Consider the following 144,179-nt stretch of genomic DNA (forward strand, 5'->3'; position numbering starts at 1 on the left):
ATTACTCAAAACGAGCGTTTCCTTTACTGAGTCAAAGCAGCTAAAAGGAAGAAATCCTGTCCTTCACGTTATTTTTCCATCCAAGTGGTGGCTATAAAAAGGGGACATCTCTCCTGATTTACTCTGCAGCTTGAGGTAAAAAAGTGAAAATGCCTACAATTAAAAGCAAGCCAAGGCAGACTCCTGTGGCATTTGCAGTCAGGGGCTGTGGCTGTGCCAGCTGGGTGCAGGTGCCGTGTGCGGTCACCCTGCAGCCCCCGTGGTGCCCTGCTGGGTGTCCCGGGCTGGCAGCACCAGGTGGTGCAGAGCAGCCAGGCTGACACAGAGAGCTGAGCCTGCTGCTGTGCCAGCACTTCTGGAATCTCAGGAGCTTCACTGCAATAGGACAAGCCACACTATCATGCTCTATCATCTGCAAACGTGCATAATTTTAAGTGAGAAGTTCCCCTGCCTTTGAAATTATGGATATGGGTGTTTGAGGATGGTGGCTCTAGAAGTGTTCAGTCTGTATTGAATCAGCCTGTATTTGAACCTGTAATTTCAAAGGGACTCCAATATTATGTCCACATAAATAGGAGAATGGGTTTGAATTTTGAACCCAATTACAAACCCCATGTTTAGCATGCAAAATCAGTGTCCCAAGAGTTGTCATAGTTTGAGAACTTGGGAGTCCCAAAATAGGTTTTAAAAGAAATTGGAGCTAGATTTCAGGCAAATCCAGACTGAGATTTAAATAAACACAGCTGGTTTTCCAGTAAGTGATTGGGACTTTTATTTCAACCAAGCTGAGGCCAATATTTGAGACAAACACAGATGAGAATATTGTTTGGAAACATGCAAACAAGCGCACACTTAATAAACTCTACCCCCCCACCCCTCATTAAAAAAAAATAAAGCAAACCAAAACTCATTGTCACTTGAAAATTGAGGAAAACTGCAGCTTTCAGCTGCAGTCTAAGGCCACATGAAATAAAAATTCAAGGCAAAATTCAGTTAAAAAATCGTATGTAAATTGAGAATAAATAAGAGGAGTGCTGTAAACAGAGTCTACCTATATCTTAACATGATAAATATTTGGGTGCATGTCTGCATCAAGGACAAGTGAGAATTGCTTCAGGTAAGTGAAATCTGGTACTAGCAAAAAAAAAAAAAAAGTGATTAAGAGATACCAATACTAATGGCTTCCAATAAATGGGTTAGTTACAGTAATTTGAAAGATAGGTTATCTGGATTTTCAGTATTTGCTCCCTTGCTGATGAAGATTTGCACAATGCAGTCTAAGTCCTAAACTTCATGCAAGCCAGAAGAATTTTCTCCAACAACCACCCCTTTCCCAGATATTTAGCTTCTTGTGTCACCTTGGTGTTAAAGAAAATAATAGGGAAAGAAACAAATAAAAGCAGGAAGAAGTGACTGGGTTGATGACCAGGTCTTAATGCACCAAAAGTTCTCTGTGGAAATACAAAGGCTGTGTGTGCAAAAAAATGTAATAACATCCAAGTCAGCCTATTTATAGTCTTTCCATCACAGGTTGGTTGCAAAAATTTAACATAAATTAGTGTTTACAAGTTTAATTATAACTTTCAGAAGAACAAGAAATTATAGCAGTATTCCTGTGTGTACTGCTCATCTTGTGTACCTAAAGAAAATTTAATTATGAAAAATGACTGAAGCATTATGTCTGCTGAAGAATTCCTCCCCTCTGTATTCAGAATGGTGTGGTACCCTCTTTGCTTTCTTCTTGGTTTGAAATTCAGCAATGAGATTCAGTCTCAACACGGGGAATGGAGAAGGAGATGGATGATCTCTATTGTTGTAGCAGGTATTTCAAAGCAAGTCAGCAAACTGTAGCTTCTTCTTTCTAAATTTTTGGTTCCTTGTTTAGCATTTATACTGTCCCTGGGAAGTTGAGGATAAATACCAGTATAAGTGACACATCTTGTGAGTTTTGCAGAGGAACCTCCCTGTCCCTCTGTAGGAGTGGTGAAGAGACCTTCAGAGCATGAAGATTGTGAAAGGCCCCTTCTTATACCTGGGTATGTTAAGAGGCTGAATACAACACCTTAAAACCTGTTTTCTAAAGCTCCTGCCTGTGTTTTGAAAGCTTTGGACAAATAGTGAAGCCTTCAGCATTGTGTGGCAAGGGGATTACTGTACTTCACAGCTCACAGCACAGGATGGCCTCATAGCAGCCAGAGGTGAGGAGAAATGCTGGGTTTGAATCCATGCTGCAGCCCCTGGACACTGCAGGGCTCGCTCTGTGCTGAGGTCTGGTGCCACTGTACACTTTCATCTGCATTTCTCAGATGTGCCAAGGCAAAGAGGGGCTGGAGACTTTTAAGAATGCATTGCAAATGCTTTTGTGAGTGCTGCAGAAATGTCAGAGGGTTACAGGCACTGCTGAAGTTCCTGGAGGTGATGCTGACATGAGGATGCTAAGACACAGCTGCCAACTGGAGAAGTGGTCTGGGAGAAGGGGACTCTCTCTTCTTCAAGTCTTGCTAGTTTTGCTTTCTATTTGTCAGCTTCTGTCTCCATTTTTTCCTCAAATCCCTTTCCCAAGTGGTGTGGCAACATCACTGGCTGTACCCATGGAAACTGCTCTTTCCCTGGAAGGGGATATGGAGTACTTGTCTTCTGAGTCGCCTTTCATGGGCTAAGACCAAACCCTCTGGCTCTAGTTCACATCTTTATAGGCTGGTAATTTGCTAAAGTGGGGAAATTCAAAAGTGCAACCCAAATCTGTAACCAGGGGCTCTCTTAGGGAGTCACTGAATTTTGGAAAGGATGGAGGCTCACCCCACAGGTCTGATCTTGCCCAGCCTCCTGTGGACTGTGGTACTTCTCAACACAGTCATCCCAAGAAAACTGTTCCCAAACACTGACAGAAGGAGAAACAGCATTCATCACCAAATACTCATAGGCTGGAATCTTATGCTGTCTAAGATCCCTGTATTTTCAAAGAAAGCTTAAATAGACATACAATTACTTTAAAAAAAAAAGAGGACACATCACCTTGAATTTCATCCTGCTCATAGCAGATAGAATCATAATGTCTCAGGTAATTAGCTTTGCCCAAGATGATGATCGCTCATTTTAGGAGTATATAAAATCTATGAGCTGTGATGTGAGGCAACCTGCAACTCTCCAAGCATCCTTCTAGAATTCCCTCTGTACTCCTATATCTCTCTCTAAATCATACCTCCTCTCCTAGGGAAAGGCTCCCCAGAGCTTATCAGATTCAATTATTACTGTTTCATATCAATGTTCTCATGTGAAATCAGAATACAAATAAGCCAAGACTACCTCCATACCCCAAACAATTACAAATGCTGATGATTCACCAGTTATTCATGCCAAACCAATATTTTTCAGTATTTTATAGTTCATGAGTGAAACATTTCAGCATGTACAGACTGAAATCACTGGCATGCCAGGAGGCATTCCATGGAGAAGGTCACCCTGCATGGGGACACATGGCCTACCCAGCAGCTGCCATACAGTCACATTTGTCTTATGGACACTTTTTATTTTTTCCATAGGTTTGGAGGTGAAGGGTTAATAAAAGTTATATTTACTTTCAAGAAAGTTTAGCATTAGATGATAAAGCTAATCCAATTTTTTGCTTTGCTGCCACTGACATACACATGCACTTTGCCCTCCTACTTCCCCAGACTTTTCATCTGATGTAATTTTTAAATACACACACAATGAAAAATTATGTGGTGGTGTTAAAACTTTTTTTTTTTTTCTGGTGAGTAGAAAGAATTTAATTCACTATGCATGGATAACCCATTTGTTTATACTCAGGTTAAGAACAAAGCCAGCTAATAAGCTTTGCTGTCACCTTAAATAAATGGTTTCACAAGATAATAACTCCATGCAGCTACGCCCAAGGGTCATCAGCATGTTTAAAGACTCTTTATGTTTCAGAAAAAGAAGTCACACTGTAAAAGCCAGCAACACTGTGGGAGAGCTATTAAAAACTGGTATTTTGTTTGGATATCAAGGTTAAGAGTTACTGGGAACAGAGGCTTTAAGCAGATCCCCCACCCCAAAAAGGGGTGTTCACCAGCAAGCCTTTCCTCAGCTAGGGGAAGGCAAGGCTGGAAATTGAGCCTTATCACAAACATATGTCCCAGCTCATCCCCCATGTGAAACACCTTGAGCTTGATTGCAGATAATAGCCACAGCCTGTTCAAGCTGACTTGAAATCCTGCTGAAAGGGCAGCTCTGGCTCCCTCGTCTTGTTTCTCTGTGCCTGTTTGTTGCTTAGCGTTTGTACCAGCACTGCTAGATCCAGAAGTTATTCTGAAATGAAAAAGGGTAAGTCTTTTTGTTAGATCTCCATATGCTGAGGCTACAGGATCACTAGTCCCAACTCAAGGGAGCAATTGGAAACCTGCAGTCAGGGGAACAGGAGTGGGAGATGACTTCCTATCTCTTTAGCAACTCTTTCAGTTAGATCAGTGTAAGCCAATTTGTGAAACCTCAAGTGATCACCTGCTTCATGGAGAAACTTTCTGTGCATGTGAGAATCTAGAAAGTGTATAAATATCTAAATTAACAACACCTTTCTTTGAATTTTGGATGTTAATGAGATAATTTTTTGTTTTATGATGATGTTTCTCTGGCCTTAAGAGTGTTTTTGTGTGCTTAGCAAAGCACAAATCTCCAGGGTCTAGTGAGATTGGGGCATGAAACTCTTTTAACACTAAATGTGGCAATCCAGGGGTATTGCAGACTTCCTCTGCCCAGCAACACAGCCAAGTTCTCTGGGGAGTCAGTAACACAGGGTATTTGTTTGAGAAAGATAGATACCTCCTACTAGTGAGTGTTTTCACAGGATGGTGAGGAAGTCACATGAGTCACAAGGATCTCTCTCTGAAGGTCTGACATCCATGCCTGAGGAGTGAGGGAAGAAAAGGAATCAAAACTACTGATGGCTTGGGGGTATGTTGGTGTTTTTTATTTGTATCACCAAGATAAAGAGCAGTAAGGGGTGGAATATAATTTTTAAAAGAGAAACTGCAAAGATGAATTTTGGGAATAACTTCTTGATTGTGAAACTTGTCCTTCTGAAGGGCAGGATGAGTAACTGCAGGTGCTTGGTCTGCAGAGCTGCTCCATGCTCACTATGCTGCAGTACACAATCAGAATTAAAAACTATTATAACTGCTATGCCTGAAATTGCAGTGTGATGCATCAAGTCCTTTTGAACTCTGGATGCTGCATTTGCCTGTTAATATCTGAGAACAATTACCTCATCTCTCCTAAGAGAAGAGGTTGAGGCCCCATCACTGAGCGCCAGTAGGGCCTGGTTTTCAGAGGCAGTGAGCAATCACCTATCCATGAAAAACCAAGATGGAAAATAAATTGAAGATAGCAAACTGGTGCCAGCAGGATAGGATAGCTGTGACCTGTTATGTATTTTTTCAGTTTTAAACTTTTGGGATTGGACTATTTGTGCTCATGTGATATGCTAGTAAATATAATGTTTTTTAAAAAATACCCTGTAATCAACCCACACAGCTCAGTTCCTCTGCCAGTTCCCACACCTTCTTTCCTCAGCCCATTGAAAATGCTCAGTTGATAAAAAAACCCTAAGAAGCCACAAGTGAAGTGGATCATCACACCCCTGCAAAGGCTTGGTTGCAGAAAATTAGTTTATTTTGGCTAGATTATTCCCAGGCTTACAAATCTGCCCAAAGGAGTGAAGTAGAAAAATGCATCTCCTACCTAATGCTGAGCAGCAACCAGACATTTGGTTTTGGATGTGGTGTCCAGGCCAGACATCTGTTCTGGACACAAAAGCATGGACACAGAGGTGATGTGGAGACTGCAATGCTTCTCTGCCTCAGGTGGAGGACACAGGGAGATGGGAACTGCCCTGTGAGGAGTAGATGCTGCTGCTTCCTTCCAGGAAAAGTTAGGAAAGAAAATATGACTCCAAGAAAGTTTATGGGTTTATTTGGAGCAAGACAGCTACAAGTGTCCTTTTATATCCTGCTTGAGGTACTAAGAGGTCTATGGCCCAAATGTTTGGGTAGCAGAAGGTGGATCCCTTTACAGCTGGGGAGGCCAAGATACTGCAGTAACAGTGGCCATCCTCCTTTTCCTGCGATGTCCCAGTGAAAAGGCAGGTAGATGTCTTTCTTAATGCTATCCCTTTCCACTGCAATGGAAAGGGATAGCATTGAGAGGGTAAAGCTTGAACTCTCAATGCCTATCTTGAGATGTTCTGGATTATGCTGGTTTTTATCTACCAAATGCAATAAAGCATAAATCCTAGCTATGACCTGGATTGTTACCTGAATGTGGAAATGTACCCATGACCCCTGTGTCACCTGTGTTCATACATGAGTGGGTTCCCAGAGAAATTCTCCTATATATTGGAGTCCAAACTTGCCAATCACTTCAGGATGTGAAGTGATTTCTCATTTTCTCACTGGCAAAGGCTGATTTTGTTTTTCCTCTGGCTATTGTTTTCAGAAAATGGAGTTGGAGGCTTCATTCTTCTCTCCTTTAGTGTAATTGTAAATGTGTTTCTTCTAAATTCTGCTTTTGATAAACAGGTCATGTGCTCATACCTCTGTGACGTGCTATGTGCTTACTTATTAAAGGACTTTGTTGTGTGCACAGGAATATAAAAAGAACTGTTTTGGTTTCAGTCACTTGGAGGGATCTTGTAGTGGATGGTGCCAACCATTCCAGACAGAGGCTCTGCAGTTCATCACTGTGCCATGTTGTATCAAGACACAAATCTTTCTCAGTGCTTCAGGTGATTGCAGCTGAAGCACAAAGCTAGCTTATGACAAATGTCTGTGTGGGAGATGCAGCTGCAACACCTATTCTTGCTGAATTATTTCTGGAGTGTGATATGTTTGAAAATACTATTTCTGCAATGCCTTTTGTTTTATTATACAGCTTTATTTGCTGCTCTAATGTGGGGAAAGCAATAGTTTGCCACAGGGAGCCAGTATAACCCACAGATGAGACAGCTCAGGTAATGGTCTCTGGAGTTTTTTTCTCATAAATTTTTAACTCTGCTTTGGGCCTGTCAGTTTTATTTCACCATGTAGAAACTATAACCTAGGTACTGAGCATGGTATGAAAGTGGAAAATTTCTGCTAGTAAGGTTTTTCTTGATGCATGTCTCAGGGAAAAAAAAAAAAAAAAAGAAATACTAGGTTCTTAAATTAATCAGTGTTTTTTGTGTTGGGTTGGTTTTATGCCTATTTTTTATCCAGAAGGCATGTTGCAAATAAGTAAAAGCAACCATGACTTATGACTTCTAAAATTTTAACATACTATTTTTAAAAAAAGTCTTGAAGTTTTTAAAAAATATACTACAAAATAAAAACCCCCGATTTTTTAGTTTGGAATAGATTTTTAATTTTTTTTTTCATTTTCTTTGTACCCATCTGACTAGTGAGAGACTTTTGAAACTTTCCCCCTGGAAATTTGGTTGGACTCCTGATCAGCATGCCCACAAAAATTAAGAACAGAAAAAAGAAATGACACCTCAGAATGGAATGCTTAAAGAATATGAACTGAATGTTTCACATCAGCAGGTCTTTCCAAAATATGTTCAAATGGTTTAGGAAGGTGTTAGAGGCGATCTTTGAGTTAACAGGGTGTTCCAAGAAGAAAATCAGAGCGATGGTAAACAGAAACTGTAAAAGGGCATGGTGAGGAGAAGAGGACCAAGTCAAATGTAGGTCAGAAAGTGTAACTGCACCTTCTCCAAAATTTCTACCTGTACTCTGTATGCAAAACACGTGTAAAGCCACAATGCATTTCCAAGCACAATCCCAACCACTTTTATGCTGTGTTAGTGTGATAGGCTGATTTCTTTATAAACAGGAAAGAGAACATGTTGGGTTTACTGTGCTAGGCTTTTGACTGCTTCAGAGATACTTCATAAACAAAGTATAAAAACAGGATCCCAATGAAATTACTCTAAACTGTGCTCAAACTAGTTGCAAAATTGTACTCAAGGAGTGGCTATTAGTGATTCACTGTCAAACTGAGTTGAATTAAATGTGACTCCACTGTGATCTTTCATGGGCCAAGTACTATTCAGTATTTTCATTAATGACTTTGCTTATGAAAAAACAGAGTCAGTTTGCTGAGTTTGTAGGTCACGCCAGCCAGCCTGTGAAGGAAAGGGTGAAAATTCAGGACAAGGATGATACACTAGAGAAGTGATAAGTAAGTAAAAGGCCATTCCAGACAAACAAAAGCAAGAGCAATGGCTCAATATGTTGCACAAATGTTCAAGTTGCACAAATATGAGGTGGTAAATGACTTATTGGATGGTTGCTTTGTAAAAAGAAGGAATGCAGTGTTGCAGTGGATCACGGTTATAAACAAGTTGGCAGTGCCATGCTGCTGTGAAAAAAAATAGATGAGAACATATAAATAGGTGTGACAGCTGTGAGATAACAACATTGCCCTTCCAGCCTACTCAGCAGAAGTGGGACTAGCATTAGATACAGCAGTATATTCAGCTTTGGACACCATACTTCTGTTAAAGTTAAAAAAAAAATAAAACCCCAAAAAAACCCTGTTGCCTGGTAGTGCAGCAAGAAGGACTGGAGAGCTAATAAAGATGTTTTATAAAGAAAGTTTGGAAAACCAGGGTTATTTTACAGAAGGATGGTAGCAGTCTTCAAACATGTAAAAAGTTGTGAGAGAAAAAAAGATGAATCTTCCCCCATTACTAGTGAGACAAAAAGAGAAATAACAAGCAAAAATTATACTGAATGAAATTTGGGTTACATGTACACAAGAGATTTGTGATGCTGTGGATAGGAATCCCAGCAGCAGACATTTGTAAGAACAAGTTAGACCAACATCTTAGGGAATTACATAAGTGCAGATGATCTTTCTTTTGGGTGAGGGATGAGCTGGTATCATCTTAGATCTTTTCCAGCTCGGCTTTTTATGACTCTGCAATATGTCTTCATGAATCATGTAAGCACCGATGAAACATAAATGTCTCCATGAAAAAAATATTTTTTCAAAATCTTTTGACCAAGAAACATGCATTGACAGCTCATAAAATTGGCTTTTGTTAGGATTTCACTTTTGTATTTGGTCCATTTTCCTATATTTTGCAAGAAATTATGAACATTTCTTGGACAGAAGAGTAGCACGTGGACAAACCTTTAATTAAAATATGTGCAGTATTCAAACTGACTGCAGAGGACAAGTGGGAGAACAGCTCACAATGACCTACTCTGAGTCATGTTTGAGCCTCACCTTTCTAACCTGCTAGGTAATTGTTTATTGTGTACTGCTTCCCTGCAGGTGAGTGATAATGAAAGTTCAAATGTTAAAAGAAATTGAGAGGATGCTGTTCTCATTACGTTGTGGAGAGCATTAACCTAGATTGGTCTATGCTGCTACACTGGCAGCATCGTGTGCTGCAGATAACTGCCCTCCTATCTACAAAAAGGTGCAACAAATAATGTCCTGTATGCATATCACACAATTTCATCACCCAGCCTGGCGCTGGATCCTAAAATACCTTTCAATCCTGTCTTCAAAATATTTTTGTCAGAAACAGAAGTACAGTAATCCTCATACCATTTCTAGACACAAAAGAATGGCAGTCTCTAGTTGGTGTTTTTGAGATGTTTATGTACATGCCTGTGTGGACTTGAGCTGAATCAACTTCCTCAATGACATATGAATAGATCCTGAATCCAAATGCATCTGCCAGATACAAGCAGCTGCCCTGTGCTGGGGTTGTTCTTTCCTTTCATTTAGCTGTCAGGAAGTGCTCTCGTTTCTAGTGGAATGCTTTTGCTGAACGTGTTAGAAAATAAGGTTAAATGGGTTTTGTTTTTTTGTTAGAAAAAAATTCTTAACTTTAAAAAATGAAATGTAACATAGACATTTCTGGTTTAACAGAAAAGATCAACCATCCATTTAATCAGCCTGCCTAGTTGGCTTTTGTTTCATGAAAACTGAAACTTTTAGCCAATCCCATTTTTCTTGTTGACCAGTGGTAGACACCCAGTGAAAGGTGAATATGTGGAATTGGTTTCAAAAGAAACAGAACAAGTTAAAGGAGTTTGTGCTTTTTTTTTTTTTTTTTTTCCTTTCATGTGTAGATCATCTCTTTTGCAATAGTTTTGTTCTCTGGTTTCACACTCCAGTTTTAGTCTTCAGCTGAGTTCTCAGCTAGAGAGAAAAGCTGAGAAATCTTACCATTGAACTTCCATATCACTCTCAACAAAGCACCAAGGAAAGGAGATCTGGCCATCCAAAATGCAGCTGATAGAAACAAAATGCATTAGTGTCGCTCTTCTAAGCTGAGTGATACTTGCTGTGTAAGAAGGTAGTAACAAAAGCCTGTCTGCAGCCTACCAAGATCAGTTATCTGAGGATCCTCTGTAGTGAATGAACAATTTTTGTTTGCATGTGGGTTTGGGACTCGCAGGATTTGCAATGCTTGTGTTGGGAGAGTCAGCAGACAAACCCTGCAGGTCAGCAGCACGCTCTGCACAACACTGCAGGAAGAGTAAAAATCCTATGCAAAGAAAGAGCAAGCCTATGCTGGCTGTGGTGTCAGATCAGATTAGTTTGTAGCAACAACAGATAAGTGCTAATGACTAATTTACTTAGCACTACTAAGTTAATTCTGTTACCTAGAACAAGGCTCTCTCTACCTTGGCATTTAGAGAATTCCAGTGCAAAATCAAAAGAGAGACGATGACCCAAGAGTTAACAAGAGGGAAACATCTTCCTGTGCTTGCCAGACCACAGCAAAATGGATTTGGCACTTGGTTCTGTCGTCCTTGGGTACATGCAATGATGTTGGGCTTGGATATATCAGGAATCAAGGACTCAGTCTCATGCTGCTATCTTCTGAGGATAACTTGCTCTCTTCCTGATGCCTAATAGGAACTGGGATATGCCTAATCAGACCAAACAAGATATAGAGATTAAACTGCACCATTGGTATGCACTGGTGAGATGCCTGCAGAAGATCTCTCACATGTAACAGCTTCATTTCCATGCTTAAATTATTTACTTCTTTATTAAGTCCACTTGAATCAGCATTTCATCCCAGGAAATTAAATGTATGTGAAAGAAGAGTTGGCATCTTGACCACAAGCTATGCTATAGGTGTGGATTTAAATACACAGGCCTGCAGAGTTAGATATTACTAATGAGGGAAATAGAGCAGAAAAATAATTTGCATGTGCTCACTCTTGGGGGGAAAAAAGTTACAGAAATTCCTAAAGTTCAATGAAAAGAATAAAAAAGCTGAAAGAAAGCAGAACTATCACAAAAATATAAAATCTCAATCTCAAAGAACTGCTGTTTCTCTTTGTGGGTAGACTGTTGATTTCAGCAATGTAGGAAAGGTGACAGAATGATCTGCTTATAGTTATGATACAGCTTAGACTCTCTGAATGTTTTCATCATTCTGAGAAAAAAAATCTATAGCTTGTGAATAATTCTGTCCTCTCCTGCTCAAGACTAGAAGCAGCCATGATATTTTGGCAGGAGATGTTTTATCTCCAGAAACTGCTAAAGTAAAATTTTGCTTATGATTCTCTGTAGATTTTATTGATACTTTTAAAATCAGCTCCTGCCTCACTCCTCCTCAACTGCAGGATACAGGAGAAGGGCTGGAGCAGTGGTGCTAGAGATGGCAGCCCTGATAGGCACTGACTTGGTGCTCCAGGGATGATGGTCCTGCATGGGTGCCATCCAGCAAGAAGTTTTAATGATCCTTAACATGAGCTGTGAATAGGAGCTGACTGCTGCAGATGAAAGATTCCCTATCCCAATTACTCACTGCTCAGTTATCCAACACCCCTCAAGGTTTTAAGTTCTAATGAAAGCACACTTTGATCTTGATTCTCTCGAAAGAGGGCAATTTGTTAACCATGAATCAATAGGATTGCCTCTTGCCATACCAAATAGTTCAGCCATGTTTTGAGAGCTTTATAAAATCACTGTAGCAGAGAAACTGGGAACTTCTCTCACTGAGAGTTTTCTCTGTTCTTTACAGAATCTAGGATGTGATGTAACTTTGTGGATTTTAGTTGAATTTGTCAGTGAAATGAAGATGTCAGGAAAAATAAAATTTAAGAGGCATAGCAAGTTGGTTATGGGAGAAATCCTCACAAACAGCTATTTGCATTCATATGAAGCACATTAGATTAATATTTATTTAATTGTTAGCTGATAACAGATTTACTTTGTTGTTGTAAAGTGAAGATGCAGAGGCACGTGGAGAATCAGTCATCGCAACTGATGGAGAAACACTGAACCCTTCCCAGAAGCTGACAAGAGGTGCACAGAGATGCCAGGCAATGCACTTGGATACTTGAATTTAAAAAAAATCCCTAAATGGGCTTGTTGGTAACTGAGCACCTCACAACCATCATCACAGCACCCATCATGTAACTGAGCCTGGCCTAGAGAAGAGCAGCATATTTTTCTGAGGGCAGATCTGCATACTGGCACAGGGGAGAACTGGGGCTGTCCCAGGCCACACAGGCAGCGCCAGGATGAGGACATTCCTGTGGCTTGTTTCTGATAATCCCATACATTTCTGTTCATCATATAGAAGAATATAGTCTAAACAAAAACCTGGCAGATGGGTGAAATTTTTGAGGTAGTTGAAGCAGTGGAAGAATTTTATAAATAAACATAGGTGATCAAGTATTTGAGAGGTTTTCCCAAGAAAATACCAGCAAACAACTGCTTTTTTTCAAGGCTTGGAGGAAAGACTTGGGAAAGCAAGTGCAGGTCACTAGGGAGCTGCCCAGGAATAACACTAGGATCTCTATGGCCTTTCCAATGCTTCTGAACAATATCCCAGCAGTGAGTCAGTGCCTGGTGGAGGCTGGTCTCATGGCAGAGTCCCTGTAGGTCACACAAGCTTCTCCCGGTCCCCCAGTGCTTGCTCAGCAATGCTGTGAATCAGGTGGCCAAAAGGAGCTGCAGTTTTCTCCTGTGGTGGCTTTGTTTCCCTTGGTTTACAGGCTGTAGTCATGCCCGTTCCCAGAGGTGACAGGGCACGGCTTTGGGCAGAAGGCAGAGCTGATGGCTTTCTTTCTCAGTCCCTTGTGTTCTGACCCTGCATTTCCTTCCATGTGGGCTGCAAAATGCTTGGTTTCTCTATTGGTGGCTGGTGGCATAACACAATGGTTACCTTGAAATGTGGGTGTGAAGCCAAGTGCCTGGGAGGTAAAGCTTTGTGCCCAGGTAAGTGTCCCCTCCTGTTTCTACATAAAAAAGGTAATTTTATTAATATCTAACATTTTCTTGTCTACTTTACACATAGTGATGCTAGAGCAAACTTGGTGAAGTTGCAAAAGGAGCAAGTTTATCTGATTATATTTGTTTTCCTTCACTGTTCTTTCAAAAATAATTAGACGTGATTAGTAATATTTGCTGTAGCCTGGCAATACATATAGCGGCAACAGATGAGATTCAATCTCGGGTGAAACCGTCATCCCCAGCTAATGTGTGTGGGAGAGGCATGCAGACAAGATTTTCAGCCCATTTGTTCAGTTATGTAATGGCCTTTTAAACATTTTCCATTTATGGTCCCTATTGAGTTTACTCTAAGTTACGATGGCTTCATGTCAATCCAAGCCATAACATACACCAGACAGCCCAGCCATTAATCAGAGCAGCCTATGGTCTCTGTAAATTTCCTCTTTAATGAAAAATGTTCATTCCCTGCCCTTTAAAATGAGACTTAAGAAAATAATTAATTTTGGTTGCTACATAGAACAAATCTGTTTCAGGGAGACTAAATCTTCACTCATAACAAGTGGTTCAGCATATATTAATGGTTCCGAAAATCTTTCTTTTAAAAAACTTTGAACATGCCTTTTGTGTTATCTGGCTTCAATCATGATTGAAAGAGCAAACATGGTGGGGAAAATCAGTCATGCAGTATAACTTTCAAACTCTCCAAAGTCAGGAGCACTGGTAGGCTCTTTTTGCAGTATTTCCATACATCTCATTAAATGAGGTTTGGATTGGTGTCTAAATTAGGATATTTATGGGGCTAAGAAAAACCCTGGCTCTACTGTAAACTAGTCACAACATGAGTTTCAGCAGTGTTTGCTTCTTTAATTATCTTCACTTTAGAGCTTCACTCTTAACATTTTCAACCACCATGTACCTAACACTGAGGACATTTATTTCTTTTTATTAAACGTGTCAATGGTGAGTTATTTGAGCTTCAGTGTTGGGAGTCAATGCTTTTCCTTCCATCCCACCTCCCACCATAGGAGCACTCACCATAGGCATGTGCCAGAACGCAAACCATGAAGATGGGGCTCTAAGGAGTGTAACCCAAACCCTGTGGTACCCACTGGAGGGATGCTGTACCCCAGCATGGACTGTGCTGGGTTATGCAGTGCAGTCAAGCCTTCTGCAAGGTTCATCTCATACATCTTCCCCAAAAATGAGCAGAAAAAGTGAGGAGGGTGATAATGCTGGTAAGAGCTGTGTTTTCAAGAAAATTGTTGTGATGTCCAGGGGCTTCCCCTGTGCCAGAGCCAACAAGTTCAGCTCAGGTGTGACTCAGGACAGGGTGCAGTGTTGAGGTGCCCTGGGTCATCCTGAGCAGCCAGGCTGGATACAGGCTTTTGTGGAAGCAGGGTGGCCACAAAATTAGCACAGCTGCTCTGCTGAACTGCCCGTGCACAACACACAGTGCAGCAGAAATCCATCCCCCGTGGTTTTCACCTGCTGCCCAGGGCTGTTGGAGCTCCTCAATTAGCAGGGCTAGCCTCTTACATCATTAGGTGGATTTCTGCTTTAAGGGTGATGTTGCTTCTGGTGTTTGGACTGGCTTGCACAATTTTGCATGGTACTGCTTGTCACCCGGACAGACAACTGAAACATCTGATCAGATCTTCTGCCCCTATACTGGGCAATGAAAGGCACATGGACAATTATGCTCCTATCTTGTCAAGGTAGACAAACTGTGTGATAAGAGAATGTACCAGGTGGACATGCAGCTGCACCCAAGGTGGCTTCCATTTGGTGTGCTCAGGTACTGGTGGCACTTGAATTGTGTGTATGTGGCCAACAGCCAAACCTTCCTGGGAAATGGGATAAGCCTCTGGGCAATTAGCCCATGCAGCATTCCATGCAACCACTGCTAGGTCTCCAAGCTCTGGGTGAAAGCAGCTGGGGTCTGCCCTCACTGTGCTGCCTCCTCTGTGCTCTCAGGATGCACCCCCAGTGTCCTGGGGGCTCCAGGTGCTGACAGCCAGTGCAGGGAGGAGAGGCATGGCTGTGCTGGAACACTGCTGTGACACCCTGATTCAACACCCATGGCCAGGGCTCAGCCTCTCCTGCTCTCCACCTTTTCACTCTGGTGCACCCCACATTCTTTTTTAGCCTATTTCTTCCTTGCTATGGAGGACCCATGAAGTCACAGTCGGCCATAGGATGGATGTTAAGGCCCTGCCAGCAAACTGACTGGCAGTGTGGCTGCCTCCCTTTTAGCTGCAGGCAGAGATGGGGATAGAGGCCAGTCCCTTGCTGAAGGTCTCTGGACAGGTGCTCCCAGGAAAGCAAAATGCTGCCTGGTCTGTCTGTCTGGGGGAGGGCAAGTCCCTTCCAGAGCCTTTCTGAGGGATGAGAGCTCTGGTGGAAAAACACAGATCTTCAAATTCCCAGCTCCCACTATTTCAGTGTAAGAGGCTGGTCCCACTCTCTGTTGGGTTAAGAGTGTGCTGCAGAGGGAGACTGGAACTGCTGTGCCTGTTTCTGTGTTAATAAAGACAGACTGTACACTATACTTCTTCTCTGTATTGACTTTATCAGATTGAAATCTGATGGGTCTGGTGTATTTGTGAGAGCCTTGTGTGCATTGTTCTGCTGTTTGGTTTTGATAAAACGTGGTATTGTACTTGATGTTCTTTAGCTACGTCAAACCTTGCTTCATGGCTAATGCATGGCATTAGTCCATACCACAAGTTGTGCAATGCTTTACAGCAAAAATATTGATGCTTCTTGGGGATTAAGAGTGTTATTTCAGTGTAAGTTCAATTGAAGAAGGAAAGGCAGAATTGAGGGAAGAATAATTTCACTGCAAAATTAATTTTGGCAAGTTGGTTAAAGAAAAATCCCCTTTTTTCTTTACCCATTCAAGCATTCTGTATTCATCTATTTCTAAAAGCAAACTCTTTTTTTCCCCCTTTTTGGTTTTAATTTCAAGCTGAAACAAAAAAATAATGATAAAAAGCAAAAAGTTAAAATTTTGTCTGGAGCCCTTCGGAAAGCACATCTAACCCAGGCTGGGGGAGAGAGAGAATTCTGAAAGATTTTACTGTATCTGGTCTCTTTCCCATTCAATATTTCCTGTAAAGTCTCAAGAACTGGGAGAGTTCAAGCCAGGAATGTTTCTTGTATCTGACCAAGTTCCTATAATTCTGCTGAAGAGAATGAGGTGTCAGCAGAGGTGGATTTGGTCAATTCTGAACAGACCTGGCACTTGGACATAATTCTGGGAAGGTCTGATGGGAACTGCATAGGTTTGGCCTCAGTGGTTATATCTGAGCTGCTAAATTGAACAGTGAAGAAACACCCCTGGCCTGATTGTTTATGCCATTACACTTTCACAACATCCCTGGCACACTTTTCCAGCAGTTCCCAGCATGTTTTAGGATGGGCTGCTCCCCACTAGAAGTCTGCAAGGAGAGAGGGAGTCCAGTGGTCCTGGGGACTGCAGGGTTTATTTTGCCTGCAGGGACATAGTGGCAGGATCTGAGAACTGAATGGGCTTTGCAGTCTTATGGAAGCAGGGGTGACAAAACCACCTGGCCCTTTGGCACCCCAGGCCTGTTTAGCTGAGCCCTTGCTGAGCTTGCAGCACTGTGGTTTTTGTCTTTATGGTGAGAATTTGAGATTCTTTTCCCCTGCCAAGAGGATAGCTCCTTGTCCTAGCATTGCTGAATTTATTCTGCTCCTTTTTCCCAGCTAAGGAGGCTCCTGTAGTCTGGAGGGCAAGGACCAGTGTGGATTAAATGGTCCTGCTTTACAGGAGAAATGCCACCTCCATTTCTACAGGTAGCAACAAGATAATTGTCTCACATCCACCCTTTGGACTCTGATTCATGAGCTCTATGCATTCATGCTGGGCTGATAAAAGAGATTAACAGCATGATGGGCTGCCACACCTGTCTGTCTGTTATTGCTCTGCAACAGGGGCAGTGAAAAGGCAGAGTGTCAGCTTCGTATGCTCTCCAGGTCATATGCTGATAGAGACTAACAAGCTGCTTTTTTGCTTTTCTTTTATGTTAGTCTGACTTAAAACAGTGTGTGGCAGCAGTGTGTGACACATGACCCCTCAGATAAATAAATAAATAGATTTTGAAATTTTATTTCCAGCATAAATTCTTTGAGACTTGTTCTGCCTATTTTTTTCTTCTCAAAGCCCAGTCTCTACTAAGACTGGCAGATTGTTATTAGCTCTGCTACTATTAACCACAGGAATAATAACAGCAGTGAATGCCTACATGAACCAGATAATGAGTTTATTAGATGCCACAAACAATTTTTATCATGCAATGAAATCATTCATGTCATATGGCTTAAATGCCTTGACTCCAGCTAAAAGTCAGACCACTGGCTTTCTTCCAGAGTATTTGTGACTATCTACACAGTAATTTTGGGGTGAGTGCTGCATGTTCAGAGCCAGGCTGTTTGAATCCAGAAGTACAGAGAAGGATGTTCCACACTTATGCAATGACTTATTCCAGTAAGATCACTCCATCTTGCTCTGAACCCAGCACTCATCCATATTACAGGGATCTCTCCCACTGAAGTTTGCATGTGGTCTTTTTGCATATTAAATTCCCGAGTCCTCAGGTCATCATTTGCATGGTGTATCTTCCTCTCCTGGGCTGCCGATGTTGCAGTGTAACAACACTGGGGCTAATTGTTCCAGTACTACCAAGATCTCTTGGAACAAAGCAGGTCTGGAGGATGATGCAGAGCAGGTGCTCAGAAAACAGGATGTTCTCTTGTCCAGTGACAGGCACCACGTGAAACCACAGATGCTGTCCTTGGTATTGGCTACATTTGTCTCTAGATGTTCAAAAATTTCACAAAAAGAGAGGCAGCCTAGACAACCTCCACAAGTATCTTCCACATCTAATCCTATCAGCATAACATTAATTTATGTTTTGCATAACTACACGTGTTTTTCTGGATGTAGATCTGCCTTTATTTTATTTACACTGTGTTACAGCTGTTACTACATTCAAGGATATAGATTCAAAATTGTATTTAATCTCTGTGGATAAGTGGTCTTGAAGAGATGAAGGGAGGAAATCTGCAAAGTCCAGTAAAAATATTTTCAAGTCATACATAATTTTTTTTTTTCATAGCATGTTGTAATTTACCCTAATGATCCATAAAGAGGGATATTGCTGTAGCAGAGCTGCATAAGGGTTTTAAAGTTTTCACAGAAAGGTTAGACATTAAATTCCACAAAATTTCCATGAGGAAAATGAGAATATATGCCATTATGATGACTATTTATCCTCAGGCTGTAGTAAGAGAAACAAAACTTTAGCCAGTGAAGGGAGAGAAAGCTGAACATCACATTGGAGGTTCCTTGCAATATCTGTCCTTTTCTTTTAGCTGCAAGTGTTAATTGGAGGCAAAGAAAAGTGAGTTAGGGGCAGTGGAGTCCGATATAGCAATAATCTTGTAAAGGGCCAATCCATTTTTAAAAGTAATTTCCATATTCATTTGCCATAAAGTATTTTTTTAATATAACCTTTGTTTTGTTCCTGGAAACTTACAAGTTTCCAGGTTGTGGTTGTAATCAAAATACAATGAACCAACCTAGGAATAGTAGAAAGATTGCTATAAATTATTAATGAAATACTGACACAAAAAAATTGGCTGGAAAACTACTGTAGAAATCAATGTGATGGGGGTTTAGAGGTATGGTTGGAGCTTTTTTTGGTGGCTTAGTGGTCTCAAACCAAGATACTTTTCTTTGTGTTTTTTTGGTGCTTGTATAAAGTATCTTATTTTTCTTCTTCAATAGAAGTAACATAGGATGAAGGAAAACCTAATTAAAACGCAGTAATTCCAAAAGTGAACATGGAGAAGCTGTGCCATTGTTTTACCCTTAAAGAAAAACTGTTTTCAGCTAGCCTGTGAAATTTACTGTTTGATTCAGCTGGACATTCCAGGAAAATCCCTTCCACTTAATACTCAAATAGTTCCACTGCAAACGCACTGGCAACTGTAGCAATATCCAGTTACAGCCCTCAATAGTCAAGCACCATTGTTTTATGGCAAATACCTTTGTTAGCAATTTCCTAGTGTTTGCTTTATGTTTAATTTTAAACCAGGCTCATAATAAAACATGCTTATAAATGGATGAGTCCTTATAATATATATTTATATACTGTACCTCATCAGTTAAAAAAAAGTCCCAGCAAACCAAGAGAAATAGTCATGCTTAACAGAAGAAAGTGCAGGGGAAATTAAAAAAAACCCAAAAAACAAAAAGCCCAAATGGCGTGCAAATGAGCAGTTATCTCTTATCCTGCTGTGATGCCCAGATGAATAAACAAGAATTAGTGTAAGCTTTTTTTTTTTTTGTTAACAGATCGTTCCATAGAATTATATATGTTTGGTTCATTATGAGCTTGTGAGCTTTAATTAGGGATTTTCTAGGTGCTGTGCAATGAGCTGGTAATTCATAGTGTGGTAGTGGTTCTCACATTAACCCCCTCACATACATGTGCTTCCAGTGCTCTCAGTATTAGCAGCAAACTAATGAAGTAAATGAGCTGCAATTACTGCATGTGAAGAGTTAATGAAGAGTTTTTAATACACTTTATGATCATAATTTAGTGTGCTGCACAATTACAAACCTGGGAAGAGTAGAGCTTTCAGCCTGATCCGAGGATAATATGGTGGATCATTTCTCTTTTATAAAGGCCTGCTGATTTAGCATTCCTCAGTTGATAGAGTTGATCTCCATAAAAATAGATGGTAAGAACTAGGTAGAAATAATAACTAATTGCATAAGGCTTTTGGGAAATGCATTTGCATTGCATATATTCATGCCTACCTGCTAACTGCCATCTAAGAAATAGATGTATGTCTACATATGTGCCTTGTGTGAGTGGATGAATGGGTGATTCATGTTTTTCAGAAACTTTATAGACAGAAATTCAAATATTTATACTAGTTTTAGGAACACCACAAAGTTAGATTTCTTAATAGCTTGTTTTCTTTCTAGAGATAATGAATCACATTTTATGTTTCTTAACTACCTAGGAGTTGTTCATGAATAATCAGTCATGCAAAGCTGTCACACTTGGTTAAATAGCTCAGTCCTGTTTTTACTGCTTCAGTCCTTTATATCTTTAATTACCTTTATTTAGCTGATATGAATCACCCCAGAACACATACTCTCCTAGGCAGCCATATTTCTGCATGAATTCTGCAAAGCACTGATTGCACTTCTGGCTGAAGTGCAAACTCCAACAATGTATCTCTTTTTCTTTGGCATGGTTAAGGGAATATTTTCTGTGGTTCTTAATCCTTTTATCTAAGAGAGCTTGTTCTACCCCCCTCCACCTTCCTCCTTTCACCCCCTGCCCCCCCCCGCACCTTAGACATATTTCACTGCATTGGTATTCTTGCTCAGTTGCCTTCTCATACAGATACACACATTTTTTTCAATGCAAAGTCCCTTGTGAGAGCACTTTTTCCAGCACCTTCAGTCCTGGAATAAAATTCTTTGGATATTCAGCCCAAAATGTGCTTGTGATTCCTCTGTTTGCAATCGACTCTGCACTCCTCTGTGCCCAGAGCACATTGACTCTAAAACCACCCCACACAGCTGGTCTCTAGCTGGCAGCATGAAACCCTGTGTTTAAGGCAGCAACTCACTCAGAAGGGGCTTGATAATTTCAAACATAAACATTACTGACATAATAAATGCCTGAAAAAGCCGCTTGGCTGCCTAACCTACTCCATTGCTCGGGTGTTTGTAATGAAAAAGTGATGATGGGTTAAAGTCATAGTTACTAGAAAAGCCAGTTGGTGACTGCCAGAAACACTCTCAGGCTAATGTGAGTGTCACTTTCCATTTATTTTTTCATAATCCTGCTGTTACAGTGGACAGACAGATTTGTTATAATGGCTAGTGTCTGGAGATTAAGCGTGATTAATTCTCCAAAATGAAAGGACTTCATCTTCATGCAAAAAGTTAATTAGGCTCTAAAAACTGTCTTGCAAATCTCCAAAGGAAAGACTGACAAAAAACCCCAAGGAAGATAAACTAGCTGGATTATTTCAGGATGATAATTTAGTTAGATCTATTACTTCAAATTCTCTCCTCTTTTTTGAATATGTTTTAATTTCTTTTCAAGGACTGCAGCTTATTATGTGTACACGAATATAAACAAATGACTCTTCCCTGTTCATTGCAAGGGGTTGGACTAAATGACATTTAAAGGACCAAAATCATTCAATGATTCTACTACTGAGAAGATGGGTTAAAGTGTCCAGTATTTCTGATTTTTTAACAGGATTGTGACCAAGGACATGGTATTTCACATTTCTGTGTTTTGGACTAAGTAATATGAGTGTTCACACAAGCTTTCTCTTTCTCTTCTTCCCAGTCCCCTTGAGCTTTTATCTTGTTTTCAAAATTTTCCCTTGAAACTTCCAGCTCATGAGTAATAGGGAAACATGTATAAAAACAACACTTACTGTGAAAATACCTGCTCAGAGATAGCTGCATAATGTCAAACACATCAACAAGTCATTAGCACCCTAACCTTCTGATGCATGGTCTGACATCAGCCATGCCTGCAATCAGGCTGGCAGAGGCTGCTGTTCTGGCTGGTCCTGCTTTTTCAAATTCCTCTTTGCATATTCACTGCCAACTGCACAAAACTGATACGCCTTTTTGATGAAACAAAGGAAATATTATTGGACAAACTGCTGATAACAATACGCTGTTATTTGCATATCTACATGCTGGCTTGTGAGTAAGCACTCTAGGTCTGGGAATGGGTGGGTTTCTGTTAGAATGACTGAGTCTGTGCCTCTGCCTGAGTGAATAATACTCACCAGGTGTCCTCCCATTGTCTGTACACAGGAAGGTAGGAGCCACTCTTTTCAGTCCACCTCTCAGTACATGCAGAAAAAACAGTAATTGTTTGCTCTAGTGTGATTTTGTTTTCTTGATGTTCCATGAATACATTGATAACTTTCCTTCCAGAGAGTTACGTGAAGTGTTCACAGAGGTGTTTAACCATATTTGATGTTTCTGATACCCACAACTGTGACCCCACTTGAGTGCAGTTTATTGATCTTTCTAACACAAATGTGTTATCTTTTCCAAGCCTTGGACAATGAAGCTGATGAGATAATTTGTGTCTCAGTCTGAATATTTTACCTCTTTAATTGGGATGTGATTCCAATGTTTTCCCATTCTTCTTTTCATCCCTACCTACCTGCTTACCTTCCTTGACTTTTACAGTTCTGCTCCTCCACAATTTCAGCGATAGACATCAATGTCCCCTCCAGTTCCTCTTGTACTTCTAACACTTGATCTGTTTTGGTAAACAGGATGACAAAGGTGCTCTCTTGCACATTGTGCCAGGTACACCGTGGCTCAGAGTGCAGGGCAGGGGTTTTATCCACCTACTCCTTATTTATTCCCTCCAAACTGAAGTATGCACTTGGGAGCTAGCATGGATAGAACAGCTCCATGTACCCACCCTTTGAAGGGAAAATCCCAGGTGAAAATCAAAATGAAACAAACTCTTTATGACCTATGGATCTGTTTCTTGCAGAACAGGTGTTTCCAACTCTGGAAATTCAGGTGCTTTTTGCCCTGCTCCAGGCTCTGGAGGTGGTCCAGAGCTGCTCTTGGAAGACCCTGGTGAGACAGGTGTATTTTGCATGCCATAACCCAATGTGTCACTAGTCCAGTCTCTCTGAACTCCATAATTTCCTGAAAAAAGGGATCTTCCTTCCAAGTCCTTTGATGGATGAAGAGCTTTCTCAAGATACTGCAGCTTTCCACCCACAGAAGGGATTAATTTGGAAAATGCCAGCAGTGAGGCTTCACACTGGCAAAATCTCTTTTGCTCTGCATTTAGCTGAGCAGCAGGTGGTCCCTGTGCCATCCCTGTGCACAGACAGGGGAACACGAGTCCTGTGGCACTGGGACATGGGGGTGATTAGCAGGGGGTAGCCTGTGCCTGGGTTTCACCCTGGTGTGAGTTTGGATGTGTAATAAGAAAAGGATAAATGAAGAATGGGGCCAATGGACCTTCTCCCCTACGTCTTTAGTTCATGCAGCACCCAGATCTTTCAACTCTCATGTTCACTGTAAGAGCCCTTGTGGAAAAATGGGATCTGGGTTGTGTTAGGAGTGCTGCACAGTAGACCCATCCATGGTGAATCTGTGGGAGGTGATTCCTGCCCTGGGTCTTACGGAGCTACTCATCTTCTCATGTTCTATTCAGCACTTTGTCTTTCCAAACAGTCAGGGCAGTTTGGAAAAGTTGGAATGGGAGTGCTTTAACAAATACTCCCACAAAGAAGTGAAGGATGTTGAAGGTCTGTTTAGTAGTGCCATTTTAAAGAATTCTCCTCTCTGTTGTAAGCCCAAGTAGGCCATTTTCACTGTGCCCCTGCAGGACCTCCTCTGCTAGGGCTGTGGGAACAGCTGGAATCTGAGTTTTCAGAGCTCTGCAGACGGCACTCCTACAGAGAGCAGGGCAGCTTCTCTGGGTAGGGTAGGGTATGACAGACCTGACCTGGTCTGCAGGCAGGATTGGGTAGGTGATGATGCCCTCTAGTGACTTCCTAAAGAGAAAATGGAATGGAGCAAACAATGAGGCAATGTTTTTGAGCTGGTAGAAGACCTATGCTTATAAAGAATTCAGGGCCCCGTTTTTATATTTCTGTCTGACTGAATGCAATTATTGTATTTATTGCCAGCAGCATGTGAGGTCGTCCCAACACACCGAGGCCTTTGTGAAATATTGGGCTTGGTATAGTTTAACTTGAGCCTTTTTGTGAAGGAATTCTGCTCTACTCTAGTAGAGTTTGCATAAAATAAAATAAAAAAACACAGCTATACTATTCCTCTTTAAATAAGGAGAGAACTTTTTATAATACAAGGACTATGTTTTCATACAAACCTTATTACTCATACTATGTCTGTTTTCTTGCCATGGGAAATTCAGGTTAAAAAAATATAAAAATTGGATTTATGCTCTGCACTCATTTAGTGGTCCTTACTTAACTTTTTGGGATATCTCCACAATTTCATTTTCTTTTTTCCAGCTGAGTAAAATGGAATTTGGATCAGATGTTTTATAAGAACAATGTTAGTTATGTGGGCAGTGCTGTCTGGATGCAGATGAGTCAGTTGTAAGGAGTGTAAGGACAGTGCATATAAAAGTTGACAACCAGCCCGTTTGCATTCAGAGTGCTCTGATGCACTCCCCCCCTTTGATATGCCCTCAGTGCTCCATGAGCTGGTCCTTTCTGCAGAGATGCTCTTGTCTGCTCCCATGCTCTCGTGTCTCTGCAGCTTTTCTTGTTTCCCTTGTAACAGAACATCACAAAAGATCCTCCTCTGTGAGATCTATCACATATACACATACTGCTTTGATTCCTGAGTTACAATCAGAGTTTTGCTACATCATTTCTCTTGGAAAGAGACCTCTTTTGTGTGTGTATTCGTGCATCTTCTCTTATTACTGAAAATATGTCAGTGCTAAATAAACTCCAGCTCTTCTCACATCCAAACACTCCAGCAGTTTGCCTTGTTGTTTCACCATGGTTGTTCATGGCTTTGTTTAGCCTCAGTCTGAGGTGAAGGAGTAGGATAATGAGGAGGGGAAAATAGATCCTCTTTGTGCTTGGCAAAGGGGCCACCATCCTGCCCCTTCAGTGCCTCTTATTTGTTCCCAGAATGCCTGAATATGGCCAAACATATAGCAAGAAAATATTGTACCTTGTACCAAGTCTGCATCCTTTTGTTTGCTTTTCCCCTTGTACCTTCAAATACTCATCCTGCAGGATCTCCAGGATGAGGTGAGGGCTGTCCTCCTGCTCTGTGGATTCTACCCAGCCCAGCATGGTCCTCAGCCCTCACTGTCACCCCTAGACCAACACTCTACCAGGGGGTGGTGCATGAGTTTGCAAGGGCTGCATGAGAAGCCTGCAGGCAAAATGAGGACCGGGTAGTATTGGTGAGGTGAAAAGGGATGGAAAAAAGGGAGGGGACCCTTAGAACAGAGGTGATAAATTGAAAAAATGTAGGGAATACAGAATGATGTATTTGACTTCCAATTCAACCAGGTTTTTTGTGTCCCAGTGCTCCCAAAGCCTGGGAAGCAGAGGTGCCATGTTTGTTAGAGCAACAAGGGTGATAGAGGAGGAGAGAAGTACACAAAGAAAAGTGTGTTGGAAATGGGGCAGATAAAACCTAGGTACATGTCACAACATGCCCCAGCCTTTTATCTTTGCTGTCACTTGCCAAGTGACCATCTGAAATAATCAGAGGGTATTAATTAGATTAGCAACAAGAATTCAGTAGGTGGAAAAGTGGGACAGTCTGCTTCCATTACACATGTCAGCACGTATGACTTCTGTGCTAATTCAAGGTGTCTGTTTGGACAGTTCTTTCAAGCTTGCAGAAAAGTGCTCTGGATGGAAAGGGATGTACTTAATCTTAATTTCACTACTTACAGATCTCAATTAGAAGAGGGTAAAAAGTGTATTGGACTGTATACTAATAGGGCCTGTGTGAAAAGGGCATTATATCTACAGAACCTCCCATCTGAGAGGATAAAGTGAGACGTGAAATAGAGGGAGGGGCCTCTATTTGCTTGGTTTTAGGAGTCCTCAAATAAGACTGTCAATTATCAAGGTTAATCTTATTCTTTGATCACACTCTTTTTTTCATGCAGTAGCTGTCCTTTTACAATATACACAAATGCTTTAAAAAATGAAAGCCCTACCTTCTCATTACTCTTATAATTCAAATTGTTTTCTTAGTAACTTTCTGTGCACAGGTTGTTTTTATATTTAGATAATGTTTTTGAAAACTTGAGTGAGTTCACGCAGTACTGGAGAAGAAGAAAGCAAGCCTGTGCAGGTGAATTTGAAAGAGCAGGTCTCTTTAGGACATGTGATGTGCAAGCTTAGAACTGTATGGCATGGTCTTTACTGGCTGTTCTGGCTGCACTTGTGGGCATCCCTTCAGCTGTCACTCTGCCTGATTCCCTCCTTTGGAAGGGTGCTCTAAGGATGTGCCTGGCCATCATCAGAGGACAGTTTCGATTTATTTGCTGTTTTTCCACATTAACAGTTAGTACAGATGGTGCAGGATGTTACACCTCTGTGCTTACATGGGGTGAGGAAGAAGATAGCTTTTCTCCTTGTCAGGCAGGGTGAAGGCAATGCAAAAAGACCTTCCTAGATACACATTAAATATTGGAGCAGGGATTGATAACAGGACTGGAGACTGTCTCACTGCTATGTCCCTTTAGTTTACCAGGAGGAAAAAAATCAGAGAATTAATTAGTAAATTATTTCTATCAGGAATTGTTGGGGGAGGTTTTACTCATTTACTTTATCCCAGTTTTAGGGCTTATCACCAATCTGGAAAATTTATTTCTGAGTGTTTACAGACCCTTTGTGCTGATGTATTGGGGTTTCTGTTGTTTTTTTAAGTATCAAGTAGTAATCTTGAAACTGTGGTTTTTAAAGTACCTCTGTGCATGTACTCAAACCACAGGGCTTCCAAATTTATGCTTTTTCTTCATGCTGTGTCTGAAAAAGCAGAATAGATAAAAGAAACTTAGCACATTTTCAAGGGAATCAACACTTTGGAATGGACAGCTCTTACATTTGAGCAAGTTGTTCTTTCCTGTTGTTGGTCTATCACAGGCAGACTGACAGGAATAGGTCTCTGCAGGCAGAACTGAGAGCTGGATGACTGGGAAGGGTACACAGGAGGGCAAAGAACCTGTGTTGTAATTGCATAACTGACAGTTGAAAAAAGACTGCTTTCAATTATGAACTAAAAAGTGCACAAGAAACACTGAGATAGAGATTCTTTTAATCCTACACTTTCAGTCACATGATGGGACAGGACCACACTTCGAGGCAATCTGATTTTATTCCTATAGATTTAGGATTCTTCCACAATTCCCTAATTGCTGTGGAATGTTGGTAATAACAAGCAGGGCATTATCACTACATCTGGATTGTACAGCACTAGAATAGTTTGCATTTCTTTAGTCTCATTTACCATGGGGAATTTAGATGTAACCTGACTGGTGAACCTACATGATTAATATTCCTCTTTTTAGGCATGCAGACATTGAGATGAACTGTGCTGGTATTTTTTCCTCCACACTGTACAGACTAGAAAAGCCTGAGATTGGAACACATCCTTAAAGGGTTAATTGCCTTAACCCCTAAAGTATATCTACAGCTTGCACAAAAATCTTCATTCTCAGCTTCAGGGTCTTGGGCATACTCCAAAGAAATTCACAGAAGGAGCTTCTTTAATGGATCTTAACTTCTGTGTTCTGTGTTCTTTAACACAGAATAGGGTTTCTCAGGCTTTCAATATACATTGCACTTCTAAAAGCCACATTAAAAATGTATTAATACTGAGTACATGAATAACCTCCTAATCCTGAGACCTGCTTTGTGAATGGTTATTTGAGTGGTCAGATCATAGTTCTAACACTCCTATTAGGGTCTATTTCTATAGCACACAAAATTCATACACTTATTACCTGCTGGTTTTGACTGCACTGTAAGACAGCAAAATATTTGAACCAAGGCTTACTTGAACTAAATAAAAATTTTAATGCTTTTAAAATCTACACAGATTATTTCTAAATACCAGTTCATTTTGAGCAAAATGTAGTTAATCTTTTCAGTAGAAAGTGGACCTTTACTTTCTCAGAATTGACATCTGAGACTACCTGGCATTTCCGCTTCTCTGGCAGATGAGGTTTGCAATTTAAGTGAAAGTGTGTCTTGCTGACTACTTTAAAATGCTTCATTATTAATATCTTTCTTTTTTTTTCCTCTCAGAGGAACACATTTAATACAACAGAGTGGTTTGGATGGTGATTACCAGACAGTGGCACACAAAGAACCGAACGTATTAAAGACGAGAGGATCACGTGTGTGTGCTGGGCTTGGCTGGGATAGAGTTAATTTTCTTCAGAGTGGCCAACATCGGGCCATGTTTGGCTTTGTGCTGGAAGCACTGCTGATAGCACAGGGGCTGGAGCAGCTGTGTGGGGTTTAGTGGCTGCCTGGGGTTGAATCACAACACAGTGGGTTGAACTCTCTCTGTGAAGTGCTCTTACAGCGCTAAAGTGAAAGTCACGAGAAGCAAAATGAGAGTCTCTCCCTTCCATACAAATGGGGAAACAGCTGGATACCCCGTGTTGGTAGATGGAGGAAAAAATACGTAATTTTTGGGTTTTCTGTTTCCCAGCAGCACAGTTGGCAGTATGCCCAATAGCTCACTATACATCATGACCCCAAATGTGTAAAATCTGAGTCACAAAGAAGTAGTTTTTTGTCTGATTGGTGAGACCTGGTGAGAGCTCAGGACCCTGGAGGTATGGATATTTTGTATTTCCTTCTGCCCTCATTGTTATTCTGAAGATGTGTACTGGAATGTCCAGCCCATTGCCCACAATCTCTCAGCCATCTGGTGACCCCTACTAGCCTTGGCCAGACTGGAATGACTGTTCAGCCATTTAACTGTGGGAGATAACATTAGTCCAAGTTCTTGGCCATAACCCCTCAGTTTCCAGGCTAGTGCATGTAGGCAAGATGAACCTATCACAGCTGTGGTTTAATGGGTAGAAACAATTAAGTAATTATAAATCAATGAGCTCTGTAACTCTGGCATTATAATAATTGCATTTTAAAAGGCACTACTTAGTTACAATTCAGGAATTATTTACAGGCAATAATTAAGGTCAAACTGACTTCCTCCTGTTACACAGAGTATTTGTATGAGCAGCATGTCAAACTATAAATAATTAAAGGCAAACCTAATTGCCTAGTGTGCTGAAGTGTGTCATTATCCTAGAGATTACGCTCTTGTGTCTATCACTGGTTATATTTTAAAGATAAAATATGTCTTTTTTCAATAAAAATGCAAATTGTCTTAATATGTTACTTTTTAGTTAGAATGGTATAATTTCCTTCAGGGTTTTCTTACTCAACCCACAGGAAAGGGAATAAAGTTACAGGAAAAAGAGTATGGCATATTCCATGTATGAAGCAATCCTATGAAGAAAGAATAGATGAGAAAAATTAGTGCAATCATTTTACAGGATTATTCCCCACAGTATATTTCCCAGTGCTTTGTCTGGTCTAGTTTGCAAAGATGCAAATGATGTTGGTTTTATTGCTTCCCTTAGGGGAGATTATTCCAGTCTAATAACACTCACAGTTAGGAAATTTTACTGATGTTCAAACTGTTTTTCTTTACCTGACTTTACCCCCATTGCTCCTAGTCATAAATTCCCACAGGCAATTCAGGATAGCTCCTCTCCTTCCTGGGTGTTCTGAGCCAAGCAACACACAAGTATTTCTTTTAATCTTCCCCTGAAGTCTATCCACGCGGTGGACGCTGCAGCCTTGGAGAGCCCTGAGCTTGGAGGCAGCCTCTGGTGCCTGCCCTGTGTCCACAGGAGTGCCAGTGCCTGGACACACCTGTGTGCAGAGATGGCCATTCCTGAAATGCTCACCCCAGCAGGGCCCTCGTGGTGCCCACTGACCCAGCAAGCATTCCCTTGCAAAGGGATTTCTTTTCCAGTTAGAAGAAAAGCCACCTCCAAGGCTGGTAACTTCAAGGAAAGGTGAAGCCATAGGATCAGCATACAGTCATAAAGGTAGGGAGGGATCCCAGGAGAGCTTTGCCCTGACCTCCATCACAGGGAATGGCAAACTATGAAACCAGACCAGTTATAGAAGGTTTGCCCAGATGGGTCTCAAAAGCCCTCAAAACCACACATTCCCCAGCCTTTCTCAGTGATCTGTTTGGACACTCCATTTTGTCATTGAAATATTTTTTTCCTTTGCACAGAGCCAAAAACTAATTTTGTGCTTGGTAGTCTCCTGGGATTCATTTTATGTTTTAGCAGAAGCAGCAGTCAAAATTTGTCTCATGAGCTTCGAAAGGTAGAACAGACTTCTCCAGTTTTGGTCAGCAGGTTGTTGTCAAGTTACCTTCCCTCTTTCTTTACAGTCCTGACAATTTGTTTAAATGTTAAACCTGGGGAAAAAAAAAGTCTTTGCAGTAACATCTTAACAAAGCATACTTAAAATTGTGTGTTAAACCACTTTGAATTCAGTCTTATAATTATGAGAGTAGTTTCATGAAAAGTTGGTAAGTTTCTAGTAAAATTCTTCACATTTCATGACCATGGTTGTCACACTAGTCTTTCTGCACTATTTGTATGGAGAGTGGAAATTTCTACAGGGAATATTCTTCTTTCCTGTCGTGATAGTGGCATCAGATGCCCTTGGTGACATCTCCTAAAGGGATTTGCTTTCAGAGCCTGGTGTCCAACAGAGACTCTGTCACCAAACTGCCATCCCTGCTCAGTGCTCCTCTGCTATCTCTACTCCTGCTACTGAGCAGGAACTGAGCCTTTTCCTGCTCCATCTCAGCAGTGCAAACCTCCTCTTTTTAATCTCCATTGGCACTGGATAATTAAATCACTGGTTCCCTTCCCTGAAATATATTGCTGTATCTCAGAGTTCTGGCAGACTTGATCATCACCTGGGAATTGTGCTCCTCCCAGATGGATGTGTCACTGATAAAGGGACAATACCTATCCTTTTTGCAACTGCAAGTGTAGTGCACATTTGTTTGAAGTTTTTTCCAAGCTAACCATCTCTAGTTCTTGCAGTCTTTTGGAGACTCCTGCCTCTTCTTGCTCTCCTCTGTCCCTTCCAGATGCCATATTTATTGAACTGGGGTTATCAGTTCCATAGGCTCAGTGTTTCAGCTAAAGTCTTACAAACACTGAGAACAGATATTTCATCTGTCACTCAGGCTGCGCTCTGCTTCACACATCCAAGGGTGATGTCAGTCTCTCATTTTTTGGTTGTGGCTGCATAATCTTTAGTCAAGTGCAGCCTGGCTTTTGTAGGTTCCCTGCCTCCATGTACTCAAAATTATTTTTGAACAGTCATTGCCTGTTCTCTTTTTGTTGAGTTGAACACATCTGTGTAAGTGTAGGATCTTCCACGGGACCCTTTTCCAAGTTCTAATCTGTTTTTCTTCCAGTTTCTTGAATTTTCTTATTGATAACTACAACAGTCACCACTGTTTTCTGAGGCTCTTCTCCATATTTTATTCTGAGTTAACAGTTTTGTAAAATGTAGTTGTAGTGCTCCATACACCAACAGAATAATTTGACTAAAATGTAAAAGCCACAGTATTTGTAGTGGGGAAAATAGGCATCAGTTTAGGAACAGGTATATCTGTAAAGGGAACAAAATATAAAGCCTGCTTTATAAATTATTGCAAAGGAAAAATTATATGTCTTCATGATGAAAGGTTTCCAAAACTCAAGGATGATGTATTTCATACAAAGGCTGCCTAGGAAACCATTTCAAAAACAACAAAATGAAAGAGTTATGTTCTGAAGCAAATCTGTTTATTTTTCATTTAACAAAATATCGGGTTGACAATAAGACTCCTTTGTGGAGATGTACAGATACAGATAGAATCCAAAATAATAACTTGGGGATACTGGAATAGCCTTTAGCAAAAATATTTCAAAGGGGACAGGATTTTCAAAAACTTGGCTTTGTCTTAAGAACCAAATCAACTCACCATGTTCTTAAAGACTTGTGGCACACATGGCTTTGAGCACTTCTGAAAATTTGCCTATGGAGGTGGATCCTGAGCACTTGAAAAAATTATCCTTGAGCTCTTTGGAAAATCTGGCTACATTTTAGACAAATGCCTGTTCTGTGATCTCTTGCCCTTTGATTTACCAAAGCTTCTCGTTGCTATTTGATGAACTGCCTGCTGACAGATATTTATTAGTTTTTAGCTGACTTGGAAAAAAAAAAGGGAGGAGGGGAATCCCGGATTTTTGTGGATTTTGTAGAGATGTGACTAAACTATAGAGGGAAAATGAAACAGCCAGCCAAGCAATCAATGGAATTTCTCAGTCTCTTGAGATGACCCAGAGTGTACAGTCCAACTGCAGGCCCAGAGAGATTTTCTTGCACTCCAGTATTTATTTGCATAGAGCTTTCAAAGTTTTATTAATGTTACTGAGAAATGTTTGCATAGCCTTTTCCATCAGCAAAGGGTAAGAAAACAGAGCTAAATTTTGTGCTTATGCAGAGAATGGTCAGACAGTTTGGGAAGTATTTTACAGCTAAGAACCATAACTAATCCCACCAAAGAATAAGGTTTTTTTCAGAAAAAAGAAACAATAAGAGCATGTGTAGTGGGATGCATCCAATATTTCACAAAAAGCTGATTTTAAGTGTCACTTAAAATGGCTGTATTAATCTAATTAAGTGAAACAGGCATTTATTAAGGTTTCTGGATTACATTCATGTTTTTCAGGTATACATTTTGACACAACACATCATGCCTATTTTCCATCCTGGTAGTGCAAGGCATTCTTTTCCAGCCTTCCACTCCCTGAAGAGCACCTAAAGTGAATGTCCAGAATACACATTCCTGTGTGTACTTAACTGACAATTAAAATCCTGTAGCTTCCCTGCATTTCTGAACATATATTGGACAAAATGTAATCTGGTGCAAATTCATGTTGGATCAGCAGGGATATCTTGGCTGGCCTGGAAGTGTCCTGGGTGAAACTGGAAGGTTCCTGCTGTATTATATTCCCAACTGTTACATGAGCAGGGGCTGATTCCTGCCAGGCTGTCTGGAAGAACACTGCTGAATTCTTTTCCATCCATGTATATTGAAATGGGCCTTTTTTTTTTTTTTTTTTTTTTGATCATATGCCTCTCTTGCTGTACTCACAGATGTTAAATTTACAAGAGTAGTAATTATTTACAGGGCTAGGAGGTTAACGTGTGCTTGTTTCAACAACCAGGGTTATCCTGACTAATCAGTATTTAATTCTGCATTCCACCTCTCTATTGACCTTTGAAAATACTTTTTGCTTTCTATGACATAATAGTATCTAGTAGGAATTATTTCAGAATTTATGTGGGTTATTAATTCTCTGCTTTTCAACACGGTGAGAAGGGTAGACTTCTTCAATGCCTTTCTCAAAATTGCATTAAAGTAGTTTCTGAGCAATAGAAGTGGCAGAATTGTGCTATGGGTGCAGTGATCCAAGCTACATGATAGAAGACAACATTAATGCATTGTTTTTAGAAGTTGTTTGCTTATTCCCCATAGCCTCTTTTCAAAGATTATCCAAGAGATGCTTAACTATAGGAGCAAGGTAAAGATATGATTGCATAATAGATATGGTTTAGGATGAGTTTTAATCTGTACTGAATCTTCTCACTAAATAATGAATGTTATGTAGCTGATGGAAGAGATACAGGAGAGAAAGAGCAGCTGGTGTTTTGACTGATTCTATGATATTGTAATTATGTTTCTAAATCTGTGCCAGGTGCTTCAACAATTCTAGCAAGGATTTATTTCATGTGGATGTAAATAAATAGAGATTGTGGTTAATTTTCCTGTTTCCTGAAATAAGACTTTATAGGTGTCAGTGAAAACAAAGAGATTGAGGCCTAGAAAAGAATAGGAGACTTGATTATTGGAACTGTGCAGCAAAAGTAAAGGGGTGCTTGAGAGATTGACTGGGTAGAGAGGGGTGATTTAGAGAAGATTTAGCAGGTTATTTCAGTCCACCCAAGGGAATGGATTACTATTTGTCTTAGTAAGCACATGAAAGCTCAGAAGTGACCAAACAGGGCATGAGCCCATGGTGCAGAAAATGACTGGAGTTAGCGTGGGTAGATATTGTATGGGTGGGTCATTAATCAATTGAAAAATGCCTTGCAGATTGATGACAGAGGCTAAGCAGCAGGGAATACAGGGGGGAAATCAAAACAGACAAATTAGGTGTAATTAAAGAGCGAGGCAGAAGAGATTTGCATACAAATTTTTTGACTCACCTGCTTGAAAGCTTGACCGGCATCATGCTTCATTATTTACTGAATTACACCAGTGCAGGGAACCAAAGCAACAGATCTGGTCTGGGTTTAAGGAGGAGGTTAAGGGCCACTGGCTGAGGGAAAGTTCCTGGCTGGCAGCAGAGAGAGGCTCTTGCCAGGAGTGAGGAGCTAATGAATGCACAGCCAAGCCTCCAGCAGCATCCAGGGACCCCGGACAGCCAGTGGGAGCTGGGCACAGAGGGCAAGGAAGGATTTGGAGCTGGCAATAGCACACACATCAGTTTGAGATGATCTTAATTATTATATTCTTAAGGGTTTAACTTGATTTAGATTTAGAGATATATTTTAATGCAACATAAGTCAGATAGCATTGGGAATAAAATGTTATTACTTACTTCCAAATAACTGTATTTAACACTGGCTGTCTCCACTGAAAGCACAGAAGTAAATGGGAAAGAAACAATCTTGTTCAACCCACAGTGAAAAAGGGTTGATATTTTTGTGAAGTGTGGCCATGTTTTCTATTTCACAGAATGGTTTTTTTGGTGGGTTGCTTTTGGTTTTTTTTTTTTGGTTGGTTTTTCTTTTTTTCTTTTTTCTTTTTTTTTTTTTAAATATCCTCTAAAACCATACCAGATTATAACAAATCTCATAATTTTCCATTTAAGTCTTTATGACAATGGTTATTGTGCAATTTGCATTTCAACATACAGGTATGCTCTCTGGACTTGAGCCCCACTGGAGCACGATCAACCTCAGGATAAACAACAAAGAGAGGATATAATTATATTTGCTCACAGGAGATGAAAATTAAAACTGTTTTCCAGTTTATAGATGTCAAATGGGCCTGAGTCAATTAGAAAAATCATCTTTCACCATATGTTATAGCAGTTAATTAATTTTAAAGTGAGGGATGGTCACCTAGTGATAGTTCTTAAGCAGTTGTGCTTTTCTCAGTGATAAGCAAAGGTATTAAATCTTTTCCCTGCTGCAGTCCCTAGCAGCAGAAACCAGTCCTCGCCAAAATCCATAAAACCTTCTGCCTTATCCTCCTCTAAATCCCTCCTCAAATCGTTTTTCTGCTGTGATGCTCATGAGCCACTCCCATCAGTTAGGCAAGTAGTGAGCTGTAGTGAAATCTGTTTGCTTTACAACTCTAAAGCAGACTTTCCAATCCACTCCCACCTTGTTCATCTCTTTCATCCGTTGCTTTTATCCTGTCTGATAAGAACCCTGTTAGATCTGTGATGCAGGAACTCTTTCTTATTGTTGTTTGCAAAATACCTAATTAAATGGAATCCTTTCATTTGGGGTTTCTAGGTGCAACTATAATATAAACAGTAAATAGTAACTTTGTCAGATTATCATTAACCCAAAAGGCTCAAAATAAGACCTCATTAGTAGGTGATGTGCAGTGCACTGGGGTGCCACCACAGAATCTCAGCAGCAGACAAATCCTGCCCACTGACACGGAGGAATGTTAATAGATTTGTGGAGCTGTGCATGTGTAAGTCTGTACAGCCTGCTCTCAAAACACCATCCAGACTAGGGAGTTAGAACAAAGAGTATTTCCATTGTAAGATATTTTGTAGTACACAGCAAAGTGTTCTGTACATACTCAGGTCTATTTTATTGGTTTTCTGGCTGACCCCCTGTGCCCAAAGAGCCTCCCACAGTAACTGAGTTTAGGAATAAAGTGTAACCTGGGATTGCTCCTACTGGGACCACAATGGCATATCTTGTCCTGCTGTGAGAAGTGTTTCATCCCAGAAGGTAAACCTTACAGAAGAGGTTACAGGTGAAAGTCCTGGGTCATTTCTGTGTGACTGGGTTTTTAGCATGTCAACATGGCTGTGATATTGATAATTAAGTCAAAACTGGCAGTGAAAATGAATACCCAGGGCATCACTAAACCAGGAGGAGAACACTATGTCTTTTGAGAAGTCTGTGTAACTGGTCATACCTGTTCTAAAATGAGTACATTCTTTGAAAAGCATTAAAGGAAACTGACCTTACCTAAGTGCCTAATCATAATAAATGACAGACCGAGTTAATTATTACTTGGCAATTCTTTATTTAAACTTTGTACTTAGATTCATTTGCAGTATATTCTTTCATGCAGAACATAAAAGATGTAATTGTGTGCAGAGTGGGAGTGGTGTTTCCCTAGGTCAAGTAAGGAATAATTCCTTTATATATTTGCCCTGGATGAAAAATACATGCAGGCTGTACATGAGTATCCCAGTTTATGGGACTGCTTCCAGTAATTGTTTGCAGAAATGGAGAGCAGTCACTTTCCTAATGCTTGGGTGGCACTTTTGTTCTTGGATTGGTAGAAGGGAGCAAGACATTGATGTGTTTGCACAGTACAGCAGAAACTGGGTGAACCCCTCAACACCCAGTCCTCATCCTTGCCCACCACAGGTATCAGTATTTCTGGATTAGCCTGATCACTCCATGCCACAGTCTTGTAGGACCTGGTAAAAAGTCAGGGCCCAGACTTTGCTCCCAGGCCTTTGATCAGCCATCCCCAGGGATAAAACAAAGTCCTTTTTGCTGAACCTTTATACTCTGTGGACTGAAGCTGGCCTTCTGCCTTAAGAGACCTGTTACAGACACTGTCTCACTGGATCATTTTGCTGACCCAAAACATGAGTGTAGCTTTTCTATGTGTCCCACATGTGTAGTTGTCGCACCAAGAAATTTTGGTGAATTAACAGAGGTATAGGACATGTGGAATGAGATGCAAACAAATAAAAGCAGAAGTTATGTTGGAAAACATAAATATAATTTTCTGAAAATAATGCAGCATGATGAGAAAGGGGGAATGCTAGCATATATTCAGGGTTTTCTTCTGCAAAGCAGGATTCTTTTTATTTATTTGTCCTCCTGCCCCCTCCCCAGCTCTCCCACCCTCCAAGTTTCACCTCCTCCCTCCCCCACCCCCCAAAATAAAAATCAAAAGACAACCCTCTAAAACCTCCTGAACCTGACTTTCCTGGATACCAATCAGGTTTCTATCAAAATCAATAGGATCCTGTTGAGATTGAGATAATTCAGTGCCAAACTTGTCAATAGTTCTCAGCCAGGCATGGAAGACTTCTTTCAGCACATTGCTCCTCAAAACTCCTGCCTTTTCTCCCATCTTTGAGCGTTCTTCCTACAGCTCACAGGTGAATTTTGAGCTCAAAGCCCTTGGCCATTTCCTGCCTTGGGAATGGTGGCAAGCTGGCAGCATCTCCCTGGGCTTGCTTTTAGGATAGCATGAAGCTTGCCAGGCATGAGGAAGGGTGAATGAGCTGAGTCAACATCAACACAAAGGTTAAGAGTGAAAGTCAAACCCAATCACTTCAGTCATGGCTGGCTGAGGTTTGTCAGTAGTATCTGGGCTGGTACAGGCCAGTTAGAGAACACCAACAAAAGCCCAAACTCCATTCAACTTTAGAAGTTTCCATGGAGAGGGAAAAGGAAGAAAAGTAATTGCCTTTGCTCCAGGGGATCAGGAGTGATGTGTTAGCTGCACTACACACACAGAAATAAGCTGTGAAAGTCATCTCTGGACATCCTGTGGGAGAGTGGAACCACAATGCTGCTAACAGACACTTTAATTAGTGCTAAAGTTACTAGCCCTCAGGGCAACTTCTTTTAGTAGCCCTTCTCTGCAAGAACTCTGGGTTCACCTACCCAGCTCTCTGGGAGTCTCTGCACTGTGGAGCTCTCATCTCAGAAGGGTCCAAGACGTGTGGCTATGTCACAGAGGAATGCAACCAATTACAGAGGAAGGAAACTTGTTTTTCCAGCGTGGGGAAAATGGATGGTGTGCCACAGAGTGCTCATTGTTTCATCACAGAGCCACTGTTTTTCCTGTTATCAAATACTTTTATAAAGCAAATGTTTTTCTAAGCTCTACTATTTTTCTGCCCTTTAGGTACTCTTGTTCTAGGTTCTTCACCCTATATTTTTCCTAGTGCTTTCTTCATGTGTGTGTTTCTTAATGTCCCCTTGCCATCTAAAGTCTTTGTCCTATTTGACTTTTTCAATAGCTTCCTTTTTCCTTCTTTCTTTTTCCCCCCTTTATTGTCTCTTCCATATTCCTCTCCCTTTCCCCAGTATTGTATTTATTTATTAACTGCACTTAAACAGCCTCACTTGGCCACAAGTGACCTTCTGCCATGAGGGCATGTTATACTTGTCACAATCTACAGAACATAGCAGAAAGGAATTTTATCCTCTTTTCACAGATAAAGAAAACATGGCTCTGGCCAGTCAGTGTCTGGACCTAACCCATGAAAGGAAGCCAGATGCTTTTTGGGGTTGAGATATTTAGGATAGGCTAGAATAGAATATTTCATTTGAAAGGGACCTACAGTGATCATCTAGTCTAGCTGCTTGACTACTTTCAGGGCTGACCAGAAGGTAAAACCTGTTATTAGGGAAAGTGCCTATATTATTAGGGAAAGTCCCAAATGCCTCTGAAATATTGACAGGTTTGGGGCACTGACCAACTCTTTAGAAATCCTGTTCCAGTGTTTGACCACCCTCTCAGTAAAGAAATGCTTTGCAATGTCAAGCAAGGGTTTATCTCCCCTGACACAGCTTTGAACCTGTCCCTTCTGTCCTGTCACTCAATACCAAAGAGAACAGATCATCACCTGCCTCTCACTTCCCCCTCTTAAGAAGCTGTGAAGACCAAGGAGGCCACAGCTCAGCTTCCTTTTCTCCCCACTAGACAAAGCCAAAGACTTTGCCTCCTTGCTATAGGACATTCCTTCCAGCCTTTCCATCAACCTTTTTGCCCTTCTCTGGATACATTCAAGTGCTTTCACATCCTTTTTAAATTGTGGGGTCCAGAACTGCCCAAAGTGAGCTTGCATCAAAGCTGAATACAGTGGATTGATCACCTCTTTTGACCATCTGGAGATGCTTTTTGATGCACCCCAGGATGGAATTTGACCTCTGGGCTGTCAGGGCACACTGCTGACTGCTGCCAACCAGCACCCCCAGATCCCTGCTGCTCTCCAGCCACTCCTCTCCCAATTTATACTTCTGCTCAGTGTTCCTCCATCCCAGGTACAGAATCCAGCATTTGTACTTGGTAAATCTCATCCCATTAACAGCAGCCTAATGCTCCAGTCTATCCAGATCCCACTGCAAGGCCTCTTGTCCTTCAAGCCAGTCAACAGCATCTCCCAGTTTGGTGGTGCCAGCAAACCTGCTAATGATGGATTCAGCTCCTGCATCAGGACTATTGATACAAATATGGAGCAGGACTGAGCCTAGAGCTGAGCCCTGAGGAATGCTGCTGCTGAATTGTTGCCAGGCAGATGAAGCCTCATTCACTACAGCCCTGTGGCTTTCAGACAGATCTTGTCCCAGCAGACAATGGGTACCTACTCACCCCACAGCTGGACAACTTGTCCAGAAGGATACTGTGAGGGACAGGATCAAAAGCCTTAGGAAAACCCAGAAAACCCAGATTGTTCATGAGTCCCACTGATACAAGGCTATTGGTCCTTTTTTTTTTTTTTTTTTTTTTTTTAACCACACCCTCTATGTACACTTTCTTTTCTCTTTTGTACTTTTCCAGAGGGAACAGGACTCACCCCTGGCCACTTTGCTGAGTGGATACATTTCCACCCATTCAGTAGCAAGGATCTCAGGTTACAGGATGTTTCATCAAATACAGAACACCTGTATTGCATAACTCAAGCAAGTTGAACAGTACACTCATCTTGAAATAACACTAGACACACAAGTTAATTGCATAGTTACTGTGGAAAAAAAACTCCACTAAAATTAATTATTTGGTGGTAACTATTCTGTGGCTCTATCAGCAATGGCAATAACTTGCATGTTTAACTTAAGATAACATGTTCAGTGCTTGTTATTTTCCAGCAATCATGTAACTGATTGGTATTTAAACATTTTAAAATGACATTTTGGAAGAATGCTTGCACAAAAAAACCCAAGATAACACAGCAAGAAAATGTTACTCCCACGACCTCTCTAAACATTATTGACAACTCTTATCATAACTTATTAAAAGACAAATGGGAAAAAAATAGAGAGAGTACTCTTGTTTAATTTTATCCTTGTACTGCTGTAGGGCAATGGGGAAAGGTGCACTACTGGGGGAAAAGGAGGAAGAGAAGAGGTACTTGATTGGCATGTATAAATGAAGATCAAACAGTCTTTTTGGTTTTGTTGTCCTCTTGTGTGGCAAATGATTTGGTTGAGGACAGGTTTTTTGAGTTACATGGTGAAATTAAAGCTCTATCTCATTTACAAAGCAAAAGGATTATTGTCCTTTTACTCTGGGTGACATTAACTCTCCAAACCTCAACTTCTAATCTGAGAGCAAGACAGAATCAGCTTCATTTAATGGGAGTGGAAATGAAATATCCAATAGATTTAATAATTAGATTTGAAGTTTCTAACTTGGAAATGACTATTTGGCTGACAAGAGAGAAAATTCGATCTTTAGCCTCTCTAAAAACATCCTGGTTCTGGACAAAAAAAAAAAAAAAAATAAAAGAAAGAGCCATTTTTTTCCCCAATTCTCTCAAAAGAAGTTTTGAATGAATAGGTTTTCTCAGTGGCTTTTAGCATTTATGGTTGCATGTTAACAGAATCATGTTCAGTCTACCATTAAAATAAAGTAGGATACGAATAGGAGGTTGTTTATTCAAAACCTCAATGTATGCTTGTATTCCAAGAAAAAAACTTACCTGTATTAAACCACTTCTTTTAGAATAGAAGACTTCACCAGTTACAATGATGCTGTTACACAGGTATAACAAACACCCTTCCTTTCACACCACACAAAGGGGCTTCTTCTGCTTTTATTTCAGGTGAATTTAACCCTTTTTTAGTCAGATCAATGCAGCATTTAACACTGCAACGTTACTACATTCACAAAGGAAATATGTATCTGTGTTACTGCATTATCTTGAAAGGGCATTTACTCATTTTTACACGTCAGCAGTTGAATTGGGCCTGGTATTTTTTTTTCTGGCTGTCTGGAAGATTGGGATTCAGTGTCTTGAGTGCTAATGTAATACAGAGATCTTGCAGGAATAGTTCCTAGTAGAAGCTCACAGCAGCTGTTTTTTCTGTCTGTATTTTGTTAAGATGCTTCATTATTAATGGAAATTCTAAGGGAGTTGTTATCCCATATTAACACATAACAAGAGATTTCAATCTGTTATTGAGTCATAATAGCTACTGGCACGGTGTTTTTTTGAGTAGTAACTGGTTGGAGAGCAACTTCTGGACATGTTCCTGCAGCAACACCCACTCTTCTAGGGAAAAGGATTATCAATGCAAATTACAGGGGTGTGTTTATTAAAGGTTACTAATTTGAAAAATGAAAAATTTGCTGAGATGAATGATTGGACCAAAGGAAGATTATAAGAAACATGGAAAGCAAAAGAGGTTTTTGTTAAAAGGGTGGCCTGGAATCTGTAATTGCTCATTTCTTTAGATTTATTCCAAAGTGCTTATTCAAACCTCCATTTTGAGATCAAGGACTTTTCTCAAGCTTCTTAAGTATTTGTATCAGAGATATCAAATCCATGGGTTCTTTTCCTTGTCATCTAAATTTCTTCTGGAATTGTGTACAATAATCAAAAGCCTTGAGAAACCAAGTACATACATCAAACTTAAACCTTTTCAGGAGCCAAAATCTTAATGTCTTTGGAGGGTGTGAGCACATCTGGGTCAGGATATGAATGAAATGCTTTTTGTAACTGACACAGAAAAGAAGCTTTTACAATTCCATTTTATATGAATGACACTCATTCAAAAATCTCCAGCACAGAGTACACTGTGATTCCTTCTGCTGCTGGAGGGTCTTCATTTTTGCATCTCCCATGACAAAAGCTTTGCTGAATGACAGTATTTTATCTTCCTTCTGCTTACTCATCTTCCTCTAGCTCAAGCTGAAAAACTATCCAAACCAACAAGTAGGACATTGATTCAAGCATCTATCCATAAACTAAACACAGACTAAAATTCAAGACTCCCCTGTCCCATGTAAATGACTTATTGGTTGCTTGAGGTTTCATAGGTACCCCTGCTATCCCTTTCTGAGCCAGTGAATAATTTCACAGCATTTTCAGTCAAAAGGAATGAGAGTACTCCCATCAAATTTAGGGTAACTAAAGTTTTAGCTCTCATCTTGAGATGGGAGAAATGTAGTTGTACCTCCTCATTACAAAAGGGTACCAGGTTTTCATAATTCTGAATAACTGCCTTGGATACAACTTGATGGAACTGGTACTTCCTTCTCCTCAGGAAAAAAAAAATCCCTGGTTACATCGTATTCAAAGACAGTGCTTAGTCATCCACCTTTAGGAATGGATTCTAGGTTGGGATTTCTCAAATAGGAGGAGGCTGCTATTCTGCTCTGTTCAGTCTGACACCCAGATATGGCTCAAGATTAAAGACCTACTGCTGCTCCCATTGTGTGCTACTGGTTCCTTATTTTACTTCACATACAGCTTGCATTTTAAAAATGTAAATTTCCTTCTATCGTTGACTACAAAATTTTTACAAAGCAGTTCATTACAGTTATCAGAAACCTACCTCCTTTTTTTGGACAGCACTTTCAAGCTAAAAATGCTTGAGAGATGCGTAAGGAAGAGCAAAAGAGTTACAGAGCTTAGGTAAATCACAGAAGAGTCAAACAGCTGATATTACTCCTCTGAACAGGAATTGACTTGTACCCAAATTGGAAATCACACCTTTGTCTTTGTGCTGGTTTTGGCTGGGATAATTTTTTCATGGTCCTTGGTGCGGGCCTGTATTTTGGATTTGTGCTGGAAATGCTGTTGGTAACAGAGGGATGTTTTTTGTTATTGCTCAGCACTGTTACATAGAACTGAGGCCTCCTTGCCCCAGCCCACCAGTGAGGAGGCTGGGAGAGGACAGAGCCTGGACAGCTGGCCCCAGAGGACTGGAGACATGTCCCACACCGTAGGGTCTCATGTTCAGCATGTAAATCTGAGGAAAGAAAGAAGAAGAGGGATATGTTCAGAGTGATGGCACTTTTCTTAAGTCATCATCCTGGGTGGTGGAGTCCTGCTTTCCAGGGGATAGCTCTACACTGCCCACGTGAAATGGTGAATTAATTCCTAGGTTTGCTTTGCTTGTACCTGTAGCCTTTGCTTTACCTATTGGACTATCTTTATCTGAATGCTTGAATTGTCTTTTTTTTCCCCCTCCTGATTCTCTTACCCAGCTAACCAGGGATCATTAAGCAAGTGGCTGTGTGGGGCTTAGTCTGGGATTAAACCACAACAGGAACTTGGAGTTCCTCTAAGAACTCAAGCATTGAAGTTGTAGTTTGGAGACTGATGTTGTGATTCTCTGCTGCTCTTGTGCTCTTGAAGCTGAATTCACTAAATATTTTAGGCAATCCCAAGAGCCTGTTTGGGTTATGGAAGCTAATTCCCAAGGACATCTGCAAATCCTGAGGAAGTGCTGCATCTCCTGCTCCTGAAATCACTCTCTGTGCTCAGCCCCTCAAGGAGGGCATGCAAGAGTTCTGCAAGGAAGTCTTCAGTTGCTTACATTATTCTTTATCCTGGTGAAATGATCTCTGGCCTGAACTTAGACTTTTTAATGTTTTAGTGTATAAATCGCATAGAAAATGGTGATAATTTTCTCTATAGATGGAATTAGTCCATCTAATTAATTAGTTATATCCAACAGTACATTTTCAGCACAGAGGTGGCAAGGTATAAAAATACAGTTTATGAAACTATCATGACTGTAACTTCTCCTGGATAACACCATTTTAGTGATCCCTGCTGCATTACTTGAATTTTCTGGGGTTTTAACACTAATTACTTATGGCTTTTAGCATGCCCCTTCCTGTTCATCTGCACCCTATTCCTCTGTTCAGGAATCTTTTGTTCATGGTAGAATTTTTTTACCGTGTATGAATATTCTGTATTCCTTCTTTCATACTGAAGCAGTTCTCATGTGTGGGCAGTTCTTCTATGAAGAAATCTTTGTAAAACTCTCCCCTGTCTTGTTAGGATCAATTCTGGATATGGTACAAAGGGAAAAAGATACTGGTAAAGATGGGTAAAGCAGATTGGAACCCTGCAGAGCTTTGAAGGATTTCTGGAAGTGAAGCTGTGAATGACCTATCATTAATAACAAAGGAAATAAGCAAAGTAGTTTTGGGATTTTTTTTCCCCCCAGAGATTAGGCCTTCTGATAAATTTCTTCACGTAAATTCCTGCATAGATTTCCAAATGCACAGAAAGATGATAAGTGAAAACTCATGTCTTGCATAATGCTGCTATATGGCATAATGTCACAATTTTGGTCTCAGTGTTTCAGCTTGGGAACCTTTATCAAGTTTTAGACATAGGCTATATTTTATGGAGAGAAATTAAATATAGCTGGGATGACTGTCTTCAGTCCGTGTTCTCCCTATGGGAACAGTTTGCACTGTATTGTCATTTCATTGTTCTAGTAATTCATTTTGTGTAATGTGAGTTTCCAGTTACACCAGGGTTACATTCAGGTTACACTTATTGTCTACTTGATCAGCCTTTGTTCTCTTCTGGTTTGAATGGAATTAGTTCCTAATTTTCAGTATTGGATAGTTTTGCCTTTTCAAAAATTTGCAACTCTTTTATTAATAATATCGAAGTACTCCGGCTACTAGAGCTGTGCTGTTTTAATCACAGTTGTAGTAAATCATGGTACAATTTTCTAGTGAAATGGAACTGTTTTATCAGTGTTTAAACTGAAACAGACAGTGATCATCATGCTATTTGTTTAACTGTACTTACCTGCTAATGTTGCTACCACTGCTACTAGATGCTTTTTTATTGAGGTGTCTGAGACCTTAATTATAATCTCTCTTTTTGCCTTTCCTACAATTAAATAATCTGTTATCATAAAGTTTGCTCTTTCCTCTTGTGCTATGGCTGGAGGCTTGATAGCCTGAGCTGTCCCTGAAATGCTACTGAATAGGTTCTCCTCCCTCAGCTGCTTTCAGAAACAGCAGCTGCCCTCTTGCTACACCTACACATCTCTTTGTATCCCCATTTGTTTTAACCATGGCAAGATAGCTTGACAGCAGCCTTGGGATTTTTTTTGCCTTTTTTTTTTTTCCCGGTGATTGGATTTCTGGATTCATATAACTTACTTATCCAAGCAGAGTAAAAAAAAAACAAAAAAAAGACAACCTTTCAGGAACCACTACAGCACTCTAGCCATCAGCCTCTAAGCATGTTTACCTGGAGGAAGTACCAGCTGGCAATTGTGACAAATTCTTTACTTTGACAATGAGATTCTCCAAATAAAACTTCAAGCATGCACCTGAATTTAAAATGGAAATCAGGAATCTCCAGCCCAAAGTATTAATCTGTTCAGAAACAGCACTGGTATGCACCTTGATTTTTCATTGCTAATGTACTTTCTTTTGAGGCCCTTCTGCTGAACTCCTATGTGGACACTTCTTTATTTATATACAAGTTGAAAAATATACCTGCATTAAGAAATCTCATTGGTTTTGCCTGTGTTTTTCATAGGTGTAGTCCTGAACCCCTATTTCTGTGGTACATGCAATATTTCTGAAGTTATCATAACCTGAAGGGGAGGGCATCAAATAAAATGATGACCCAAGAAGATGCTGCAGCTTGATTTTGAACACGTGACAGAAATTCATAAAAGGAATAGTTTTTTTATTGTATTAATTAAATTGCAGGGACTGTTAAGTTAAACTTAAAATAACCCTTTTAAAAGTTGTTGAGGATAATGAATTACCCAGGAGGAGTTAGAGCCTGCTGCTGCCAACTAAAGTGCTTGGAGACTTGAGATAGAAGCGAACGATAAGAAGCAGCTTTCATGCAGTCAAATAAATTACATGTTGGGCTTGGCTTAATCCTGGCAGCAGAATGATCTTGGGGGTTTTCCCTACATTATCTTGGTCTATGATTATGCAAATATCCTTTTAATGTAGCGACTCCTTAACAGGAAATTAGTCTCATACTTGCTCATACGCTCTTGCAATCAACAGACACTTGCTTGCAAAATCCTAGTGTGTCTGAGATACAAAAGACATATTAACTGTTTTAAGTACCAAAATTTTGCAAACAGACAATAACAGGACATGCCCAGATATGTCAGGGATGTAGCAGATGAATCAGGAAAGAGATGTTTGCTAACACAAAAATATTCCTGGGTTTGAAAGTTCAACCAGAATGCAAATGGTACTAAGTTTACATTTGGTTTCAATGATTGTAAGGAAAACACCAGAAGGGAAGAAAATCTTACAGAAAAGCAAGATTAAAACTGAATAAAACACGGAAATGAGAGAAAGCATGAAGACAAAAGAAATGGAATCCTTCATGTTAAGTGCCCAGCAACCTGCTCCTGCTGAGCCCAGGCAATGCGCAGTCGTCACTCACACACATTCCTTATCGCAGTGTTCTCAGGAACTGCCCTGCAGTGGGGACTGCCAGGGTAACCTGCTTTGTCTGGAGAGCAGGAACTAAAAAATGACATTATAAAACAGAGATTTCATCTGGAAAGACAGAGAACTGGTATCCTTTGGGAAGGGAGAAATTGGAGTCACAAAAATTGTGCTGTGTTACTTTTGGTAGTCTTAATGCACATTTGAGTAAGCAGGACAGCTCAGTTCTGATTTCTCAGGTTTGTAAATTCCTTCTAGGTGAAATCAAGTTATGTAACCTTTTTCTTAACTACAAGTTTCTAGCATGGGGAAAAAATACCAGTTAGGTATTTGATATCAAACTGGGACACAGCAGTGATTAAGCTGGCAGCTTGTACTCAAGGTGACCTTCTCTGTTTTTTTTCTATTTTAGTCCTGATTGAAATAAAGACAGCTACATCCTTGGAGTTAAGAGGGGAGCCTAACGAAATGAATCCCATAACTTTCCAATGGGATTTAGGGTAGTATCTGATTCATTCAAGGTCTTTTGAAACTCCCATCAAAGTGAACTGTTCAAGGCATGACCTTAAGGTAACAGTTCAATCAGCCACAAAATCTAGACATCCAGCTCTTTGTTTTAAATATAAAACTTATTCTTTCTTCTATATCCAGTATATTCTGTTTGTAATAACCAGAAATTACCATTAGAGAAATTGAAGCTAATCTGAGGCTCATTAAGGAGAGAGAATTTATGCTTAACTACTTAAATAAATTCCTGTTGATCTGGTTTCTGGAGATTAACCTGTAATTTTATCTGTCATAGATGGGAGAAACTTGCAAGTCCAACAGCACAGTCTCTTAGAGTTAAAAAACCCAACAGACATATATAAGTACAGAGAGTGTTTGTCAATGCTACTCAGAATATATGAATTTCCACAATTGCCCATCCAAATAAACACGTTCAATCTATTTTTTGTACTGAGCATTAGGCAGTCACTGGTTTTCTTTGACTGCTCTAGCAAAAACTAACAGATGCTAGATTAACTGTGAACTCTATAGGAAAAATTAAAAAATTTAATATTTGGAATTGCTTTTGATTTCAATAGAATAAAATCCTAAGAAATAGGCAATGGATGTTGTTCCACTAGAGGTTTTAACTCCAAAATAATTTTGCAATAGTCCATTCAGTACATGCTAAAACTCTGGCATTCATATTTAGCAGAAATACAGGCCTGTGCTAATCAAGTCAACCAACAGCCAGATTTTATTTACCATCCATTATATGAAGCAAAACCTTGAGCAGTACCAGGATAAATGCCTGAGAGCTCTTTTTCAGACTCAGGGACTTAGAAATTCACTCTTAAAAATCAGGTCAGTTAGCATTCTTCTGGAGTAATATTAAGCCTTTAACATTAAGTCTACTTGAAATTTGAGCAAATGTCCAGATCCATGAAGGCTTAGAGTAGTTGGTAGCAAAGTGCAAACACGGGCTCCTCTACACACTGTTACCAAAGTCTGTCTCAGCTCAGAGGGCTGTCCTTGGACACAACCTGGCTCTGTAAGGCACAACTTTCTATTTCACTAACAGGTAGGAAAACTAAACAAAACCAAAGCCTGCAAGGGTTCACCTCCCCTTAGAACAAATCTTAAATACAAATACAAAGTGGCTTGAAAAATGAAACATTTTCAGAGGTTTTTAAATTATTTTGAATTCAGGAAGGATTAATATCTAACTGTGTATTTTCTTCCACTCAGAATGAGAGCAATTCATTTAGAGTGTTCCAGGGATCTTTTTTCCCATTTGCCATCTTTTGTAAAATAGCAAAAAACTGTTACAAACCTGTTTGCCAAAATGTGTGGCAAAAAAAACAATTTAGAGGAAGGCTATTGGTTTATTTGTAATGTTCCACTAGTCAGTGGGCTTTATTAATGTTAATTTTTTAATTAAAATTTCAGAGTTGAAGAGGATGCCAATTGTTCAGGCATTACAGCACTTACAACAGAACGTATATTGGCATCGTAACTGCTTACAGTAAGTTAAGAGTTCTATCTCTTTAACATTTCAAGATCCTGTATTCTGCAGTTTTATTTCCTTCTTGGAAAGCAAGCAGGATGTTTGCTAGGAAGTTACTTTTATTGAGAAATGTTGGAACTTACTTAGCTTTTTGGATGAGCCATTTAAATGGGAATTATGTCATTCTGCCATGAGCCTATCTGGTGATACTAAACCTAGATAATCAGCTTTGGTGGAGATCAAGTCTTTGCTGCAAACATAGAAAAATACCTAGCTGGCTTATAAGTCTACTATTCACATCAGGAAAAGAGATAGACTTAAAAATTATGTGAGTCAAGAAGCTTTGAATCGTATGAGACATTTTCCTATTTTTGTTCTACATAATCGAGCTGAACTGCCCGAGCTTTCTGAGCACTTCAGGAAACAGTAATCATTTCACAAGGTTATGCAGCCACCAGAATTGTGAAGGCATTAATTTCTTTGATGAGGATTCATATGAGAAGATATGAGAAGGGTGCTTTTAACTAACTTCCAAATAATTGAATGGGAATCTGAGTATCTAGGAATCCTGTATGAAAGAACTTAACTACTACTGTAGAAATGATTTACAGATTTTAGAAAGGCTACAGAGCAAATTGCAGCTGCATGAGAAAGTGAATATTGTAACTAACACAACCCCAGAGGAATATATTTGGCAAAAAATACCTTTCCTTGTGAGTGTTCTTTTATGGTTTGTCTTTACATATGCAAAACAAAAAACCATCAAATGTAAAATGTTCTTCATCCTTATAAAACATCAGTATCATGGAACGATACAATTATCACCTATTCCAAAATCATTACAAGAATATCACACAAAGGTATTTTTTGCAAAAATCAGACAGTTAAATAAATAATTAAAGGCCACAATGAATAGATGGCAGCTAGATTTCAAGACTAATTGGATTGTCACGTGAAGAAGTTTTATTAGTACATCCACAGGGAAGAAAAGCTAAGAGAATTACTTTCTGCTTTCCTTTAAGATCAGTTGCACCTCTCAAGTCTTGAACACACTTCAGAGATATTTTATGTTTAAGTGAAGCAGCCTGTCCAAAGTCACCCTCTGGTCTAAAAAACAGCATTTTCACACAAGTTCTTACTGCAATCCACATACACTAGAAGATGTGGAATCACTGCAAACTATTTGCCACTGACAAACAAGTGTCTAATAACGAAAAAACATATCAATAAAGATATAGCCAACAACCTGTAGTTACTCAGTGATAATCATTATTTCACAATAACCAAGGTCCCCCAAGGTTAAATGTTGCACACTGCAGCTACAGAGGTACAAGAGGGAAGGGCAAACATGCCTAAGGTACACAAAACACTGACCTCAACTGTCATCCCCAGGAAAAGGGGGAAGTGGTGTCTGCCATCTCTGGCATCAGCCATTTCCTCTTGCCCTGGCTCTAGGTTCTCTTTGGACCCACCTTTGACTTGGTTCAGTGTTTTTATCAGTGGCTTAGTAGGAAATAATTGAAACAATTTTTCCCCCACTCCCACAGTAGTTTTATTTTAGGCTGAAGAGTTAATTCACCTCATGGAAGCTCCAAAAAAGTGCCAGAGATGATGGAAGGGGAAGTGGTGGGAATGCATGACCCCTAGCAGAAACCAGGGTCAGCTGGCACTTAGCCTGTCTCAGCTCACCCTCGGGACTGAGGTCTCAACACTCAACTAGAAAATTGGTCAATCGAGGCTTACACTGATGCCACCAGGGGGCCATTCCAGAAGATTTTAAAAGAAGACACTGTCATAATTATGTGAGACTGTTTTAATGAGCAGTTTGATTAAATCTACCTTGGAGGTGGAGGGGGCTAAGCAGAGGTCATAAAAAGGTGTTATTCAAAGTGAAGGAATTAAAAAAGGTAAGACCCAGAGCAGTCTCTCAGTAAAAACTGCAAAATACCTGCTATAAAATTTCCTTCTCATTATAATGACAATTAAAAGAATTTAAAAATACATATGCTACAGGCTTAATTTAAAAAAAGAAAAAAAACCCAAAACATAAACACGAGCATGGTATGAAGGAATCAACAGTTCAAACAATGCTTTAAACTTTATTAACTTCTAATTAAGGGGTTGTCCTCACTTTTTTCCAGAAGAATAAAAGCTACAATAGCTTTCAGAAAAGCAGACTTATTTCAAGTGAAATGATGTAGCATTAGGGCAGGATCAACAAGTGCAGGTTGTTGAAATATGAATTTTTAAGGCACGAAACTAAAATGTGGCATTAGTTCTCCAAAGTTTTTCAAAGTATTTTTGCATCTGCATTTTTATTCCTACTACTGTGGCATTTGGCAGGGCTTGGAAACTCCAATGATTGTTCAGTAGTTGGGATTTTTTAACTCTCCTTTAAGTCTTGGCTGTGTTTAATAGTTAGAAGTTCCTGCTGACATTTGTCAATCAGCTGAGGATCAGCACCCCCTTCTGGCTTCAACGGTGTGGGGTGAAAGCTGGAACTCCCATCGTCATGTAAGAAACCTGTACAGAAGAAACAAAGTAAAAGCAAAAACATTTTAAAACTTGTCACAATAAATAGGCAAAGGAATATTGATGCCACTACAGTAGCCCAACTTATTCAATTGCAGGGGCTGAGGAGTAATTTCAGAATGGCCCTTGTGGGCCATGAGGTAGCTTTGTGCAGGTGTGGCAGCCAGCGTGTCTCCATCACTGCAGGCAGCAGCAGCACCCTGAACACCTGCTAAGGCAGAGGCTCACTGACAGCACACCTCCTGCCCCACTGCTTCCTCCTCCAGGGTGGGCAGAAAGGCCCACCCTAAGGAGCCAAGTTCCTGTCTGTTCTGGGCTCATGTTGCCTGAGCAAGTACTTGTTATTAGCCTATCCTGTTTATTTACACCACTGCTTTGGTCAACAAATTCCTTTATAATCTCAGTACTGGTATCTTTAAATTTGTATTTTCCAACTCTGAAATGTTATGCTACCACTGCATTTTGCCATACCATGCTGTACATATGTGAGCATTGTTTCAGGTATCCTTCATGTAAAGTACACCCTGCTCATGTTATCTATAGGCTTCAACTTCAAAAATTTCTTATGAAAACTTTAAAAACTGATCATTGCTACACTGGAAAACAGAAAATCAATGTGATTTCCTTCATGAAGTAAACAGGTAACGGTAATCAGTGAAACACAAACCAGCCACACTGAAGGAAAAAAACCAAACCCCCTAAAACCCCCAACCAACGCACCACATAAGTAATATCACTGAGATGGTTTGAAATCAAACCTGTTCCTGCAAGAAGAAAAAATGTGAGTGTTCAGACATCTCTGTCCACATCAGCTCACTAGGCTCTGGCCTTTTTAGTCCAATGGCTTTTCTGGAAATGCTTGATATTATTTTGTTTTAAATCACGCTCCATGCTGTACATTGGCACTAAACATCCACTGGACATATCTAGCTATTAATATATATATATATATATATTGCTGCATTGTGTGGAAAAGGAGCACTATTTCAGGCATAGGCACAACTGCAGTGGTAATGGAGCAGGGTGTGGGGGGGAAGATGAGCAATACTGAAGTTTGCTGAGTGGGAAAGCAGACTGACGTGATGGCGTCATCTATAGTCTCTCCCTCCAAACAGATCATCCTTACAGATAAATTCACACCTGAGTATATATGTTGTTGACATTTACAAGATCCCATTTTCTCCTGCTGGATGTTTTGAAGGATCTAGCCCGTGCTGCTTCATCTGCACTGCGATATCAAACAAGTAGTCATAACATTCACACCTAAAATAAATAGGGAAAAAATGCAAGGTAAGTAAAGCTCAAGCCTTATCATGTTTTATGAAAATTAGTATTTTCCTTCCTTAAGATTTTATCAACAATGTGACAGTCTGACTGGACAGCTCTATTATTGTTTATTTCCAATGCTGAGGAATGGAAAGTGCCATTTTCCTACATAAAATTGATTTGCTGCATTTCCATCAGCAGATGAGGTAAATTCCAAAAATGGGACTAGGGAGGGCTACAAACAGTATTGGCAGGTGTCATATAAAAGCAGAGAATGCCTGCATGTTTTATATGAGGAGGGATTTGTTGACTTGTCTGAAAGGAAAATGTTGGCAACCGTATCAGCCAGCACTGATATGAAAAGAAAACCAAGCAATGGAATCATGGATGAATCCATTCCCAAAAACTCCCTATACATGCAGTGAGGCCTTAATATTCTGAATAATTGTCCATGGGCTGGAAATCTACATAGCATAAAGTTCATTAAGATCTTGAGGCAAGAGACAGCATATTCCTGCACTGTACTCACATGGTTTTGGCTTTTTCCCATGTCTCTCCCCATACATAAACACCGTGACGTCTGACCAGGACAGCACAAGAGTCTGGGTATTTTTCCATTGCACGTGCCATTCTCTCCTTGAGATCCTTCTCTTCTGGTGTATTCTCAATAATAGGAACCACTAGTGTATCATCATATCTATTAAAAAAAAAAATTCATGTATTTAAAAAACCCCTGTGCTTGGACGTATGAAACTTTTCCCTAGGAAAGAAATTATCCTCTGACTGATGTTAAATTCTCAGCAGCAGATTTTATTCTCTTCTCTTGTGAGTCATGCTGTAGCATTGGAATTCTCAGGAACATCTCTCACTCCCAAACACATATTATGCTGGCAATACCTGAGCTACACTTGAGGCACAAAAAGAAAACAACACTTTAGCCTATTAGGTGTAGCTGTTTATTCCCATATCACTTTGCAGTTGGGTCCCTTTACAACTTTTTCAAACTTTTCATCCTGTACTGGCATCATCTTCAAGTTTTACCTCAGATTAAATTATTTAAAAGAATCATATCATATAGAAGGAAATGAAGCTGTTTGCTGGAGAGCAGAAAAAAATTCATTTAGGTAATCCAAAAAGCCCCTGGAAGATTGTCCTGCTAAGGCATATAAATAGAAAGTAGAGTCAACACATGAAAAATAAATCCTCTGTGATGGAGTCATTGGTGGGCTACATGTGATCTTAAGAGAGCCTGAGAACCCCAGCTCCAAAAACAAGATGATGCACGTTACACAGTGGAACTTGCCTAAGAGTTTCTTCTGAAGGAGGACTGGGATATTTGGCATTGTTTGAACCTTAATTAACACTAGCAGAAACTTGTTTAAATAGTTTTAATAAGTCCCCAGTTCAGGTTCAGATTTATCATTGAGATCACATAGATATTTCACGAGTGGATGCTAGTAGCACTTTCTTTTGTGAAACACGGGAAGAAAGCAATGGTAAAAAAACCCAACACAAACAGCTTGTATCTGAAATCAAATATTCAGAAGATAAAGTCTCATCTCTTACGGCTCTCAATGCTGACACTTTCTCAAGGAAGGCTATAAAAATAGTGAATGAAGAAACTGAGGTGGCATTTGAAGCTCTACTTTGACTCTTATAAATCTGGATCACTAAAATTACTCTTGTAGTGCTCGTTACTAATGAGGCCAAATGAGTTAATGGATTGGCTTCCTAGGTTCTGCTTTCTGCTTGAGCTTGGAAGCTGATATAAATATTATACCTGATTCCTAGCCAGGACCATAAGCTTTCTGTCAAAAACTAATACCTAAAAAATGTCAAGAAGACTCTGAACGAACTAAATACTTGGGATCTCTTTTTTTAAAATTGAAATATAAGCAGCCTATGTTTATTCAAACATGGATGTAAAATACCTTGTGACAGTTTGACTTTCAAACCTGTTTACTACTGATCTAATGCTCCTTCTATGGAAATCAAAGGTAAAACGAGTGTGAGATCACTGGAGTCAAATTCAGGCCAACATATACTTCTGATTATTCTATCTGTAGCATTTTCCTGGACAGCTTCCAGAAAAGATTTATGTAACTAGAAACAACATGCAATCCCTTTTTTGAAAAGCGCCATTTTGTATTTTGAATCCTAAGTCCCACTTTTCTTTTGAATTCAGTGGGGAGACTTGTGTGAGGCAAGCCAGTGGCATCAGTCTAGTGTGAATGAACACGTGCTTATGAGCCATATAACCTGGAGCTTTGCTTTCTTGGGTTTTTCTGGTAAATTAATAGAATGACACAGAAAGCTTGGAGGTATGGAACCCAATAAATACAATGTTGCCTGACTAACATTTATGAGTGCTTGAGAGCTCAAAATGCATATAAAATTTTTTTGTGGATTTTTAAAAAAACAATGTTGTTAGACAATTGAGTACAAGGGCTTGTATTTTACCACATTAAAAATGCACATGCTAATGGTGACAAGAAAGTAAAGTTGGCAGGTCAACCAAAATGGAATAAAATATGCCTGGGCGAAAATCACATCATATGGCTTGCTCCCTTGCCAAAGGGCAAGAGTTAGATACAAAAATTAACATCAAAAAGTGGAAAGAATTTAGCATTTCAATTTCTCATCTCCTTGTCACATGTTATATAAATGTTTGCAGATCCCAATTCAACACTCTGTGGGTGGAGACCTCAAAACAAGCCATCACACATAATTTGGAATAACTCAGCACTTACCTCAGAGCTCATCCTTGAAAAGTAATAACATTATCTTTAATGAGCTGTTTATTCTGAATTTTCTTTCAAACTCTGTCAAGTAAATCTGAAATCCTCTACTCTCTTAACATGCCCTAAACTAGCACAGGCAGTGATTTGTGAAGTCCACCCAAATGTAGTTTGGAAATGCTACCAATCCAACCTGGTGCTGGCTGGCTCCAGCTTCAGCTGAATGTTACATAGATGTGGTAACATCTCAGGATGTAGCTCTTTATTGGGTTTCTTCCTGTAGCTCAACAGACCACAGCAGCCTTGGCATTACAAGATTTTATCTCAGATCTCTTACACAGGCTTCAGATCTTATAGAAAACCAGTGGTGACTCATTCATTCCAGAGGTCTTTTTACTTCTTATTCTTAATACTTTGTATTATACACTTTCAAGTATATAACTCAAATGACTTGTACTGATATTGCTGAAAACAAATTATCACACCTCTTCTCCTAAATGTAGAGAAGTACCTGTAATAGCCTCCTGAAGTACACTTCTGGATTCCTTTTATCATCTCCTGATGGGTAATAGAGAACTCACTCCCTGGGTAAAGAAGGGTAGCCATAACAGCAGCCTTGGAATGTGTATGGATCACTGCGCCTGCCCCTAGGAGCAGAAAAAGAAAATTTAGAATTAATTTTAAAATGTGTCTATTAAGAAAATTTTATTCACATACTTGATTCATTTCCTTTGATTAGGCATCTTAGCAAATGTTGATCTGCTGTATGAGAGGAAAAAATATACAGCAACTTAAATGAAGGTATGAGATAAATACTCATAAAAGGGATAATTATGGATTGTCTTAGTGACACATTCCAGGAGAGACACTGCTTGTACAAATTCAAGCAGAAGCACTACTTGTACATTTCTTTCCATACTAAAATGACTGAGACACTCTTAATTTTATCAGAGTTCTGAGGTTATAAAGAATTCCCAAACTTATTTGTTAAATGAAAGTTTAAAGCCTTTTACTTTCTTTTTATGTTTTCCTCAATTATCTGCTGATTCTCTGAAAAAAGTTCATCATCTTATTGTGTCATGATGGAAGATAGGTAGACAATAATTATAATCTTCTTATAAAGATGCAATGTTGTTATTTCTTGAGGACAAATGTAAGCTGCTTGTGCAGAAAGACCAGAAGAGACTCCCTAAATCCTTTCTAAAATAACAGATGTAAATTTTGCATGACATCAAATGCTCTCTATTTACTATTTACCTGCAAAAGAAAAGTTTCATACTTTTTTCACCTATTCCAAATTTATAGCTGTTAATCTCACCCAATGGAGGCAACAGGATTCAAACCGTAAGAGCTGAATTGGCAAAACCACTGATATAAAACTGCTGTAATCCTGGGCTTCCCCTGCAACCTACCAATACTCTGCACTAAAATCAGTGCTGAAAACACGATCACAGGCATAGCTACAAGAGAAGATTAAACTGCAAGTGATACTGACAGGATGTTACTATGGATTATATCCCACTGTATATATACCTTTGCAAATCAATTTATTTTATACTTTAATGTTTATTTCACTGTAATTTCTATGTATAAAGAACATGGTACTGAATAGCAATTTTGTGGATGTACATATACAGTGTTTCAGTCACTGCTGAATTGCAAACATTGCTACATACCTCTCATAGTGTAGGCATTCATAAAAAGAGGTGTGCACTGGCTTTTCTTTAGTTTCTTGTGCAGTGGAGGACCACTGATGTCCTGTTCATTCATGTCACAAACAAACATATCTTCTGGCTGTAAGAAAGAAGAAATTATTTTGATCTGTGATAATTTTGTTTGATATTTAACTTCAAATACTTTTGTTTTCCCTCTAGGGAAACAAATATATACAAACCATGTATTTAATACAGAATGTGATTTGAACTTTGTAAAAGTGCTGCAATGCTCCACATTTATTCCAGCTTCTAATAGTACTTAACTAATATTGTGTAGTGGAAATTAGTATTAGGTACTCTTTTTCCTCTGACTGCTGCCATGCAGATATTTGTAAAACTACAATCTTCTCAGAAAGGAGATAGTGTAGCTGAGTAATAACAACTGATGAAAAGGAAAAGGAGCAACTGATTCAAAATAAGAAATGTAGATGTACTTTTTCTTCCCTACTTAAAAGAACCAACAAGTTTTTGAGTTTGACACAAGTTAAACTCAAAAAATAATACATTTAACTTGTAGTACTATTTATTTTTAAACTTTGTTTTTAGTAGCTTTACATTAATGTCAACTTTGCATCAATTAGCTATTCATAATAGTACAAATAATTGTTCAGGACAGTAATAAAATTTTAATGTTATTTTAAAAATCAGTGGAAAATACAATTTTACAGGAAAATACAAATACAGGAGATTTCCTCACTGGCTGCACTTAATCCTCTGTTACTGCAAGCACAGACCAGAGCATCGTGGTTATCTTACATACCTTTGCCTGCCTTACTTCTCCACATCCCCAGCAAACACTGCTCTAAGAACCCAAGCTTTTATCAGTGAAGAAATTCCTTTCCCTCCTCACTGTATTTATCCTCAGATTTATGAGATGACAAATCCTTTCCATGTATTACTCTATTTGGGGGGAGTTCCTGCTGTCATAACATAGGTATCGTTTGCTGTTCTCCCCTCCTCTTACATTCTGGGATTTTTGGAAAGCAGAGAGAGAGACAAGGTCACCTTTTTATGGGGAGAGCCCATTTATTTATGGAGAATATCAAGACAAATATTTGCAATCACTCAAACGAAAATAAACAGTGATGAGGTGTTAATGTCTATTTACAGGTAACTTGAAACTGTAGCCAGACAGGTCTAGCCAACCAAGCCTGACAAAGAACAAAGCTGGACTGGAGTAATGCTCCACTCTCATGCTGCTTTATGTTAATTTAAAGCAAGGAGAACATCAAGACTGATCTACACTGGCCACTGAAACACATACTGGCTTGCTATGATAGAGAGTACTGGGAGAAATCAGCAGTTGTTTCAGTAATGTAGTCAATAGTATAACAAGTTTGTAACTTCACATTAGGAAAAATGAAACTCTAAACAAAGGCACTTTCTTCCATCTGAAGATGAGCTCTGAGATAAAAGCACAGTTTAACACACCTGTATTCTTTCCTTTTGGACTCCTGAAGGAGCGATGTAGATTTCATCTCTAGGAAAAGTAGCAGATGAGAAAAATCAGTAAACACAGTAGAGCAATGACTGTTCCACTGGACAGGCATTCGAGCTCTTGAGCCACTGAAAAGGAAATAGCAAATCTAGACCCTCACAATTAAAAAACTTTCTTGTTCTTCCCATACACTGACAAGTAGATAGTTTTCAAATTAGAATCAAATTGTACAATAAATTGTAAATAAAATCTTTAACTTGCAGGGGTACAAAACCCTGCTTTCAACTTGACAGAAATTTGAAACACATGTAAGAAGTGCAGCCTTATTTTTCCAACAAAGAAAAACAGCTTCTCCCTGCAGTAACTCAAACTCAAATCCCTAGAATTCAGAATAAAAATTAAAGGAGAAATTGCAAACAGATACTGATCTGTTACAAGGCAGGGGACAAAACCAGAACATAAAAATCCATAAACTATCTATAAACAGTAATAATTATCTGCAACAATCAACACTGTAAATATATATATTTTTAACTGTGCAGGTTAGGTTTCTAGTGCAGTTCCACGTTTAGTTGTGTTGATAAAGAGACAGCATGAATTCAGTGCAATTAAATGACTGAAATTTAAGTAAACGTGCATCACTTCCTGCAAGGACTACATGAACAAAAAACTGTAAAAACTGATTGAAACTAAAATGATTTCAAGATGGTACTGCATTATTTTCTTAGCACAAAACCCCCAACTATATTCTCTCTCTGAATTGCAATCATTATTGGGCTTCAGCAGTTACGTACTAAATTCAGGAGCACAGAGACATCTAGTGAATAATTAGTCAAGTTACAGACACATTTCCTATGGACTATGGGATTTTTGTAGTTTTGGACAAGAGTATTGGAGCTGGAGAAAGGTCTGGAGCACATGTCTTGTGAGGAGCAGCTGAGGGTGTTTAGCCTGGAGAAAAGGAGGATCAGGGGTGACCTCACTGTTCTCTACAACTGCCTGAAAGGAGGCTGTAGTCAGGTGAGGTTGGTCTCTTTTGCCAGGTAACCAATGACAGGCAAGAGGAAATGACGTCAATTTATATCAGGAGAGGTTTAAATTGGATATTAGAAAAATGTCTTCACTGAAAGGGTTACCAAGCATTGGAATAGGCTTCCCAGGAAAGCAGCCGGCTCACCATCTCGGGAAGTTTTCAGAAGAACTTTAGGCATGGTGCTTAGGAATGTGGTTTAGAGGAGAACTTGGCAGTACTAGGTTTATGGTTGGACACTCGATGACAACAAGGATTTTTACCAATCTAAACAATTCCATGATTTAAATTCTTCCAAAAATAAAACTCTTAAGATGATGTGCTATTCCTAGTGGTAAAATGTCTGTGAAGCACAGAAAAACGTGGCTTTATCATATTTGTAATTTCTGACATTCATGAATTAACACTGCCGGCATTGCATTAATTTAGTCTTGATTCATTTGTATGAGCAAGAAAAGAAATCAAGTGGCAAACTTATGACAGACACAGATTTTTTATTTTTTAGAACTTAACCAGAAAGAGAAAATCTGATGATAAAATAAAGTCTTCAAATACAAGATACCTCACAAAGAATTCTACATCCAGTTTTAACAAACTATGCCAAGTCCAAATAGGCATTTTTTTCCTTGATAGTTGATATGAACTGCACAGTGAGTACTGCTGATTAAGATTACCTGGTAAAAACAGTTGTTATGTTTGAATCAAATTTCAACTGTTCCTGTACATTTTCCTTTTTTAACAATGCCAAGTAAAAAAGCTGTAGAGCTACAAAGGAAAACTATATCACTATATTAGTGCATTCTCCAGTAGTGCCATTTGTCTTGCCAAAACCAAGAGGAGCTGCACTGGAATGACAAAGAAAATAGGCTACATTTAGGTACTGATAACAAATTAGCGCTAGAAAGATCTTCTCACAGAATTTACCCTCTTTTAGTTCATCTCATGATTATTACTGTTGTGGCTTTCCTTGCGAAATCAAGCAGGGAGGTGACATGAAAAGCACAAAGTCCAAAGAACACAAGTATGAGCATTTATATATATACCTTTGAATAGCAATGGTTGTTTGTGCATGCATGCAAGTGTATAGCAGAAAAACGAGAGGTCAGATACTGTCAAGATTGTGTTACAACCTTGTGACTGGGTACAGAATTGCAGGCACTGTGCAAGGTTCTTTGCAGAATGAGGACCTATCTTTTTTTCAGTGGCCGCTGAGAGGAGCTCTGTTCCCACTAAAAGGATTGGAGATTGTGAAAAGGTGGGAGACAGGCAAATTAAAACACAAAGTGGTGCTTCCTCGTACGAGACAAGGACCAAAAATTGCTGGTTCCTGTCGTGCTTTAATTATTTGTATTTTTACATTTTAAAGTATTTTTATAATTTAGAAATTACCTCAGTGGAACAGTAATTTCCTTCTTAGAGGAAATATAAAATACATCCAGGGTGAGACTGATCTTATTTAACCACAGACATTTGAAAGCTGTGTGCCTGATGTAACCCACTCTAAATTCCATAGTCAGTGAAATGAAAAAGAGGGAACACATTGTTCTTTAAAGGCAATTCATCTACCTTAAAAAAGGTAGGAAAGGGACAGGATAAGGTCACTTTCTGAAGCTGTCTCTCCCTATTGAAGGGTCTGCAATGATTAATTCAGACTATTCACCTTCCTCCTATAAGGGTAATTTTGGCATACTGCTCATTTCCCCCTCTAACTTCTCGCTCACTCTTGAGCTGCAAACATTTCTCATGGAACTGAAATGCCCTCACCAAGGACTAAACGCAGCCACTTCTCTCTCACCACCACATTATTTCTCTTTCATCATTACTTACCCATGCTTCAAGCTGATTCCTCCACCAGTTCCCGTTACCCAACCTAAACCATAAAAAAGTCTACAAAGCTCAGGGATAAGATTCCTTGGATGTAACCCATCCTAAAAAGAAAATAAATAAATCAATGAGAAACTATCAGGAACACCTCACACCTAAGAATTCAAGCTCTCAAACTGAGTTTAAAGGATTAGTACTTTCATACTGCAGCAAAATGGTCTAATTTATGCTAATGAACTTCAATTACAAAATAAATGCATGTTTACACAATGCCCTTAATGCTCTGCCAGGGACATCACACCTTGAAACAAACAAAACCCCCAAATAAGCTGTATATCTGACTATCCTTCACAGGAAAGATCTCATCTAAAAATTATTTGAGTGCAGTGGCCCATAGACATGACACCAGTAGGATTATGGACAATTGCACAAAAAAAGGGAAAATAAATGCATCTAACATTATCAATTTTTAAAAGCTTGACTAATGGTTTTCCTGTTAAATCAGGTTTTTCTGTAGGTTTATTTTGCTTGATTTAAAAATTTCAGTAGATCAGACTTTATTAGACAATACACATTTTTAAACAGCACTCAAAAATACCACAGGAAATACATGCAAATTATTTTATCAACTTTACATTCATACATTTTTACTACACAAAGCTACTTTATATGCAGTTTAGTCAGAAAGAAAATTGCATTATTTTAATATTTCTTTAGAAGGAAAAAAAAATCTTGTATTTTTTCCATATTCCATTGTTTATTACATGAATATCCACATTTATATATTAACCAAAGGTATCTCTGGCGTCAGAGGTAAGGTTTTTACCTACATTAGCACAGTAAAACAGCTGCTTTTATGGTGTGCTTTTATGTAGGATTCCTTTTTTTATTGCAGCAACTAGAAGCTTTAAAAGTTTTTCTAAAATGACAGATGGTTAGCTGCACTACTGCTAACATAGTCATTAATGCCCATCAAAAACATTTCCAAGAAAAATATTTTGTTTAGCAGCAAGAATCCACATTGGGGGGGAGTATTTTGTCAACACCAACAGAATAGAGACCAAAGCAAAAGCAGCACACAGCAAAAATGGCAGGCAGGCGGTTACTTGGTGCCAATACCTTTGCTGAGGTGTTTAGAAAGAAGTGCTTCCAGGTGGTGTTGGATTTGCAGAACTAAGGGTGGGGAGGCAGCATGGAACAGGAGCACGAGGCAGAGGCAGTGGAGAGTGGGAAGGTGAATTAATGGAGATGGCAGCCTGAATTGCTGGAGGGGCACATTGGACAACGTTTGGAATCTCCTACTCTAACCTCATCTTTACAACCTCCAGTGACAGTGAGATTTGCTCTCTCTTACCAAAGATGAAATGATGACATGCAGGAGATGGTTTTCCCTCTCACCTACAATGTGACAATGTTTTATGTATCACAAAAACTCAGTTTGCTGCTCTGTTTTTGTACTGTTTTGTTTTTAATGAACTGGATTCTTTCCCACTTTCCTGGTAGGCCACATTATCTAGGCTGCTGATACCTCTCATCTCCCTGCTGTCAGTTCTGGCTGGTTTTGAAGCTTGGGCTGGTCTCCCCACCAGTGTCACACAAACTGGAGAGGTGTTCTGAGCCTTGTCCAGGCAATGCCTCCATATGCTCAAAGTCTGATGAAGCACAGCACTGCCAGCTCATGTTCTGGTTGTGATAATACATAAAACCCCAATCAAAGACCAATTAAAAAAAAAAATCACAAAACAAACCTAAACAACTCCAGTTAACATAGAGCCATGAGTCCTGTAGATGCCCGACGGACAGCAGGCAACATTCTGGAAATTGTACTAAATTTTACAACACGTTTATATAGATGCACAGAATAGCCAGGGTTGGAAGAGACCCTTGGAGACAATTCAGCGCAATCCCCCTGCCAAGGCAGGGTCACCCAGAGCAGGTGACACAGGAAAGCCTCCAGCTGTGTTTTCAATGTTTCCAGAGGGGGAGACTCCCCGACTCCCTTGGGCAGCCTATTCCAGCGCTCTGCTAGCCTCAGCGTAAAGAAGTTCTTCCCCGTGTTGAGGTGGAACTCGTATTTTAGCTTATGAACATTGCTCCTGGAAAGCCGGACACTGGCTCCGCCTGGATCTTCCTGCCTGAATTTCCTGCCGGCCGCCGGGGCACGGTGCCAGCTCAGTCAACGTGCCATCCACCGGTACTCTCAGGGCCTCCCTGCTAATTAGCAGCTGGGAACTGCTGGCCAGTTAACAAGGTTCAAGAGCAGCCCAGCCCCCGCAATCGCGGAGGGCTCTCGGAGCGGTGGCGCGGCCCCGCCGCCCCCCGGCCCCGTTACCTGCGCCGCGTCCCCGCCGGCGGCCGCCATGGCGCGGCCAGAGTGGGGTCCTTGCTCGGGGGCTTCTTTGGGCGGCCGCGCGGGCGCCTGCGGAGCGCTGGGCATCCCCGGCCGTAGGCACCGAGCCGAGCCGCGGCGGGCGGGATGGAGAAGCCGCTGCTCTCCCCCCGGGCCGGGAGCCGACAGGGACTAGAAAAGATGTGGGTGCGCCCCGAGGACGAACAGCCAGGCCGGGCCGCGCGACTGCATTTGCCCACGCCTGGGGCGATCGAGGCGGCCAATCCCACGGCAGGTGCCGCAGGCGGGGCGCGGGGGCTCGCTGAAGCCGCCCCCCGGCGCTGGGGGCGTGCCCTGTTATTTCTGCTCAGGCAGTCAGCAGGGCAGCCCTGGCACGGTCGCGGGGCGGGGGAAGATGGCGGCGTCCCTGTGGCTGAGCGGCGGCGGGGAGCGGCTGCTGCGGCTGCTGCGGGCCGGGCGCTCGGCGCTGGGCGCGGGGCTCTCCCTGCCCGTCCGGGCGGGATGGAGGCACCTACACGGCACCTGGGAGCTGCTGGGTGAGTGGCGGGCTGGTGCCCTGCTCTGGGTTTGTCTGCGAGGACATGCGGCGGAGAGAAGGTTGAGAGTGGTTGCTGTGGGTTGACCCCGGCTGGATGTCAGGCACTCAGCGAAGCTCCTCCGTAGCTCCGCTCCGCAAAGGGGCAGGGCAGAGAAAATATAGCAGAAGGTTCACGTGCTGAGATAAGGACAACGAGACACCGCTGCTCCATTACTGTCGTGGGCAGAGCAGACTCGATTTGGGGATATTAATTGAGTATATTGCCAAAACCCAAAAGACCTTTCCTTCACCCTTGCTGTACCTCCTCCCTTCCAGCTGCGCAGGGAGACGGGAACGAGGGTTACGGTCCGTTCATCCCATGCTGTTACCGCCGCTGCTCGGGGAGAGGAGCCGGAGCCCTTGCCCTGCCCCGGGACACAGCCCTCCGGGAGCCGCTCCGGCGCGAATCCTTCCCCGGGCTAAGGCTCTCCGGGAGCTGGGCAAGGGCACAGGGAGCTGTGGGGCCCGGGGGGTTCCCGGCGTGGAGAGGCGAGCGGGGCCCGCGGGGTGCTGGGCACACCTGGGCCGGGGAGCTGGGTGAGCCGCTCTGCACGGGGCTGGGTTTGCTTTGGGCTCTGGAGGTGCTGAAATCACGTCGGGATGTGCATGGGCTGGTAGGAGAAAACTCGGAGAGACGTGTGAGAATTGTTAAAGGTCTCAAAAGGAGGAAAGAGAAATCTACAGAGGAAAATAAAATTGAGCCTTCTAATATGGAAATACTTTGATGTCGATAAGGAAAAAGTTCTCACCATTGAAAGCAGGAATGTGTTTTTAAAGTGGAAGTGTAGCTAAGCACTGAAAAAGAAAGTTTGTTTGGTTGTTTGGTCCATGTTTGATAATTCCACCACATTTCTGTCATCTTACTCTCCTGGTAATGTTTCAAGTTTGTTTGGTTGTTTGGTCCATGTTTGATAATTCCACCACATTTCTATCATCTTACTCTCCTGGTAATGTTTCAAGTAACTGGAGAAGAGTGTGTGATGTATCTTTTATGCAATTCTATTTGGTTTTTTAAGGGAAAAATAGAATTTATTAATTGCGTGTCTAGCATCCTTTCCTACATAGAAGTCAAGGTGTGAGGTTATGACAACACTCTTTCAAGATGTATTTTTCAGGAGTTTGTTTTTACACAGTTATCAGGCAGATCATTTACCCTTCTATGTTTTCCTCTGTCTCTAAGAGATGTGGGAAGAGTTACGGATCCTGAAATGAAATGTGATGTTTCCCTACTTGCTCTGTAAGTTACAACTTGTCAAACATTTAATCAATGATCAGGTGCATTGTCATGTGGTCCTGGTGTGAGACTGAGCATGAAGTACCTGAACTCTTTGAGGTTCAAGTGCACTTACAAAAAAGTGAGCTTTCATTAACCTTGTGTAATAAAACTCAGTAGTAGTTCAGAGCCAGTTTCATCAGTGTGGTTTAGACCTCAACATTCCCTTCTTTCCAGCACTGGTTGCCTTTGCTGCTTTGCAGTATGAAAATATTTTCCTTTGTAAAACCTGCTGTATGTGATACAGGGAAGTCTGTCCCTTTCTTGAAATAAATGTTATTTGTTTCCAGATTTTATTAGAAAAAGCTTGCTTATTTCTACATATAATAGTATGCAAATATAATATAATGCATGATAAACTACTTCTAAATTGGACTTATTGCTTAACTCCTTAAATAACTTTTGTCTACAGTTCTCCCAGACAATCTATTGTGTTTTTTGTGTTGAGAGTACTTAATATATAGCTGGAGTTAAATTTCTAAATGTGGATATGCAAATGCCTAATATCTTTTAATTCCTTTCAGTAAGCTTTAAAGTGTTAGAGTGGATAGATCACACCTTTAACTCATTCAGGCTTTCCTCATTAAGCCCTTCTAGCCTACTAGCAGCTTTCCAAGGTGGTGTGTAATTTGATGATACCATTTTTCTTAACTTCATTGTTGTCTCTAAAATAAAACACGAGAAGTCATAACTTCTCTGGTAAAATACAGCTCAATTGGACATAAAACTCACCTTTGGTTCCTAGTTTGACAATGTAAATTTAAGTAAATTTTACTTTAGCATTACTTTTATTTCTCTGCTTTTCTGTTTCTGAAAAAGATGCTATTTGAAGTATCGGTTCATGTGGATCTAGTTTATCACATCACATGAATTTTTTGTTTCTTTCTATGTTTCTGTCCTTGTTTGTGGTGCTGGTAGAGGAAAAGTTGTTTTGCATAATTTAAACAATTAATTCAAATTGGAATTCCTAGTTGTTTGGTCACAGAGAAAGAGGAAAAAGAGAAAACAATAGAATGACCTCTTTATGTTAAAGTGTGTCAATTTTTCTTTGTTTTTAATGTTTCATAATCTTATCATTGGTGTTAAGTTGCAGTACATTTTTCAATTCTCTACTGACTGCAGAGTGTGTATAGGAAGTTATGAAATATCTTTCTGGTGGGACAGGTTAATGAATCCTTTCATGGAGAGGGAAGGCAGCAGAGATGTTGCCAGACTCACTTGACATTTAAAATGTGTCACCAAGAACAAATTCTCTTGGATATGCAGAGGGCTGTCTTTAAAATAGCAATCTCCTGTTTGTGTGAAGTTTGTTTGGGTTCTTTTTAAGTCTTCCTCCTTTTATATTCACATAATTGAAGTGTAATAACACAGTTGCTGTTGATAGAAGTAAAAATCAGTGGGTGGTGACTGGGAGTTCAGAAGGTTTGTTTGTTTATGGTTCTAAATTCTGATTTGCCCATGAGCTTAGTCTTTGAGATTCTGTGCTAATTGCCAGAACTTTCTGCTCACCCACAGTTGCAAAGCAACCATATTTGCTTCCCAAGGTCCTTGTAAGGGCTGCCTGTACAGTGCAACTAACTTATGTAAATGCAGTGATTGTTTTCACTATCCCCTTTTTTAATTTAATGAAGCCAAATAATATTTGGTGAAGGTAATTCTCCATTGTAAGGTTGATTTTCTTTGAGAAGGCACATTGAAGCTTGGTGTGTTTATGGTCATTAACTCAAAAGTAACTAAAACAGCTTTGAAATACTCTTGTTGTGGCTGGTGTTCTTGTGCATCTCATGCTGTATTAGGCTCTTAATTTCAACAACACTGAACTTCTCTGAGCATGGGCCTCTCTGGACAGAAGCATTAAATGGGTGCACAAGGTCCTATCTTCTACTTTGTATCCAGCTTTATTTTTTTGTCCACTTCATGGCTAGGTGCTGCTGGAGTTCCTCTTCTAACTTGGTGAAAGGGCCAGAATGGATTGTGTGTTTTCAGGTAGTTGCTCATAATATTGAAGGGAAAATGTTACAGTGGCACAAATTTGTTGCTCAGATTTTGTATTTGTGCCAAAGTACAAAGCATATTCTGGGAAATGGATTAAGTAGCTCTTCATGGAAGAGAAATGTGAACCACTCTGTTTAAAAATTATTTTTTCCTCTTTAAAAAGGTGGATTATTTTCACTTTTAAAAATGAGGTCTGTCCACTTGTTCTCAATAAACCTAGATATTTGTGGAATATGACTTCAAAATAATGTTTTGATTGTCAAAGTCACACTTGTCAAGTTAGACTAATGAAACTGAGAACACTTCTTTGCATCACATGATGTGTAATGTTTTCTACTTGCTGTTATTGAGAAATTTTTTTGGGGGGCAAATATGTATAGTATAAGACAATTGTTAGCTCACACTTTAATTTGTCAGTCATACTTCAAATACTTCAAAACTTTGTTCGGGTAATGAACGCAGATAAGCATTCACATCCATAACATAGTTCATTTTTCTGTTTATTAGTCCTAGATGAGAAGTTGCAGGAAACTTTTTAAAAAAGTTGCATGGAGGTAATTCAGATGGAAATTGTGAGTGTTACAAGGAACATTGTCTGGATACATTTCTAAATGTGACAGTCATGAGTAATATTAAACTGAAACTACCATAGAAAGACTGAGGAAAAAAATGTGCATTTGCTCATGCAGTCTTCTGGGAACATCAACCATGCAACTGAGCTCATTCCTACAAAACTCAAGTGTTTTTGGTACCATGATCCTGATTGTGTTGCTGTCTTGGGGACTTTAGGGAATAACTAACTTTCTGCTCTTGGTGCATTTTAAAATGTCAGGATCATTGATGGCTGCTTAGGCCATTAGAGGTTTGCTACAATGTTTCCATGTCACATTTTAAAAAAAAATTGTGGAGTGGTTTGGATTGGAAGGGACCTTTAAAGGTCATGTAGTCCATCTCCCTTGCAGTGAGCAGCGACATCTTCAAATAGATAGATGAGGTTGCTCAGAACCCCATCCAACCTCTGAGTGATGGGGCATCCACCACCACTCTGGGCAGCCTGTTTCTATGTTTTACATCTGTCATTGTAAAAATCTTCCTTACAGCCAGTCTAAAATTCAAACTACTATTCCTTGTTCCATTGCTGTTGGCCCAATTAAGAAGTCTGTCCCCATCTCTCTTAAAAGAGAAAGACTGCAGTAAGGTCTCCCTGGAACCTTCTCTTCTCCAGACTGAACAACCCTGACTCTCTTGATGTTTCTTCATACAAGAGGTGCTCCCTCCCTTATCATTTTTGTGGCTGTCCTCTGGACCCCCTCCAACACATCTATGTCTTTCCTGTGCTGAGGATTCAGGAGCTGGATGCATTTTTCCAGGTGGGATCTCACCAGAGCAGAGTAAAAGGGCAGAATCACTGTCCTTGACCTCCTGGCCATGCTGATTTTTGTGTCCCAGGCTATGTTTGCCTTCTGGGCTGTGAGCCACAACCTGCCACATCACAGCTTTTCATTTGCCAGTACCTTTAACAGATTTGTCACCAGTGTCCATGGGGGCATTGAGATGATGACCATTACCCTGTGGATCCAACCCATTCCTCACCCATGAAACAGTCTACCCATCAAATTCTTATTTCATCAATTTAAAGAGAACAGTGCTGTAAGTCCAGAGAGATGACATCCACAGCCCTTCTTTGTTCACTGGTGTAGTCATTCTATCTTATGAAGCCATTAGGTTGGTCAGGCAGGACTTGCCCTTGGTGAAGATGTTCTGGCTGTCCCAAATCACCTCCCTGTTTTCCATTTGCCTTAGCACAGCTTTTGGGGAAAAAAAAAAGGGGCAAAGAAAAAACCTAGAAGAATTTTGAGCTGAAAAACAGATAATAAGGAAAAACCTGAAAAATTATTAATTTCTAAGTTTCATTTTTTAGCTGTTTCTGACTACTCCAGTCCAGCAACTGGGAGAAATGTGGTGCTGTTTCCTATAGAATGATAACAATCCTTAATGCTGGGTGTTAGGGAAAAGGGAATATGAAGCTGAAATAAGCCTTGCCATTGTATACAATGTACCTTCTATGTGTCTGTTTCTGTTTTGTTACTGAACGCAAATTCAGACATAATAGTTCAAGAAAGAGCCTCAAAAATCAGGTACTGGAAGGCTGCTTTTACAAAATTAATCTAGAGAGACACTTTTTGTTTTCTGGCTCATAAGTATATTTAAAAGTTCAGAAAGGTAGTATCTCTCATATTAATGTCTTCTTTGGTGTAGAGGATGAGATGTCAAGAGGTGTAATGTGCTGTGAAGCCAAGCTCTGTGCTGTATCCTGAGCTCTGCCCTCAGAAGAATCCCACTAACATGGCACACAGTTGCTGTTACACAGTGCTGCTTCTGCATATGGGTTTACTGAGCCAAGACTGAAACTTGAAATCAAGCAATGTCTGCAAAGTAGATATAGTTTTCTAGTAAAAGGGATAAATAAACATTAACAAACTTTAATCAGTGAAAGAGGTGGATCATCAGCATCTGAAATACTAGGATCACAAAGGCTTTATTAATTTAAGAAATATGCTTTAATCTGGAAAAAATTCCACAGCCTGAGTCAAGAAGGAGAAGGATGACAGGAGAAGGAGGATGTGTTTTGAGATGATCAACAAAACTTCAGGTCTAGGAATTCAGGGCTTGTGAATTTCCATTTCTCTTGTAATGTGCCTTTTTTCCTTTGAGCTCTTTGGTGGGCATGCTTGTATGTAGGCTTCAAAAAAAGAGCATCATAGTGAATCTTTTGTTCAATTATCTTTCAGATTCATGCACTTTTAGTTTCTTTTGTGTTAAGCAGTTAACTGTGAAGAATTATACTGAAAAAGTACTCAGTTGAGATAACCACATGCTTGTTTTGCAGGAACACCTGGTATTAAAGTTCTTATGCCTGCGCTTTCTCCAACAATGGAAGAAGGAAACATTGTGAAATGGTTAAAAAAGGAAGGTAAGATAGATAGCATTTTCTGTGGTCGCATTTTCCATAATTTTTCAGCTATGTAAATCTATTCTGTAAAAATAGGATAATTCCTAATAAAGGAGACAAAAATAAGAGAAATAAAAAATAAAGTAAGGTGATTCTTCCTGGTTATAGATCGGTATAGTGATCTATAGTATAGATCAGTATTTTGAAGCAAAGTATTTGGTGTGTGGATACTGTCATCATGAACTATATCTGCTCTGAAATTGTTCATTCTTGAAATGCTTTTTTGCTTAATTGTCTACCAAAAGGTTGCATTGGTCATATTTTTTCAAAATTTCCATGTTGAGTGTGTGGGTGCTGTTTTTAATTCCCAGTGTTGTCATGCTGCTCAGTGGCTTTGGAAGTCTGAGAGCCATTGACTTTAGGGAGGGTCTCTTCCATTATTCTGTGTTATGGAAGACCATGAAAGATTTGGTATTCTTTGAGTATCTTTTCTAATATCTTAATTATAGTCTACAGTTAAAACTGAGAGAAATTAAGTTATTTTCATAACCCTAATAGTAAATGGGGAAATTTTTCCCTAAACGAACCCAAACTGAAAACCAACCTCCTTATCTAAAAAAAGCCTGAACTCTGTGCTCTGACAACTGTGTGCTTCTGCTAAAATATTTTGGAGCAACTGGATAAAAGTCAAGTTTTGTCTTAACGTATGTTGTATGTAAATGAAAAATGATCTGTAGAAAAATCAGCAGTTCCTGTTCTGTCAGGAGACCTTTGTCCTGTTTATGCCTACCCTGTCACTTCTTCAATTTAATATTAAATCTGAATTTTGACTGTAGTTTTGGATTCCAGATAGCGATTGTTCATTGTGCATTGTAGGCATTTGGATAGCAGTAGGAATTTATCTTGTTCACAGGCATTTTTAGATTTCCTGAAGAGATGAATACATCTGGAGAAAAGAAAATATCTCAAAGCTTGTTATCTTTGACAGACACAATTTGGATAGCTAAATGTGTTTTGACTATTGTGCCTAGATAAACCTTTTCCTTTGGCTTATGCTTTTGAGTGTTGATACAGCTTCCATTAGTGTGCTCCTGGAGAGCTTTGCTTTCCTACATTTTGAATACATTTTGAGAGGAGGCTGAAAGACAGCTTCTTGGCCTTTTGCTCATGAAACTTTTAGTAAGAATTTCTGCAGAATTTGCTGGGAACAATTCAGAAGTTTATGTCAATAAAAGAACTTGCACCAGTGTTCTTGAAACTTGAAGCTTCAGTTAACCAAGTCCAGGATGATGCAGAGAGGAAAGAATGATCCAAAGTCCTTTTTATATTTGTTAGCTGTCAATAGTTGTAAAATTTAAATATCAACAGTAACCTGTTTTACAGTAATTATAGCATTCAAAATTGCAAGAGAAAACAAAGAGAGCACGGTAGGAGTTGAAGTAGATTCTGGTTTGCTCCCAACATATATTAATTCTCTTTCCTCATAAAAAGTGTGAGAATGTAAAAGCTATGAAGTGGTTTTTCCCAGTCTTTCCACTAGCCTTCCACCCTAATACAAAAGGAAAAAAAGCTTCACAGCTATTTTAATTAAATTAAAACCAAATCTTTATTGATTCTTAGACTTTGAAAGAAAACTGTGCTAGTATTTTTATTGCTCTGTTTTCTATTTAGAAAGAAGACCAAAGCCAAATATAGTATTTTGTCTTATTGGCCGCATCTATGACCATAATTAGTTCCTATCAATACTTTTGTTTCCTCTAAGAGTTGGGACAATAAATATTAAGACAGTATAAAGATAAATTTTGAAGAAAATATTGAAGTGATTTAATGTTTACACACCTCTCTGTAAGGGATGCTCTTAACTGCCTAGTTCTCTAGAGTGTTTGCCATGTAAAAGCACTGTTATTGCTGAATATGAATGTTTGGCAATCTGATGTCCAAGAGAAGAAATACTGTTAAGCAGTTGACAGAAGCACGCTGCTTGCATATAAAATGTTTTTCCCCCTGTATAACCAGATGGGGTCAGTATAATACTATGTTGATAGTCTTTCTGTTCTTTGTGTAAGTCTCAAATGTTTTCATTTCATGGTTTCACAGGATGGACAGATAATTTAACTACTACAGAAGGGAAGGCGCTGAATTTAATTGATAGCTTTACTTTTCCTTCTCATTGTTAATGCAGTTTCATGTTGATTCCTGTGGGTAATAAAGTTATTCTCACAATGATAAAACTATGTTTCTAAAAACTTGTATTTATTATGTATGAATTTAATGTTGATGAAAGCTGGTAGTCTGACAGCCCAGGAGACCAAAATCCTCTTGTTAATGTGGGCAGAAAACAGAGGATACAAGAGTGTTGGCAGCATCCACACACAGTGTAACTCTGCTACCTTTTGAGACATCAGCTCCAGGGACTTCAGTATCTGTGTTCAGTCAACTCTGATTTTATTTGAAACGTTAAGAAATGCAGTTTGTATCTTGTGATTTGGATACTTATCTGTCAGTAGCTGAACAGAGCACTGAGGATATTGGATGCCAATTGGATCTCCTGGAAGGAAACTCTGCTTCGGTATAAATCCTAACCATTCAGCTTAGCTATGGGAATTTAATCATTAAAACCAAATCAAAAACAAATGAAGAAACAAGAAAAAACCAAAAAAAAAAAAAACCAAACAAAAAACCTGAACCCCACCCAAAATTTTCCAAGGGCATTATATATGTATAATTACAGAGTGCTTTGGTTCAGGCAACTTCTGTTGCAAATACTGCTCAGTTTAAAGTGTAAGTGCAAAGATATGGCTTGCAAAAGTGTTCTTTCCAATCCTAATTATTGGGAAAGCTGGTTTGTAACTGACATCAAACTGGGCATCGATGAGGAGCTATCAGATATATTGTAATCTCTAATGAAAGTCACTGTGGTCCTTGCTATTGCACTTGGGTACTGGAACATGCACAGGACTTGAAGTGAATTCTTATATTGCATTTATTCAATTGTCTCTCAAATTTGTGGTAACTTTATGGATGCAGCAATGAAAGGAAAGCAAAAAGGTAGTGGAAAAGGGGTTTTTCCATTTCTCAGAAGACTTTTCATGTTGCCCTCCCTGTGCAAGATGAAGTTAGTTTTCTGTGAACAGGTACCCAAGCTGAGGTGTGAAATGTGACAAACGCATGGATGAAGGTATTTGCCTGGCTGCCCTACCCTCCTGGAGATACTGCGGTTGATCTCTGAGCACTGAGATTTCTTTTTAATGGTGCAGAACACTTACAGTCTATGGCAGATTAAGATACAGAGTTAACCTCCTTTCTGCTTGCCAGTCTTAGCTCTGTAAATTACAGAATTTGCCCAACAATTTGATTTCTTAACAGCTGAGAAGTACTTGCCTAATGATCTGATAGATGGCCTACTTGAATTAAGGATCCAGTGAAATTAAAACACTTGTATAGAGCCTAGAGTTTTGACTTCCTCTTATAAACTTTTCATGCTCTAGTTACTACAGAGTGGAATGTGGCTGTTAGAGAAACATACTTCATCTTTTTAATGTAATAATCTACCAATTTCTGTAATAGGAATGTTTATGACTTATAAAACTGTGTAGGCAACTGAGCTTTTGATGTGTTTATTCAACACAAATGAGGTACATTTCATTTTCCCTTTCTAATTCATGTAGTCCTGAAACAGGAGATGATTTTTTTTTTTATTGTGTTGTCCCTTACCTAAATGTAGGTGGTAACCTGCTTTAGGTTTTAATTCTGCACCTTAAGCACAACGGAGTGATATCTGTAGTTCAGCTAAATGCTTAGACAGGTAATGCTGTTGCAGTGTTTCTGGTAATGGGAAATATTAGAATTTTCCTTTATGTGAAATTGTAGGCATGTTTTAGGCTTGTGTGTCTCTCTGAGGAAAAAAAAAAGCTGTATTTTGTTGGAAGCCAAAACATTCAACTACCTAAGAGTTTTTAATGTAATGTCAGTTTTAATGTTAGATGTCTAGTCAGTAGTGATTTGTTGAAATAATCCAGACACATAATATCTTTATCATCTGCTAGCAGATACAGATATTCTTCAAAAGCAGAGGAAGAGAATGCTTCAGAATTAATCTTGGATTTGTGTAATGTAGCAATAGCAATTTCTAGCACTTGTGCATATTTTTATTTCACAAAGTAAGTATGAATGAATGCTTGAAAAGACCTTTCTGAACTGTATAGGAGATTAAGCAAGCTTCCAGCTGTGCTTTCCCAAACACATTCAAATTCCTGAGGTTTATTTGAATTTCTTTAATAATGTAGACACCACTTACCGGACTATGATACCATTGTCCTAAGCAGTTTTAGATAGCTTGCTCTGACTGGTGGCTAGCAGTGAATATGAAAAGCTCAGTATTTTATTCATGGCAGTGCTACTGAGTATGGGGTTCTGGAAATAAATTTCATGGTGTGTGTAGCTCCTCTTGGAAGGCATGCTGAAAACATCAGTACTGGGAACATGTCAGTGTTCTGTCACAGCAGTTTGTGGTTCTTGAATCTTGGTGATTTTATTTGGAAAGGAAAAATCCAATATGATAAGTAATGATGGGGGATCAACAAGCTGCAAACTATATTAAGGAATACAAAATAACTGTATTATATTGTGAATATCTATCTTCCATGGTTAAAACAAATCTGAAAGGAAATTTAGGGTAAGTATTCTTAAGTTCTGTTGTATTTTGCAGGTGACACAGTGAATGTTGGAGATGCATTGTGTGAAATTGAAACGGACAAAGCAGTGGTTACCATGGAATCAAGTGATGATGGCATATTGGCTAAAATACTGGTAAGAATCCTGCTTTTCTCAGAGTATTATAACTTCAGACTGTTGTTTAGCATATTGCCTCAAAAACTAGTTTAGATAGCTAAATTTCTGCTCAGCATTCAGAAAAATGCACTTGGGGAGAAATAATTGCTCTATTTGTGCCATGTGTGTACCAGACTATTGGTACATGGTACATGATAGGGTATATATTTAATGGATTTTCACTTAACCTGTAGTTTTTTATGTTTTACACCTGGTGAATTCTGACCATGAAATGTGGTGGTTTATGACACCTCTTACTCTTGAGTTATAGGAAAACAGTTAACAATCAGTTGGAATCTGGAATTTTGGGTGGTACTTTACCCAGGATGTGTCATCTCTCTGCTGGATTGTCTTGTGCTAGTCATTCAAGGTGGTATGTTATACAACATGGGCTGACCCAAAGAAGAGTTCTTGGAGTTAATAATTTCCTCTATCAAAATTAGATTGATTAAGCTTAATAGAAAGAACAAGAACTGGGATGAGTAGGAAATTTTCTGAAGCAGTCTCAGCTGGTGGTGTATTGCAGCTGTTTCTTCTCTCCCTCTGCAACAAGTAAACAACAGGGTGAATTGCAAGAATTTGGAAAAAAATGAATAAAAATATGAAAGATGAGTACTTCCAGTAAATATTACATCATTTGGTTAGGGAGGTCTCATCTAGGGTACATCAACCCATGAGATGTGGATCACATAATTCTACAAATTAGGCACCCTGGTCTTAATTGCAGTCCAGCTACTTAGGAAACAGCAGAATGGGCACAGGTACAAACTGGTTCCTGGAGACATGTGCTTGGGCTGCTATTACAAAAGCTTTTTGGTTTGGTATATTAGACTTCCTTTCTCTGCTACAGCTGCATTTTCTTACATCAGCATGTATTTGCACAGTTATCCTTTATAAAAACAGAAAAGGGAGAGTGGTTTCCTCTGTGGCAGCAGTTGAAAAGTGATGTTCTGTTTGGTATCTTTGTTTTTTATATAAGCAAAGGCAACATCCTTTGCAAAAGTGAGTCTCGAGGTAGATGGGGGGCTGGGGTATGGAGGAAAGGGGATGTAAGATGAAACTCAGACTTCATTTCCAGCTATCAGGGCATACAAAAACTGTCATTAGTCTTCAATTCTACAGGATAACTTGCATTTAAGCACTAGTATATATAGACAAGAATTTTTGAAATATTTTTCCTTCATTTAATTGTGTTGCTAAATTGGTGTTCAGCTATGGAACAATGCTTTTAATAGGTTTCAGTGGATCTGTTCTGCCATGTCAGGATGAAGTCTCACATCAGATGTATTTTTAAATCTGTGTTTAGTCTCCATATAGTTATTTAAATAATTGCTGGGCAATGCTTTCACTATTTTTAAATCTCTCTTCTTCAGTTTTGAATGTTTCTGAAAATCAGTTTGCCTCTGATAACTTTGAAAAAATCTTGTACAACCTATTCTCATTTGCTGACACTGCTTTGTTAGATAGTGTGAGGGGGAGATACAGGGATTCTCTCTGTCAAAAGTATTAAAGAATTAATTCTAGAGAGACTAAATTGATGTTTGCTTAGTTTCTTTAATACTAATTCCTGATGGCTACAAGTAAGATTACTATTTCGGAAGCTGTGGGTTTTTTTTTTTTTTTGTTTCTTGTCTTGTATTTCAAATTCATTGCAAATTTCAAAATTTCTCTGTGTTTATTTCTCTTGTGGCATGTTTTTTGATAGATCAAAGCCAGACTTTCCAGCAGCTACATGATATCAGTGTCATGGAGCAGTGACATTCAGCCTTAGTTATATCCATATCATCCAGTAACAATCCAATGCCAAAAGCTGAACCTGAGAAGGAGATGCCAGGAGGTAGAAAATAACTATGATGTCTTTCAGAATAAGGGAAGAGAGGCAGCTTTGTTGGAGTAACATGAACAGATCATTATGCAAACCCAATTTTTAATGGATTCTTTTTATCCTTGGAAGCTAGAAATGGTGGGCCTATGAGTTAGAGTATAAGGCTTTTATTCCAGTCTCCTAAAAAGCACAGAAAAACCCTGATGTTTCAGAAACTAAAATAACGAGAGAGCAGTAAGATCAGAAGTTTTCAGATTTTTTTTTTCTCCTAGCTCAGGTGTGATCCTTGTTTCTACACTGTCTGGTGGGTATTTCTGCTCTGTGTTAGGTGTTCAGTACATGTTTGTATAAGGCTTATAAAATGGTTTGTGGATGGGGTGATTACTTATTGAGAAGATTGTCCCTCCAAGGGCCACTCAGAAGTTTCACATGTGATGTAGTTAATTGGAATTTAAAAATGTTTTGTGCCTCTGAGCTAGCATCTGGCTGGATTTCACTCACTTCCTAAAGAAATGAGACAAAAATGGCTGCCTTTGATGCCAGCTACAATTCTGAACCATCTTGACAGAGTTCAGTATGGAAAACTTGAGTGAGATGAGCACACTGTCTGCTTAACACTTTGGTTTTAGATTTAAAGATAGGAGGTCTATTAGGTTAAATTAATTCAACTTCTGTAACCCTTCTTGGTTTTTCGTGACTGTGTAATCTATAAATGGTTCAGGAAGAGCTGCCTAACAGTAAAATAGAAACTCATGCATATATATTTCTTCTCTGTCTGAATAGATCTTTTAATGATCACATCTGATTCAGTGTAAAAGATTAAATAACTGAATGAAATATTAGAAGGGTAATTTCAGAATGATGATTTTTCTTTCAGTAGAGTTGCTTCTTAAATTAACTGATTTTTTTTTTCCCCTAAAATACAGTGCAATTTGGAACAAAATAGGTGATGAATGATTGTTTAAGAATTGTAATTAATTGTTGAGGAAAAGATTTAGAGCAGGTACTGAGTGTGCAGCTGCAGGTTTTTCCCTGGGTGGGGGATGTGGTGGGAGCACCAGAAAAGGGGCTGCACAGCAAAGGGCACAGGGACCTGTGGCACTGGCCAGGGGAATGGACACTAGTGCCAGCAGGAGCCAAGGACTCAGTAGGAAGAGCCCAGACTATTGGCAGCACAGACTGAGGGTATGAAAGCACAGGAATTCCTTTATTTGTGGTCCTTCCCCAGAGGCACCAGCTCGAGCTGGTCTTGTGTAACTGGGCCACAATTAAAATTGCTTTAGGGATCCAGGTGTCTGAGATTCTGCTATGGGAAACCCAGGGTCAATCTGGTGAGGGAGCCCTGTATGAATGTGGGGGCAGGGTGTGCAGGGAGCCAGGTGAGGCACCCATGGGGTTACAGGAGCCACCCACTTTAGAGGGGCTTTGGTTCCCCCTCAAGTGGTGGGACTGTGACTGCCAGCATGGCTCCTGGATGGTCAGACTGTAAAGTTTCCCTAACATTAATATCTGTTACCATTTTCTCATTCATGACCTAAGTGAGAATTGGGAAATGAGAAATGAGTATGGAAACTACTTTGTATAAAAATTCCACTGCAGAATGAGCTAGCATAAGTTCTGTCCCTTTTTCTTCCCACTGGAGGAAATAAACATTTACTTCAGTATAAATTTGTTAGTGACTAAAGCACTATGCTGCAGTGGCAAAAGCCCCAAGGGAATTTTACTTCTCTGTTCACTTTACCTCCAATTTTTCCTCCCTGTCATGGTCACCTATGCTTTTCTGGTTTGTTAGCAAAGCTAACATTTTTTTGACTTTTCTTGGCTACACAGAATCATTGAATGTTTTGGTTTGTAAGGGTCCTTAAAGATCATCTTGTACCAGGGATACCAGTCACTAGGTCAGGTTGTGCAGGGCCCCATTCAACCTGGCCCTGAATGCTGAAGGAGTAGGGCATCCACAACCCTTATAGCAACCCTTTCCAGTGCTTTGCCACCTTTGAGTAAAGCATTTCTAATCTAAACATGCCCTCTCTGATTGTAAAACCATTGCCCCTTGTCCTGCCTGTATAAAAAGGCCCTCTCCCTCCCTTTTCTAAGATCCTCTTAAGCACTGGAAGGTTGCTGTAATGTCTCTCCAAAGCCTTCTCTTCTCCAGGTTCAGCAGCCCCATCTCCCTCAGTCTGTCTTTGTAGGAGAGGTGCTTCAGCCCTCTGGTCATCTTTGTGCCCCTCCTCTGGATCCACTCTGAACAGGTCCATGTCTTGTTGAGGACCCCAGACCTGGAAAAAGCACTCCAAGTGGGGTGTCACAAAAGTGGACTAGAGGGCAGAATCATCTCCCTCTTCCTGCTGGCCACACTCCTGCATTTGCCTTTCTGAGCTGCAAATCCACACTGTCGGCTTGTGTCCAGCCTTGTCATCCCAGCACCCTAAAGTCAATGTGTTTATTTCGGCTCTTTCTACATCTGAGATTCTTAGGTTTATGCAGAGGTTTTCTTATTGTGAGTAATGAAAATGTAGCAGTGACTCAAAAATCCAGGAGACAAAAAGTTAAGCAGAATTGTAATAATTTTTCTTTTTCTATTCTAGTTCTGAGCTGCAAAGGCTGTGTGTATAAAAAGTTACTTTGGTTTCTGAGGGCTAACTTTAGGTGTATGGGATTTGGGGCATAATGTTCCTCTTCTTATAATAGCAATGTTAATTAATTTCAGTCTTGAAATATCTTATTAATAATAGCAATAAAATGGTATCTATCTTACTGATTAATTGTCTTTAATATGCCTGAAACTTTGACATCTACAGGTTTTAGTCATATCAGAGCAGACAGTGTAATATGTAACTTAATGTTCTTAATTTAGGTGGAAGAAGGAAGCAAAAATGTTCGCTTGGGCTCACTAATTGGTCTGCTGGTAGAGGAGGGTCAGGACTGGAAGCAAGTTGAAATACCAGCTGATGCTGGTAGTCCAGCTTCTGTGGCTCCACCAGCACCTGCACCTGCCTCAGCCCCTGCAGCTCCTTCAGTTTCAGCCCCTCCTAAACTGCAACACCAACCTGGGAAATTGCAGTAAGTTTCTATGTTTGTTATGAAATGGAACTCTTCATTAGATCAGTAGAACTGAACCAAGAGCTATTTTTTGTCCCTTTTTACCTAGTAGTAGGCTGGTTTTTGAGAGTGTTTCAGTATCAGTGAAGTGATAAACCTTGCAGGCCTAGTCTATTTCTTTGCTCATAAGCCCAGTAAGTCAATTCAAACAGCATAATGTTATTAGAATTAAAGATACTTGTATTCTGTCTTGCAATTAAATTATGAAGGATATGTAGCTTACAGCTGAAAAGAAGCTGTGCTAGTACAGGATGGACAATAGTGCTTTTGCATCAGATACCAGGTGTATCTATGACTTATTTTCTATTGATTTGAGGAGAAAAAATACAGCAATGGCACACTCCAGAGTCCTTACAAGCTCTTGCATTTTCGATGTTAGAAAAAAATTATTCTAATATTTTCATAACAGTGGAGTGCAAAAAACTTAAACCAGTTGGTTTATGTGCTCTTTGTTAGTTTGGTTTGGATCTGTTGGTATTCTAAGCATTGCCAACACCTTGGAGGGGTGTTTGGAGGGGTCAGCTCCAGGATGTTAGATAGCAATAATCCGTAATCACTTTGTGTCCCAGGATACTCCTTATTAGTGCTTATTTTTTTTCCCCCCTCCAAACCTCATTATCTTTTCTATCTGCTGGTTTGCTGTGTTCTGAATGCTGCCAGCATTTAGGCTTTTCTCATGCAAGTGGATGGCAGCTGAGGTCATTGCCCAGGCATTACCTGCAGCAGGAGGATGATCCGCAAAAGGATCCTTGAAAGGATTATGTCTTTCATTTTAGTACCAAAGAACAGAAGTGCTGTTTCACTGCAACTGTTAGAGATGCATCAGCATGTTTGGAACCAAATGATCATTTATGACATGGGGTTTTTTTTGGCAAGGGCTTAATGGATCATTCTTAAAATTCAATGAGGTGCAAATATAGTCTCCTTTGGGAAATAATGAATAGGGGATTTTTGTGGAAAGACTTGAAACCAAGTATTTATTCTTTTATGAGTGTGTGTTGCTTTGTATCTAAGAATTCTAAAACATTTTCTCTAGATGTTGGCTCTTCTCCTCATTTCAGAAAGCAAATCATATTAAGATGCCCTGGGTACTCTGTGCCAGTGTGCTGTGCTTTGTAATTGACCAGAGAGAAATGTAGTTTCTCATGATGTACATTAATGAGATAAGTTAATCTTGCTATTTAAATAATTTAAATTTTCCCCCTCTTTTCTTCAGGGTTCGCTTAAGTCCGGCAGCTCGCAACATTCTGGAGACACACGGACTAGATCCAAGCAATGTTACACCTACTGGGCCTCGAGGAATCTTCACTAAAGAGTATGTAGATAATTTGGTAGACCTACAACTTTTGATATTAGAGTAACCTCCATTAGATTAAAGTTTGCTTATTAAAAAAGCCATGTCTTTGTTCCATTTTTTGCTATGGATGGGTTTAGTTAAATTTGAAAAATCTGTTGAAAAGATAGGGAGAATGGCTTAGGCAGTATTTGGAGAAGGCCTTAATTAGAAAAAAAACAGAACACATATTTGTATTTTTTAAGTCTTATCTTAGTTGTGTGGTGCTGCTGTCACATTTCCTGCAGCTCAGCCCAATGGTGCCTGTTGCCTCCTAGGCACCACTATTAGCTACCACTGTGGAGCTCAAGAATTTTACTTCCCAAGATGCATACAGAGCCAAAATAAAATAGCAGCTTTCTGGTATTTTCTTCAACTTCTTTTCTTCAGGGAGTTCAGATCTTTTGCCTTTTTTCTTGTAGTTCTCTTCTGACATCTGTCAGGATTTAAATTTTTTTCTTATTTTCATTAGGCTGGGGAGAGCAATGAAGTGTAATAAGAAATTCCAGAATTTTGTTTCTCTCCTATTTTTCTTTTTCCTCTCCATGATTTAAAGAATGTTTGTTTATCAAGCTGTGGTTTGTTAAGATCTAGTAGGTTTTTTTTACCTTTTTAAATATAGCAATATCATGATTGGCACTCGCGTTTGAGTGAGAAAGTTGAGTGTAAAAAAATGTGGTAGATTCAGTGCATTTAGCCTTGAAATGATGCATTCTTTTCACATGAGTATGTATGTTATTGGAAGTGAGGTTTTTGGCAGAAATAAATATTTTTGATCTCAGTAGAATTATTTCTTTTGACAAGTACCATCATTCACTTACACAGACTTTGCTGGCTACTGTTATTTTAGTTCCATTCAGAGACAACCAGGACCAGGTCAGTGTAACTTGGAACTGGAGCCAGAAAAGTGGCAGACAGTTTTTCAAAGTTATTTTTTCCCTTATGACCTTTGGCTGAGTTGAGATGTAATAAGGAATTGAATAGATAGAATATGCTATATAACAGCAAATCATCAGAGAGAGTTCTTTCTTAATTATGTAAGTGTAATGGTAATTTATGGTGTGTAATGAGGCTATGGCAGGTGGAAACCCTCTAGGACTTTGAGCTAACAAATTAACGCTTCCTAGTTGTCATGGAGATCTAGCAAAGATTTTTCTGTAGTTATGAGAATTATTTAGCAAAATAATTTCTTTTTAAAACTGTTTTTTTCATACAGAAGATTTAACTATGAAATGTCAGTTTCAGATGAAGATGAAGAATTTCTGGGTTTTTTTAACCATTCTTTTGAAATGGGGTTAATCTTTCAGATGCCTACAGACTGTTAATATATTCAGTTTGAAATGAAATGTGCAGATTTTTAGAGAGAGCTGCTGCAGATATTCAGGAAATATTTCCTTTGCTGCACTTACCAGACTACAAGAAAGAAAGATAGTGAGTTACATAAGCAGGCAAGATTCTGTCCCCCAGCTTTCTATCTTTAAATTCAGTTCACTGTAAAACTTGCAACAGCACTTGGAACTTCCACTCTACTGGCATTCCCTGTCTTGACTTTGTCCCTTAGTAGGCCAATACTTTATTTTATTTATCTGTATGCTTTTATTTATATTTCTCTTGTGTGTCTGTTCAAGGTTGAATAACTGCTGGTTTTTTTCCTGCCTGTTTTGTTGTTGGTTTTGTGTGTGATTTTTTTTTTTTGAGGAGGGGCAGAGGTTTTTTATTTGTTATTTCTAAGTAATATCCTCTGAAATCACTTAATTTTCTTCAAAAATGTTCTTGAAATATCCTAGAAAATTGGTGTGCCAGTACAAAGTAACTAAAAAATTCTGTCAAATATTGTACCATGTTTCTACTCATCAGCTCAGACACTGGGAGGGCTTTATTAAAATTGATTGTTTCAGCTACTACTGCCCTTTCCCATTCTGTTTCATAATGGTCTAGGGATTCATAAATGCAGCCATGAAAGAGCTAGTTATTGAAAATCATGTTTTTCTGAGGCCCTGTTGCTCCCAACTGTTCTTAAGTCAGTGTGTCTTGGGATCTCTGAGCTGCTCAGGCATTTTCAGCTTGCAAAGAACTCACAGCACACCCATGGAGTGCTGTTTTTCTGGAGATGAAATTCATGTACATGTACTGAGTATGAACTGACCCTGGGATCTCTGCTGTGTGCAATTTGTTAGCTGCTGTATGGGAGGAATGAGTTCCTTCTGTAATGATAGTGCAGTAAATCTGAAGTTTCTGATGTGCTCTGAATCTCTGCTAACCATTTGCCTTCTTGCAGGAATCTATGAATTGAGTAAACAGGTGTAAACATGTGGAAAGGGAATATGAAATGTGTGAAAGGGGTTGGCTGCAATTTAGTAACAGTAACTGCCACCACAGGAAGCTTGTGTCAATCCATGCATCTCTTGTTGCACTGTTGGATCCTCAGTGATTCTTAGGTGTCTGTGTAACCTAACTTGTATCAAGAAAAGTATATTTTGAACACAAAATACTCTGTTTGCTTTCACCATTCTTTGGGTTTTGGCTAACATGATGTGAAAAGACTACACACTTCTGTAGTAGTGGTAAACTAAAGTGAACAGAGTTGCCAGAACGTGCATATTTCTAATAATAACAGTTTGGTAAGGCATATTTTTGTTTAATAAATGTTTACTAAACTATCATATCTTTTCTGCCAAGTAGGCTGCTCTTTGATGTTTGTTACCTCTCTCTCTGTTATTGACCCATGTTGATAGAAGTTTATAGAGTTGTTGGAAAGATGTGACTAACCCTTCCTTTTCCAGTTGTAATAAAATATCTGTTTACCTGACTTAAACTTGTTTAATTTTATGTGCTTGATGCCTCTTCTAACTCTGCAACACTGCAAGCCTGAATATAAGCAACCATGACAGTCATAACACTGCTGTACCTGTTTTTCTTAACCAGTTAAATAATTTGGCATTGATGGGGGCTCTATTGATATGTATGTATAACAAATACATATGACCTTGACTTTTATATATGTCTTTTGTACAAGTTAGTTTCAGAAAGTCTTGAGCGAATATTTTAATCTAAAAATAAGCTCAATTTTGGCAATATGTTTTCCAATTAACACACTAAAAACCACCAAAACCAGATGGTCTCTCCTATGACTGCCAAGTGCAAGCCCTTAACAAGTTTTTGGTAGCTTCTAAATGTTAACCAAAAAGCTTGCATTATGTCATGCAGTTAATTTAATGTCTCAAATTGTAACAGTAGGGAATGATTTTCATTCTATCAAATCTAATTTTTTTCCCTGATACAGTAGTTGTGTCAAATAATAAACACTTAATTTTAAAATAAATCTTGGCCAGCATGCTAATTTGGGAAAACAAGGAACAACTTTTAATTAGGAAAAAAATTATCTTGAGCTCATTTGCTTTTTTGTTTTCAATATTGTTTGTTGAAGCATTTATTGAAGGTAAGAATAAATTGAAGTAAGCCAGCAATGGTAAGAGGCATTCTGCAGAGGTTTTCAATTTTTAATTCTTGTTTCTGGAGTGCTACTTTTTAGGAATAATGGAAGAATGCATAATGTCCTGAGACTTTGTTCTTTATAGAAAGATTTAATAACAAACTCTTGGCTGTCACTCAAGAATAGTGTCTTAAGCAGAATTCTACTGAAATTAGATAGCTTTGTTTAGTATTTATGGCTTGTGTTTCAAAACCTTGGAAGTGTTGTAAGGAGTCTGATTTTTAATTTATTTTAATTTCCTCTGCCACTTTGTGGAATTGAACTTTTGTGTACATGCTGTGTCTTGGTGAATGATAGAGATTTGTCTAGGGTATGTTATACAGGCTTTTGTTAGCAGGTCTGAAGACTAAAGAGAGGAGATCTACAATTGACTTGCCTTGCAGCTGGCAGTGGTGGTGGAAATGCAGCTATTGCTGTTCAGCCTCATAGGTGCTGGTCTTTAGCTTGTTGCTTTATGAATGCACCTGGAGCAGACACAGTGTCATGGCTTGGAGATGGGAGTCTCTCCTCTCTGTCATACTGTGCCCACAGCCGGAAAATTTTCTGGTGGTAGCTGTATCAGTAAAAAATCCTCGCAGAACGCTTTGGCTTTGTTTCTCCAGTGTGGTGTTAGGAAGCATGGGCCTGTATAACATCTGTGCCTGACTCTGCAAATTTATGTCAGAAAGGTGCAGAGAAATGGGTGATAAATGTATTACTCAATTTTCTCTTAGCACTAAGTAATTACATTAAATTCAGATTATTACAAATACAACAGATGAAACAGATTTTACTTTAGACTTTGTAGCCTGAATAAATGTACTCTTTTATTTAGAATAATTGTTAGTGCAATTCAAAAATCCGTTTGCATGATGATTGTTATGCTTCTCTAACACAAATATTTTCTGTTACTGCATATTCAGGCCCTTTTATTCATGGAAGTTAATGAGAATTTACTAAAAAGATACCACAAAGGCAACACAAAATTAATATCATTTAATAATAATCATCTTCTTAATGCTTGGTTTGACAACAGAAATTTAAATGTACAGAAGTGGCTAATTAAATAGAATAAGTGATGAAATAGTAATACTTAGGTAATTGTTAAATAGCTTCTTTGTTGTATTTCACTGTGTTTAATCATCAGGGATGCGCTCAAACTTCTGCAAGAGAAGCAGAAAGGTAAACCCAGTGAATTGAAACCTGTGGTTTCTCCAGCTCCTGCTGCAGTGCCTTCTCCTTCACAAGCAACAGCAGTGACTTCTTATCCAAGGCCAGCAATTCCACCCGTTTCCACACCAGGACAGCCTGCTGCACCGGTAACATTTCTGCTAAAATTTCTATATTGCTACAGCTGAATAGTGCAATAGCAATAGCTGCTTCAGTAGCTCTGAGATTTCTAGATCTAGAGAGAGGCAGGAAACTAAGGCCACCCAGATGTCAAGCTCAGGGATGTGCAGTTTTTAGTACGTTTCAGTGATTCTAAGGCAATGTAATTAAAACTGTGAAATCTTAGAAATGATGGTCTGCATAATATTTTGTGTAGCTTGAAATTGAAGTGATGGAAAAATTTACATTGCAGGCCTTGGAGAAAATGATGATTAATTTTTACTGTACTTGATTTGTTTGCTTTCCTGCAAGATGTAAGTGTCCATTAATGAGTTGTCAAGAAGTGAAGAATGAAAAGGTTTCTTGAGGATTGCCTTCGAGAGTAATTGTGCAAACTCTAGAACTTAACTAAGTTTCTATGTTAAATTGAAATGTTAGAAATACCAGAAAATATTTTTTAAAGAATAAATGCCCTTGCTGAAATAGACAGTAGTAGCAGTAGTAGAAATTGAAAAGCTTTTGTGAAAAACATTTTCTGGTTCTAGAACTAAATTTGATGTATCTTTTTAGTCTGAAGTTTACAATGTAGCTACAATTCATAATATTCAGGAAATGCTGCCCTTTTTCCCTTTTGGTTTTTTTTTTTTTGCACTTTACAAAGAACCAAACAACTCAAAAGCTCAGACTTAGATCCATTACAGAATAAAACATTTTTATGATTGCACAGAACATACATATTGCAATTTATTGTGTGTTGAGTACTATTGAGTATGTACTAAGGGTTCACAGAATCCTTATATGTGCAAGGGATAGGTGCTAAAGATTAAGTATGTAGAATAATGTCTTACAGAATCCTTTATCTTCTTGCTTTCTATAGTCACTAATATTTTAAGAGATTTCTTGAAATTTAACCTGCTTCTAGGAAGAAGTTGGCCATTGAAACATTATTGGATATATCTGGAAGGAGAGGGAAGAATAACAGAAAAGATGCAGTAAAGCCCATCTTAAGGAGGGACCTAGAGAATTGAAAAAGCAGTAGCTTACCAAGGAACTGTTCTTTTTATAATTTAAATAGAGCAAAGCATAATTTGAGCAATATGCCAAGCCTGGAAGATAGAACAGTGCTTATATACTCTGGCTGAAAAGAAATGCCTCAATACTTGGATTATTTTCTTTTTAAACATGGTTAATTCTATACTGTAAAATGGAATTGTTCTGTAAAACCTGTTTTGTTGATCCCAGTTAATAGAAACAGACTAGAACACTCAATCATCTTTGTCATTAATTTCAGTAGTTGGATATCCCCTAGCTATCACTTTTGGGTAGCTAGGGGATAGTTGACGTGGGCAGGAGTCACTGATGATAATCCATAAATGCTGGAGTACTTTCAGTAAAGGGGAACTGTGTTTGCTGTCCTGATATTTAATATGCAGCATATGATTTCTTTCAGGGCACATTCACAGAAATCCCAGCTAGCAACATCCGAAGAGTTATTGCTAAGAGATTAACAGAGTCTAAAACCACCATACCTCATGCCTATGCTGCTGCTGACTGTGTCATTGATGCTGTTTTGAAGTTAAGAAAAGAATTGGCCAAAGGTTAGTGGTCTGATTTACTTTAATGTGTGGCAATACTAATGTGATATACTAATATTTAATTTTTCCTGTTTACCTAAGCTTCCCCAGGAGGTGTAGATTTTGTATAGGTAGACCACTATATATTCAGATAGGTTTTTTTCAGTATGTTGGACTCAAGCTGTAGTTCCTGGCAATTATTGAATTGGACAACTTGTCAGGGTACAGGAAGACAGAGGTGTTCCATTGCCAACTCACACATCACTCTGAAGTCTTCTTTCCCACAGTAACCTGGCTGCTTAAGCAGTAGTGATGCTCTGTTTGGTGATGGACACATGCACCTCTGAGCCTGGAAGTAAGTCTCTGACTTGGGTAAAATAATTTTAGGTCTAAGACACTTCAAGTTTTGATCTAAAGCTTCATGGTTGCTGTCATGGTTTGAAAGCTTATAGGTTCAAATGGTAGCTTTCCTAAGCTATGTGGGCTCTGCATTCAGAATAACACAGCAGAATAGTTTTAATTGACATTTTTATTGCTGTACTGATTGAGAAACTGAGGCCAGCTGTTCTGTGCTAGTGACTAGCCCATGCTCGTTTATCTGTTTGTGTGGTCTAAAATTAAATTTGACAGGTGTATTCAGATTTCCTAAATGATGATACAGGAGCTGCTTGTCCTCCCACTGGAGTTTTGAGTGACTAATTTTTAATGCAACAGTACCCAGGTCATTTTTTACCTGTTCCTTTTCCTAATGGTATCTTATTCACGAATGTCAAAGACATTTTCTGATGCTGATATTTTCTTTAAGCAGCAGCAGATCATAAGGAATGAACCAAAAAAGGATCTTAATTAGGAATACTCACTAGAATTTTTTCACACTTCTCCTTCTGTTGTTGATTCTTAATAAATATTTCCTTTTAAATGCAGAGGTGGAAAAGCCGCATGTCTTTGTGTGAAATTGAATTACAGAGCTTGTCCTAGTAGATTTTTATGTTTAGTCTGATGGAAATTGTGGGGTTTTCTACTATTATAAACTTCAGTGATGCAGGGTAAAATATTACCAGATGTGGATCATTGAACTGTATTGCTGCTCTGCTACTGGACAGTGACATTTTTGCCAAGGGTTAGGAATGTAGTATGTAAACAGCAACCAGTGTATATTTGATTATGAAGGTACAGGTTTGTCTGATGGGAAATTCTGTCAGTGCAGCATAGTAATTGAAAGTTCCATTATATTCTGTTGGAATGCTGTCTCTCTTCTTATACATAGATTACTAATCATGGCAAATGTTGCAGGCCAGTTATGTGGTAAGTGGATACTTGGTTCACTCCTCTAAATTTGTGATGACTTTAGAATGTTTCACTTCATATAATCATCTATAAATTATTTTTCCCTTGCAAAAATATTTCTAAAGTTATGTATAATACTTGCCATAAACCACATGTGAAAATTAGGCAATTTTGCTGCTTGATCAGTTTTGCTGACAGTAGTGATGGTGGTGGAAGGGTAATGTAGTTTTTTTTAACTGTGAGAATGATAAGTTTAATATTGTGTAAATGTCATGCATTTCAGGGTAATTTTATGGCCTAATCTGCTTTGTATCTATTATCCCTGCTTCTGATGCCATTCCTGATTTTAGTTACTAGTTTCAGTCTCCTGAAACTGTCCTGAGTGTCTTTGCATGAGATTTTTCTTGATGGATATGCCTGTTGTCCCAAGGGGGAAAAAAGTTTTCCTTCTTTTATTATTGGAGTTTGAAGATAAGTGACTTTCTCTTAATGTTTCAAAGAAATAAATCTGCTGAATCACTAGAATCTTGTCATCACACTAATACTGATAAAGCAAATCTTATGAACAATGATTGTTATCCTTTCTTAAATTTTTCTGTTTCCCTTTGCAGATGACATTAAAGTATCTGTAAATGATTTTATTATCAAGGCAACAGCTGTTACGCTGAAGGTAAGCAAATAATTGACTTAAAAAAATATATTTTAGTAGTAAACTGCTAAGGAGACAAGAAAAGTATTTTGTGAGTATGTGGAGATATGAGTGGGATCACAGTAAAGCTGGTAATTCTGTATTACTTTTTGTCAGGTTTTTTTTAGGTTTCCAGGTGAAATTCTCTCTGCTGTCTGTGCTGTGAACTATAAAAATGAGAACTTCTTAGTGAAGATCCACTTACTGCAGTTAACATCTGCAAATCACAGTAGTTGTTTTGTCAGCAGACTAAAGCCATTGCCAAGATCTTTCATTTAGTCTTAGTTACATCTTATTTCTTTTAGTTATAAGCAAACATCTATCTAAGTCTTACACAAACCTTGTTATTACCTCAGGTGTATTCTGACAGCACATTGAGTGATACCTTCTTTGAAATAAAAATTATTCTGGCAACCATTTTGCTCATTGCCAGGAATTCTCATTGCCTGGATTACCTCACAGTAATAGAAAAACAGTGGAAAGGATGTGAGAGCTGATTTTCTCATTTGTAAGGATAATTTGAACTATTTAGAATTTGAGAGAGGAATTTATGTTGAAGTTGGGGGAGCATTCCTATTCCTATGAATGTATGGGATTGAGAGAACACTGGACTAGAAAAGACTTAACAGATTTCTAGTTGAACATTTACTAAGTATTAATGTGTAATTTTAAGAAGTGTAGCCTCATGTATAATTTGGACAGAAGAGAGACAGGATTCTACACAGTTTCATAAGCAAGTGCCTGAGAGAAATTTGAGGCCTTATTTAGACTGGAAAAAAAATCTGTGCAAGTTAATACCAGAACCAAAAGGAGGAGCTAAATATTTGTGCTGTGCTTTTGTTAATGTGTACATAACAAGAAGCTTTTTTAGTGGCCTAATGAAACCTTTTATGAGGAAATAGTGACACCCAAAGTTTACCATGACCTGCTGTGAGTGTTGGATAACTTATCTCTGCACCAGAAAGCAAGTGAAAGGAGCAGGAGACAGAGAGCAAGAGGTTTTGTGTTTTGTCTTCTGAGGAGGCTGTTAGTTTTTGAGCTGAAAATACTATTGTGTTGATATGGAAGTAATCAATAAAATTCTTCTATCCTATTGCTTTGTTAGAAATCTATGCTAGCATTTGTTTGACTATTAAAATAATACATTAAAAAAAGACCCAACAGATTTAACTCAGTATATGAGGAAACAAGTTCATGATCTAGCTCACGTCTCATCTACTTTCTATCAGCATTTCAGGAAAAGATGTGGGCGACTGCTTTAAAAAAGAAAACCCACTTCCACGTGTGCCTCTCCCCCCTGAAACTGGGTGGTGTGAATACATCTTCAAGTTTAAATTCAAGGCAGTTTCATTGAATCTTTTCTGGGTACTCTTCAGAGAATATTTTGCTACTGTTTTATTTCTGAACAATGAAAAATGTGTTCTTCTAGCTCTAATGAGCTGACTGCAGCTGGTTTGACAGTTTATGACACACCTCAAGATACTGCTTGTATTGGTTCTTGAACTTGCTAAGTTTTTCCTTCACTTAGGATATCACAAGACCAGTTATGGCTTCTATGCTTCAGCTTGATCTTGACATTTGACAGCCAAGATTTTGTGAATGTACAAGTGGGCTCACCAGGTGACAGCCCTGTAGAACCATTCTTCTTTCTGGAACTAGGAGGGAGAAGGGTGCAGGAATGAAGTAGAACTTCCAGGCTGATATCCTCAAGTGGTTGAGCTTTGTAACAACAGCTCCTTATAGCAGCTGTCCTTTAAAAAGAAATCTTTCATTGAAGTGACAAATTCTGTCCCTGCACAACACCCCCTTGAGAGCATCTTACAACTTCGTAAACTGTGGGACTTCTAGAAGTTTGTTTAGCTTGCAAAGAAGAATACTATGTATTTTTTTCTTCTCACTTTTCTTCTTTTTATTTTTCCCCCACTATACATTCTGGTGTTGAAGAATAGGAACTTAGAGTACTGTCATACCACTTCTTCCTAGGAATGCAGTTACTTTAGATAGATAGTAGAGTCATTTTTGATATTGTGTCCCTCCCATATTTTTTCTGGAATACCTTCTTTTTTTCATTAAACTAAAAAAAACTAAATGAAATTATCAGTGACCATCTCAATTTTAACTTAGTCCACCCACAAAAAAAATCTGTTACATTTTAGGAAAACATCTGAGTAACAGTGAGTATACCTGCAGCATATTTTATTTGTTGAGAATCATGCTTGAGACACAAATGAAAAACAACACGCGGGTAGGATGTCTCCATTTCCATCTTTAAAATCCAGCATCCTGTGATTTATTTTGTGGGAGAAATTGTGCTGCTTTGAGGCTTTACATACTGGCCATCATAAGGTGGTATTGGTGAAGAAATTTATAGTAATGTGGGGTTTTTTTCCTAGCAAGGCCAAACAAACTTCTGTCTGTCCTGCCATTTTTAGTTTCTGGTGCATTCAGTTCATGCTTTTTGACAAAGTAAATATGAATAAAATCAGTGCATGCTAATTCACTTGGTGGATGCCTGTAGGTAGCTATGTGTCTTAAAGGAATTTCCTTTTTCTTAATAACCAATTGCACTGTTACTCTTCTAACAGCTGTCTCTTTTTTTGTCTGTCTGTGTTTTAGCAAATGCCAGATGTGAATGTAACGTGGGATGGGGAAGCCTGCAGGCGGCTGCAGTCCATTGACATCTCCATTGCCGTGGCAACGGACCGAGGGCTCATTACGCCAATCATAAAAGATGTTGCTGCCAAGGGAATAAAGGAAATTGCTGCCTCTGCAAAGGTGGGTCTGAAATGTGCAGCAGGCTGAGGAATGGAGCAGCTGTATGGTTTTCTGTAGCAGAAAATGTAGCATGACCCAGATACACATCAGTAATAACAAAGGCAGTGGAACTAAAGCAGTTTCAGCATTACTTACACTTCAAAATTCTTATTAATTTTGCAACTCCATTTTTCATCAACAATAATATCGTATTATTTAGTTGAATGGTGGCTAGACTGCTGAAAAATAAACCTGTACAGACTTTTGCAATTTAATATAATTGTGATTCTTTAATCCTCAAGAGAATGCTACTTAATGCTAGTTTCATTAGTATTTCCAGTCTTGGCGTTTGAGATTTTGGTTTTTTTGTGTTTTTTTCCCTTTCCCGGAAAATTTCTTGTGTCTGCATTTTCTCCTCTTTGCAGTTATATTATGGAACATATTTCTGTCTGCATTTTTTTTCAATATTCAGTTCAATTAAGGATGTAATATTAGACTCCTCAGACTAATGAGCAGTATTTTGCATAGACCAGGTGCCAGTCAGAGTGATATATGGCAGTTGTTGCCAGATAAAGGAGTGGTTTTTGGCAGGCAAAACTAGAATGAATGATGAAATGTCCCAAGACAGGCCATATTTTGTCATTTAATGAGTGCAAATCAAAGGCCTACAGTATCTGAGGAATGCAATGGAAGCAGATCCTAGGACATAAAAGTGTCCCCAAACTAGACAGTACTTTATTTCATAAATTCTTGCCTTTTGTGTGAAACTATAGAAGCCATAATAGTCTGTGTTGATGGAGGGGAACAGCCAAAAAGTTGTGGCAGAAGAAGATGGGTCATACCGCAAAACATTCATCATTGGGTGTTTTTAAGATTTTTTTTTTCCAGTCCATATTGCTTACCTTATGCTGAATGTGTTGTGAAAACAATTCCTTACACTAGTAGCCAATTGAGGAGGAAGGTCAGCTGAGATTGTTGAGGGGTTAGTGATAGAATGACAAGAAGAGAAGTGTTGTTCAGTGTTGTGCTTTCATTATGATGCCCAATACCTGTAAGAGTGTGCAGTATTGCCAACCTCTCTTACCACAGATCAATGTCCTGCAGTTTTCATGATGAAAATGCAGCTTCTGTTACGTTCAATGGAGCCGTGATAGTGAGCATTCCCCTTGCCTTTCAAGTGGAATGTGTGTGACATAGGTGTCCACACCAACATAATTTTGCTTTTCAGCTTCTTCACAGAATTACTGAAATAAACACGTCCCTGATGTGCACACACTGGAATTGCAGATGCTTCTCTGTCAGTCTCCCTGTAGTTTGGCAGGCACTTTCTTTGTGAAATTGCTTATATATCCCCTTGTGCCGCATGTTAATGTTGACTTCTTTCCAGGTCATATGCATCCTGCCACTGGATTGTCATCATTCAAATAATGCAATTGCACAAACATATCATGCTTTCCTGTTGTGTGAATCCTGTTCCCATGGCTGTCTTCACTAATTATTCAGAGATGAGAAAAAGCCTAAACTAAAGCTTAGTGTATTCTTGTAACTTTGATGTGCTTATTATGAATTTTAAAATTTTGTACAGCTCTGTGATCTTATCTTGGAACATAGTATGAACTTCTTGGGCTGTATTTGAAAATTTCTTCTGTTGAATTTTAAAGAAAAATATCACAAATGAAATGGAGATCATAGAAGGAGTGGCCTTAAAGGCAGCCTCCAAAAGGTAGTTTATCTGGGAGAAATATATTCATCCAATCTGGTAGAAAGTTCTGAAATGGTACCTGTCAGTTTCTTTAAACAAATACGTTAGGAATACTGGGAATTTATCTCATCAGTATTTTGCTAGACAATCTAAAACCACCAGGGAGAATGGTGGTTTATTGTAAAAACTGGAACAATATTTGTAAGGTGAGAGAGCAGCTTTTATTGAGCAGCAATATTGGTAGGAAAATGAAGTTTTGTGTCCTAGTCTCTATGCCAAATCATTTCAGATACAACAACAGTGTTACTGAGGTGCTTCCCTAAATCCAAAAGCAAGTGACTTTTGCTTACTTAATGTCTGTATGGTACTTAAAATATCTTACTGAAATAAAAAAATTAGTCTATTACAACACTCTAATTTCTTTCTTTTCTCTGCCTGTTTTCTTTCATTTTCTTTAGGCTCTAGCAAAGAAGGCCAGAGATGGAAAACTGTTACCAGAAGAGTACCAGGGAGGATCTTTTAGGTAAAACTCTCGCAGCATTTAATACATGCACCATGGGTTCAGAACTGTTTTATCCTCAGCTATTCCACTGTCTTTTAATGCATTGCTTTTGAAATCTTGCTCTGTTTAGGATGAGATTCCTTGTGATGATTCTGAGGGTCAAACCTAGACTGAGTGTCTTGTATCGGGGGAAACAATTACCCTGCTACAGGTTTATTTAATCTGTACTTGGCACTGGTGAGGCCACACTTTGAGTCCTGTGTTTAGTTTTGGTTCATCCCCACAAGAAAGACACTGAGGTCCTGGAGTATGTCCAGAGTAGGGCAGTGGAGGTGGTGAAGGGTCTGGAGCACAAGTCTTGTGAGGAACAGCTGAAGGAACTGGGATTGTTAAGTCAAGAGAGACCATATCACTCTTCACCCTTTCTGCCTAAAAGGAGTGTAGTTGTAGTGAGGTGTGGGTTGGCCTCTTTTCCCAGGTAGTAAGAGGATGAGAGGAAGTGGCCTCAAGTTGCACCAGGGAATGTTAAGATTGGATATTAGGAAAAAATTCTTCATGAAATTGATTGTCAAGCATTGTAACAGGTTGTCCAGGGAAGTGGTTGAGTCACCATCCCTGGAAATGTTCAAAAAGCAGGTGGATGTGACACTTCAGGACCTGGTGTATGGTAACAAGGCAGTGGTGCCATTAGATGGTTGGATTGTACTGTTTAATCCTTTTCCCACTCTTTGCTGTAACTATACCCAGAAAGGAGGAGATGGTGGGCCAGCTTCTCCATAGACAACTTGTCACAAAAGAATCCAAGCCTTTCCTAATATACCACTTGACAGGTGGTGACATGGACAGAAATGTTTTAATCTGATACCTGAGTGATACCTAGATGCCCAAATTTTATTGCTTAGTGGATACCAGCAGCCATTGTAGCTTGCAGTTGTGAAGTTCAGTCTAAATTGGAACAGGGACAGGCAGAATATATTTAAAGACATTGCTTGCTGGCTTACTTTTTGGCTTCACTGCGCAGTGCAAGAATACATTGCTGTAAAGAAATGGGACTTTTTAAAAGGTGCATAATTTTTAATTGCAAAATTCCAAACCCTTAAGAGTCTGAATGTGCTCTACTGAAAACAGTTCAGATCTATTTTTAACTTAACGGGTTTTGCCTTGGAGGGAATTTAAATCATAGTAGTTCTTGTATATAGATTATTTCTTGGAGGGAATATGTAATTGCTGATATTACTGAAACTCTTTTTCTCTTTTATTCAGTATCTCCAATCTGGGCATGTTTGGTATCAGTGATTTCACAGCAGTCATAAACCCTCCTCAGGCCTGCATCCTCGCTGTGGGCCGAGCAAGACCAGAGCTCAAGATTGTGGAAGATGAAGAAGGGAATGAGAAACTTGAGCAGCATCAACTCATGACAGTGACTCTCTCCAGTGATGGTCGAGTGGTGGATGATGAACTGGCTTCAAAGTTTCTGGAGACCTTGAAAGCCAATATAGAGAATCCAATGCGACTGGCCTTAAATTAAACTCAGGGAAGATTGCTTCCTGTTTTGACAACATAGCTAACTATTATTTACTTAGGGTTGTTTTTCTGTATAGAGGAGTAAATAGCTGAAGATGGACAGTTAAAAATATTTAATTTATGAATTAATGTGAAACACTCATGATTTTAGTCTTCTGTAACAACCAGTTTTCATACTGTAAAGCTAAAAGACTTTGAAGTTAACATACCCCATTTCTTTAAACACATAGTACCAATGGCACATGTTTGCATAGGAGTCAATCTCATCTGTAAAAAAACCTCAATAAAACTTCATGAAATATAAAAGGGAATAATAGAATAATTTGGGTTGGAAGGAACTTGTAAAGATTGTCTAGTCCAGCTTCTACAATGACCAGGGATGTCTTCTGAGCCCCACCCACTCTGACCTTGAATGTTTCCAGAGATGGGTGATCTTCTGCCTCTCTGGGCAACCTGTACTGTCTTTTACCACCCTCACTGTGGAAATCTTCCTTGTATCTAGTTTGAATCTACCTGCTTTCAGTTTAAAGCTATCACCCCTTCTCCTATTGCAACAGGCCCTGCTAAAAATTTGTTCCAGTCTTTCTTAAAAGCCTACTTAAAGAATTGAAAAATCCAGAACCTAATTGTGCAAGCAGTGTTCTCGTAGAGGTCCCAGTATGAAAGGTGAAATTTTGCACACTGAATAGTTGCTGATTAATGCTGTTCTTTGCATGGATAGAATGTAGATGTAAGTAGGAAGTGTTTCATCATCAGTGTATATCGAAATGTAACTCGGAGGCTCAAGTGCAGTGGCCTGAACGTTAACAGAATTAGATTGGTATCTTTCTTACATATAAATATGGAACCACATATTGCATGTAAATGTTATGAAATAACTGTTTACAGGACCTCATGAGAATATAAATTGTCAATAGAATTATGGGAGTTTGTCTTATTCTGGGGTTTGTGCAATTGCTTTTTCCTAATGATTTGTAGGAATTAATTATGGCAGCAGCTCAACGAGTAAACAGCTACTTGCAAGACAGCCTTTACTTTAAACTGAGGTGAGAGTTTTTGGTAAATGAGTTTTCTTCTTTATCTTCTTCTGTCATAAATTTCACAAACTATGAGTTTGACTGGAGAGATTTTTGATTACCAGATATAGTTTACTGTGCAGGAATGGACATTAGCCATTCTGTACTTTTGAGAGTTTTTTACTGATAAACCATGGTAAAGATTGGTTCCTGAGGATTAATTTGCGATTTGAAATTATTGACTTCCAATTTTTCCAAAGCTGTTTGTTAACCTCGTATTACTGTGGGGGAAAAAAAAAAAGGACCAATTTCTATATTGTCCTTAATGTACAAGATCTCATTATTTGCTGAATCTGCTCTGCCCAGCAGATTTTTTTTCAGATTATAAATCTGATTTCCTGCTTTTCACTTGTGCGCGTGTTTCTGCAGTGGTGCTGTGTGTTCCCTGGCACCACTGGGGGTGTTCCCGCAGGTGAGGGCTGCATGGCTGCTCTGTGTCGCTGCAGTTCTGCATGCTCTGCGATCCCTTCTTGCGAGCCAGTGCTTTTGCGGCGCCCTCGCAGCCACTGGAAGGCGCTGTTGCATGTAAGGATGGGATGGGATGGGATGGTCCGTCTCACTCGCATGGATGCTCTCATCCACTGCGCTATCCCAGCAGGCAAGGCAGCTTCTGCAGGTTAAATAAACCTTTGGAGCCTCGGAACTGGGCAAGGCTAACTCAAGGTTGAATTGCAGTCTCTTTATGCCTGCCTGCTTTGCTAGCATTGAAGCAGATATAATTTGTCAGTCATTGGCCTATGAAGGAAATGTGTGGAGTTCAGATGGGTGATAGCAGTCAGATCTCCTTAATTCAGAGGAAATGTACCCTTTGGCAACATATAGCACTTCAGCAGAAGTGAGACAACAAATATCTGCCCATACAGATTAAATATTCGTATCTTCTTGATGATTGGGATAGGAACAATGGGTAAATTGCCAGAAAGTGAATAATTGGTAACTGGTATGCTTGCTTTTGAAGCAAATTTTCCTCAAAGTAAAATTTTCACAGATGAAAAATTTAGCTTTCTGTGTTTTATTCTTTCAAATGTCTTCTGCCAGCCTATTCTTTACATACCAAAGCAAGAAATAGAATGAAGACATCTACTTTTATGAGTACTTTTTTAAAAAAACATAGAAATGGAATATACTAATGTGTGCTGGAAATGCGTGCTTTTAGGATACATACTGTGTTTGTATCAATTTCTATTGCAGGAGGCATGATTGGAGGGAAAAAAACCTATTTTGGACTTAATGATTGTTGGCAAATATTGAACTGTGTGTCACACTTTAATCCCTAATTACAATGTCAGAATATTTGACTTTTGGGCATTTTTTTTTTTTCTGCAATCTACTCCTTATAAAATTTCTGTAATTCCTGCTTGATGCTGTATCCTGCACCTCAGGATACAGTTGGCTCCTTTGGCTGCCAGGGCACACTGCTGGCTCATATGCAGTGATGTTCTATTCTGTTAGTCCCTAAAATGTTAAAGGCATAGAAAGCAGATTAAGCCGGTATAGCAGTTTCTTTCAGCTTATCAGTTTTTTTCCTGTTTAATCTATTATGGATATACCTTTCAGCATGTTCTTTAGTTAAGCATAAGTTTTGAACTTTAAACTTGGGATTTCTTTCTGTGTAGTCATGCTTGAGTGAATCAGGAGGATGTTCATGGTAGCCTGTTAGAGATGTGTAGAAACATGTCCAAGAAACACAGAAACTTAGGATCTGGGTGAAATCACCTGTTGATTAAACTGGGGTGAAAATCACTTACTGGAAGCTACAGGCTACTTCACATGCTTACTTTACAAAATCTTCATCTTTCATCTTTATCAGTGAAAAACCATCACTGTTTGCTTGAACTCTGTTTGCGCTCCTTTGCTTTTACGTCAATTTTGTTTCAACTTGTAGGTGTTGTGGTACATAATTATTCAGCAACAATAACCATACTGTTCTTCCCTTTCTCCATAATAATGGCCCTACCTGGCAAGTTAAACATTTGTGTCATTATGAGAAAATAAGTAGCTGGAAAATGACGGACTTTTCTGTTTGTTCAGTACCTCTGCTAAGGAAAGTGATTCATGCTATGTTAATGAATGCTACTGTTTATCTCCTTAAAAGATAAGAGAACAAGAGAAGATTCCCTTTTATACTTTGGAAGTTTTTCTTCTATTCTAGACCTAGACAGGAAGAAAGGGCAGCTGTGAACATTATTTCTGCTCACTGTTGTATGAAGAGTGAAGTGAATTGTTAAAGCAGCAGATCTCTCCTGCAGTTACATGATTTTTGCATTGTCTGTGTGATGTGCATTACAGTACACTCTTCAATTTTCAGGGATCTGATCAATTGAAAGATACTCTCCATTGACCTAGCCATCAATTAATTCTTGTTTCAGTTGCCTATTTTAAGAAATAATTATGTTTCATTTTGCAGCTTTGGTACACTTTTAATTTCTTCTCTGCCAAATAAATTATAAGCTTACATATCTGAGGAGGCTGTTTGTTTGTGCAGATGCTTATACTTGCTGTGTCACGTCCCAGTCTGCATTAGCAGCTGACTTTCTGGATGTTTCCAGAGACAGCAACATGCTCTTTCCTCCTCCTTGTCTGGAGAACAGGAACTGATCCCTGGGTTGATCAGGAAAAGAACTCTTCTTACACCCTTCTGAAGTTTGAAACTTTTGACTTACAGTGTGAATTTCAACCTGATATTCTGAGTGCAATATGTTACTTGCTCATTCTAGGATAGTAGGAAAGAATTCAACAGCACCTTTACTATTCCTTTAAAGTACAAACAGTGCACAGATCCAAATGAAAGTAACATTCAAATTCCACCCCCACCCCCAAGAGTATTTAGAGAGAGAACTAATTTGCAGTTATCTTGGAGTCAATTCAGAAGTTAATTGGTCATGCCCAGGGAAATTCATCAGATGTTTTAACACCTTGCATTTCCCTGTTGACAAATAAAGAGGAATTACAGCTTTTTCAGGTAGGTTTGGATTCTTTTCTCTGTCCATTCATATTTTGAACCTACTATAACTATCACAGTCTTCAAAGCAGGTGGTGTCTTACTAGAACTCATAATGAGGGCTAGCAATTCTCCAGGCTGGAGCAGAAGAAACATTTCTGGATATGTGAAATTAGCTAAAAAAGTGCTCTAAGGTACCTCCTTGGCTGCTATCCATATGCATTTGTGTGCTCTGACAGCTGCAGACAGAACCCACAGAGTGTCGAGGCCCTCTTACTGAAGTGGATAATACTCATAGAAGTGATTATTGAAATTCACCTGTCAGGGCTGTCTCAAATATTCACATGGCTTACATTTTAAGTGGGGTCTGAGCTGAGAAAGGCACTTTAACCAAAGACTAGATTAAAGCAGTTGCAGAAAGACATCTTTAATTTTGAAAACAATCCCTATTGTGGAGATGAAAGAAAATCAAAAGAAAAGAGTCTTTTTCACCTGTATTTGAGCAGCATTCTTTGTGTAGCATTATCTCTATTTTATACATTATCAAGGAGTGCCTGGATTTCTTTAAGCCATAGAGTATAAGCAGATGATCTGACTGTGTAATTGTTATAGGTAAACTCTAAAGGAAATAATACTTCAAAACTTTAATATTCCATAATGCATTTAGGGATTTTTACTTTGACCTCCTTTTAAAGGAAATGCATAATTCCTGTGTGTGTGAGGGCCTGTGTACAATCCCTGTATGTGCAGAGACAGGTAAAGACCATCCGCTGCTTTTTAAACCATGTTTGCCAAAGCCTTTCAGATTTTGGCTACAAGATGAACATGGGCAGGCTTCTGAATTCCCCTGCTGAGACCTCAGCATTTCTGCTTTAATGTTGGTGTTTGGATGTGTGTGTACAGGTACAACACTGGGGGAGGCCTGAGAGAAACCTGCCCTGATTACAATTGAAGAGAGTAATTGCAACATTGCATCTGTTGCTCAAACAGTGATGAGACAGGTGCAATGATAGCTGGGGGCAAATACTCTTGGCTAAGAGAGACACCCTGAAGAATCTGTGAAGCAATCTTTGGGTGAGAAAGCAGCTTTCCCTTGTACCTACCTCATCACAGTATTTTGGAGCTGTGGAGGGAGGAAGTTTTCTTGTGTGAGAATAATTTGTCCAATTAAAGAGGTTTTTAACTTTTTTTTTTTTTTTTTTGGTAATAAAAAGACATCTAACCAAGTAAAACCTGCAATAATTGCATAATACTCAACTTACAGATAAATCTAACATAGATTACAGATAAATCTAACATATCTGATCTAAGAAAACACATGGTATTGGGACTGATTTAGCCATTATTTTTCTCTGTGTTTTTCTAAGCATGAGTCCAGTTTAATTTTTAAGCTGCCTAGTGTGGTAATTGTCCTCCTGTGAATGTGCACTATGTACAGCTCAGTAGTGTGTGTCTGTGTATACCATTCAAATCAAACTGGTCATGGATGGTAATTGATAATTTACTTTTAATTTCAGAATTCAACATCAGTGCCGCAGGAAATGCCATCTCTAAAACAGCAACAAGAAAAACAAACAAAAAACTAACCAACCAAAATCCCCTCCTGAATAGCTACAATCTTTCACTGAGACAAGAGTTTGCCTAACTGGTGGCAGAAAGTGACATTAGGACAGGAAAACAGTAACTCTGTGAAGAACTCAGTGACATAAGAACTCTGGATTCTTGCATAGCTAAACACTGAGACAGTGGGGGGTGTTTGTTTTGAGGTTTTTTTTCAGTTTTTAGATTAATTACATAAAAATGTGGTTTTATTATAAGTGACAATTTTTTTCCCATAGCAACCACAAGTTCTAATTAGAAGTTCTAGAATACGTTCTTTAGACTCTGGAAGTTTTAGGGGTTTCTTCAGTTCTTCAGAAGTTCTTGTGGTATTAAAAATAATTGTTTTCATGTGGTTTGCCGTTATTTTTGTGGTAATTTAGAATGCTTAGCTGGAGTTTCATAAGCAAAGAACAGATTAAACAACTGGAGATTGCAATTTTCTTTGCTTGAAGTATGTAACTGCTGGGTAAGTTTTCTGGAGTAGGTGCCCCTGTCACCAACAGTAGGAAATGTAAAGATGGCCTTTTTGTAGACTTCCAACCATATGAGAACAATATATAATTTCTTCTTGCTCAATTTCCTTTTTTTTTCCCAGTTAAAATTAGTTTCAATGTGCTGAAAGAATTAATGACCTAGTTTACCAAAACATTTGTAAACACAATGATGTTTTTACAAAATTTTGAATTATATCTATGCCTAAAAATGTTTTCATTAGCATTCTGAAGGACATTCCAAAGATGCTCAATTGCACAAGTTTTGTTACAGATGTAGACTTATGCAAGCAGTAAAGTGTATGCATAAAGATTATTTTAGTACTGACTACCACTTTTAAAGTAAGAGGTCATTTTAGTAAGAGGCCATTTATGTGTCAGCTGTTTAAATAATTTGAGGAATTTCTTATCTGGCAATGTGTAATCAGTTTTTACGACAATCCCAGAAAACCTTGACTCACCTCACCATGAAGTCCTAAGAATCTGTGTTATCTCTGAAATCCTTATACAAACAGACCTTTTTATAACAGAAGCATATTTGGACTTGAAAGAAATCTGCAATATTTTTTGAGGCCTGTGAGGAATCAACCTTCTGAGAAAGAGTTAAGTTTTTGTGAGTTTCTGTTTGTCCTTCTTTTAGCGACTGTTTTATTGCTAGTATACAGAGAATATAGATTTCTGAAATAAAAATAGTGCTGGGACTGCCCACAGAGGTGCCAAGAGACTGAGAAGATTAGGATAGCAGCTCCAACTACATCTTTAAAAGCTGCCTTTGGCTTCCAGTGATAATGTGAAATATCAGTGATGTTCATGTGTCTCTTGGGGCTGCCTCACCTCTTTCAAGTAATCAAACTATGAGAAGACACAGAAAACAGCTGACCACACAGCAGAAAGCTGAAGCATCTCTCCAAGGTTTACCAGCAGTCCTGGCTAAACAGGGAGGTCTCTCCTGGCTGGAATTCAGCAAAAGTGTCACCCATCTACAAAATGGGTTGGAAGGAGAGTTTGAGTCTGTGAGCCTGACCTCAGTGCCAGGGAAGGTCATGGAGCAGATTGTCCTGAGTGTGATCACACAGCACATGCAGGGCAGCCAGGGGGTCAGCCCAGCCAGCATGGATTGGGAAAAGGAGGTGCTGCTTCACCAACCTGATCTCCTATGACAAGATGACCTGTTCAGTGATGAGGGAAAGGTTGTGGATACCTTGACTTGAGTAAAGCTTTTAACAGCATTTCTCACAGCATCCTGCTGGAGAAGCAGGCTGCTCATGGCTTGGATAGGTGTTTACTGGGTAAAGAACTGACTGGATGGCTGAGCCTGGAGATGATGTGACTGGAGTTACATCTGTGCTGTCAGGCATTGGAACAGGCTGCCCAGGGAAATGATTGAATTGCCATTCCTGGAGGTATTAAAAGATGTGTAGATGTGGCACTTAGGGACATGGTTTAGTGCTGGACTTGGCAGTGGTATGTTTACATTTGGACTTGATCTTGAGCATCTTTTCCAACTAAAATGATCAGGTTCAGCTACTAAGGGGCATTTTAAAGATTCCAGAAATTAGGGTGAGAGATATTTTACCAGAGAGCTCAATTTCTGTTTTCTGTATGCTGATTTCAACAGTGCCCCACACTGCATCTTAAATAATAACAATTTCTGTTGTGAAGTCTGGATGTTCCTGGGGTTGAGCTCAGAAATGTGAAGTCTGGATGTTCCTGGGGTTGAGCTCATTCTGTTTGTGATTGAGATGATCTAAAGGCACTTGGTTTGTGTTTGGTAGATGTAGTTCTTGAAATTTAGGCAGTTTGTGAATCTTATGGCAAAAACCTCAAGCCCTGCTGCCTCCTTTCTCTGTAGCCCAGGCTGCTGTCCCTTCTCAATTATTAGGTCCACTTCCCACTGGCTCTGGATAATTCTTGCTTGTGCTGTTTCTCCCTGAAGCTAACTCCCGTGCTTAGCAGCGCTGTGACAGAAACTGGTGTATTTCTGCAAAAGGAGTAAAGCAGTGGCTTTAAGTAAGAATTGGTGACTATTTTCTATATATATGTGTGTGTGCTGTTGTATTCATTTGCCTAGCCAGAAAACTCTTTGAATGGTTTGTTTTGAACTAAGTACTGAAAGCCTGTGAAGCTGGGAGAAATATTAAGATTACTTTATTTCCTCCTTTGTAAGCTGTTCATGTAATCCAGCAGGATTTGCCACTCCTTCTAAAGAATTCCTTTGTCTACCCATAAACTGGTTTAATTCTCAGATTCACTAAAGCAGGACTCCTTAATGACATAATGTGTTTTACATTTAGAGCAGGGTCCCTCTGACTGTTACCAAATCACTTTGTTAGAGACTGTTCACTGACTGATATATAAAGTGCATTGTTGAAGCTAGCATGGTTTATAATTTTATTCTACTGTTTTAATTTTTTTCTTTGCCCCTCAAGCCATGTTGTGATTGTAGTGGCCCTTTACATCTGATTGAAAAAAAAAATGATCAGGGGGCAATAGCTGCTTTTCAGCAGTGGCAGCTGGAGACCAGATGGGATATCCAAAGGTATGTAAAATAACACAGAGGCTTGCATGTAAGCAACAAAGTCATCACTGAGTTACATCACTAAGCACAGAGAGAAACCACTGCTAGGTTTGGACTTGCCATGCCTTGTTTCCCTAGAGAATAAGCTTGAATGATTTTTTTTTTTTAATTGAATGTTTATTTCTTTGACAGGACCTTTGTACTTTCACTGTAAAAGGTAAGAAGTCATTTAGAATGCTATTCTCAACTAGATTACAAAGGGTTTGCTGGAAAACAGCTTGATTTTGTTATTTTTCTGGTAGGTATCAGATTTTCATAGCAGTGAACTGAATTTCAATCGAATTTCAATGGAATAGAAAGAGGAGAGACTTTTGTCTTCACTTTTGATTAAATCTCATCCAATCTTCAGCATCAGCTGCTGTTATCTTTAACTTGGAGATTTGGATCATGACCTGAAGGGGAGGAAAGCTCTGTCTAGTGAGGCCTGGCACAAAAATAACTGTGTACAAATGACTGAGTTTTAATTTTAGGTGCCCAGGAAACTCCAAACTTTGAACGTAGTATCACCCCAGATTTCCAAGGACTGCCTGCTCACCAGGTGCTTACCAGATGATTTACATATGAAAGAAAACACAAATTTTTGAAAATCAGGAACTGAAAAACACATAACTGCTACTAACACTGTATGGTATGTGCAAAAAATAAATTAGAAGCATGCTCTGATTTCATATTGAACACATCCAGCCAAGAAGACAATCATCTTCTTTTTTGACTATTTAGAGTAGAAATAGCAGTTAAAATTCAATAGTTCTCCTCAGTGCACATGATAAATTAATATGAAATCTAGTTACTACTTCTGTATGAATTTTTTGATTTTCTTAAGTTAAAAAGCCCTCAACCTAGACATAAAAAAGACAAAAATCTCACTAAAACTATACAGACATTTTGTAGCAGACATTGCTTTCCAAAACCTAAGGATATTTAGCTAGGCATCTCTACATACTTTGCATGTATACTATAAAACATTTCTTTAGTGAATAGTAGGGCAACACTGGGGCAGGAGAGCAGCAGGGGAAGAAAGCAAGAGGTGCATGAACATGTTGGTGTTGATTACAACACAACAGCTTTGTTGTCCTAAACCAAGAACATCATCAAGCCAATGCCTTTGTTCTTAAACACCAAAGCAAGTGAATTGCTATAAATGCCACACAAAGGACTTTTTTTTCCACTACCATTGCAGCTGATTATTTGGAATAAGAATGAACAATTAATTAACATTATTGTAATTCAGAGTTAGGTAATTGGGTCTATAATAAGGTCTGATTTTTACAACAGATTAGAATGCAATTCCAACTGTATTCCAAGGAAGATACGTTGTCTGGAGGGGAGGACATGTTGGCAGTTGAGATGGAAGGTTTCAGAAAGAGACTTGCTAAGACAGTTATGGATTTCCAAGAAAAAAACATATGCCAGAGACTAGAGAACTTTGGAAGTGGTTGTAACTTTCCAGGCTGCATTTCAACAATGTACTGTTTATCATTAATCTGCTGGAATTTGAAGCAGATTAATTAATCAGAACTTGTGTTCTGATTCTGCATCTATTTCGCCAAGCAAGTTCAGTTTAATCCACTATAAAGTAAGCTCTGTTTTCTGGAATGGACCAAAGGGTGTGGAAAACTCTCTAAATATGCCTGCACTAGGGACAGAAAACAGAATTACATAGGAGGAAGAGAATTGCTGATACCTAAGACAAGTTAAAAAAAATCCATCTTCTAACTTACTCCAGCTATTATAAGGTAATACAGTGATGCAGAGAAGGATGTCTGGAAAATAAGTAATTTGCAATTAAGTATGGACATAGATATAGCATAAGTTTTCAAGTTCTAGTATGGAGAGAAGAAAACAGGAATCAAAGGCTGTAATACAGCTGTCCCCTAGATTTGGAAGAAACTTCTTGTTGGGACCTGAACTTTCCAGTTTTGTTTTTTTTTTACTCTTCAGCCTATAAATTAATAAAACATTTACTATCTTAAACGTTAAGAATGTCAGGATTTCCATGCCTGACATTTAGATCCACTGCCAAACCACCAAAGTAACTGCTGTTGTCCTTAAAACAGCAGATTAATTTCTATGGCAGTAAATAAGCTAAGGAAATGACAGCAGTGTATTAGAGAGAGTCAACACTGCTGTGTCTTCTTGAGAAAAGTTCCATTGTGCTTCATAAATAATAAGCTTCATCTGTAATATTTACTACAGTGTTACTGCATCTCCCTGATTCATTATTTGCAGTCTGCTTCTGAGAAAGAAAAGGGCTGTCAGTGCTCTTCTGTCTGAGCAGCAGAATTGTTATGATATGCCAACGTGTTTCTAACAGCACAAATGCACTGTGACCTGTGAACACCAGCTCCTCTTTGCAGCTTTCACAGACTCCAGAAAGAACAGAGGCTTTGCAGTGATGGGTAAACTTGTGGTGGCCAACCACAGCCTTGTGACTGATGGCTGCAACTGAAACAGGGCACGGGCTATCAACTCAGTCTCCACTCAGGGGTCATTGAAGTCAGGGGTAGATAGCCAGGACAAGGGGCACATTTCTGCTCAGTGCAACCAGAGAATGTTTCTTTGGTAGTTAATGTTTTATTTGGATGGAATCTGCTTGCAGATTGGCTTGCAGAATGACCTGTCCTACCTGTTGCCAACCTTTCCAGTTCCAGAAAGCCATGTGCACCCACTGTTCTATTTTCCAGACTGCCTCATCTTCTTTTCTCATATCTCTTTCCTTACCTTCTTCCCTTGAGGCAGTTTTCTTCCTTTGCTCTGTTTTGGCATCTGTAAGTATTTTGCTGGATGGGTCTTATGCTTATGTGATGACACAGTACCTCCAAAGGAACCATGGTAAATGATAAATGCAATATTGCTGAAACCCTCAGAGGGCTTCAACAAAAGACATCATCTTTATAAATTTGTGCAGAAGAAAACTCTTAAGGAAAACCACCCTTTTCAGAGTGCTTAAATGAATTTCTGAGGGTGTACCCTGCCTTGCAACAGCCTCAGGCTGACCCAGAAGTCAGTACAGAGAAAAGATGAAGAAAATAATCTTCTTGAGCATTTTACTTGCAGCAAAGTCCTTACTGGGGAAATAGCTCCAGAATGATTTAAATTCCTCATGGAGCTTCTCAGAGTGCAGAAAGTCATTTGTTAAGAAAATCAAATTACAGACATTGGACCCTGGCTGTCAGTAGCTTATCCTCTGGAACAGACCCTTTGTACATAGAAGTACATGCTTTTAATTATGCATTTTCAAATAAAAATGTGAAAATGGCAGTCCCAAAGTTCAGGCCTACATTCTCCTTCTCTTAGCAGATCCAAGATGAAGAAGTTTTTCAGCTTGCTGTGGGTGCAGCTGCCTTGATGGCCAAAGGAACCCTACAACATCTCCACGTGCTCTCCTGCCTAGCTGACCATGCAAGTCTGTGCTTTTTGTTTTATGCTCTCTCCACTCCCCTCTTTTCTGACAGCTGGGCCTATTTTCAGGGACTGCAAAGCTCTTTTCACTCAAAGCTCATTTTTTCCAGTGCTGAGCCAGGGAATGGCTAGCAGCCTTCCACTGTGTGCAGCTCCCCCATGGGGCAGTCAAAGCCTGATGCAGTGATCTGCCTGCTGGCAGTTCCATGGATCCATCCAAACCTCTGGGTGACCTCCACCTGCAGGAATCACCACTATTCTGTCTACTTTCTTCTGTGGCTCCCAGTCTCTGTGTATAGAGGTAAATAAAGTTATCTCTGTGGAGTCTTTCTGAGTACAGAAATACTCAGGTGCAGAGAGGTTCAGTAGAGCAGGAGTTCCAGTGACCTGTTTTGGTCTAGCAAGTCAGTCTGGGAGGTAAGAGCTCACTTCTGCAGGCTGCTCTCTGTGGTGTGGTAGGACAGATGAGTTAAAGTAAAACAGGAACAGGGCACATGAGGAATCTATTCAAAGTTATACATAGAGGTGGGGAGGGGGAGGGAATTTTCCGGTGATTACACCCTGGCTCATGAGACTAAATTATCCAAAACTGTCTGATAACTAATGAAATTTGTTTGCATAGCTAACCCCCCTGATTAGTTCTGAGGAGGTACATGTCTTTCTTTCCACTTCAGGGAATTTCTTGTGTAAGTTTCTTCTGAAGGTGACAAATATCTGATTTCCCTAAATGCAGCAGGCTCTGAAAAACAAACTCGGAGAATCAAGCTCTGCATTCAGGGACTGAATTTTCAATTTCATACTGTTTGATAGCTTCATCTGCTACAGAAGTTTCTTTCTCCTTTTCAATACATATCTTGTACAAGTTATTAGCTCACACTTCAGCCCATGTTATGATGTCTTTAAACATTTTTCAGAGTAAACCTATTCAGCTGTGACACCTCTTTCCATATTTTATCTATTCAAATCTCTGGCATTGTATAAGAAAAGACAGAATTATCACAACCACTAGTTAAAATGGCAAAACATCTTTGGAACACCAATCCTTTTGTCCAAAACTTGATTGGATTGTCATCTAGATTTGGGTTTGTTTTTTATTATCAGATCAGCAAATTGTAGTGTTCATGCATGGTGATCTGTAAATTGTTCAGTACACAGAGCAGCTGATCTCTTGACAACACCAAACTCTACAGGTCAATTAGTGTGAAAGCTCTTTGATAAAGTAATTTTTAAGACCTTCTATTTTTGTGTTTGTTTTGCTCATCTAAACACATTTCTGGACACTCAGTGGAAGAATTTTTTTTCTTCTGAAAGTCAGGACCTCAGCCTGGCATAGCAAACTGAGTGAAATCAATAAGAAAAAAATGAGAACGTTAGTGGTTCCTCTTTATGCTTGTCACATCTCCTTTGAAAGCAACATTTGAAATGTTGGCTGCAGCTCCGTATTAACATGGGGACAGAAATAGAGATGAGTTAATCCTCCCACTGACTTCATGTCATACTGAACTAACTGCATTTTAACAAACAGAAGTCATATTTTCAGGATGAAATGTGCTGCCTCAGTTCACCTACTTTCCAGACATGGCTGTTTGCTAGTTCAGACAATGCAACATTTGCTGCTGTCTGTGTGCTCATATGTTGTGTTTTCTGCTGCCTTAACAGAGCTGTGGGGTCATAATCAGGAGAGCACACTCTAGTGATGTTATGTGACTCCTCACCTGAAATTGCCACCAATTGTGGATATAGAAGAAGGAAAGAAAATATTGCATGAAAGCTGACAAAGCTCAGAAAGGCATTTTTTCCCTCTCAAAGGCACAAAGAGGAAGATGTAATGCTCCTCAGACTGGGATCAGAGGTGCATGCAAGGAGGCTTCTCATTCCAATGAAATCTTGTGGAGTAAATGTTAGCTACACATGAAGGAAGAATACAGGTTTTTGTCAGGTTTTTGTTAGGATTGTAATGGTCTTGCCTGGTGAACTTTGCATGCAGAAGTTGATTTTTCCTTGCCATCCAGCATCTGAACATTATAAAGGGGCAAATGAGACACTCTTGACTTTCAAGACTCTGCTTTATGGATTTTGAGAGAATATCTGCTACCAAACAAGGCAATCAATTCACTGCCTCTTTCAGAAGGAAGAGACTTTGGTAAATGCTTTTATAAGAGACTTTCCCACATATATTTTGCACACAGCTGTCCCAGTACTAACAATTATATTCCTAATTCATGCCCTAGGATTTCTTTGTCTCTTGGGCTGTCAAAATTACTGAAAATCTTGGAAGCTAATGAGAGAAGTCTCGGATAAAAAAGGAACATCTGGACATTAAGCATCATGCAATACATGGACAGTTGGGCTGGAAGTCAGTCTGGTTGTTTAAGGCAGAATTACAGAGGCCAGTAGAGAAGCAATTCTTAAATCTGGCCTTTTTTTCCCTGTGCTTGGAATTCTACCTTAGTCATTCCTTGAGGTGTATGAAAACATGAAATTCCTGGTTGGTAACCCTGTTTAGAGGCCCATTTGCCCTTTCAGTCAGGATTCTGGCTCAGTGGAGTGGAGTTTTTAGCATTCATTCCTCTGAGGGGAAATCTGACACAGACTTGCTCAGGAGTAAGCCCATGCCTTATTAATTATTACTTCCTCTAGAGAAAAATTATCTTACTGTTCAGTTTTGGTTGACAAGCAAAAGTAGTATTTCCCATCAATGGTAAGAAATCTGATCACACTTCTAACTCATGATCTTGATGAATTTTGTAATTGTACTTTCTGAGCATATTCAGTAGCAGGAACCAAAATTATTTCAAGGACATAAGCAATAGGTCTAATCTCTCTCAAAGCTCAAATTAGATTGTTGGCAGTCACAGCCTGAGATCTCCCTGAATCCTTCTTGGTTTGTAGGAGTCTGTTTTGATCTGATTCTTTATAGGCACACATATTTCTTGGGTTTGCTGTCTAATGGTGAATCAGTGCTCAATCATTTCAGGTCTTAGAAAAAAGAAGAGCCAAACATTTATCATAGAAAATAGGCATAACCCTCCTGCCTACAGCCTAGTTTTCAGTGGGAAGTGATGTCTTCTGCAAAAGAAAGGTGTAAATATCTTCTATTCTTTCTTTCAGTCATAATACTTGATGGGAGAAGGTGGGAGTGCTGTCTTCTAAATGATTGACACCTCTCTCTACAGGTGCTTCTTTATTAAGCATCAGAGAAGTAAACATTTGCAAGTGCCAAAGGAATTGCAGCACACTGTGGCTTCACTATCAGCCTGTCTGGGTGAAATAATCCTGGCCAAAGATGACGTGTGTGTCAGCAGAGGAATTTGTCAAATTCTGAGTGCGGTGGTTCACAGCAAGGGAAGCCAAGGGAAGCCTTGGACTGTGAGCAGCTAGACTGAGATAATAGCAAAGCCTGCGTGCCTGGGTTCCAGGAGGGTGATTATCCCCCTGCCACAGTTTTCCATGATTGTACTACACAGCTACAATCCACGCAAATGCTGCCCTGCTATAGCAACATGACTCATTTGTTCTTTTAAAGATATTTTTCTTGCATCAGGGAGACAATTTTTGGAAATCTGATAATTTTCACTGAGTCATTTAACTGTCTTGTCCTTTCCAGATGTGTCTGGTTATCTTCTGAGTAAGCCTGGAGAATGTGAGGCTGAAGGGCTGTTGTTGGGGTCTGTGTGTCTACTGGCAGAAAATGCCCTGAGTAAACACCTGGTTGGTATGACCTGCTGGTATTATTCATGCACATACCAACTAGGAAAGAGAACAATTTAGCAAACTGGTTGTTTTTGTAATTTTTTTTAGTAAATTGAAGAATGCCCTTTATGGAAGAGAGAATTGCCCTTTCTCAAAGGACTTTTCCAGATTGTTTGTGCTTGGAAAAATAATTTTTAAATTGGTACAGAATAACTCCATTGCAAAAGTCCAAGTACTTTGTGTTATAGAACTGCTCTTTATGAAAAAAGCAACTTTGTATCACAACAGATAAATCATAGGTAGTAAGACTTAAAGAACTTTTAATGGTGATATGATAAAAATATGAAGTTGACTATTATCAAATCCTCTATTTCAATTTTTTTTTTTAAACTATATGGTCCAGGGTATTTTCTTTGAATTTTTGGAGACTTCCTAACTAAAGTTTTTTTACCTGAAGTCATCAAAAGAATTCGGTTTCATATTGATTTCTATGCACGTATCATTTTATTGGAGAAATTTATAACAGAAAGCTATCTGTGTCAGAGCACACTGATGAGTGTGCTATTTAACAGAAAAGACAGATTTTCTTGTTTATGAAACATTAAGCCTGCAGTAATCATTTGACATAAATCAGAGTAAGCAAACAGATAAACAAATCCCACTAAGTGAATTGCAAACAGTCCTGCCTGCATGCTGCCCATATGACTTTTGTGTAAATGGACAATGATATACCCTTGTAACTGGAAAATATAAAAATCAGAGTGAGGCAAGGCTAGGTTTATACTTTAAAAGAAAGTGTTTTCTTAAAATGGCTGTAAGGAGAATATAGGCACTGATTTTTAAATACTGTTGTTGTGTTGTTACACTGACATTCTGCAACAAAAATAAATTGTGTTCTCAAGAGGAATTCAGGGAGTGCTGGTTGTGATGCTCAGTCTCAGGTAAATCTCAGCCCAAGTCCTTGTGGAATGGCTGCTGACTGTCTTGGAGCTGGGAAGAGTTACAGTATGGAAAGGGAACAGCAGGGGAGTCCCCAGGCTTGGTGCTTGGGAACTTGGAAACGCTGATTCCCTTAATTTAAACTGCTTGAGCAGTGTCTCCTCCACCTCTGGAAAGCTGGGTTGTGCAGGCTTGGAGCCAGCAGAGCACTGCTGTCTCGGGGTGTTGTGAGGTGCTGCTGGCACTACAGACATTCCTGTGACTGAGGCTGGAGCTTTGCTCAGCATCACAGCAGGCAGGAGCAGCTGAATTAAAAACTGCTCAGCTGCTAATGCTGCTCTCACAGCATCACCATAACCAGCTCCTAAGGAACAACATGCCCCAGCTTGCTGCATTGCCTTCAGTTTTACTTTCCTGCTTGCAAAGGCAGCCCTTGCTGCAGCAAACAGGAGCATTTGGGACTTCTGTTTAATCTCAAGATTCACATAAACTTTTAAAATTAAATTATGCTTTCAAACTCATGCTTTATTATATAAAACCCTCTCAAAAAATTTTTTTAACACCCTTTTCTCTTTGCTTTTACACAAAACCAGATGTACCAAAGTTCTTCTGGAACAGAAGTTGCAACTGCTCACAGTTATATGGTGTCTGCCTGGCATTTCACTGTAGGTAGGTCAAGATTAAAAATAACAACAGAGAGCTCCTAATTAACACATAGGTGCTGTTCTGGCATCCAGGAGCTCTTAAAATATGAATTCAGCTCTCTCAAATCTTGTCTCCCCTGTACTCCAAGTTTATATGAAAGACACATCTGCAATTTGTTTTCTGCATTTATTCATATTTGCTTTAAAATGCAGTATGTCTAGTACCTCCACAGAATTTTGCATGCAAATCACTTAAGATTTGATTTTTCTAGGCATTGATTGGTCATATTTAGCTGGTGTTTGGACATGGGCAATTGAAAGAGCAAATAATGAGTTCAATCACTCTGGATTTGGTATGGGGAGAGTACCAGAAGCTTCAATCCTGCTGATGCAAGCCAAAAACCAAGCAAGCCTACAAAAGGACACAGAAAGTACCTGAAATAAATAGCAGAGGGAGTGCAGGTACCAAAATGTCTATGCATATGTCTGGGGGCTGGTTTTGTATTTCTTCAAAGCAAACTTTCTTTTAAAATATTTTTGCTGTGGAAAAACACCAGTTAGGATCTTTAACACTTGAGAAAACAATCACTTGTTTTTTCTCTATTTTTCCATGCAATGAATCATAAATGTGTTTTGGAAATTTTTTTATTTTTTTAATCATTACGGGAACAGGCCAGAAAGAAGCAATAATTATATAATGCATTACAAAATAAGGTACTGTTGAAACCAGAAAAGCAGCAAAGCAACCTGCTTGTGGTTTATTTCCTGGGTGAGAAAAACAGCTTAGGGTGTGACTGGGAAGAGGAGGTTTTTGCCATGGAAGTGTAGCAATCACCATCCATGAACAAGGAGCTGTTGAATAATGGACAGTGAAGTTTTGGGGTGCAGATGACAAACACTGGACCTTATTTCACTCTCTGCATCCTGCCCATGGCTCTGAGAAGGGCTCTCCATATATATTCTGCCCATCTGGCTGTGCATTTTGTTTCAGCCAGGATTAAATCAGCTGCACACAGAATGCTGATGGTTAACTTGCTGTGACTATAGAATGAACATTTCTTTGCATTTAAAAGCAGGGCCCAGAATTCTGATCAGATTTCAAGTCACCATGTTCTTCCTCTTTAAATTTTAACACGTAGTCATCTGAAATAAACAATTGTCAAAGCAATGTGCTTTCAATCAGTTCTTGTAGTGACAAATTTATCCTCAAATGTAGCCAGCAGTTAGCCATCAATTTATGACAGTCCATCATAAATTGATTATGATGGACTGTCAACTAAGTAGCAATTGTTTTCCATTATAAGTACCCATAAAATAAATGTTGACTAGATGTTGCTGTGTAAAACTGGTGGATGGAGAAAATGAAATTGATGTGGTTTGTAGTTTACTTGGTAGTTTTAATGCTGAGATGTGAATTTCATAGAATGTCTGTTATGAATGCCAAACAGCATCCTAAGTTAGTTTACTTCATGCCATTCAAAATATAAGAGTAAATCCCATGATCTATTAGTATAAAATATGAAGGACACTAAAATAAAGTTCAGGTCTCTTAAAGAGATAAAACTGGTGGTGCTTGAAATATAGTGATCAGGTAACTAAAAAAAAAAAAAAAAAGAAATATTGCTAGAATGGAAAGTAAACCTAATAGGAAAATGAACTTCACTATTAGAGGCTACTGTGTTAATTAAATTTCTGATGAATAATGCTGGATTGGCAACATGGAATGCAGAGGGACTTTTAATTAAGAAAAGAAATCCTGCTCATTTAACAGTACTTTGAAAATGGCATTAGATCAGTAGTGTTGAGCTCTGTAAGCAGGGCAGATAAATAGCTGGATTGCTTGATTCTTGGTACTTGACAGAATATATGTTGCCAGGTCTCCTCTCCCTCTCCTCCTTCTCTCCTTTCCCTTCTTGTTTTGCTCACTTAAGATATTACATTAGATGGTCCTTTAACTTAATTCCTTCATTCCTTTAAAACTTCAGATCTTTATATATGTCTGGCAGGATTATTTTGGAAAGTCTATGTGTATGTGAATCATAGGAATCTTCACTAGTTCCTGTTTTGGGCAGCTGTCACCCATATGTAACTTGATTGATCTGCCTTCAGTGGATGCTAATTAATGGAAAAAACATTTTAAACACCTTCAGAACCCAGGATTTTCCCAGTTTGGTGTAATTTCCCATTTTCAACTTGAGATAATTCTGTTACAATCTGCTGTAGTAACAATCAGCTGGGGTGCAATCAGATAAAATTTTTATTAATAGTCCACAGAGCCTCCCTCAGTTTCTCTCTCTGTTTCTCTCTTGGCACATGTGATCTGCTGTCTCTGTCTCCTTGTGGCTCCCTAAGATTAAAGTTCTGCTAATTGTATCAGGACATTTCCCAGCTGATAGGTGATCTTGGAACTGGAAAATGTCCACTGTGGAGCAGGAGAAGAAAATCTTCCACAGTGAGGCACGGGTTTATTTCTTTGTCAAGGATTTCCTCCCTCTGAGCAGGACAGGAGGAAAGTGTTTACTGGATTTATATTTTGAAGAGCCCAGCTACTGTCTAAAAATACTGGAGCTGAGGTATTAAAGTGGCATTTTCATTTGAATGGGAGTCTGCTGCTCTGCCCTGCAGTGGTGCCTCACTGTGAAATTGGTGTTGGGAGGAATAAACGGAGAAGAATTTTCTAGGCTTGCTTGGAGATGGGTGTGTGCAGGCAGAGCAGTTTTAGCCCCTTAGCAAGAGGCTCTACTTTATTCTAGAAGAAGGAAATAAGGATTGTCTTGGTGAGAGATGCTCCAGTGTGTGAAAGTTGTGTCCATTAAATTCTGTCTCATCAGTAGAGGCTCTTGGAGGACACAGCCAGTTTGACTGGGATAGGTTCTTTTGCTTAAATGCCAGCTTGGTAAATAATCCAGAAACTCCAGGGAAAATGGGGGTTTTGGGGGGTGTTCTTTATTAATCTCTCTCCTCACTAATCAGATGTGAATATTCACATCTCAGTAGCTGAAAACTCATTGCTCTCTTAGCTGTTGCTTATTTCTGGTTTCCCCACTGTCCCTGACTTTACCCTGGCAATAGATGGCCCAAGGTGCCCCACTAAGTATCCCAAGAAACCACTTGGAATTAACCAGAAAAGGAAATAAGCTGCTAATTATAGACATGAAGTTTGAAGAGAACATTAAGACAGTCCCAATGGCAAACATTCAAGCATCAGGAAATAGCAGAGACAGGTTTCTCTGTGCTTCCATTTTTGTAGCTTCTTTATACATCTGATTACAATTCTCTTTTCCAATGCATATCACATGCTTCCTTCTCTCCTAACCCTCCCAGGACTTCAGGGATGCTTGCTGCATGACATACACAGTGCTACTCACTTAACAAGCATCTTTTCAGTATTTTGCTTGTGCCTCATTTTTCTATGATTGGTGTTTAGGGCTGTGTCTGATGACCAAGATGTGCTCTGAAGTCACTTGTGCTTTTCTATAGCCCCTGAATGCTTCAAAAGCAGTTTTCACAAAGGCCCCTGAGACAAGCAAATCTTATCACCTTCAGTAGGTTTTATGATTAAAGGAAACAATTAGCTTGATTTGAGACAGTGTAGTTCTGACAATTCTGAAACATGCAGGAAATCTTGTTTAAGAATGTGTAGGAGTAAACTGAATTTCATACTTCTAAAGTACAGCTCTCTCAAACTTCACTTGCAGCTGTGAGCCAATGAGATGATTTCTTTACTGGAGCTACAGCTGCAGTTCAGATACCCAGAAATTAACATGCAGACTTCACTTGTTTAAAAAAAAAAAAGGTATTAGATCAAGTCACTTCTCCAGTTTCAGGCAGAAAGAGGAATTAAGTTTAACCTTTAATTCTCAATCCTGAGCCCACATTTTTCTGCTGCAGGCCCTTGGTCTAACTGCTGCATACCTCCCAGTCTCTGTGAGGATTATGGGTGCTACCAACTGAGTAATCTCTTCTACTTCAGAGCTCTCCTGCCTTCCCAGAGTGTTTTGTAGCATGCATGCTGAATGAAGTATTAATTATGAAATTGTGAAGGTGGTTTCTTTATGCACATAAGGAACTGATGCATCAAGACTGATTCATGAACATACACCAATGAATGCTGGTATTTCCTCATTTTCATAGAATCACAGAAAGGCTTGAGTTGGAGGGGAACTTAAAGGTCATCTAATTCTGGCACCCAGCCATGTGCAGGGACCCCTTTCACTAGACCAGGTTGCTCAGACCCCATCCAACTTGACTTCAAACACTTCCAGGGATGGGGCATCCAGAACTTTTCTGGACAACCTGTCCCAGTGCATCAACACCTTCTGAGTTAAAAATCTGTTCCTAATAACTAATCAAAATCTCTCCTCTTTTGGTTTCTAGCCATTTTTCCTAACTGTGTAAAGTGTAACTCCCTATTTTTATAAATCCCCTTTAAGTACTGGAAGGCATCTAAGGGGTCCCCCTGGAACCTTTCCTTCTCCAGCTGAGTTGTTACCCCAGTCCCTGCATTAACAGGACTGTTTACCTGTGGCAATGCTTGCAACCAGACCATCACTAGAGGGAAAGTGAGGTGGCTGACAGTGAGGCTGTACTGTAGAGGGACCATATTTCTGGAAGGCATTTACTCTACATCCAGTGGGACACCACTTCTGGCAGGAGAGAAATGGCATGAGTGTGGACACAGCTGCAGCATTTATTAATTTCAATGCAGAGATGAGCTTTTCTACTCCCTCTTTTCTACACTGTGATTTCCCTCTTGTTTTCTGTCCTCCCTCCTTACTGAGTCAGCCCAGGTTTTCTCTCCCTGCCAGGTCTTTCCACACGCTTCTTTTTGCAGTCCACTTGCATTTAGGTCACCTCTTGTCCTCTCCTTAACTCTGGCAGCCTCTTTAGTTCCCTGGAGTTTGTGTGGCTGTGTGGATTTCAGCAGTTTCAGGGATAGCTGTGCTTTGCCCTGGGCTTGGCCATGCCCTGTGGAGGTGGAATATTTGGTAATCTTTGCCATGGGGTGTACATGGGAGTCAGCTACTCTTAGAATTTTAGCAGCACTCAGAGGATTGGAATAAGGCATGCTCCTGATGCAACAGCCACTGAGTAAAGTTGTGAAGCATGTGGGTGTTAGAAGAATTGGGGGGAAAAAACAAACATGTCAGAAGTATGGATATTTGAATAAAACACTAGGGTTTTCAAATGTTCTGCTCTGAAAAAACCCAGATATTTTGGTTGAATTTTTCCATAACCTATAGTTACTTTACGTTGCAAACACACAGAAAAAATTTCATTTCAGAACTTAGCAGGCCTAAAAATATGATTTTTAAAATAGATATGACTTTAATAGGTAGAGCTATATATATGGTAGCTACTAAGCCACCAGCACATGGAACTATGCCTCTATCTACATGGGATTGACCAGAAACCCAAGCAATAATCTAAAGTTACAGGACTATGTGTTGTATTTCCAACCTCTGAGCCTTAAAATGTATTTATTTCAGGATTTTCTTTCCTCACTAGAAGGCAATTCCCAACACAGCCAGTCTTGTCTCTCCCTCTTTTCTTCCCCTTTTCTTACTGTAATAAATTGTTTTTCTTGATCTACAGTATTGAAATGAGATAGAGTCCTGCCAGGCATCCTTCAAAAAGAGAGATGCAGGAGGATACTGGAGCTAAACCTTATATATAGAATTTTTCATTTTCTTTTTGCTGTGCTTTGTCCTTTTCTTAGTGCTTTTATTCTTAGTAATAACATGACCTAAAAGTATTTCACAAAAACAAAAAAGAAACCCAACAACTAGGTGCTTGATGCTTAAATGGAGGAAGAAAAAAGAAATATTCTTGCAGAGTTCTGAATGGATCAGATTTCAGATTTCTCTTTTTGTAGATTTTGTTTCAAAGTGGTGGGCAAAGATAAAAAAAATAGTCTTGGAACTTCTCCAGGTTTCTTAGGATTTCTGTGAGCAGCCAGTGTTTCCTTTGGATTACCTGGAGTATTTTTAAGGGGGTGCTGTGCACCCTCATACCAAAATAAGTCAAATGTACAGCACTGCTCATAGTGCATCGCTCTGGTTGCACAGTTAGCTGTACCTAAATGAGCTGGCCAATGTTAAAAGTAGCTGGAAGGATTTTATACTTTCTCCCCTTGATTTTTTCCCTCCTTCTCTTATTCCCCTACATGTCTTCTTTTGTATTTTTTCTCTCTCTCTTTTCCACAACTCTCTACCTCCTTTCTACCACTCATTTTATTGCTCACAACAAACCATAGATAAAATTAGATTAGATTAGATTATTGAGCTTCTATGTCATTACTTGTAAGTCAAAAGAGGACCTCTTTGTTAAAAAGGGGAAAAAAAAGGGAAAACCCCAACTCTCCCCCATGTAGAAATTCCCTGTAGAGCTTTTGAAGAATTCCTCATCCCTTCCACCCCATTCACAGAGAGGCACATGCAAGGCCTGTTTTCATATCTGTGAAGGAAAAAATGGACTGAGGAAAATGAATTGTTCTTTTCTACTTTTTGGAAGAAAATAAATTCAAAATGCTGCATTTTCACAGCTGGTGACCCTACACTTAATGGTGAGTGTCTTTGAATGTGACTTCCAGGTCTTGGGTGCACAGTAACAGAACTGCAAGGAAATTCATAACACAAAATGCTGTGTGAGAAAAGGACAATGAGGGTCTTTCCAATATTCTCTCTCTTCCAACGCCTCTGCAAAGGAAAATTAATTGCTATTTTTAGTCCTTTCTTCTGGGATTAATAAACTTGGAAAACTTCATTTGCAAATCAGCACTGCAGTTGGAGGTTAATGCAAGTCCACAGGCCCCCTTTTTCTGAGCCAAATGGGCTTTGTCAAATGCTGCTAAAGCAAATTTTCTCTCACCAGTGTTGACTTTCCATTAAGATAGCTAATATTTGTTTGAGCTGTCATTATTATAATTATTTAGAACTTCATGATAAGAACAACCTTTGAGATTTGAAGCACAGATTTAGAAGCCTTGGATAATGGCACAGTAACAAACTGTTCAAGAGTCTTTGTACTGTGTAAGCACCAAACCACCTTTTGTACCTTTTTCCATGTCAAGGAGTTGAAAAGAAGTAAACTCAAGAAAAAAGAAAGATCAGTATTTTATTTTATAGATTCATGCAAGATATTGTGCAGTGGCCACTGTTATGTTCTGTTCTGGTTAATGCTTGTGGTCCCCTTTGTGCATTGAGGAGTCATTTTATCATGTATGGCACAGAGACAATCATAGGAAAAGATCTTTCCTCATCCCCAGAAGGTGCACTGTGAGAAACAAAGCATGACTAAAGCTGGGAGAAAAAATCAAACAGTGCTTAAGTCAGCTGTCAGCATGAAGAGAATTAAAATTCTATGGCCTCATTCAGTAATGAGGCTGTAAATCATAAATGTGACAGAGGAAAAAAATCAGCATTACTTTTAAATAATGCATATTTGCATAATGCATTATAATTATTATGCATTTTTGCATAATAAACTGCAAAAATCCTAGAGTAAGGCATGGCAGCAAAATTATTATTGTCTGGAATTGGAAGGAAAAAGTGAAAGGACAGCTCAGAGGGAATAGTGATAAGAGTCTGCAAAAAGCTGAAGGATATTAATGTCAAGGAAGGAGAAGAATTTACTCTGATGTAGAGGAAGTACTATAAGAATTAATGACCTGAAAAATTTGGAGGAAGTGTACCTGTGAGACCGTAAATGCTCTAAAGTTGACTTAAAAAATAAGACTGGGCACATGTCTAAGAATTATAGTTCAGGAACCAGCCTGAACACTAGAACTGGGTATTCTTAGGTCATATCTGAGCCTTGTAGATTTCCTGCCACCACAGTGTTTTTCTGCCAATAACCTCTGCACTCACAGACAACTGATATATTGCCCTTCTGCCTGGTATATTAATAGTCATGAACTGTTCTGTGATAGGCCATGTAAAAAGAGATAAAAACCTAAGGGCTCAAAATAATTATTTTATTACTCAAAATAATCTTTAATCTAATACGAGGAGAAATCTTTGTAATGATAATGAGAAATATGAATTTTAAACTGAGGGAGAAATAAAGACTTGTGTGATCTCAAGGCTCAGTATTTACTCACCAAGAGCCTAAATCAAGTGAATAACTATACAACAAAATGCAAAGGAATATGACCAGTGGACAGAAAGTCAGCAAAGGGAATATGCAGATGAAACCAGGGAGCAGTATAGGTACTGAAGAAACTACGTGTCATCTCAGAGACTGGGTGTAGTCAGTGAGAAACCAAATATTTATACAGCAACACCACAGCATAGTAACACAAGGGAGGAAGTTGAGCTGGAGGGGGAAATGAAACTAGACAAGTGGAGGACAGGAGGAACATGGTGGAATAAGAACCATGTTGGTGCCACTTGTTGGCACTGGGATGTGTGTCAATGCAAACCCCATTCCTTATACATTGTTGAGGCAGATGGAGAGTGCAACACACTCAGAATATGATCAGAAATAAACAAAAAAGAAGCAGAGTGGCTTCAGTGGAATATGTTTGAACCAAAAGTAAATCCATTTTAAAACAGTAAAATAAATTCTTGTGTGCCAATACTATAATCTGTATAGACTTTTTCAGATTTTTAATGGTGTTAGGAAATACATTTGGAAATTGCTTTATTGATATTTTTCTTTTCCTAATAGGGTTGGAAAATAAGTCTTACTTACAACAATGAGCCTTAGAAATTCTGAGATTTGATAGTTAACATTTCATCACATACCTGAATTAGAAAGAGATGATTTTATTTAGCTTGTTTTAGGTGAATAATAAAATATGCTACAAATATACTATAGAGGAGTCGGTCACAGAATTTACTTGTAACTTGAATTATGTCAGCTTGATCTGCTGTAAATCAAGGGAAAGACAAAAGAAGATCTGTGAGTAAGGCCTTCAGTTTTGAGAGAGAGAAAATGGAATAATTTCCTTGTATGAATGCATGGGGATGAGATAGTCAAGTTATTTGAGCAGGAAAGCTGAGAATCTTGCATGTAGACAGCACTGACACTTGCTTAATTAGAATGTTGTGGAATTCCTGTGTTGTGCAAGGGAAACCTTAAGGCATTCTGTACCTAACTGGACTATAGGTACCTCCAGAGAGATATTACCATCAGCAGAGCTGGGAAAGAATGGAAAACGGCCTGCTTGCCAAAAATACCCCATATCTTAGACATGAAGTATATGGCTACAGTAAGAACCAACAGAAAGCCAGTAGAGACAAAACCTTGTTAAGGGCAAGGTAGATTTCAAGAGATCTTTTAGCCATGAAGTGAACTGAGAAGTTTATGGTGAAAAATGTTCAGTGCAGTGAGGATGTGGTCAGGAGTGCAGCTATTTCTCTATTATGATTCAAAACCTAATTCGGGGCCCAATCTTTCACAGATTTCCAAGTTGGCCAGCATGCAAAAAATTGTGAGGCTGAGTTGCTTCAGTTTATTTTAAAAGGATCAGGTTAACATTAAAGACACACATAAGTTTTTATAGGCACTTACAGAGGGAGGGGTATTATCTGCATATCTGTAGGTGCATTACTTTAACTTGGAATACAAAAAAGCCTTTCAGAGCAAATTTGGAGGACAAGATTACTCAAAGATGGAAAACAAGGGAGCATCCAAACAGTCACTTTGCAAACAGACAGTTGAATCACATAAATCTTTCATCTCTTTCTCCAGAAGATCAGGGAACTATTTGGCAATGGGGAGAATCTGATTTATTTGAATTAAATGCAACATATATAGGACCACATTAGAGGCTATCCATGAAGAAAAGAATGTGTGCAAAATTTAAAGTGGAGAAGAAGGAGGTAAAGGAGAGATAAAGGAGCACCTTGGGAATGAAGAGTTGGATAATGGCAAAGGTCTTAATCTGCTGCCATCACAATCACACAGGTAGGCTTGATTGCATTGGGTACTGGAGCAATAGAAAGGAGATCAAATTCAAGAGTACAGCAGAGAAAAGCACTCAATGGAGAGACAAAGCACAGAACAACTCTGAGGTGGCACTGCCACAGGGATAGTGGGCAATTAGGGCAGCTCAGAAGGAAGATGAATTTAGGTGAGAGAATGGACTGCTATCAGTTGCTGACAAGATACACAACCCTGGGAAAAGACAAAAGTTTTGGGAGATATCACTCAGAGCATTGCTAGTAATGATGGAGGGTATTTGAACAATTGATGGAAGCTGACAGAGGTGCAATTAAGGGCACAAGAGATGCTCAAGGGAATGGAAACAGTTAGGGGAAATTTTCATTCTTTGTCTTAGAAAGACAAAGAGGAAAAAGGGATATTGCTCTCTTCACATGAAAGATGAGGATAACCACTACCAAGAGATGACATCTCACCCCAAGGAACACATGATCAAACAGATAGAGGTGCTTTGTCTATAAAGAATCTGAAAATGAGAACAAGAATGCTCTGGAGGAACCCTTCATTAGAAACAGTCCAGAGTACTCATGGGACTTCTAAGACAAAGATCAGAACAGAATGAAAAATCACTTTTGTGCCTAGGTGACTGTTTGAACAGGAAATTGCTCTGAGTGAGCTTGGAAAATCTTTCTAAACTTGCAGTCTAAATGTGTGTTCAATCATTTGTGAATAGTTAGTCTCTGATTCCTCTCCAGTTCCCTTAGTCTACAATGCAGGAACTGTTTAGCTCTTCCATATAAACAGAATTCTCAGCAAACATTTCCCAAGATTCTTCCTTGTTAACACAACAATGAACTTATTCATAAATGTAGTGGGTTAAGTAGCATTTCCTCTAGTAGGCAAGGAGAAAAAACTACTCTTTTTTCATCCCTATCAATGCCATGGAAGATCCTGCAGGTAAAAAACCCAAACCCTCTCATTTTACTTTATTTGAGTGGCCTGTCATCATTTTAATGACACCAAAATACTGTCTCCTCAGAGAGCTGCTGGCCTGCTGTGTCTGAGGAGCTGCACAGGTCAAAGTTTGAGGAAGGGGGCAACATGCAAATTTCATCCTGCTGAGCTTATTTAAATTACAAGCAAAAAATGCCCCTCTGAAATATTAACTGGATATTTATTTCATGCTAGTGTAGGTAGGCACAATATCACTTGGAGATGTGGTGCTTGGGGCTCCAAGGGCAGCCAGAGCCCTGGTTGCTGGCAGCTTTGGTTTGTGAGAAATCCAGCAAAGTTCACGAATTTAGGAGGTGGCACCCCACTGTTGGCCATGTACAACTAGACACGAAGGGTGGCCATTTTCCATGGAGAAAAACCTCATTCCCCCAGTGCCTGGGGCTCCAAGGGCAGTTTGCCACTCTTAGTGTCTGAGTTAATGGCATACCCAGACTGGCTACATCAGCCAGGAATTTTTATGTGTAAATAGTGCATAAAATGATGTTTCATGTAGGAAACAATAAAATACAAGCACTGTTGATCTGGTAAAGTAAATGTTACATTATTGTTCATTATTGCTCATCAGTTCACTTTGGAAAAGTCTTGCAGAAGATTTCAGTTTGTCAATGCATTGCATTGTCAGGAAGAGGACATGCATTTATAGCCACAATTTAGTTTTGCTGCGCTGGATGCTGAATACAGGAGACAATTGTGGCTGAAAACAAGAAAGTGGTAGAATTGCACAGAGCTATCTAATTCCTTCAATGCAGGAAAGTCATAATCAAAGGGAAAAACTCTTGATGGATGGTGGTGGAGAAGCTTGAAAAATGCAAGATAGATAAAGGAAAGGGAGTACAGAACAATGTACTTGGTCTCAACTGCTCTAAAATTTCACTTCATTTCTCCTAGCCTAGCAAGAGTTTGAATAATTTCACTGGCGATGTCTTCACCTAAATGTTCAAACCCCATGTTAGAAAAAATCTTCATTTCTACAGGGCACTTTATTTCTGCAAAACCAACACTTAATGCTCATTTTATAAAGAGTATGAATTCCCATAAAAGTTGCTTTTTCTCTATGAAATTGAAAACCTTGAGATTCCTCAGGTTGCAGTGTAATGAATTTTATACAGGAGAAGTGACTAAACCTGTATGTTTGAGAAGAGAATAGCTGTGTCAGAAATTCAATAATTTTTCATCTATCTGCTGAAAATTTTCTGGAAACCATTTTAGAGGTTTTGAACAATAAAGCTAAGCCATCCACATCCTGCTCATGGGAAAATTCCCCATAGGAAGCATGCATAGTATCAACTAAAATGATCTAATTCTTTTCTGGGAGGAACACATTAAGGTCAACATATAAAGCCCACAAAGTAATTTTTTACATGGTGCTTTGCTTTTGTAGATACAAATCCTGTGTGATGGTAGTCCTAAGTGACAGGTGATGATTAAAGTAGAGTGGAAGAACTAAAAGGCAGCAACAAAAAAGTGTTTCAATTTCTTGAAATGCCATTTTAGTGACTGTCATTCTAGTAAGTGGTCCAGGGGTAAGACCATATGATGATTCCATAGAGGTGTGGCAAAAACTGAGGAATGAAAAAATGAAGCTCTTGTAGATGATGCATCTGATTCTCTCAGATTTTTGTAAGGGGAGGAGGTTTAATGCAGTAAGAATGATTTCCAGCCTGATTATTCTGTATCACTCTTCATTAAAATTTTTTTGCTTTCTGGAAAACCTCCTCAACTCGGTTGCTTTTAGTACTTAAGCAGGTGAATTTCATAGAGAGCAAGATTGAGAGAGACACAAAAATAAATAAAATGTTCTTGTGAACATACAAGTTATAATTTCAGTGGGTTTATGTTTCTAAATAGTGCCTAAATTCTTTGCATGAATCTGCATAGCAGTAGGATTTGATCATACTTTCAGCTGCTGCATTCAGACATGATTATTGGTTTTGTTTCCAAGTGGTTGCTTTACTATTCTGTAGTACAAGTAAAAAGTTATGGTTTAAAATTGACCTTCAGTCACTCTCTCGGGTCCAGAAGAAGAGTTGATAGAACTCTTCATTATACATTTTTAATAGAATTTCCCCATATCCCTTCTGGCCCATTAATGTCTTATGAACCTGTTTCTTAATGTGATTTTAAATGTGCCTTGGTTAAATGCCATCTGATTATATTTGTGTAAATTTGGGCTTCTGCATGGACAGTCATTTGAAATGGGACAATCAAGCATAATCCACACTGAGGCTCATGTCTGAGTTGGTATCCTAAAAGACTTTGCACTTCTGGTGTTTTTTAGGAACCTGGTTGAGGTTGGAATAGATCTCTTGAGATTATTTAGTCCCCCTGCCTTGCTCTCCTAAAATATCAGTGATGGTGTGTATTTGCATATAAAGAGACATGGCATGAAGGGCCAGGCATGAGGTTTAACACATTAAGGAGTGCCAGCTGGGTGCAGAGCAGTGAGGGTGAGCCAGGCACGCCTTGCTTCTCAATCCCACTGCCTGCTGGAGCATTGCCTACACCTGGAATGCCTGTACTATTTATTGCCTGTAGTTTCCTACTGGGCACAAAACTAATTGTCCTACTTTGAAAGTCCTACTTCCCAGAAGTGATGGAGTGCAAGTGCAGGGCAGGAGATACAGGCAACAGAATCCTTGAGGGAAACTGGCAGTGGAAGGATCACCAAAATACAACGGAAGAAACTGAGTAAAACATAAAGCTAGTTCTACTTCCTGCTGCTTACCAGTCTGAAATCAGCCTGGAATAACTAAAAAAATGCAGCAGTGGACATGAGCCAGAAGGGATAGTGGTTTCTGGTTTCCAGACTGTGCTCCTGTATAGTTATTAAGGGAGAACTTTCTAGTCTTGACCTGTACTCATTTTTAATATAATTTATTTGAAGGAGTTTGCATGCAAACCTTGCTGCTTTGTTGTTTTTTGGGTTTTTTTTCCCCCTAGTTGCATTAATTTTTGAAAGAACATTTTGGCATACTATCGAATACTATTCAGAATACAATTCATTGGAATTCAAAGCATATCTGAATGTTGGAAGTTTCCCCACTAGTCCAACAGATGTGGTAAGAAATCATTAAACACTAAAAATTCTACCCTTAACCTCAACCCTCTGCTGTTTCTGGGTGGGTTTTTGGACAGAGGACAATATTTTTTTAATTTTAATGTGACCATGGCAACGAACTTCTGATCTGTTGCCAGTACATTGTAGTGTGCTCCTCCTCAGGATAGTAATCCTTTAGGTTTTATAGCTTCTATTTTTGCATAAACAATTTGTAGTTTCAGAAATGCACAAGCATAGTCATTAAAATCTGGTTAATATGGGGCAACATAAGTGTGAGGTTCAGAAAGCTTGTGGTTACAGAAGAGATAATATAAATTGTTAATATAGATAGTACTGTACAAATGGAAGGTGGCATAAAGCTTCATTCTTCCTTTGTCAGCTTCTTAATAACCTAATCCCATTTTTCAGACCTGATAGAGACAGCAGCACTTTTCACCAGTATTTTTTAACTAGGAAGAAGATCTGCAGTATTTTTTCTATGCCTGATCTAAATAGGAAAATACAGTGTGAATATTCAGTGTCTCCTGGGTAGCACGTGGGAGGGCAGTCATGTGGTGAAGGAGAGATTTAGCATCAGTATTTTGGTCCAATCCACTGAAGGTCAAACCCATGAATTACTCTCTTCCTTGGCACAGCACCAGTCCAATGAACAGCTCTTTTATGCATTTGTGGAGCAAGGACAAAAAGACTACTGAGAGAATGCAGGAGCATTCTCTGTCTTAATCTGGAACATTGTCTGCCCTTAGTTAAATCTCAGCTGCATCTCTGTGCTCCTATTAGTTCTCCATGGCAAAGGTACTTGGTAGTTCCCTGGGTGGGAAGCACAGCAGTGGCATAGTTCTGATGATTCCACATCTGCTGCATTTCTTCCTGGAAATCTGGGAGAAAGCCATTGCTGTTCAGGTGTCACTATTGTTTTGCCTGCTGTAGGCATTTGTAAGTTTCTTCTAAGATTTTTAATCAAATAGAAACATGAATGCTAGAGCTGAATGACCTAGAGCTTTGGTGTAGAGGCATGAGAGGGGTGACAGAGCTGTAGCCCAGATGTCAAGAATCAACCTTTTCCTCTGCTAGCTCCAAAAAGCCTTTGGTTGCTATGGCAAGGTAGTTTCCTCAGGAAACCTCACAAGTTCATTGCCTCCCTAGCTGGGTGTTCTTTATAGAGGGAGCAAATAGTCCTTTACGTCACTCAGCTTCTTTTTGCTTGGTTCCTTCTGTTCAGCCTTACAAACCACGGAAATGGGAAGTCCAGAATCTGAGAGCAATTTGTTGGAGATAAGAGTTTTCTGTAAGATCATGTCAAACATAAACACACAGAGTAAAGCAAACCATCTGAATTATATCCCCAAATGTGTAACACAGTAAGTTTGACATTTCTTGCAATAAATTTTTGGTGAATTCAATAAGTGAAGAGCGTAAATAAGAAAAGGGGAAGGAAAGGAAGGGGAACTGAAACACAGAAATCAGTCAAAGAGAAAAGTTTTAGTTAAATAATCCCTGTTGCAGTTGAATAGATGAATTGTATGAATGAAGTGGCTTGCTTTAATAGCTGGCAGGAAAAAAGCTGATCTACATTTCTTTCTCATAAGGAGTATTTAAGGACAATTTAATTGAGAACTTGCTGAAGGCCTAGCAGATAAAAGCAGTCAAAACAGTTTGAAAATGTTTTTAATCTCTATTATCACAATATTATAGTAAATTGGCAGTGTTGATTTTCAAACTGAATTCTCAATCCCTTTGATAAAATTTTAATACAACCTTTACTAAAATTTTTTCAGTGACTTTTAGAGTGAAAGAATCTGCTGCATCTTCCACAGATATCTACTGAGTATGGGAGAGAGCTGAGATCCAGCTCTTGTATTAACATGTGGTAAAGAGTTTTGGCAATAGCAGGAGCAGCATAAAAGCACACAGAGTTGAGATCTGTAGGAACCACTTCAGTAAAACTTGGGAGAAAATGAACGTAAGAGATCTCACAGAAGCAGCACATGTGTGAAAAAAAATCTGACTAATTGAGGTATCAGAAAAAAGTAACTGCAAAAAGAGAATCATTAGAGCATGGAAATTTTCTAGAGGACTCTTTGCTTTCTTGGCTCAGTTGTTATTTAGTATTTTCTTTTTAATGAGTATTAGAATATAAAGCCATTTCCAATCAAGTTTATGGAAAAGAGGGTGCACTAAAAAATGGTCAGACAGGTCCATTATACAGAGTCCACTGTAGTTCACATGGTTGGTCTGTTCCTTATATTTTAGAACAGCTTCATGTGATATTTTAGAACTGTGAGCAAAGAACAGTTTACTACACAGGAAACTGAATCCCACAAACACCAAACAACAATGTGCATTTCTCCTTTCTTATGATTGATGGCTAACTGGAAATGAGATTGTGGTATAATTTTTGCCTTAGACCACACCTACAGCTAAGCTATTATTCTCTTTCCCGTTTTTTCCCCCCTCCTATTGATCTGATACTTCTAAACAAAAAATTCACATAGAGACATTTGAATTGTTTTCTCTTTCCAAATGTAAATATTTTTATTTTTTTCCCTTCCTGTTTCAACACCACATTGTTCCAGACTGATTCAGCTGTTTCATTTTGCTCAAAGTCTTGCTCCATTAAGTATTAGCTTTACTTCTAATGCAAAATCATCACTTTTTTAGAAGTGAGTCTGTAACTTTCCATAATAAGGGCTGAAAGATTAAAATTATTTTTCCCTGATTGCTTGCAAAAACAAGACCAAAACCTTAGTAGCTTTTAAGGACTATCTCCTACTAATTGTGGGAGGCACTTGGTGCCCTCTTTGACAGTCCTTGTAGCAATTAAGCTGACCTTTAGAGCACATAACGTTTTCTCCAGGAATTGCAGCAGAAACAAAACACTGAGCAGAGTGGGTAAATGAGAGAGCAATGTGCCCTTGTGTCAAGGTTTAAAGACAAGCTGGAAATTAAACACCACCCAGCTGTTTGCCCAGCCACCCTGCCCCCTACCCCCTGGTGGAATGGAGAGGAAAATCAAAAGTAAGGTTTGTAGGCTGAGATAGGAACAGTCTGATAACTGAAACCAAAATAATAATTTAAAAAAACCCAAAAAACCCAAAAAAGCCCAGCCCTTCACTGCAGGTCACTCCCCCAGTTTATGTACTGGACACAGCATTCTATGGAATGTGGAACATCCCTTTGCCCAGTTCAAGCCACCCTTCCTGGCTCTGCTCCCTCCCAGGTTCTTTCCCTTGGTGTGCCCTTCTTTCCTTGGTGTACCTCCTCACTGGCAGAGCATGAGACACAAACAAAGAGAGACCTTGACTTCAGATCAACACAACTTAGCAAAGTCCAAACCTTCAGCTTATTATCAACATTGTCACCATTTTGAACCCAAAATACAGCCCTGTACCAGCTACTGAGAAGGAATTACCTCCATCCCAGCTGAAACCAGGACACCTTCCTGCAAAGAAGGTACTGATCTCATGGGCTGCATCAGGCCAAGTACTGCCAGCAGATAATTGGGGCAATGCTTGCCCTCTGCTCAGCACTGGTGAGGCCACAACTGCAGTGCTGTGTCCATTAACAGGTCTTGGCTTCATGGAAAATTACCCCTTGTCCCAGTATTAAATTCAGTGACAATTAAAGCTGAACAAATTTTTATCTAATATATGTCCTCCCAGACCCACAGATATAATTAATGATGGATAGAAATAGAAAAATCAGCATTGATACATCAAGACTGAGGAGCAATACATTATTTTCAATTCACTTGAAATGGAGTGAAGTGAAAATAAATAAGGTAGCAGAAACTAATGGAAGAAGAAATATAGAAATCCTGGAATCAAGCATGTAGGTAGATTATTTTCATTTGTATTGTTTTAAATTTCAAATAGAAAGGTCCTAATACTTCTCTGAGATCTGCTGTTAGAGTGGCTAAAGAAAGCCTTACACAGAATCTGTTTAACTGGTAATATGGTCTTTCAAATTACTTCAGCTTACCATACTGAAAGCAAGTATGATGTAATTGCTCCAACTGGTAAAACTCATAATTTTAATAATGTTCTGGGAAAATGAATGTATCAGTATCATGCACAAGCATTATTTATATTGGACAAGAATGCTAAACAAACATCATAGAAGAGCAAAAATATGGTCGGATAAAGTATGAGAGCTGCTTTAAACTTTAGCTCTGCTGCTCCTGCCCTACTGGGTAACTGCAGGATCTTTTGACTAAAACCTTACGAAGCTTTGATTCTTCAAAGATCCCAAATGGATGTATATATTAAAGGGAGTTTTTCTGGGTGGCAGCCAATCTATTTGTGAGAGAAAAACATGTGTGATGGGATTGGTGCAAACATTGCATTTCCCTATAAAACCTATTATTTTTGGCTTAAGCAAATTTTTGTGGGCTTGTTTGTTGTTTTCTCCTGAAATTAATTAAAGAAAGGCAGGTTTCAGTGGATGACACACTGGATTTTTAAATAATTACTGGCTCTTGTTATCTAGAAAAATACCAAGGACATCTTACTGTGGAAAGAGCAGGTTTGTTCCTGAGACTTTTCAAAGCAATGGTCTCATTCTCAGTCACTGAAATGATTTAGTTTTGCTGGTAGAAAAAATGTATGAAGATTGTCAAATTATCATTTGCATTAGTATTTGTGTAGACCATATCATCTGTTTGTAAACCCCTGATCTTCTCTGACCCTCTAGAAATTATTTTCTTCATTACTATAGAGGTAAATATGCACAAACTGGCAAAATTCCTGCAAGCACTGCAGTGCATCTTCAGATTTTCTCAGCAGAGCAGTCTATCTATTTTAGCTCATTTTTAAATTGGACATCTTTGCATGTCACCAAAACAATGTGGCTTAAACATGCAAATTAATCTGTTGGTCCTGGCAAAGAAAAATATTTTCAATATTCTGTGTTACCCCCTTCTTTGCTGGGCTCTATTACTATTGTCATTCCCTTTGCCACTGATTGTATAAAATTTTTTTCTCAAATGCTGTGAAATTATTGTCACACTGTGGACTCTCCCTCAAGCTAATGAGGTCACATACATCAGCATAGAGCAGAAAATCATTTATTTACTCCTCTTTAAAAATGCTATGAAGGATTTTTGCAATAATGACCCATCCAGTTATTTCTAGTTGCAGTAAAATATAATTTCCTTTCTCTGGCCAATATAGTAAGAGAGCTGATGAATAAATAAGTTAACTACATCTCTTCAAATCAGAAAATCCATTTTGGAGGAATGGTTTTGTTTGCATTGCACAGATGAATATCTAGGCCTACCCTTTGAAGGAGAAACTATTAGGCTCAACAATGACATTTCTGCACTGATTATCACTGCTTTGCTTTCCTGTTTAATAATTTCTTCCATTAAGATCTGAATATTCATAAATGGGAACATAAATGTAAACACATATTCTTATAAACATAAAATCAATTAAATTTCTAGGTCAGAATTGCAAAATTCCTTAAAATATAGAGTTCTAAGGTGAGAGATCCTTGGGAGGGATTTATATCCACTTTGCCTAAAGTGCTCAGGGAAATAGAATATCTATGCTCAGGTTTTGTATTTTAAGCCAGAAGAACTGCGGAACTAATAAAATAAAAAGAAAGAATGTTGTAAGTAATGGAAAAGGAAATTCTTTAATTATGGTTGTGATCTCATGGGTGGTGGAAAAGCTGCAGTCATTGCTACTTTGGGAGTATATTTCTTACAGTCTGCTAAGTGAGGAGAGAAATAATCTCATCATCATCAGTAACTCCCTCCTGAGCATGTATTCAGCACAAATATAGTAAATGGGTATGCCCTGAAGTGCTGTGAGAAAATACAGTGGGGAAAAAATTGTCTTTCTAAAAACTTATTGTTGGCCATGGTGATAAAGGAGGGATCCCATTTTATACTACACAATATTTACAAGTGTCCCAGATCATGAAGATACTTTCTCATATATATATCCAAAGAAAAGTGAGGGCATGCAAGAAGATTCTTTGTTTTAATTTTTACTTAATCAGGAAGATAAAAGGGCAACAGAGTGGGCAGAATGTTTCTCTGAACTAACATGTTAACACAGCTTCTCTTTTTTTTTGTCTTTTGACATAATTCTCCTTAATCCAATGAGTAAATCAGAGTCAAAAAGAATTATGCCATTGTTGAATGAGTGGAAGCACAGGCAGGAATCACCTTCTTGTAAAAGGTGATATTATGAAAGGTAGCAAAGAATAATGTTTCAGAGATTCTTTAGCAGGTTAACAATTGACTTTCTCTTTGGGAATTTCTTTTTGTCTTGAGCACTTTTATTTGAATAATATGTGCAGTCATCAAGGGTTTCTCAGCAGCAGTTACAGATAAATGCAGCTGTCTGGAGTATGAAACAGGCACTTGATGAGCCAGGATCATGAGCCATTGATGACTGTACAGGAATACTGGAAGCTGCACTCCAGAGGGAATGTGACAGAACATGTCTCTGTACCCAGTACCTGCAATGTGCTATCAGTCATTGCAGATTTCTTGAGGATTACCACATGCTGAAGTGAGGTTGCTCACCCTGTGGAAACACCAGAGAATATGGATAGCTCATTGTTGAACACATCTTCTCTTAAAAATTTTAAAGAATTTTTCAAAGAGAATTTATGGGCTCAATTCTTAACCTAACTTCCTGCCAGGGAAAAAATAAAAATTAACACAAGTTTGGTAAAGCCTAAATAAAGACTGAAAAGCATGACCCACTGACTTTTTAAATCTAGGTAAGAATGTTGGGTACTTTTTGTGATGGAAGTAGTGAGATTACTCTTACTTGTCTAGGGAGTAAAAAGGGGAAATTCAAAAATTAAAATCATGAGATGTCAGAAGTTCCTTCAGTGAGTTGTTAAGAAGAGTCACTGGACAAGAAGGCAGATTTTAGACCTTGCAGACAGAAGGAAAATAAGCCCCAAACTTGTGCTTCTGTGCAGTTTGTATGGCTACTGTGGCATTAAAGATTCCAGTGAGACACAGACATGCCCTGAGACACAGGGATATTCTCCCTGCTTCCCACTGCACTAAACACTCAGTTTCTGACAGCAGAAAATGCAGCAATGTGGTGTTGTAAAAGGAAAACTTATTTTACTGTATTTTGAGTCAGTGGCAGAAATAAAGGCTTAATCATTATAATTCCTTGAGCTGTACAGATTGGACCAAGCCACACCTAAGTCCCATGAGGAGTTTAGAAAGCAAGGGGATTCTACTCTGAACCTTGTGACTCAAGGACAGGGTCTCCCTTATCCTTTTGCATCTTTTGCCTTTGTGTAAATCGTTCTAAGTCAATGCTAAATCAATTTTCCCTTCTTATGTTTCATCCATGTACTAAGCAATAGATGGAACCTTGCCATCAAGCTTTGTTAAGTTGCAATTGTATAAATTTCCTTTAAAATCTTTTTTTGTTAAGACCTCTGATAGTGGTTCTTTGAGCAGCCCTAAACACTCTTTCATGTGTTTAGTTTATTTTTCATGACAAATTGGCATAGTTGGCAGGATCCTAAATGTAGATTCACAATTGATACAGAGAAATGTTTCCTTGATTTGGGTTAATGCTGGATTCTAAGAAAACCCTTCAGGATTTTCATGCATTTTTACTCTTTCTGCTTTTCTTGTAGTTTTGCTCTTTAAATAGGTGATGGGGGATTCACAAAGTTTCTTGTTTTACACACACACGCACACACACACACACACACATGTGCATAGTGCTAGAAATATGTACACATATATACACATATACAAGTGTACTTGGATAACTATGTGCTACTGTAGAGGTTTCAGCCTTTATTTGCATCTCAAAATGGAAATAGACATGAAGAGACCTGGTATAACAATTGCATTTTTTCCTTTTTCAGGATCATTACTATGAAAGACATTTACAATCAAACCCATTTGTGTTATAGCTTCTCTCCTTTTACAAGATATGTCTCCACAAAATTGAGACACCATTAATAGTGGCACAGGAATTCAAACAGCACAGCAATTGTGCTATGAGCACAGAGAAATACAGAGCAATACTTAAACCAACCAATCCCTGAATGCCAGTCTGGCCCTCTCTCTAATCTACTTGCATAGCTGAGACTCCTGTCTCCCTTAAGAGGATGCTGAGAATTTCTTCAGGTTTAAAGTAAATTGTAACTAAAAAACCACCCAAATAAGAAAAAACAAAAACCTAGCTAAAAAAAAAAACACACCAAAAAAAAACAACAAAAAAACCCCAAACCTGGTGCAACACACTGTTCTGCAGCTCCTCATCTGATGTGCAATTTGTTGACTGTAATTGAGAGAGCTCATTGCAAAATACCTGGCATGTTATTTATGACTTTCCTTTACTCTTCGTGTAGCCACATGCAGAAGAAAGAAATTATTGGACTAAGGTGGAAGTTGAGAAATAAGTATTTGTTCCTTTGGAAATTGGAGTTTATTTTTAAACCCCACACATGGCTTCTGATTCCAATTTAAAAACTTTTAAAAATAATTAAGCAAATGTGTTTGATGCTGAATTAAAAATAAAATTAATAATTATAGTTTTGTTCATCCAGAATTAAAGAAGGTAGGAGGTGGTTACATGCAAATGATTACTGATTGAGACAACACTGCCTTAATTGCTGGGTGGAAATGAGTTCCCTGTCCATATCGTGGATTTTGTCTCCTTTCTGGAGCTTGAGATGTTATGACTTGTAGCAGGTTTCTGAATCCTCTCCTGGCCCCCCTTTTCTCTGCTCTGCACATCTCCTTTGTTTTTTGCCTCTTTCCACCTCACAGAAATCACCTGAGATGCAAAATCACTCGTGCCTTTGATTGAACAGAGAAGGCAAACTGAGATTATTAGTAGCTCTTGAGACTTTGGAATTCATTTTCCCCTCTGAAATCTGTCAGGTTTTAGGGCATACATAGGGAGAAAAGTCAATGTAGTGTCTGGCCTAGTGAAGCAGATTGGTTTACTGAACATAATTCTACATTTGTAAGGGTTCAGCCTTAGGCAGAGGTTTCAATTCCTAAACAAAGCTGAACTTCACAGCTGAAATGGGGAAAACAACCTCCTTGGTTTTAATGCTTCCAGCATGGAACAGACCAAACTTGTAAGACTTTAATTGGTATCCTATTCTCCTTTTATTGTTATGTTTGAGGTCATTGACAGATACAACTTGTTGCCTTTCAGGTTTGTCAGAATTTTTTTGAAGTTGGGCTGAACATCTGAATTCAGACTGCTTTCCAGGCTTGAAGACTGGCTGACAGACAGTACACAGATCTCAAAATGCTGAAAGGGTACAAAGTATCAAAAATGGTGGTGCTTGTCTTGGAAAAAAGGTATTTTTACACTGACATGGAAAAGGAATCTTTACTCAAACTAAAAATTACTTTTCTAGCTCTAAGAAGCCAAATCTGTCTTGAAGTTTTACATTCAGGAGCCAAAGCCTAAACATAGATAAGATCAAATTCTGGCTCATTTTGGGACTATTTAGAAATAGGGAAGGCACAGGCTGGAACAAAAAACCTGGTGAATTTGTGTCTCTGCCTGTAGGAAAGAAGGGCTGAGGACAGTATTGCTGTGTAAGCCTGTGGTCTGCCTCAAGAAAAAGGAGCCACCATCATGTGAACTTCTGTAATTCCCCCTTTTCCCCCCCCCGATTTCTGTAACTTCTCTCATGACTCCCAGATGCTCCAGTGCTGCTTGTATGACTAGTGTTGCATGGCTGAAACTGCTCATGAATGACCATTGTCAAGAGTCATCTGAAGAACATGAAATAAGTACATTTTGTTTCTCTAGACTTGATATTTTCTGTGACAGCATATCTCCTGACAGATCTTTTACTTTTTCCATACTCTATTACCATACTTATAGCAAGAGATCATGATATATTTCATGTTTCTGAGCTGTGGCTCAGAAGGGATTCACTGACCTCAGTAGAATAATGCTAATAGGAAAAGAATGTGTTCAGCCCAGTCCTTATTCCCTTGTTTCAAATCCTGTGTCCCTCTCATTTATAATTTCTTTCCCTCTGTACCACTCCACTCACAGGAATTTCTGAAACAAGTCAGAGCTGCACAGGTATTAATTCCAATATTCCTTTAGCACTGCCTGTATTCTAAAAAGCAAATATCATTTGCAAAGTAATAGCTCAGCATGCAAAGCACTGACAAATGTGTAATAATAGCACAGCAATGAGAGTGGGCTTGACCTAGGAGATCACTATAGGTCTCCATGAGAATTTTTATTTGCACAAATGTTGTTCTTTAAAATGCCTGTGTCTTGAACTCTCCATTCAGTCATGCATCAACCCACATCTTTTCTCTGTGGTAGAGGCAATTACTGAATCTATGAGGGAGTAGAAATTATTCTAAGATCTTGATCCTGTGAGGTTTTAATGGCATTGCAGAGCCCAGAGCATAATGCCCTCTTTCCATGACAATGGCACTGAGTGGAGTAAAGTGGAAATAAGCTGGTGTTTCTGTTGGAGTAAAAAAGTAAGAGACTATTAAAAATGAATCTCATAAATTCATACACAGACTATTCCTAATTTTTCAGTCAGTAATTTGCTACCTGCTGACAATATCCAATCAGTCAGGGATGTTAAATGGACAACTGAGAAATGCAAAAGTAGGGTGTCTGTGAGATGGTTAATAACACAAACAGAGAAGAAATGGGTTAAAATACAAATATCTCTTCCCATAAGGTGACGAAAATATGTTTCAAGGAACAAAAAAGCTACTAGCTGAGTTTTAGTCTGAAAGCTGTTTGACTGAAAGCACCCCTTGTCTGCATCAAAGTCTCTGAGGAGTGGCAAATCCTACCACGGTGTGACTAATTCCTAGTACTGGTTTCAGTGACTGCTCAGATGTTCCAAGTACAGCACTTGAGATGTGGGATCCTCTTAAGTGAATCACGGGGTCATAGTTAAAAAGGTCTGGTCATTTCATCTATTCCTCTGCAGGGGTGAGCATGCTCTCAAAAGCTGTTCCACTATGGAGCTGGTCTCACAACAGGACCTTTCTAGTGTTCAGATTTATTTCTTTCCTGTCTGAATTTTACCGCTTACTCCGGTTAAGCCTCAGGAGGAATTTTTCCTAGTCTTGCTTGGCTTCCTAGACTTGCTTCCTGCTTGGCAAAGAATTTATTTGGCAAGACCAAAATCTGTTACTGAATAGGCTTTACAATCTGTTGGCTTTAGGCTTTAAATCTGTTACTGATTTTGGCTTCAGTTGAAATCCATACCTCTGAAATCTGACGCAGATCCTTGCCAAAGAAAAAGAGTAGGGAGGTGGGGAAAGCACAGCCAGCTCCTTTCATGCATTCTTCCTTACCTGGCAGGTCACAAGCTACCTTACAGGTGACTCGGGACTAAACCCTGCAATGAGATGTTTTTTAGGTAAGCTCACCTCAAGGGGTGAGGGCCATGACTTCAGTTTGCAGTAGAGGAGGGTGAAGAGCTGTACCCAGCTGGTGCTTCCCCATGCTGTAATTGCCAGGTATGTAGAGACAGCAGTTCCTGAAAGCCATAGATCACTAGCAGAGTGTAGCTGGTCCCAGCTGGTTGGGCTTATCTGCAAGGCTAATTAGCTGCTAGCAATGCCAAACAAGTGAGACTACAATGTTTTCAGCTCTGAGGCAGGCTGGGCTGACAGCAGGCTGGAGCTGCCTTTGCTATGCAGATGTGCGAGTTTGTGCTAAGCTGCTGACTCCCTGAAGGAAGGAGGATCTCCATTCTCACACCAGAGTGTCAAACAAAGCCATCAGCCATCGGTTCAGCTTCTCTCTCTGGCCTCATATTTATCTGTTTAAACAAAATGGACCAACTTCAGAGTGCCTGCTCAGGAGACAGCCAGGGGACCAAATGTGCAGTGGCAGCCGTGCTTGGAATGTTTATGGCAGGTAAAGGCAGCCTCAGCCTCCTTGGGCATCCAGGAAGGGCTTCTGGCTGCTTGGGACTAGCACTGTGTGCTGTGTTTTTACATTCTTATTTCTCAGGTTTCAGAGTGCTTCAGTTAGTTCTCTAAAGCTAGAAAAATTGTAAAGTATTCTGGAACTGCTTAGTTCAGGCAGGACTGGGCCATGTGAACTGTGTTTCAGATATATCTGTCTGTACAGAACTGTGTGATTAAGAAGAGAGGAAAAACTAGCTAGACTGGGATTGAAGAACCGAATTTGAATAGGGAGTTAAAAAGGAATCCTTAAATAGTTGAGATAAGCTTTAGTATCCTCATATCTGTATTTGAACTAGACGAACATTCATAGCCTATCTATCTCACATCTGTGCCCCTTGAGATATGCCTTGTATAATTCATCACTTAGGGAGTAATATATTTGTTAGGGATCACGTTGATGCTGATGCAGATCTGTCCTTCCAGGGCAAGCTAATACCAAACACTGACTCTCCTCCTGCACATGGGAAAGAATCTTTGCAGAAGTGCACTCAACACATTCCGAGTTGTCTCAAGACTCTCAAAAAACTGTGCAGTATGATTCACTTTCTGTGGTCTTGTCTAGCAGTTCCTGCTTGCTAGATAGGGGTTTGTGGAGTTTATTATAGTACCAGATCTATCAGAACATTTTTTATTCCTTCTATTATCTCTGCCTCTCTACCCATTCCCCTAGGGAAAATTTTCATTAAATTATTGCAATAATTATGGAAGGATTGCTTCTAGAAAACAAAGTGAGGGGAGTATGAACCTCAGATAAATCTTCATGTGTACAAACTTCTTTATCTTAATGTGTCTTGCAAAGGACAGGAAGAGGGACTTTGTAGAGCTGAGCCTTTGGGTACAATGGACAGCAGATAAACTACAGATTCTCTTGCTAGTTTTCATTTCTCTTTGTATATCACTGAATTTAGTCTCATATCATGTATCTTTGAAATATCTGGTGACTCAGAGATAATTTCTTGTAAATTCAGTGCAAGTTGGCTGAAGCTTTAACATCTGAAGGAGTCTTAATAGTTTGCCAGATCTGACTTGTTCAAAAAGCTGTTCAGACATGACCTGCTTAGTTCTTCCAACTCTTCAGTAAAATATTTAGACAATATAAGTTATTTTTTTAAGAGGTGAACTAGTAGCTTAGAATGTATTTATTGCCAGTTGTATTTCTGCAAACAATATGTTTGTGAGCACATTGCAAATATTTTAGACAAGCACTATTCAGAAGTATTGATGAATTCACAAACAAATATTTGCTTTCTCCATGAAGCACAAATTATTGAAAAAAGGAGTTCTCAGGAACCAAAAGATGATATGAAGTTGTTTAGCTATGATGATCATGTCAAACTCTATAATTTGGTGACTACTGTATTTATATAAATCACCAGTATAATGCAAATTTTGTAATGTACAAAATGCATAAAACCCTGAATTTCTTTTTCTTTTTTCTATAGAAAATTTATGTCTGACTAATATCTGTTGCTGATAGATCCGGTCAAACATCCCTCAAAAGGTAACCCAAAAGGACTGCAAATTAATGCAAGTACATTTTCAAAATCATATTGAAAATCATATTTTTTAAAAAATTTATTTAGTTGTTGTCACTCAATATTACTAAAGGAAAGAAATAGAAAATAAACCAAATTTTGGTCAGTAAGAAAGGTACATTTTCAAACACAGCTGTGTTGTTCTAGGTAAGAATTTCTTGCTAATGAGAGAAATTCAATCCATAACTGAACTTTTACCAACTATGTAATAATATCCCAAATGAGTGTTTATTTTTAGTTTCTAAAATGTTGGCTTTCATTGTTGCTTAAGCCAAGTTGTTGAGTAGGCAATGAACGTGCAGTCTAGTGTGACAATTACCAGTTCCAAGAAAAACTCATTGTCTGGTAATAGCACTCAGCTCCTCCCTTACCTATTTCTATAGCAGAAATTCAGGCACATGAAAATGTGCAAAACCAGAGTTTCTGTCTCACTAATTAGATTAATTCTATTTTTTGTGCCTCTGTCCCAGCCTCACACAAATCTCCTGCCTTCAGTCACCCAGAATTACCTTCCTTCGCTTGTTTACACTACAGAGAAGGGAACTTCCCTCAGAAGTCCTAGGATTTTCTACTTGACAATTCCAACATGCATTATTTAGGGCTCAGAAATAAGGCTCCGAGGGGAAAAACTGGGAGCATGCCAGTGCATTCTCCATCCATGGAGGGGCACTTAGTGCCACCTGGATGTGAGACAGCTCTTTAGAGTCTCTGTCTTCCCGTTGAGCTCAGGGAGACAGCACTCCTGGCTTTGTCTGGGGATATCCAGGTGGGAAGGATCAAACCTTAGGGAACAAGCTGCTGCTGTTGCACCAGTTCATCCCTGGCTATGTTCAACCTGCACAGCTCACAGGGTTTAGGGGGAATGCTGGTTGCTGCTGATGCCTGCACATCCAACAAGGCAAAAGGACTGCCCATTTGAGGAAGAAGGTACTACTGCTGGAGGAATACATTCCCTAAAAGTATACAAGGGGCAGACTGCTTTGTGTGTATTTTACCCAGCGAGTTCAGCATTTCCAAGCCTGGCACTGCTGTGCCTGTCAGCCTCCTCACCCTGTTCATGCTATGATGTGTGCACACCTGCACCTTCCCTCCTGAAGCCACACTGGAAACAGCTGGAACCCTTGCCTCTGAAAACAAACATGCTCATTATGGTCTAAAATTAAGATGCTTTTCCTTCCCTTCCACCTTTCAAAGGAATCATAAAACTGGCTAACAGGGAGACTACTAAAATTTAGTAAGTTTCTGTTTATATACAGACAGGGTCTGGTTTTAGCACTCTTTGTAACTGAAAAAAATAGGCTTAGCTGCTCATTCCCACACTGCTATGTTTAAGACACAATCTAAATGTGGATATGTTGTGTGTGGCTATGGCAAGAGTGGCACAAACAGATCTGGTGTGAACAGAAATTGTTCCAGCTAAAATTCATGGTTTACTTTCATTAGACATGAAAATATTTTATCTGTGGCTATAAATCTGATGTAACCCCTCTATCCTCTCAGAATAGATATATAGATATATAGATAGATATATAGATAGATATATAGATATATAGATAGATATATAGATATATAGATATAGATAAATATGTGTATGTACAGGGGAAACACATAATGCAGTGGGCAGAGTTATCATTATACAGATACTGGGACTGAACTTAGCACTGTTTGCAGCTGCCTTGATTCAAAATTTCCCAAAATCAGTGGAAAACCTCCCTTGACTTTGAATGCTCTGGTCAGGTCTGTGTTAGGCACAAGGGCCCCTAAGCGTTTACCTATATATAACAGTTAACAGTTTGGTTATGCAAATATGAAGTGTTTCCTGAGTTTCCTGAATGTTTGCCTTTTGTAAAGCTCACCTGCTCTTCTGGGGCTTTAAATGTTTGATTGTAATAATTCCAATATGCTGTATGGAACAGAGAATGGATGAGAAAGAATGGGGGCTAAGAAAAAGGAGCAATTAGTGGAGATGACGGGGAGAAGTCCAGGTGGAAGTCACAAAAAAAAATCAAGTAGAAGAAAATGGAAAGACAGCAGTGACAAAAGAGTACATCCAGGAAGTGGCTTAGTATAAGCTTGATTCACCTCTTGCATAACTGCAAACAAAAGAAATAAAAGTGGGAATACAGGATGCTGAGCACAAGGAGGGCAGCTCATGCTCAGCGTTCTGCATTTCCTCTTCCAGTTTTTTGCTCGGATGCATCAGTTCCAGGCACTTCTTGCACGGCATGTGCTGGGAAGGCAGGCAGGGGAAGGAGGGGCAGAGACAGACAGAAATCACTGGCAGAGAGGAAGAGTGTGCCCTTCTCCCCTCGGTTTCCCCTGTATTCCCCCACCCCCAGCTCTGCAGCTGCTGCTGGCTCAGTCGGTCCCTAACGCGCTCTGTGTCTCTGCGGGCTGGCACAGCTGGTGGCCCTGCTGGGGACACGTTCCAGCTCCATCCCCAACAGCAGCCAAGGGGGGACAGTGGTGTTGGAGCTGTCTGTGGGGCCTGGGGTGTGATTTGCTGCCTGTGCACTGCTGGCCCACGAGGGTCAGCCAGGGACTACGTGCGCTGCGGTGGAGCTGGGAACAGGAGAGATGATGGGGCCACAAGGCCTGACAGAATTCCTTGGAGGCAGCTCGGGCCATGCCAGCTGTGGAGCTTTCTGCCTGTCCTGGATCAGTGAGTTGTTTAGGGATCTGGGGCAAACCAGTAAAACAGGCTGATGAATCCACACGGTAGGTGCCAATCTGGGTTGCTGCTTTTTTCAGGAGTAAACAACCAGGAGCCATTGTTCATCTTCCCAACTCTCTGCAGGACACAGGCTGTAAATTACATCCAGGAACAAAAGCTTGATGGGAGCAGAACCGGGCGCTCAACTTCCCAAGGGAGTGCTTTGCCCTCCAGCCAAAAGAGCAGCTTTTCTTGCTTCAACCAGCACAGGCTCTTCTTCTGCCTTCCCATCAGCTCTCAGAGCCCAAGAGAAGTGTGCAGTTCAGGATTTGCCACACTGGAGCATTTACAACCGTTGCCATTACAAAACCTGTTTTCAGAATTGATAATGAAAATTAAATCTACTCTGAAATTGAATCCAGTCTGAAATGCAGGAAACTAGATTGCAGTCTAGGAACATGGAGGAAATCTTATTAAAAATA

General features: G+C 39.2%; 2 protein-coding genes across 5 annotated transcripts; one reads left to right on the plus strand and one right to left on the minus strand.

Annotated features, from left to right (window-relative positions):
* The first annotated feature begins 4,223 nt into the window (after nucleotides 1-4,223).
* On the plus strand, nucleotides 4,224-97,167 carry PDHX (pyruvate dehydrogenase complex component X). Of its 4 annotated transcripts, none has more exons than XM_050975753.1 (12): nucleotides 4,224-4,326; nucleotides 48,578-48,653; nucleotides 70,264-70,347; nucleotides 75,035-75,135; nucleotides 79,839-80,044; nucleotides 81,300-81,398; nucleotides 86,036-86,207; nucleotides 87,668-87,815; nucleotides 89,690-89,748; nucleotides 92,383-92,541; nucleotides 94,681-94,745; nucleotides 95,988-97,167. In XM_050975753.1, exons 3-12 carry the CDS (start codon nucleotides 70,287-70,289, stop codon nucleotides 96,250-96,252), a joined length of 1,335 nt encoding a protein of 444 aa, XP_050831710.1. In that variant the 5' UTR covers nucleotides 4,224-4,326; nucleotides 48,578-48,653; nucleotides 70,264-70,286; the 3' UTR covers nucleotides 96,253-97,167. The 4 variants fall into 4 exon arrangements, with proteins under 4 accessions (XP_050831710.1, XP_050831709.1, XP_009100409.1 ...); XM_050975752.1 differs by lacking the exon at nucleotides 4,224-4,326 and adding an exon at nucleotides 4,858-4,953; XM_009102161.4 differs by lacking the exons at nucleotides 4,224-4,326; nucleotides 48,578-48,653 and adding an exon at nucleotides 63,898-64,064.
* APIP (APAF1 interacting protein) lies at nucleotides 50,715-63,733 on the minus strand. The gene is made up of 8 exons (XM_009102162.4): nucleotides 63,511-63,733; nucleotides 61,182-61,282; nucleotides 58,318-58,366; nucleotides 56,848-56,965; nucleotides 55,683-55,818; nucleotides 52,963-53,130; nucleotides 52,308-52,430; nucleotides 50,715-51,158 (listed from the first exon to the last, which is right to left on the minus strand). Exons 1-7 carry the CDS (start codon nucleotides 63,613-63,615, stop codon nucleotides 52,331-52,333), a joined length of 777 nt encoding a protein of 258 aa, XP_009100410.3. The 5' UTR covers nucleotides 63,616-63,733; the 3' UTR covers nucleotides 50,715-51,158; nucleotides 52,308-52,330.
* Nucleotides 97,168-144,179: the final 47,012 nt, after the last annotated feature.

The sequence above is a fragment of the Serinus canaria genome, chromosome 5 (genome assembly GCF_022539315.1).
Source record: "Serinus canaria isolate serCan28SL12 chromosome 5, serCan2020, whole genome shotgun sequence".
NCBI lineage: Eukaryota > Metazoa > Chordata > Aves > Passeriformes > Fringillidae > Serinus > Serinus canaria.

Excerpts from the sequence above, each read along its gene's own strand:
- APIP (XM_009102162.4), bottom strand. The coding sequence starts at position 63,615 with ATGCCCAGCGCTCCGCAGGCGCCCGCGCGGCCGCCCAAAGAAGCCCCC. Across the intron at positions 61,283-63,510 it reads CCGGCGGGGACGCGGCGCAG|GATGGGTTACATCCAAGGAA; the intron begins GTAACGGGGCCG and ends TTTTCTTTTTAG. Across the intron at positions 53,131-55,682 it reads ACTTCAGGAGGCTATTACAG|ATATGATGATACACTAGTGG; the intron begins GTACTTCTCTAC and ends TTTTTTTAATAG.
- PDHX (XM_009102161.4), top strand. The coding sequence starts at position 63,923 with ATGGCGGCGTCCCTGTGGCTGAGCGGCGGCGGGGAGCGGCTGCTGCGG. Across the intron at positions 81,399-86,035 it reads CGAGGAATCTTCACTAAAGA|GGATGCGCTCAAACTTCTGC; the intron begins GTATGTAGATAA and ends TTTAATCATCAG. Across the intron at positions 89,749-92,382 it reads CAACAGCTGTTACGCTGAAG|CAAATGCCAGATGTGAATGT; the intron begins GTAAGCAAATAA and ends TCTGTGTTTTAG.